The sequence below is a fragment of the Schistocerca piceifrons genome, chromosome 5 (assembly GCF_021461385.2).
Source record: "Schistocerca piceifrons isolate TAMUIC-IGC-003096 chromosome 5, iqSchPice1.1, whole genome shotgun sequence".
In the NCBI taxonomy this organism is placed as follows: domain Eukaryota; kingdom Metazoa; phylum Arthropoda; class Insecta; order Orthoptera; family Acrididae; genus Schistocerca; species Schistocerca piceifrons.
Genome location: NC_060142.1, coordinates 694,988,934 through 695,133,112, shown reverse-complemented (window position 1 = coordinate 695,133,112; position 144,179 = coordinate 694,988,934).

Below are 144,179 nucleotides of genomic sequence, written 5' to 3'. Positions count from 1 at the left end.
TCAGGGCCATTTGAACTATTTGTACGAGTAGACTTGCGCACTACTAAAACTACGCTTCGCTGATTTTGGTAAACTACATAAGTGACGTAGTAAATGGTCTAAGTGACGTAGTAAATGGACTGTAAAACCACGTTCAGACTCACCTAAATCTTGATAACCTGCCATTGTAGCTGCAGTAAACGATCTGACAACTGTGCCAGACACTTTGTTATCTTATATAGGCGTTGCCGACCGTAGCGCCATATTCCGCCTGTTTACATATCTCTGTATTGGAATACGCATCCCTATACCAGTCTCTTTGGCACTTCAGTGTATATAGCGGGGAGCAACACCAATGTTATATTCAGCAAGAGAAGGGCAACGGAAAACTATTATGGTGCAGAAAAGCTTAACTAATTTGATACTGATTTTGATTTTACTTATACTGAAAGTGCTTCAGAATGATTGAAGGAAGGTGTGTATGTATAGATCTAGAAGACTATTGAAATCAGTTTGAGAAAGATTACATCAAATCACAACACAGGTGTCGTATAGTAAAAAAGGTTTCAATGTGTCAGTAATTATTCTTGAGGGTTTTCTGAACACGACCGTGTAGTGCTGTAAAGAGCGAATGGTGGTGCAAGGGAACATGTACGAGCATTCGAATCGTAAGACATTAATGAAGGCGAATAGATTAGGCGAAAGAGGAGTTGAATTCCGTGTGGCGCCAAGCGGTGCGAATTACGACCTCGTAAACCTCAGCAGACTGGGCGGCGCCATGTCGGCGCCTTCGTGCCAAAGGGCTTTTCGTGTCACGAGGACTGGCTTACAGTTAAAAAGCACTGTGGGTAGTCTTTCTTCTGTCAAAAAAACACGGGAGACTTAGATACGTCCCTGAATACTACTAGTAAGCTCCTCTCCTTATATGCTCCCGCCGGATATAGATCTGATCGTCCTCTCAGTGTACACGCTGCATGGGGAATAAGCTCACAAATTTCAGTTTGACGCAGTGTTGTATTCTGCCACGCTCAGAATGGTACGTGACGGTCACAACTTAACAAAGAATTCGGAATAAAGACTCTATTGTATTACCGGTTCTGTCTAATTCCTCCCACAAACCATCCATCGTGACAGTTATGTATTTCTTTACAGGCCTTTTGCCATTACCATACTGACAGTCTTACACGTAATAGAAATCATACTAGTACATTGTACACAATAACGCATCAGTCCAGTGCGGCTTGTCTGTTACCAAGCGCGAACAACCTCTCAGGTACTCAAGTACAGGGCTATTACAAATGATTGAAGCGATTTCATAAATTCACTGTAGCTCCATTCATTGACATATGGTCACGACACACTACAGATACGTAGAAAAACTCATAAAGTTTTGTTCGGCTGAAGCCGCACTTCAGGTTTCTGCCGCCAGAGCGCTCGAGAGCGCAGTGAGACAAAATGGCGACAGGAGCCGAGAAAGCGTATGTCGTGCTTGAAGTGCACTCACATCAGTCAGTCATAACAGTGCAACGACACTTCAGGACGAAGTTCAACAATGATCCACCAACTGCTAACTCCATTCGGCGATGGTATGCGCAGTTTAACGCTTCTGAATGCCTCTGTAAGGGGAAATCAAAGGGTCGGCCTGCAGTGAGCGAAGAAACGGTTGAACGCGTGCGGGCAAGTTTCACGCGTAGCCCGCGGAAGTCGACGAATAAAGCATCAGGGAGCTAAACGTACCACAGCCGACGGTTTGGAAAATCTTACGGAAAAGGCTATAGCAGAAGCCTTACCGTTTACAATTGCTACAAGCCCTGACACCCGATGACAAAGTCAAGCGCTTTGAATTTTCGGCGCGGTTGCAACAGCTCATGGAAGAGGATGCGTTCAGTGCGAAACTTGTTTTCAGTGATGAAGCAACATTTTTTCTTAATGGTGAAGTGAACAGACACAATGTGCGAATCTGGGCGGTAGAGAATCCTCACGCATTCGTACAGCAAATTCGCAATTCACCAAAAGTTAACGTGTTTTGTGCAATCTCACGGTTTAAAGTTTACGGCCCCTTTTGCTTCTGCGAAAAAAACGTTACAGGACACGTGGATCTGGACATGCTGGAAAATTGGCTCATGCCACAACTAGGGACCGACAGCGCCGACTTCATCTTTCAACAGGATGGTGCTCCACCGCACTTCCATCATGATGTTCGGCATTTCTTAAACAGGAGATTGGAAAACCGATGGATCGGTCGTGGTGGAGATCATGATCAGCAATTCATGTCATGGCCTCCACGCTCTCCCGACTTAACCCCATGCGATTTCTTTCTGTGGGGTTATGTGAAAGATTCAGTGTTTAAACCTCCTCTACCAAGAAACGTGCCAGAACTGCGGGCTCGCATCAACGATGCTTTCGAACTCATTGATGGGGACATGCTGCGCCGAGTGTGGGAGGAACTTGATTATCAGCTTGATGTCTGCCGAATCACTAAAGGGGCACATATCGAACATTTGTGAATGCCTAAAAAAACTTTTTGAGTTTTTGTGTGTGTGTGTGTGCAAAGCATTGTGAAAATATCTCAAATATTAAAGTTATTGTAGGGCTGTGAAATCGCTTCAATCATTTGTAATAACCCTGTATACGTCCTTACAGGGACTCCCCATCAACCCTCTGCTTCGCTCCGTTCCATATTGTCGAACTGCAGTATTCGCACCTGTAGATAGGCAAGCTAATGAACAGGTCTGCAAAGCGGGATGCTGTCGCATTTTTCCAAACAATTCGTGCCAATGAACTGCACGCACGTATAGGCATTTGCCGTGTCACAAACGGTGTCCATATTTGCCGTCTGTAATGTGAGTTAAAAAGCATGGGTAGGTGCTGTATCGACTAATTTGTGTCTGTTTTCTGTACGTCTTCTAGTTTTTGCGCATTTGCCTTCCAAAACTCGAGAAGTACTACTCAGTAACCTTCTTTGGCTTTTGGATAAAGGTGAAACGTACTGAAATGACTTGTGCTACTTGACCGTCGGAACGGTGAAAATGACTTGGGAAGGGGAGAAATGGAAGCTACTAATCCTCGTGTGCATTGCAATATGAATGTACTCTACGACGGTGCAGCAGTATGATATCCAATGAAATTTTAACACAACTGTCTGGCCCATGTATAAGAACACTTGATTGACTTGAAGTGTGGAATTTTATTTAATGAATCAGATATTAGTCAAGTGGTACTAGAATTTGTATAACCGTTTTCTTTATGTCTCCGAGACGGAAGTAAGATAATGCCATTCATTAGGTACAGAAGAATTTTAGATGATTGTAATTTTGATGCAACATCTTCCAAACGATAATTACTAATTTTCACCAATACGGCGGCGCCCGTTACGTAGATCCCTTTGTATGAAGGAGGCCACCACGAACACAAGGATACCTCCGTATGAAGGTAGTTGTCAGTTACGAGCTAGCAGGTAACAACCTAACAGATATGTAGAGTTTTCTCAGAACTGGCTTGTGAAAGTGATTCATTGCTTTCATATTCCCTATTTAAGATGACAATGAAAAATAGTGTCAACACCAACAGTCCTTTTTTTAAGGTTGGCTCAGTTAGTAGAACTGAATCAAGATGACTCAGCCTCACGTTTATTAGGTTCCTGGAGCATCCAGCGAGAACCCTCTGCCTTTTTTCTTCTTTATTTTCGCACTGAGCAACTAAGATCATGTAACAACTACAATTTCTCTACTTTCTTTGCTGTTCCCTGTTTTACCAACACTCCTTCATCTTTCCCCCATGTTTTTTCCCCTTTCTTCTATCCATGATGTTCCCCGTTTCTCATTTCTTCTGTCCTGGAAGCCTTCTAAATTTAGTTCTTTATTCTTCAAAAGCTTTCTTCCTGCTATTTTCAGTTCTTTAATTTTTTTCTCGTTCTTTTCTCATTTCTATAATCCATGATAAAGCCGATTGTTTTTTTTGAGAAATACAGGAAGATTTGCATCGTTAACCTGTTCTCATTTATTCGGTAGATATATACAAAGAAGAGTAATATTCACTGTGCGATTACTTCTGATATTTTCACTATATTTTGATAGATCTCTTCACTACTTCTCATTTTTCAACCATCGGCAATTAATATTGCATCCAATATTTTCCTAATAATCCGTCTTTTACATAACTCTATTTTGTTCAGCTTATAGTTCATCGTTAAGCATTCAATTGCACATAATCTTTGCATCTTCCAGTTTTTTTAACTTTTCATTCCCCACTTTAAGTAGTAGAGCGCGTGGTTATAGGTCCAGCTCATTACGGAGTAGCGGTTCTCTTCAGCTAGAGACCAGACAAGATGGTTGTGGGATAATGGGGGCTCCTAACTGATAATAAACAGGAGGGGCTTACTAGTTCTGGTATTTACCTAGCAAACAAGGGAAATCTCACTATAACCTTGGTCTGAAGTTAGGGACTGGACCTATTTTGATTGATTTATGGGACAATGTCATTCATTGTTCCAGGTAAAAGTTAAAAATCTGTGTGCATATTTTGTGCACCTGTGTTTTTTCGTCCGTGTGTGTTACTGTAAGGAGCTAGATTTTAGTAAAAAGCTTTTATACACAAGTTTCTCGGTGGCGGACTGCACTTCGGACGAAGTGGTCGTGTCAGGACATGATTTTGAGATAGGAGTTAAACGGGAAAGCCATTAAAAAGACGGAATTGTTCAGCTGTATATACACTAAAGAATTTATTACTTAAACAAATGGTGCAATTCATTGTTGAATCACCATATTTTGAAAAAGAAATAAATGTTTCACTTCTCGAATGTCAACAGTAGTGTGAAGACTGGTAACGAGATATTTGAAGAACAGCTGGTGAAGCACCTTGAACTCTACGACTGAAGCAGCGAAGTGCTGACAATCTCTCGCTTCCTCAATAAAACCGGCTCTGCTCGACGTTGAGGGCCTATAAAGTAGGAACGCAGAAGGGCGTTGTGTTCACGCTTTCCGTGCGGGACTTCGTACACCGACAACAATGTACGGTACCTTAGTTACTTAGTGCTCTTGTCTACTGCGGTAGGTAATTTCGTTCGTTACTGTTTATCTGAGCTGAATAGCTGAAACACATGAAGCATCTGCAATCTGGACGCCATCGACATGTATTTTAGACTTTGGTACGCTCTTATGTAGGCTGTCACTTCGGGCTGTATTACAGACGGGGCAAACGCAAGCAGAACTGTCGAAGCGATGCGACGGCGAAACGTCCCAACTGAAGAAGGAGGTAATTTAAAGTCCAGTGTGGAAGTCGATTTCCTTAGAGGTGGAGCACTATATCGGCTGTTTCCAGCTGCGGGAAGGAACCGGACTTTTCAAACGAACCTTTCCCTCATTCACCTGAAGCAATTCTGGGAACCACCGGTAAACAGATCTGGATGCTTAGATGAGAATACGAAACCCGACCCTCCGGATTACAAGTCCATCGTCTTGTGCAGCGGCGTGGCGCTGCACGTTCGTTCCTCTGAAGACCCTACTTGCAAAGACTCCAGTGAGTGGTCAAAGAGCTGACGGACAGGGTGGGCAGCAGTTTACAGTTGTTTGCTGATGACACCGCAGTGTACGGGAATATGTCGTCGTAAAAATATAAAATAATGGAGATGAGTAGAAGGGAAAAGAAAACAGTCGTGTTACGTTTGAGTACAGCATTAGTACGGTGCAGCTTGACACAGCCACATCGGTTAAATACTCGTATCTCACGTTGCAAATCGATATGAAATGGAATGAACACCTCACGTTGTCAGTAGGGAAGGTAAATGCTCAACTTTGTTTTATTGGGAGAATTTTGGGAAAATGTAGCTCATCCATAAAGGTGGGAACGTGTGGAACGCTAGTGTGATCCATTCTTGAGTATTGTTCGAGTTGTGGGTTACCAATCAAGTCGGGTTAAAGGAAGACATCGACGCATTTTAAATGCATGCCGCTAGGTTTGTTACCGGTACTCAAAGATTTGTTTCCTATACGTCTAATCAGCACGCTTCGTGAACTCAAATGGGAATTCTCGGAGGGAAGACGACGCTCTTTTCGCAGGACGTTATTGCAAATACATAGAGAACCAGCTTTTGAGGCCGACTGGAGAACGATTCTACTGCCGCCAATGTATATTTCGCATAAGGACCATTAAGATAAGGTGCGCGGAATTAGGGCTCGTACGAAGGCTTTCAGACAGACGTTTTTCGCTCGCTGTATTTGCGAGTGGAACAGGGAAGGAAATGGCTTGGCTAGTAGAGAGACAAGGTACCTTCCACCATGCACCGTATGGTTGTTTGCAGGGTATATTTGAACATGTAGAAACCAGCCAACTGCTCTTATGAATTGGAGCTTAATACCTCTGGTTGACGTGTAATGACTTCTTTACATAGTGCAACAAAATTAAAGGAGGACTTTTTCGAAACACCGTAATTGTGCTCCATTCCGATGCATACGTTTGTAATTTGGCTCAACGGTGCCTACAACATTCCACTGTAATGGTGCAAAAGTGTGGCGCGCTGCAATTTCACCCTCGGCCTCAGCGACGCTTCAAACAGCTCGTAAGTTGATGCGAGCGCTGAGGTGGGTTAAGGACGAGACGCTGGCATCAGATTTCGCCACAATTCTGCCAAACACCACCGTGGACGTATCACACGATGGGAAACTCGTCACACCCCCACTTAGTCACGTTTAATTCTTCTTTTACCGCCTTTGCTATGGAGGACAGAACGCGACATTCAGCGCTGAAATCACGCTGTTTTTTTTTATGGCTGGCAGATGGAAACATTTCAGACACACCGTCGCTCAGAATCTACACAAACAGGCCTGAGGGGGTGGCATAAAGGGCGCCATTGAAACCACTTCATCCCTTTGGCGTTGATTCCCATCCATTTTTCAATCGAGAACGACTGTTTTCAGTGCGATGAGCAATAGGCTGACGTTCTTACCAACGTTGGACACTGCTACCAATCTCTGGGAGGTTCAGCCCACCTCTAAGGGCATCGTTGGGCTGCAACTCTATTGAACGTAACCTCGCCACTTTGGCATGCAATGTGTTCGCAGTTTTTGCTATGGTTTACAGGGTAGAACCACTAGGAGCCCTTCGATACCATTCGACGAAATTTGAATGTTATCGGAAGTAGCAAATGGGTTTTACGCTTTTCCAGCGTTCTGATTCCCGCCCTCCTGCGTCGTTATCATAGGGGGATGCTTCATTAACATAAACCAGAATCAAATGCAGAGTCCCACTAAGACCTGCAGTTCGGCATTACCCTCGGTGATAACCACGGTCCTTTGTTGGGCACCTTAAAAGTGTACTTGTGAGAGACCTGGACACCGATTCACCTCGTTGCAGTCTTAACGCCTGAGGATTAGGCAGCCCCTTCGACATCCCTCAGATACGGTTTGCCTACTTCCAGGTGGTAGAGCAGCCGCGACAATACGCTGGTGTCCGACAGGTACATTTCTAAAGTGCTCAGCAAAGATGGGTGGGTGGTACCGAACTGAGGGGTTTTAGAGGGGCCCTTCGCCATTTTATTCACGCACGTGATAATGAAGTATCCACCACGATCAAGGCGCAGGAGGGCGCGAAACAAGAGTGCTGAAAAAGTATAAATTCCTTTGCTGCTTCAGATCGCGTTCAAATTTTATCGAATGGTTTTGAACGGTCCTTAGTGGTTCAACCCAGCATAATAAACTGCCAATTGCGGTCGCACTACGCTCTAAAAGGGTGGGGGCCGTTCAATGGGGATGCAGCCCTATAATGTCCTTAGAGTAGGGTTTAAACACCGAGAGGCTGGTAGCAGAGTCGAAAGTTGTCAAGAACATCGTTCTGTTGCTTATCGAAATGCAAACTGTCTTTTTCGACAGCGAACTGTGTAGGAATAAACGCCAAAACGATGGGGTCCTTTTTTGTCGATTATAAGTGGCGGTGTGTCTGAAATGTTTCCCTCAGTCACGCAAAAGAAAACCACGTGATTTCAATGGTGGGTGTAGCGGTTCTTGACTTTCATAGCAGAGGCGGCAAAAGAAGGGGTGAAATGTGGGTAAGAGGGGCTGTGACGACTTTCCCATCGTGTAACACGTCCACGGTGGCGTTGGGCACAACTGTGGTGAAATCTGATGCCATGTAACATCATTAAACCACCTTGAACATCACACGAACTTCCGAGCTGTGACCTTTCTTTCGCACGTGTCGACACCTTGATGTTTGATGCCTCGCTGACCCCGGGGGTGATGTCGCAGTGCGCCACGGTGTTGCACCATCACACAGGAATGTTGTACGCACCTTTGAGCCTAATCAAAAACTTATGAGTCGGAACGGGAGACAGTTTCGAGATTTCGAAGACGTGATCCTTTAGTTTTGTTGCGCAATGTATTTTAGTCAGCTGTTCATGCTGACGTTAATCTCTTCTTAGCTTGTCCTCATCGTTTTGTCGCAGCATATCTGCTACATAGTCACACAATGACCTCGATGGGACTACAGCCTATATATTTTTTCTGTCGCTGCCCTTTTCCCGCTGTTTACATCGTTTAACACAAAGTTGACTGTCCCGGTTGCTTTCGTTTTCTTGTTCCCCGTTTAATCTATAGTCTACCTTTTAACACCATAAAATTGCGGTTAGTCTACAAAGAAGATTGCTAACAGAACACTCGTGCGACCCATGCTAGAATATTGCTCAAATGTGTGAGATCCGTAACAAAGAGGACTAATAGGCGACATCGAACGTACATAGAGAGGGGCAGCACAAATGGTCACAAGTTTGTTTGACCCATGGGAGAGTTTCACGGAGATGGTGAAGAAAAAAAGATCTAAACTGACAAACACCTGAAGACAGATGCAAACTACCTCTGAAAACCTACTTAGAAAGTTTCAGGAACCAATTCTAATGCCGAATGTAAGAATGCATTATAACCCCAAATGCGAATCGCGAAGACAAGATTAGACTAATTGTTGTTGTTGTGGTCTTCAGTCCAGAGACTGGTTTGATGCAGCTCTTCATGCTACTCTATCCTGTGCAAGCTTCTTCACTTCCGAGTAACTACTGCAACCTACATCCTTCTAAATCTGTTTAGTGTATTCATACCTTGGTCTCCTTCTACGATTTTTACCCTCCTCGCTTACTTCCCATATTAAATTGATGTTTCCTTCATGCCTCAGAACGTGTCCTACCAACCGATCCCTTCTTCTAGTCAAGTTGTGCCACAAATTCCCCTTCTCCCAAGTTATGTTCAGTACCTCCTCATTAGTTACGTGATCTACCCATCCAATCTTCAGCAATCTTCTGTAGCATCACATATCGAAAGCTTCTATTCTCTTCTTGTCTAAACTATTTATCGTCCATGTCTCACTTCCATACATGGCTACACTGCATAGAAATACTTTCCGAAAAACCTATGCTAGATGTTAACAAATTTGTCTTCTTCAGAAACACTTTCCTTCCCATTGCGAGTCTACATTTCATACCCTCCCTACTTCGACCGTCGTCAGCTATTTTGCTCCCCAAATAGCAAAGCTCATCTACTACTTATAGTGTCTCATTTCCTAATCTAATTCCCTCAGCATCACCCGATTTAATTCGACTACATTCCATTATCTTCGTTTTGCTTTTGTTGTTATTCATTTTATATCCTCCTTTCAAGACACTTTCCATTCCGTTCAACTGCTCTTCTAGGTCCTTTGCTGTCTCTGACAGAATTACAATGTCGTCGGAAAACCTAAAAGTTTTTATTTCTTCTCTACGGATTTTAATATATACTCCGAATTTTTCTTTTGTTTCCTTTACTGCTTGCTCAATATACAGATTGAATAATATCGGGGAGAGGCTACAACCCTGTCTCACTCTCTTCCCAGCCACTGCTTCCCTTTCATGCCCCTCGACTCTTATAACTCCCATCTGGTTTCTATACAAATTGTAAATAACCTTTCGCTCCCTGTATTTGATTCCTGCCACCTTCAGAATTTGGAAGAGTATTTCAGTCAACACTGTCAGATCATTCTCTAAGTCTACAAAAGCTAGAAACATAGGTTTGCCTTTCCTTAATCTATCTTGTAAGATAAGTCGTAGGATCAGTATTGCTTCACGTGTTCCAGAATTTCTACGGAATCCAAACTGATCTTCCCTGAGATCGGTTTCTACCAGTTTTTCCATTCGTCTGTATAGAATTTGTGTTAGTGTTTTGCACCCGTGACTTACTAAACTGATAGTTCGGTGATTTTCACACCTGTCAACACTTGCTTTCTTTGGGACTGGAATTATTATATTCTTCTTGAAGTCTGAGGGTATTTTGCCTGTCTTATACATCTTGCTCACCAGATGGTAGAGTTTTGTCAGGACTGGCTCTCCCGAGGCTTTCAGTAGTTCTAATGGAATGTTGTCTACGCCGGGGGCCTTGTTTCGACTCTGGTCTTTCAGTGCTCTGTCAAACCCTTCACGCAGTATCGTATCTCCCATTTCATCTTCATCTATGTCCTCTTCCATTTCCATAATATTGCCCTCAAGTACAGCGCCCTTGTATAGACCCTCTGTATACTCCTTCCACCTTCCTGCTTTCCCTTCTTTGCTTGGGAATGGTTTTCCGTCTGATTTCTTGATATTCATAGAAGTGATTCTCTTTCCTCCAAAGTTCTCTTTAATTTTCCTGTAAGCAGTACCTATCTTACCCCCGGTGATATATGCCTCTGCATCCTTACATCTGTCCTGTAGCCATCCATGCTTAGCCATTTTGCACATTTGTCGATCTCATTTTTGAGACGTTTGTATTCCTTTTTGGTTCAAAATGGTTCAAATGGCTCTGAGCACTATGGGACTTAACATCTATGGTCATCAGTCCCCTAGAACTTAGAACTACTTAAACCTAACTAACCTAAGGACATCACACACATCCATGCCCGAGGCAGGATTCAAACCTGCGACCGTAGCAGTCGCGCGGCTCCGGACTGAGCGCCTATAACCGCTAGACCACCGCGGCCGGCTATTCCTTTTTGCCTGCTTCATTTACTGCATTTTTATATTTTCTCTTTTCATCAATTAAATTCAATAAACTAATTACGGCACCAAAAACGGCGTTTAAGTAATCATTATTCTCGCTCTTCATACCTGAAATGAATGACAAAAAGCTCTATTAACAGGTGCAATGGGGAGTACTCTCCGCCATGGAGTTTGCAGCAGCTTGCAGAGTACACTTGTAGATGTATAAAGCGTGAACTGTCAAGGGATAGTGTGGTTCTATGACGAAACAGCGTGTTCCGAAAGAAAACCTGGAAAATCAAATCAAGTAGCGAAGCTTTAGAAGTGTGTCTCAGTTCCGCGCTCTCTCTGTTCCCTCAGAGGACTCTTCGCATTACTAAGTAATGCTTTTGCCCGCATTTTGTGTCATCCTTTTTAGAAGTAAGAAGAAAAGCCGCACGGAGCCCTGACAGTGTCATGCTTTTGCATCAAAAGCACTCTGAGACTCTCAAGTATCGCAGGAGCCTAGATGTAATCTTTTTAAGAATTCTTCTGCACCGTTAAATCCTTAAGTCGCCATAAGCCGATGTCGCAACCGGAATGTTTTCTCTATGTATGCCTTCAATTCGTTGCAAGCGCGTCTCGACGTACAAAGGAGACAGCTTACTTTCAGCTTAACAGAAGTGGGCCACTGAAGCAGGAATAAGCACCCAGAAATGTAATGAGATGTCATTTGCTTTGAAATTTGTCCAAGCCGCGTGTTCATAGAAGGGCTTGCGAGAGACATTTTTACTTCCACGTACAGCTTTTGTGATGTACTGGAATGAATAAATGAGAGCTCCTCCGTGGCATTAAACGCTTGCAATCACTGCATAGCGAAACTGTAGTATAATTCAGCCGCATACTGTTCGCTGTTAAATCATAGTTCATCGACGATTTCTTATTTTACCATGGGTTCAATGCCAGCTCGTCTAGACATTCCTCCTCGTCTAGAATATCTTCAAAACAATTTAGTCTGAATTTCTTTCTTGTAGCACTCATTCATACACTGACTTATACCAGAAGACTTAAATCCAGAAAATCGCCCTGGCCAACTCAAGATGTACCTCTTGTTTATGATGAATGCAACAATGGAAACATGTTTGGCAGAAGTTTCCTGCAGTACACTCTTGTCTTATTACTTATTCCACTAAACGTGACAGTGGATCTGGTCTTCGCAGGACACTAAGGGCAGCTCTGAATCGATTCCTTACAGGACATGGAAAGCTGTAACGTTCTTCATAAAAATAAACTCTACGATTACTTTGAATGAATGTCTCAACTGTAGCATGGATATAAAACTCGAATTATCGTGTAGCTTGTTGTTACAGCAATTGGTGTACTTTCTCTGTGTTATTGCTAGCAAAACTTAATACGAATCGATTGGGCAATGTAGCTCCCAATATCAATAAAGAAATACTGTCACTGCAAAATACATTCAGCCCCTTAGGCACTGAATCCTCTGACCCTGTTCAATGCAGATAACTTTGGTACCTGTGCACACAACAATAAATTAATTTGTCTTACCTCTAAAGAAGCAACGGTGAAAAGCGATATATTATGGTCTCTCATTATGAAAATAGTGCTCAGTAGTGTGTAATACTGGCCATAATACTTGAAATGCACATGAATTCCTTTTGAGGACAAACGAGAAGATTTAACAAAATCGAACTTCTTCGAAAAATTTATAACACGGATAGGGAGGCAGTACTGATTATGGTGAATAACTAACACTGAGTTTTTTTTTAGAAGAATTATATTGCAAGTTAAGTTTGCCTTTTCAAAATATTTGACAATTGAATTTGGTCAGAAAAATAGATCATATTTAATAATTGATTCACGAACAATGATACTTATACAGCAAGTGTTGTCTAACCTCACTAATCCAGCTTAAACGCAAATCATCAAATTACATATAGCTCTGTTAACAAATCTTAGAAGCATTCCAAAAGTGAAATATCTAACTAGCCTTTTCATCAATCAGTTTACGTACATTTTGCGGTTACTCAACAATTACAATTTATCAGCCAACTCATCTATACTAACGCGCTGGCAAAACAAAAATCATAATTATTTAAAGCTTTACCTTGCCTGCATGAAGACTTCTGCTTACATGTTCAACAATATTGACATACCTACATTAATCTAACACACTTGCTGGCTTCACAGAGCACACCACAAAAAATGCCTACTCCATCCCGTGCGCCCAGCGCTCTCTTACGCCAACACTACTAACTCAAACCAGAAACAATATCTTTGGTTCTGCGGTCGTGCACAGTCAGCTGTCCGCTTTATAAAGCCTATCAGAGACATACGTCGTTTATAGTATCACAGTTTCGTTTTAGTTTACATTAATATTTATCATCGTATTCGGGTGCCACATACAGGTGTTGCCCGTAGACTCCTTTCAAAGTGTGGTGCCTTTTTTTATGAATGGGGGTTCAAGAATGGACACGTGGCACTGCAGGGGAGCCGTAAAAACTTCTCAGGACTCAGTTGAAGTGTGTTTAACACGAAAATTCTTGGTTGCATTTAGTGACACTAAGATCTGTGGGTGGTAGCGAGATCTAAATATCCAGTTATTCAGTTATCAACCTTTTATGTTTATTGATATCATGAATTTTTGTGTATATTTAACCATTTATAAATGGAGTCCTTAAATAATAACGTAAAATGACCACGAAAGCCATACAAATAATAATAATAGCAATAGCAATAGTAATAGCAACAGTAATAGCAGCAATGGTAACAGTAAGAATAGTAGTAGGACTGAATTTTCTCATTTTGAGAGCACTGAAAGAGAGATCGGTTTTACTTGTCCTTAGGACAACAGGTTTCGACATTGTATTGTATTGTATGTTAACCGGCGACCTAGAAACGACGGAGAGGCTCCGTCCCCGCCGCAGCCGCAGTGGTTGTGGACCACAACCCCACAACGACTACCGCAGTCCACTTCACCCCTCCACCGCCCCACACCGAAGCCAGGGTTATTGTGCAGTTCAGCCCCCGGTGGACTCCCCCCAGGGAACATCTCACACAAGACGAGTGTAATCCCTATGTTTGTGTTGTAGAGTAATGGTGGTGTACGCGTATGTGGAGAACTTGTTTGCGCAGCAATCGCCGACATTGTGTAGCTGAGGTGGAATAAGGGGAACCAACCCGCATTCGCCGAAGCAGATGGAAAACCGCTTAAAAACCATCCACAGACTGGCTGGCTCACCGAACCTCGACGGAAGTCCGCCGGGTGGATTCGTGTCGGGGACCAGGCGCTCCTTCCCACTCCGGAAAGCCGTGCGTTAGACCGATCGGCTAACCGGGCGGGCGTCGGTTTCGACATACCTTGCTGTCATCTTCAAGTCTTAAAAATGTTTTGTTGTGAAACGTGTTCATTTTACGTTGAACCGCACGGCAAGTGTCAGGTGGATAAAAGGACATTTACTTGTTCATATCCCTGTATCCCAGAGTGGCCTTTGATCCATACCATCACGATGTAGCGATAGTTTTCGCTGCAATCTAAACACAACGTCGGCAACTGCTGCAGTAATTCGTTGTGAGTTTGAGAGGTGGCATGAGCCCCCTCTCATATTTCTATCTTACGATTCTCCTCTCTAATTGCATGCGGTGAAAAGTTGCTATTCCTTCACACGCGGACTTCCCACGCAGCATCTCTCGTCACCCGGGTGGTCCGGTGACAGGCGGGCTCTGCTGATTTTGAAAGGGGAAGCCGACGGGTGTGAGGGAGTCGAGTGAATGCTTTCCAGACGCCGACATTGTCAAGAGACACGCCCGCAGGGGCCTGAAGTAGTGGCTGGGCTAGAGGTTCCGTTACTTCGCAGAAACTTAGCGAAAACACTTTCTGGCGGGCTACCAGCGAGGCGTGGGAATGACTTGTGTACCCAGGCAGTTGTGGTGGGAAAATTCCCGCGCTTTCTGCAAAATAGTAACTGTGATTGGCTTGCTCAGGGCATAGCTCCGTGACGTAGCAAAATCAGCGAAGAAATTGGCGCCAAGAATCTCCATTGGTGGAATGGTAGTGTTCCGGCAATGGAGTGGAATTTTCCGCCGGTTTTCGAGTTACTGATTGGAACGGTTAACCACGGCCACTGTCGTGGGGGCGGGAATGTTCTGTGTTCGGTTTTGTACGGGTGCTCTTGTGGGGTAGTCGGCTCTCGCCTTTCGGTCGGAGTAGGTTACAAGACTGAGCTCTCGCTGCTCTGGTCAGCCTGCTTCCGTTGGCTGTCTAATATACGTTTATTTAATTGTAAGTGCTTGACGAAGTTGCTGAAGTTTCGACTTCAACGTAACTTTCCGAGTACAGTTGGCAATTGAGCGTTCTGCGTACAAGAGGCCTATGTTGTCTGTCTTGAGCAGTTTTGGCTAATGTTGACTGTATCGGAGTTACTGGGTGACTTCGCTTGTTAAAGTCAATCACTGTACCGTCAGTGATTGTGTGGCGAGCCTTCTTCGTCTCCCTCAGAGGCGCATTTGTATTGCTAGGAAGTCTTTAGTCTGGAACAACCAGACCAGGACAATTTGTTTCGGGCTATACTCGCGACATCATCATCACCACGACGGGACGTCGAAGCAACCAGCCATCGCTTCCAGTACGCCAGATCGTGTCCTTGCAGCTAAGACGACAGCTTGGTAATGTACGTCCGCAGCACCGGCAAAGCAGGCATTTTTGCTAGGCGATAATCAGAGCTCAGCAGAGCGCGCCTGTTCGTCTTTTCTAACTTTGTTCTGTCTTGGGTGTTCATTGTCTGAGTTCTCACTAATGTAGCAGCAATTAATGTTGGGTTAGCTGTGTGTCTCTCTTACGATTTGAGTTGCTAGGAATTGGCTCCACATACCACTTCGTCATAAACGTCACAATCTAGTTTAGGGACAACTCCACCTTCACAGCGTTTATTTGAGTATCCAATTTGAGCCAATTTGATGTATTGTAAATGTTTCATGTGTTTTTGTTTATTATTTTATGTTTAGTCTTAATAAATCATATTGTTATTTTGGACAGAACTTTCATTCTGTTAATCGGTAGAGCAACCCTATCGTCCGCAGCTCGTGGTCGTGCGGTAGCGTTCTCGCTTCCCACGCCCGGGTTCCCGGGTTCCCGGGTTCGATTCCCGGCGGGGTCAGGGATTTTCTCTGCCTCGTGATGACTGGGTGTTGTGTACTGTCCTTAGGTTATTTAGGTTTAAGTAGTTCTAAGTTCTAGGGGACTGATGACCATAGATGTTAAGTCCCATAGTGCTCAGAGCCAGCCGCCAGCAACCCTATCATTTCTCACTACGTTAATGAAACCTTCCTTTATTTAACTTATTTATCAAATTAAATTATTGCAGGTGCCAAACTCTTTTTCTACTCCACTTGCAGGGTTTGTTACAGTCAGTTCGCGTATCTTTTTAATCCATGTGCAGCAGCAAAAGTCGGAGTTAGAATAGGGGGGGGCTTAGAGCATCATTTACATTTGTAGATTCTAGAAGAATTTAGTGTTAAATACACTGCTAGCCCCGGCACCTCGCAAGTTTAAAGCAACGCGGGTCGTGAGTAGTGAACTAAGTGAGCGGGAGGATAGCACTGTCTCGTGAGGTTGGAGTAACGGTCGTCAGCTGAGAACGGGCAACCGCTACATTAGTGCCGCACTCCGAGCTACAGATGGCCCCGGAGCAGTGCTGAGTGCTAGCGGCTGTCGGTATGTGGAGACTCCAGCTTGACCCCGCCGTCGCCCTGGAGTGCTGCTGCTCTACAGATAAGGGACCACCCAGTTGCTGGGACTGAGCTCCCACACTGTCCGTGCCACCGTGTGAACACAATCGGAACTTCCTACGAACGTCTGCGACAGTCAAACAGAGACCAAGGTTGCCGGCCGGGGTGGCCGAGCGGTTCTAGGCGCTACCGCTACAGTCTGGAACCGCGCGACCGCTATGGTCACAGGTTCGAATCCTGCCTCAGGCATGGGTGTGTGTGATGTCCTTAGGTTAGTTAGGTTTAAGTAGTTCTAAGTTCTAGGGGACTGATGACCTCAGAAGTTAAGTCCCATACTGCTCAGAGCCATTTGTGAGAGACCAAGGTTTCAAAAACAAAGGCACAAGTGACGGCTGACACGGTTTGGGTTACGGTCGGTAATGTTTTGACGTTAACAGCCCACGAAAGAGGTAATGCATTGGAGAACGTGCACATTAACTAACTCCTGCTGTTGTCTCTTATTTCTCTGCCTCGTGATGACTGGGTGTTGTGTGATGTCCTTAGGTTAGTTAGGTTTAAGTAGTTCTAAGTTCTAGGGGACTGATGACCATAGATGTTTAGTCCCATAGTGCTCAGAGCCATTTGAACCATTTTTTTGTTGTCTCTTACAACAGTTACGACGATTTTGAAACAAGTGAGTTATTTATAAGCTGTCATTGAAACAGATGTATATTCTATATCTGCAAACGCTTTCTTACAGTGGTAAGCATCTCAGTAAAAAAAAAAAAAAAAAAAAAAAAGCAACAGGTAGTTTCAAAGGCGCAGGATATATCCTATATAGTGAAAGGTAAATGAAATGTCTGTTTATGATAGCTGTTGAGTAACTGCAAAATAAAAATTTTGAATAGGTTGCACTGGCTTAACATCAGAAGAGTAATTTATCTGCAGTTTCATCAACAAAAAATTTGTGCATCTCTCCTTTTGCTGTCGTTGTTGTAGTCTTGAGACCGTAGATAGGCTAAATGCGGTTCTCCACGCTACTCTATCCTAGTCAAGCCTCTACATCTCAGTGTGACTACTGCAACCTACGTCCATTTGAACTGCATACTGGATTCGGCTCTTGGTATCCCTCTGGAATTTTTACCCCCTACACAACCCTAGCACACTAAACTGATGATATCTTGCTGTCTGAAAATTCGTCCTATTAACCGATCCTCCTTATGCTAACATGTACAAAACTTTCCGATGCGTTTAATTATGTAAACCGTATAACGTTTCCTATTACTCAGCAATTGTAGCTGTGTAGCATTTTGTAGTTCACAATAGTCATCCACTATTGCACTAACAGCCTTCGAGATACGTTCTCGTATTTTGAACCACTTCTCATGACGATAATGCTTTGATAATTCGTTATTTTAAAAGCATCGGTGACAATCTTATATATCGAGCGAGGTGGCACAATGGTTAGGACACTGGACTCGCACTCCGGAGAACGACGGGTCAAACCAGCGTCCGGCCATCCTGATTTAGGTTTTCCGTGATTTCCCTAAGTCGCTTTAGCCAAATGCCATGGTGGTTCCTTTGAAAGGGCACCGACAACTTCCCCGTCCTTATCCGAGCTCATGCTCCGTCTCTAACGGTCTCGTTGTCGACGGTACGTTAAACACTAATCTCTTGTACAGTTTTACTTGTCGATGGAGTCTCACAACGTCATAATTCCAAACAGATTGTATGCCTGTCTGATAGTTTTAAAATGTCTCAGACTTAAGGACGTTGTGAAGTCAGAAAACTGTAACCGCGACGTAACTCACACACATCATTTGCATTCATCAACTGTTTTACAGAAGGATATGAGGTAGGTAGACCGACTGATCAGAATCCACTCTTTTCCTGCCTCCGGCTGTGCGCCATTATGCTAGTAGCAGAAACTCGGGAATGAAACACTACACACAACAAGACCAGTAAGTTACTTCCAAAATACCTTTTGTGCTTGTATGACACAGATGACAAATTCTACATCTACATGGATACTCTGCACATCACATTTAAGTATCTGGCAGAGGGTTCATCGAACCACCTTCACAATTCTCTATTATTCTAATCTCCTATAGCGCGCGGAAAGAATGAACACCTATATCTTTTCGTACGAGCTCTGATTTCCCTTATTTTATCGTGGTGATCGTTCCTCCCTATGTAGGTCGGTGTCAACAAAATATTTTCGCATTCGGAGGAGAAAGTTGGTGATTGGAATTTCATGAGAAAATTCCGTCGGAACTAAAAACGCCTTCCTTTAAATTATTTCCATCCCAATTCCTGTGACAAATTTTCCGATATACTCCGTCAGTCCTATCTGGTAAGGATCCCACACCGCGCAGCAGTATTCTAAAAGAGGACGGACAAGCGTACTGTAGGCAGTCTCCTTAGTAGATCTATTACATTTCCAAAGTGTCCTGCCAACAAAACGCAGTCTTTGGCTAGCCTTCCCCACATTTTCTATGTGTTCCTTCCAATTTAAGTTGTTCGTAATTGTAATACCTAGGTATTTAGCTGAATTCACAGCTTTTAGATTAGACTGATTTATCGTGTAACCGAAGTTTAAAGAGTTCCTTTTAGCACTCATGTGGATGACGTCACACTTTTCGTTTTTTAGGGTCAACTGCCACTTTTCGCACCATTCAGATATTTTTTCTAAATTGTTTTGCTGTTTGTTTAGATCTTCTAATGACTTTATTAGTCGATAAACAACAGCGTCATCTGCAAACAACCGAAGACTGCTGCTCAGATTGTCTCCTAAATCGTTTATATAGATAAGCAACAGCAAAGGGCCTATAACATTACCACGGGGAACGCCGGAAATCACTTCTGTTTTACTCGATGACTTTCCGTCAATTACTACGAACTGTGATCTCTCTGACAGGAAATCACAGATCCAGTCACATAAATGAGACGATATTCTACAAACATGCAATTTCGATACGAGTCGCTTGTGTGGTACAGTGTCAAAAGCCTTCCGGAAATCCAGAAATACGGAATCGATCTGAAATCCTTTGTCAATAGCACCCAGCGTAGTTCATAATTGGCAGCGCAGTTTCTTCTGATAACTGTAGAGTTTCAGCTTATCTTAGAAGCTGGTTCATTTTAGAACTCCCGCGAGACATACAATGCTGCATCAGAACGATAAAAGCAGTGAAACTGTCGAAGATTAACAGATTTAGGGACCCAAGCAGTAACTCAAGTGTATTTAATAAAATATAAAGCTTTTCAACAGCTAGCGCTCACAGCAGGATTGGGCGACCGACCATTCAGAATGAGTTGTGCAACAAATGCTAGTGCCTGTTGCTTATAACGCCCCATGCTACCCAGGAGACAATAAAGTAGAAATTCTCCATCGAACATAAAACCGTCACTTTTTACGCTGATTAGGTAAAGCCTGGGCCAGCATACTTCAGTCCATACCTCTTTCCCCATGCAGTTTTTCTGTACCGAGATAGAGCACTCTATATGCATATTTAATAGTTTCGAAAGCAATTAACTTTAAAGACTTGCTAGTTCCTCTGAGATTGCGCTCCATTCATAGCTATCTGTACTTCATCTACATCTACATACATACTCTGTAAGCCACTATACGATGAGTGGAGGAGGGTACCTTGTACCGTTACTGGTCATTTCCTTTCATGTTCCACTCGCAAATAGAGTGAAGAAAAGACGACTATCTATACGCCTCCGTATCTTATATTCGTGCTCTTTACGCGAAATGTATGTTGGCGGAAGTAAACTCGTTCTGCAGTTGGCCTCAAATGCCGGTTCTTTAAATTTCCCCCAGAGTTCGCCAGGCATCTCCGTAATACTTGTGTGCTGTTGGAACCTACTGGTAACAAATCTAGCAGCCCGAGTTTGAATTACTTCGACGTCTTCCTTTAATCCGACCTGGTGCGACTCCCAAAAACTGGATCAGTAATCAAGAATTTTAGGTCACACTACCGTCCTCTATGCAGTCTCCTTTATCAGATGAACCACAGTTCCAAAATTCTCTCAATAACCCGAAGTCGTCCATTCGCCTTTCCTACTACAGTCCTCACATGCTACCGAGCGAGGTGGCGCAGTGGTTAGCACTCTGGACTCGCATTCGGGAGGACGACGGTTCAATCCCGCGTCCGGCCATCCTGATTTAGGTTTACCGTGATTTCCCTAGATCACTCCAGGCAAATGCCGGGATGGTTCCTTTCAAAGGGCACGGCCGACTTCCTTCCCTAATCCGGGCTTGTGCTCCGTCTCTAATGACCTCGTTGTCGACGGGACGCTAAACACCAGTATCCTCCTCCATCCTCCTCCTCACATGCTGGTTTCATCTCATACCGCTTTGCAACGTTACGCCCAGATATTTACACGCCTCGACTTTTTCGAACAGGACACTACTACACCTGTATCCGAACATTACGGGTTTGTTTTTCGTACTCATCTGCGTTAACTTACATTTTTTTCAGATTTAGAGGTAGCTCTAGATAGCTCGAATATAATGAATACAATGAATTTCCTTGAGACAGAGAAGTTGCTGTCCATGCATCAGCACGGATTTAGAAAGCATCGCTCCTGCGAAACGCAACTCGCCCTTTTTTCACATGGTATCTTGCGAACCGTGGATGAAGGGTATCAGACGAATGCCATATTCCTTGACTTCCAGAAAGCGTTTGACTCGGTGCCCCACTGCAGACTCCTAACTAAGGTACGAGCATATGGGATTGGTTCCCAAGTATGTGAGTGGCTCGAAGACTTCTTAAGTAATAGAACCCAGTACGTTGTCCTCGATGGTGAGTGTTCATCGGAGGTGAGGGTATCATCTGGAGTGCCCCAGGGAAGTGTGGTAGGTCTGCTGTTGTTTTATATCTACATAAATGATCTTTTGGATAGGCTGGATAGCAATGTGCGGCTGTTTGCTGATGATGCTGTGGTGTACGGGAAGGTGTCGTCGTTGAGTGACTGTAGGAGGATACAAGATGACTTGGACAGGATTTGTGATTGGTGTAAAGAATGGCAGCTAACTCTAAATAGAGATAAATGTAAATTAATGCAGATGAATAGGAAAAAGAATCCCGTAATGTTTGAATACTCCATTAGTAGTGTAGCGCTTGACACAGTCACGTAGATTAAATATTTGGGCGTAACATTGCAGAGCGATATGAAGTGAGACAAACATGTAATGGCAGTTGTGGGGAAGGCGGATAGTCGTCTTCGGTTCATTGGTAGAATTTTGGGAAGATGTGGTTCATCTGTAAAGGAGACCGCTTATAAAACGCTAATACGACCTATTCTTGAGTACTGCTCGAGCTTTTGGGATCCCTGTCAGGTCGGATTGAGGGAGGACATAGAAGCAATTCAGAGGCGGGCTGCTAGATTTGTTACTGGTAGGTGTGATCATCACGCGAGTGTTACGAAAATGCTTCAGGAACTCGGGTGGGAGTTTCTAGAGGAAAGGAGGCGTTCTTTTCGTCAGCTGCTACTGAGGAAATTTAGAGAACCATCATTTGAAGCTGACTGCAGTACAATTTTATTGCCGCCAACTTATATTTCGTGGAAAGACCACAAAGATAAGATAAGAGAGATTAGGGCTCGTACAGAGGCATATAGGCAGTCATTTTTCCTTTGTTCTGTTTGGGAGTGGAACAGGGTAGGTGCTAGTTGTGGTACGAGGTACCCTCCGCCAAACACCGTATGGTGGATTGCGGAGTATGTATGTAGATGCAGATGTGGATGTAGCTGCCATTCATCGCACCAATGAGAAATTTTTTGTAAAACATCTTGCACCCTCCTACAGTTATTCGTCATCGACACCTTACCGTACACCATTGCATCATCAGCAAACAACAGCAGGTCTTGCCCACCCGCTCTGCCAGATCATTTATCTATATGGAAAACCATAGCGATCCTATCGCACTTCCCTAGGACACTTCTGACGACAACCTTGCCACGGATGAACACTCGCCTTCGAGGATAACATACTGGGTTCTATTATTTAAGAAGTCTTCGAGCTACTCATATATTTGGGAACCTACTCCGTACGCTCCTATCTTCCTTAACAGTCTGCAGTATGGCACCGTATGAAATGATTTTCGGAAATCTAGAAATGTCGAATCTACCTGTTGCGCTTCCTCCATAGCTCGCAGTATATCATGTGAGAAAAGGGCAAGCTGAGTTTCGCATGGGTGATATTTCCTAAAACCGTGATGATTCGCGAACATTAGCATTTCGGTACCAAGGAAATTTGTTATATTCGAAATTGTGCACCAAACCGATGTTTTGGATACTGGTCTGTAAGTTTGTGGGTTCGTTCTTTTACGCTTCTTATGCAGAGGAGTCACTCTTTACTCAAAAATGTTTTTCTGAACTATTTCGTATAATCCTTTTTTATTGATACGAAGTCACTGTCAGACATTAAAAATATGTAACAGAAACATGAAATTTTGCGGGTGTCAGTCATTAAGTAACTCATTAACTGGTAAGCCGAAAGCCACGTCGTAATATAAATAAAAAGTAGTAGAACATTCACAATTGAGGGTTTGAGTTAAGCTGCAATTATAGAAAATATCACGTTATGAGAATTGTATGCTCCGATACAGAGTCTTACTATTTTCTTGTGCCAATGTCAAATATTCAACAAGCAATGTACGCTGTTTATTTCAAAATCATAACTGGAATTATCTATACACCATACTTCATTCGTCGTACTATTCTAGTTAAAAACTACGGTTGACATGTTTAGATTCCTACCAGGTCAAAAAACTGACGCATATTTGTTGTTGGAAACCAGAATGTTGTCCTCGTGATTGGAGTTACAGCTTCGAAACCTGAATGGCATGGAAAAAACTTAACAAACATACAACTCGTAACCTGATATTCCACATACATCAGAATGAGGCTCTAGGGAAGTGACACTATGGATAGAGGCGAGTGTTTTCTGTACGATAAGTGGCTGTAAATGCCTTAGCTACAGAGATCTTAAAGCAACTTTATTTCAAATGATAATAGTTATTTTTTAACAACACTCGGGAGAGCTTCACAGTTTGAATATATGTGTTAGTCAAGTCTGTTTGCTCAGCTCAGTTTTCACCTGGTATGGCTCCGAATGGGTAATAAGGAGTCGAAAACTACAATATAGACTTTAGCAATTGTTATGCGACTACACTTCTGTTTGGAAGATATTAAGTACCTCGGTAGAAAAAAATGATACAGTAGCTGGTGACTACTTGCCCTTTTACTTATTATTACTTTTAGGAAAGACTGTATTTCATATCTTAGATCATAGAAAGTAACGGGGTATCATCGTCCCGTGAGGCGTTCATCAACAGGGCTGGAAACAGATTTTAGCTTATTATTAAATAACTTATATTGTATCATTAAGGTTCAGGGAACTATGCACCACGGCTGAAACGAAAAATGTAGTTATTAAAGTATCGTGTGATCGACAGGACTATTCCCTTCTTCAAGGAGTTAACTGATGAAAGTACTTCGGCGGAGAAGTAAGTCAGCATGCTTCGTGCGACTCAGTGTCCTGTTCATTTTGCTACCACTGCTTAGCGCTCCATTCCCCTGCGCATTTACGATGCGGCCTCTTCACGTGAATCGAAGACAACACGAAGAAGAGCGTCCAAACACATGCAGCACCTCTCAGCGCAGAACAATGGACAATGCGCGGCGTGTTTACAGCGCATGGATGCGGTTCCGCGGAGCTGTAGAATTACTCACTTGCCGCACCATACAACACTTGCACTGCCAGACACTTTACGCGCAGTCTGGACCCGCATATCACACTGGGTTTGTGTGCCATGGAACACATTCTAGTAATGCTCTAACAAATGGAAGGCTGTGCCATGGTCGTTCTGAGCAACAAGTGACCAGCACAACTATAAATCCGTGATAAACCGACAGAACATTTCTTTTAACCTGTGTTAGAATATAGAAGAAGAAACGGTAGAGTTAAGTACAAATGTTAATGAACCAATAAACTGTCCTAAGTCTGCTGGTCTTAGGATCCAGTGCTACTTTTGATGGAAACAATCTTGTGAGTGCTTACGTTTCACAACTAAACTTAACATTTTTCGAAGCCACTTTTAAAATTTCAATATCCATCGCTTCTCCTGCAATGTATATTATAAAAGATCTGTTATATTTGATTTAACATCCTTCTTTAATTCCAGACCATGCCTGCGGTGTTTACTGGTAAGAAATTTGAAGATCTGCCATTTCGTTGTTAAACTGGCATCTACGTAGATTTTCTTCTTGAGAAGAATGGAAATTCTCAAATAACTGTAATAAATTTGCCGTTTAAGCTCTCTTGAGCAACCTAATTACACAGACCTACCTAGTGGGGCAGAGCACCACTTTCATCCTAATAACAGTGGTAAACCGTCATGGCATGGGCTCCAGATGTCAGCAAAGTGTAGGAGATCTTGATAGTCTCCTCGGGTTCACTGCTGGATCCTAAAATGAACGTGATACGATATTTCGGCGATTCATATGTCCGCATCTTCAAGGGAACGCTGATGCTGCTGGGTCCTGCTGAAAACTGATGCTAAGGCTGCAGATCAACACAGTTGCTGTTACCTAAGATTGAACTGGTGGCACCACACCAAACACAATACAGGCGACAACGATATATCACAATCAAAGACTATTTTCAAACACTCGGAATGGTCGCACCGAGAAACGCTGTATTTTGATGCGGGATAATACAGGTCTCCACGTCGGGCTAAAAGGAAAACCTTTATCTTTATTAATTCAATTATTTGCAACCTAACTTCAGTTGCCTCTTAAAAAAAACACTTCTCCAAAAACCGAAAATACTGGAAACTAGCAGAATATCGTCAAATTTCATCCCGCGTCACTCGTTTAAGCAATGATCCGCTACCGTCGAGCCGGCCGCTGTGGCCGAGCGGTTCTAGGCGCTTCAGTCCGGAACCGTGCTGCTGGTACGTTCGCAGGTTCGAATCCTGCCTCGGGCATGGATGTGTGTCATGTCCTTAGGTTGGTTAGATTTAAGGAGTTCTAAGTCTAGGGGGCTGACGACAGATGTCCCATAGTGCTTAGAGCTATTTGAACCATTTGTACGCTACCGTCGAATTTTCAAGCTGTTGCAGCCTTGTGTGACGACGATGTTTCCACGGTGACACGGAATTTTGTAAATGCCAGGCTTCCTAAATCCCAATTCATCTTTAACAGAGCCGAGTAGTTTCCTAATCTTGGAAAGTGGAAGGAACACACTCCTTAATGTTAAAACTGCTTAAAATCGTTCGAAAATTAAATGATATGCCTCCAGCATAGGGTATAAACGCCACAGATCTATGTTCCTCTTGGACAGACAGCTTGCCAAAATATCAAATGGTTCAAATGGCACTGAGCACTATGGGGCTTGACATCTGAGGTCATCAGTCCCCTAGAACTTAGAACTACTTAAACCTAACTAACCTAAGGACATCACACACATCCATGCCCGAGGCAGGATTCGAACCTGCGACCGTAGCGGTCGCGCGGTTCCAGACTGAAGCGCCTAGAACCTCTCGGCCACAACGGCCGGCTCAATCTACCACGTGCGGTCATAATCACGTCGGAAATCTTTTCAGATTTATCACCGGAGTACAAATGATAGTTCCGCCAAAGTACTGTTGTTTTGTAGAGCGAGTAGACGATACTACCTCCATCTGTATACGTACAATCGCTACCCCGTGACTTCTCGGTGTACAGGGATCTCACAGAGCTTTGCACCTCAGCTGAGTGTAAAAATCGCCCGTGTGGCTCTGTATCAAGATTATTTATTCACGTTCAGTCTTGCTGGGAGCATACTCTTACGAAATCGTCGAGTATAATGTAATCTGTCGAGCTGGTGACGGCGCAGCGCAGGTGTCGGCAGCGACGGACGCCGGAGCAGACAGGGGGGTGGGTTATAATTAAGGGCGCAGGCGACTGCGCATGCGCCAGCGTCGGCCGAGGCCCTAATATCGGGCCGGCAATAAATCCTCGGGAGACGTGCGCCGCATCGCGCGAAGGAAGGCAGCGAGCAGGGAGGAGGCTGGCCGTGACTCAAGCGACGTCGGCGGCGCCTCTCTGGTCCGGCGGAGACCGCGCCCTCGGCGCCCGCCTGCGTCCGCACAGTGCGGGCACAGGACGCGTTGTTTCACAGTGGCTGGCTTCTAGTTACGACCGGAACTCACAGCTCCCTTTGTTGGAGCGTTTCTTGGGGACGAGAAATTAGGGTGTACGATGAGATAGTTCAGAGCATCTCTTGCCCAACGTAAAGTCCCGAGCGACTGGAAAAAAGCGCAGGTGACGCCTGTATACAGGGTGTTACAAAAAGGTACGGTCAAACTTCACGAAACATTCCTCACACACAAATAAAGAAAAGATGTGGTGTGGACATGTGTCCGGAAACGCTTAATTTCCATGTTAGAGCTCGTTTTAGTTTCGTCAGTACGCACTGTACTTCCTCGATTCACCGCCAGTTGGCCCAATTGAAGGAAGGTAATGTTGACTTCGGTGCTTGTGTTGACATGCGACTCATTGCTCTACAGTATCAGCACAGTATCAGCATCAAGCACATCAGTACGTAGCATCAACAGGTTAGTCTTCATCACGAACGTGGTTTTGCAGTCAGTGCAATGTTTACAAATGCAGAGTTGGCAGATGCCCATTTGATGTGTGGATTAGTACGGGGCAATAGCCGTGGCGCGGTACGTTTGTATCGAGACAGATTTCCAGAACCAAGGTGTCCCGACAGGAAGACGTTCGAAGCAATTCATCGGCGTCTTAGGGAGCACGGAACATTCCAGCCTATGACTCGCGACTGAGGAAGACCTAGAACGACGAGGACACCTGCAATGGACGAGGCAATTCTTCGTGCAGTTGACGATAACCCTAATGTCAGCTCAGAGAAGTTGCTGCTGTACAAGGTAACGCTGACCACGTCACTGTATGGAGAGTGCTACGGGAGAACCAGTTGTTTCCGTACCATGTACAGCGTGTGCAGGCACTATCAGCAGCTGATTGGCCTCCACGGGTACACTTCTGCGAATGGTTCATCCGACAATGTGTCAATCCTCATTCCAGCGCAAATGTTCTCTTTACTGATGAGGCTTCGTTCCAACGTGATCAAATGGTAAATTTTCACAATCAACATGTGTGGGCTGACGAGAATCCGCACGCAATTGTGCAATCACGCCATCGACACAGATTTTCTGTGAACATTTGGGCAGGCATTGTTGGTGATGTCTTGATTGGGCCCCATGTTCTTCCACCTACGATCAATGGAGCACGTTATCATGATTTCATACGGGATACTCTACCTGTGCTGCTAGAACATGTGCCTTTACAAGTACGACACAACATGTGGTTCATGCACGATGGAGCTCCTGCACATTTCAGTCGAAGTGTTCGTACGCGTTTCAACAACAGATTCGGTGACCGATGGATTGGTAGAGGCGTACCAATTCCATGGCCTCCACGCTCTCCTGACCTCAACCCTCTTGACTTTCATTTATGGGGGCATTTGAAAGCTCTTGTCTACGCAACCCCGGTACCAAATGTAGAGACTCTTCGTGCTCGTATTGTGGACGGCTGTGATACAATACGCCATTCTCCAGGGCTGCATCAGCGCATCAGGGATTCCATGCGACGGAGGGTGGATGCATGTGTCCTCGCTAACGGAGGACATTTTGAACATTTCCTGTAACAAAGTGTTTGAAGTCACGCTGGTACGTTCTGTTGCTGTGTGTTTCCATTCCACGATTAATGTGATTTGAAGAGAAGTAATAAAATGAGCTCTAACATGGAAAGTAAGCGTTTCCGGACACATGTCCATGTAACATATTTTCTTTCTTTGTGTGTCAGGAATGTTTCCTGAAAGTTTGGCCGTACCTTTTTGTAACACCCTACATAACAAGGGTAGAAGGACGGATCCTCAAAATTACAGATCAATATCCTTAACATCGGTTTGTTGCAGGATTCTCGAAAACATTCTCAGTTCGAATATAATGAATTTGCTTGAGACAGACAAGTTGCTGTCCATGCATCAGCACGGCTTTAGAAAGCATCGCTCCTGCGAAACGCAACTCGTCCTTTTCACACACGATATCTTGCGAACCATGGATGAAGGGTATCAGACGGATGCCATATTCCTTGACTTCCGGAAAGCGTTTGGCTCGGTGCCCCACTGCAGACTCCTAATTAAGGTACGAGCATATGGGATTGGTTCCCAAATATGTGAGTGGCTCGAAGACTTCTGAAGTAATAGAACCCAGTACGTTGTCCTCGATGGTGCGTGTTCGTCGGAGGTGAGGGTATCATCTGGAGTGGCCCAGGCAAGTGTGGTAGGTTCGCTGTTGTTTTCTATCTACATAAATGATCTTTTGGATAGGGTGGATAGCAATGTGCGGCTGTTTGCTGATGATGCTGTGGTGTACGGGAAGGTGTCGTCGTTGAGTGACCGTAGGAGGACAGGATTTGTGATTGGTGTAAAGAATGGCAGCTAATTTTAAATATAGATAAATGTGAATTAATGCAGATGAATAGGAAAAAGAATCCCGTGATGTTTGAATACTCCATCAGTAGTGTACCGCTTGACACATCACGTCGATTAAATATTTGGGCGTAACATTGCACAGCGATATGAAGTGAGAAAAGCATGTAATTGCAGTTGTGGGGAAGGTGGATAGTCGTCTTCGGTTCATTGGTAGAATTTTGGGAAGATGTAGTTCATCTGTAAGGGAGACCGCTTATAAAACACTAATACGACCTATTCTTGAGTACTGCTCGAGCGTTTGAGATCCCTATCAGGTCTGATTGAGGGAGGACATAGAAGCAATTCAGAGGCGGGCTGCTAGATTTGTCACTGGTAGGTTTGATCATCACGCGAGTGTTACGGAAATGCTTCAGGAACTCGGGTGGGAGTCTCTAGAGGAAAGGAGGCGTTCTTTTCGTGAATCGCTACTGAGGAAATTTACAGAACCAGCATTTGAGGCTGACTGCAGCACAATGGTACTGCCGCCAACTAATATTTCGCGGAAAGACCACAAAGATAAGATAAGATAGATTAGGGCTCGTACAGAGGCATATAGATAGTCATTTTTCCCTCGTTCTGTTTGGAAGTGGAACATGGAGAGAAGATGCTAGTTGCGGTACGAGGTACCCTCCACCACGCACCGTTTGGTGGGTTGCGGAGTATGTATGTAGATGTAGATGTAGACGGAAGATAACCTACGGTTCACAAGACTTTGCGGAAGCGTAACGTCATTTTGGCGGCGTCACTCACACTATTCGAAGACCGCAGGAACTGAGTAATCTTCCCCCTCCTTCCTTCTTCCATCTATTGTCCACATTAAACAATGCCCAGTCCAAGTAATTAATATGCAAAGACTTTTACGAAGATTTGAGAGGAGCGAATATTACAATAAACTTTCAAGTTTACTTAGTTTGTCATGTTGAGGTGGTCCAGTTCTTCTTGTCTAGCGGTCTGATTCTTGAAGCTGAAAATCTAACATCAGAACACCACGGTTGGCTTGAAAAAAATAAATTGGAATATTGTTGTTGAAATTTTTTCTACGTAAATATATTTTCCACTGATTTTCTCACAGCTCTGTGATCATACAGTAATTTGATTTTTCACATTAAGAAAGCCGAAATTACTTTGTTTGCACAAAAATACGCTCGATCACATCACAGGCAAGACTACCACTCCCTCACTCTACGGAAATAACATATTCCAAAACGTTTACAATTTTTCTTAACAAATGAATTCATACTTGTTTTCGTTACATTATTAACTTCGATTATTATTTCATAAATGAATACAGAAACAAAGATAGCGAACAGTACAGGATTGCATAATTAATAATAGAAATTTTAAGTGTGCAAGTAATTTCAAATTTTTTTAAGAAAAAATAATTTTATCTGTACATGCAGAACTAGTACTTATCGATTATACACATATTAAAAAAAGTTTTGTATCACCCCGGTTCCCAGAACTGCTGAAGATAGAAGTTGACTGTGGATATTGTATCACAGACACAGTCCCTTTGACTGTTCAGAGGTGTCACTAAACCCGCCCAAAGATGTAAACAACCATGCATGAGCAGCGCCTATTAGACGAAGGGGTCCGACAGCCGACCAGTTCCAGTCATTCCACCAGGATGGAGGTACAGGGCTCGTGTTGCCCGTAGTTCAACCACGCCTAGACGGTCAATACCGCAGTTCGATCGCGTCCGCTTTGTTACTTTGTGACAGGAGGGGCTCTCTACAAAGGAAGTGTCCAGGCGTCTCGGAGTGAACCAAAGCGATGCTGTTCGGACATGGAGGAGACACAGAGAGACAGGAACTGTCGATGACATGCCTCGCTCAGGCTGCCCAAGGGCTACTACCTGCAGTGGACGACCGCTACCTACGGATTATGGCTCTGAGGAACCCTGACAGCAACGCCACAGGACGTCGTGTTACGACTCAAACTGTGCGCAATATGCAGCATGATGCGCCACTTCACTCCCGACGTCCATTGCGAGGTCCAACTTTGCAACCACGACACCATGCAGCGCGGTACAGATGGGCCCAAAAACATGCCGAATGAACCGCTCAGGAATGGTATTTTGTTCTCTTCACCGATGAGGGTCGCACGTGCCTTCAACCACTTAATCGTCGGAGACGTGTTTGGAGGCACTCGGTCAGGCTGAACGCCTTAGACACAATGGCTGTACGATACGTGAATGCCGTCCTCCAACCGATAGTGCAACCATATCGGCAGCATATTGGTGAGGCATTCTCCTCCATGGACAACAATTCGCGCCTCCATCGTGCACGTCTTGTGGATGTCTTGGCTCTGAGCACTATGGGACTTAACATCTGTGGTCATTAGTCCCCTAGAACTTAGAACTACTAAAACCTAACTAACCTAAGGACATCACACACATCCATGCCCGAGGCAGGATTCGAACCTGCGACCGTAGCGGTCGCGCGGCTCCGGACTGAGCGCCTAGAACCGCTAGACCACCGCGGCCGGCCTTGTGGATGTCTTCCTTCAGGATAACGACATCGCTCGACTAGAGTGGTCAGTATGTTCTCCAGACATGAACGCTATGGAACATGCCTGGGATCGATTGAAAAGGGTTGTTTATGGACGACGTGACCCACCAACCACTCTGAGGGATCTACGCCGAATCACCGTTGAGGATGGGACAATCTGGACCAAAAGTGCTTGATGAACTTGTGGATAGTATGCCGCGACGAATACAGGCATGCATCAGTGCAAGAGGACGTGCTACTGGGTAGTAGCGGTACCGGTGTGTACAGCAGTCTGGACCACCACCTCTGAAGGTCTCGCGGTATGGTGGTACAACATGCAATGAGTGGTTCTCATGAGCAATAAAAAGGGCGGTTGTGATGTTTATGTTGATATCTATTCCAGTTTTATTACAGGTTCCGGAACTCGAGGAACCGAGGCAATGCAAAATTTTTTTTTGATGTGTGTAACATCGAAACTAAAATATTTTATAAAGTAATACCTTTTTATAAATGTTAGCGTGAAATATGACATATAAAATTAGATGAAGGTTTTCAGAAAAGTAAGTGAGATAATACTGACCTGTCAAAAGTTAGAAAAATAATGCTGTCATCGACAACTACTGTTGAGGGAAAGTAATGCTGGAGGGGGATGTCCCGTAACAAGTGCTATCGAACTTCGTCAACATTCGATGTCAACAATCGATGGTGGGTGCTTGGGAAACACCATACTGGATTCGATAATTTCGTATCGGCACCTGCATCTTCTGAAAGTATTCTGTTTCAAGGCTATGGCACACTGAAGAGTTATGAAAATACGGAATTCCTGGTACGATTTGTTATGATTAGAAACCACATAATGACATATTGGCATTTAAGGCCTACATGAGATCCGAGTTCCAGTACACAAGACAAGCTATTGCTGATTCCTCGTGGTGTAGTGGTTATAAGAGTCGAGTTACGGAGCGTAGTGAAGCTATATAGAACGTTCGTCTCCAGCCGTCTTTCAGAACTTTTTCTTTTCACCTTCATGTTTCTACAAGGTTGTGGGACTACCTTACGACGTTAACAGAAATATGTTCTGTAATATTCGATGCCATGTAAATATGAGTGCGCTCTGTCTCCCACTCCCAATCCCTCTCTCTCTCTCTCTCTCAGAAGTGAATGGTCATTGTCAATAATTTACTAATTAAGGGCGGCCGGAGTGGCCGTGCGGTTCTAGGCGCTACAGTCTGGAGGCGAGCGACCGCTACGGTCGCAGGTTCGAATCCTGCCTCGGGCATGGATGTGTGTGATGTCCTCAGGTTAGTTAGGTTTAATTAGTTCTAGTTCTAGGCGACTGATGACCTCAGAAGTTAAGTCGCATAGTGTTCAGAGCCATTTGAACCATTTTATACTAGCAAAGGATGGAACAAGGAAATGCGAATAAATGTTCAGAACACGTTGATTATCTGGTAAAACACAGTAGCAACCACAGAATAACAAAGCATAGAAAAGACTGACACATTTGCAAAAGAATTAAAAGGAAACTTAGTCTGAGCAACCTATAAACTGAAGAAGAAAATCTGGGAGCTAGTTCTATTAGGGTACTTCTTTGCCAAACAAAAATGTCTTCAAGTGAAGTACATCTACAACCGTCAATACGACAGGAAGGGCGCACAGGACGAGTTTTGCAGCAGCCGGCGGTCTGGCCGCCCCTTTTCTTGGGGAGCGAGATTAGGCCCACAGCGCCGGCCGGCCAGCCAGCGAGCCGGGGGGGGGGGGGGGGGGGAGGAGGAGGGGCGTGCCCGGCGCTACACGGCCCACCGCACCCCAATTCCCCGGCCTATTATTCACGTAATAACGGAAACCGCGCACAGCAGCAATCCTTTCCTGCGGAGAGGAAGAAGTTATACTCGGGCCGCTCCGCTCGGCGACAGTTCCTCCCTAAATATTGGATGACAGCGCGCACAAAAACCGCCCTGAAAGAACCTAACACAGCGGAATGGGGGGGATGGCGCGCGTCTCCCGCGATCCCGGCGGAAATGAATGTAAAGAGGATGGATGCTCTCTTGTGGGCGAGGCCCGGGAAACCGCAGGACTCTCACCCTTTCTTTCGTCGTGGCGGAGAAAGGGCGCTCCACCGGCGGACACAGCAACAATCAATAGGCGACGGCGGTTCAGCAGGACTACCCTTCCGTGAATTGAAAGGGCCTCCTCAGGCGCTGTCTTTTGTCTGCTTTGTTACGCCTCGTATTTCAAATAATAAGGTAATAACGCGAACAGAAATTAACGTCACGCTATCGATATTTCACAATTTATGAGATGTAAGTGCCTACTGACGAGGGAAACTACCCCTCTCACCGCCCTCAGTTTTAGTGATAAAAATGGCCAGTGGATAGACCGGCAAAAGCTGAACACAGATCGAGAGCATGAAAACAGGAAGAAGGAAAAATGAAGCAAAATCGAAACAATGAAGGGTCCAAGCTAAAGAAGTGCAACATCGTGCGAATGTGAGTAGCAGTGGGGTGGTGGTTATGTGGTCACCGGACTGGACTGCTGGACTCCGTCTTAGAATCTAAAAATGGCTCTCAGCACTATGGTATTTAACTTCTGAGGTCATCAGTCCCCTAGAACTTAGAACTACTTAAACCTAACTAACCTAAGGACATCACACACATCCATGCCCGAGGTAGGATTCGAACCTGGGACCGTAGCGTTCGCGCGGTTCCAGACTGTAGCGCCTAGAACCGCTCGACCACATTGGCCGGCCGTCTTCGAATCTCCCAAGTGCCTCATTCCTTCTTTTTTTTTCCACAGACTTACGAACTGTCCGTCCGGTTAGTGACGTGTACGTCCGCTGTATTCAAATTTGTGTCTGTGTCGTGGTGTGACGTCGGTTTGGAATTGACACGCAGTCAACAAAGGTTTAGAAAACATCGTTCCTGTGAAACACAACTAGCTCTTTATTCACAGGAAGTGTTGAGTGCTATTGACAAGAGATTTCAGATCGATTCCGTATTTCTGGATTTCCGGAAGGCTTTTGACACTGTACCACACAAGCGGCTCGTAGTGAAATTGCGTGCTTATGGAATATCGTCTCAGTTATGGGACTGGATTTTTGATTTCGTGTCAGAGAGGTCACAGTTCGTAGTAACTGACGGAAAGTCATCGGGCAAAACAGAAGTGATTTCTGGTGTTCCCCAAGGTAGTGTTATGGGCCCTTAGCTGTTCCTTATCTATATTAACGATTTTGGAGACAATCTGAGCAGCTGTCTTCGGTTGTTTGCAGATGACGCTGTCGTTTATCGACTAAAATGTAACAGATCTACTAAGGAGACTGCCTACACTATACTTGTCCGTCCGGTTCTAGAATACTGCTGCGCGGTGTGGGATCCTTAAAAGATAGGACTGACGGAGTACATCGAAAAAGTTCAAAGAAAGGCAGCACGTTTTGTATTATCGCGAAATATGTGAAAGAGTGTCACAGAAATGATACAGGATTTGGGATGGACATCATTAAAAGAAAGGCATTTTTCGTTGCGACGTAATCTTCTCACGAAATTACAACCACAAACTTTCTCCTCCGAAAGCGAAAATATTTTGTTGACACCGACCTACATAGGGAGGAAAGGTGACCACGCTTAAATAAGGGAGATTAGAGCTCGTACGGAAAGATATAGGTGTTCATTGTTTCCGCGCGCTATAGGAGATTGGAATAATAGACAATTGTGAAGGTGGTTCGATGAACCCTCTGCCAGTCACTTAAATGTGATTTGCAGAGTATCCATGTAGGTGTAGATGCAACAACGAAGTGTAAGGAAGGGACCTTCAGACGTACGTACCTCCTATTTGTTCTACACAAGTACTTCATGTTATGACTCTTGCATTCCGTTTTGGACGTTTTGACTCCTGAATTCCTTTGTTGTAGTATAATTCACACCCGTTTACTTGCCGTTTTAATTTCTTTAAGAGGTCTATGCTGCATATCGCCTGCTCTCACTATTCATCACTTTCACTTGCGAAGGTAAAATTTTATTTCCACGTGACTCATAATCTATAACTAATGTATAGTACGAGAATTGCCAAGACTACAGAAGGAGAACAGATACGTCAATGATCGGACGCAATGTTCACAATTTTCTGAAAGAGAAAAAGGGGCTCGACGGAGATTTGAACACGGATCTCCCGTTAGTTATGTACTGCACATTTGCTTTGCACTGTTTTATACCCAGCAGAACTACCAACTGAAACGCCACACAACAAAGGCTGTAGGGTACGACACTGCTCAACATTGGCGGGTCAAAACTGACAGGTGCCCTCATACAAATACACGCATATTTCTATTCCGATAATGTCAACTACGGTAGTGTGAAGTCCCAGGGTTCAAAATTTGTCATTGCTTCTTCTTAATCTTACATTTTAAATCGCGGTACCAATTCCGTATCTGCGTGTTGAGCAGCTAGTTCTGCACTACTCACAGTCAGGTTGTATTTTGTCTCAATGGATATAGACAGGATATCAGTGTTGGTTGGAAAAATTATTAATGACATAAATTAGATTGGTCAGATATGGATTTAGATCTCCCGAATACGAAATCAGTATTTTACAGTTACAGCTCCGCATATGATTTTCTAAACTCTAATCAATGATGAGAGTTCATTCTATACACTAAGCAATGACTATTCTGCGATAATTGTATGTGCCAAGTTGAAACTGCGTGGTGTGTCGGTATTCGAGAGTAGAGACTTGAGTTTCTGAGGAAGTACGTTACAATACGTAAGTACTACCGGGGTCGACTCAAACTCGTCCCTTTGGACGACAAGAGGAGACACTAGGTGCAGTTTGAAGCTTTGCATACATTTATCGTTAAATATTGCTCCAAAAGAGGCCACAAATCTGTAAGTGGAAAGTGATTTAGGTTCTACAATACCTGGACGGAGAGAAAGTCTACATTGTGCATAAATAACATATACTGATGAGGCAGCTTTCATTAAATATCCTTTATTTAATAGTCAATAGGCCATACCTATTGAAGGACAGGAATACAGTTACGTTTTAACCTTATTTGGTACTGAGAAAGAAATAAGACATAATGGACAAGGTGAAAAGATTCTATTTATTGCCTTATAAATATTGTTTGGTGTGGTTGCGTGTGTACAGTTTCGCTAGCAGATAAAGGCCGATGTTATGCTTCACTTCTCAGAAGTTTTCCATATGAATTTTGACCATTACTAAAATTTACTATTCCTGGTTCATTGATTGTGACACTGTCATCCGAGTTTTTGCATCAGGTATGGTATCTCAGTTCTCACTTTCGCTCAAATGTGGGAGGACCTTCTGCTGATAAGAGTCAGCGCTGCCTAGGGTAAACCCGATTCCAAAAGCAGTCTTCGATGAGGAACAACACTTTGACGAAACTTGCTTGCTCGGGAATAAATCCTACCGTCCTCAGAACAGCTGGTAGTTTCCTGTGTCTTCCCGCTTCAGAGGATGCCTGCCCAGGCCTAACTAGGTCTGTCCATCTCTTGGATCTCTTTCTGAGTGAAACATGATGTTTAACAACTAGTTGTATGAATGGTGTACCCTTGAATAAACTGTACAGAGCACCTGGGTTCTCTGTCCCATGTATTCGACAATCAGGAATAAAATACACGGGAAAAGTTCATACAGACCTTCGACGAAAAACATGTGACGCACCGTCCAGAGAGCAGATTTTCCGTAAGATTATAATCCAGAAGTAGTGTTATCAATGATGTGGGCATAGAAACTACCGAATGTTAGCCAGCAAAAGAAACTGAAACGATAGGTGCCCTACCGGAGCGGGAAACTTGGAGTACCGTCAGCAGAATAGGAACAGGTGTTGCACCAGTAAAGACAAACTCATCAAAGTGGGGATTCCAACAGGAGAGCGACGTTTTCTGTGATAACGGTGAGGTGTAGGATATGGCACACACATTATACTGTGATGTCAGTCATATGCCTGGGAAACAAAACAACCATTGATGTCGCTAAATATGGGAACGAAAATTTTAGGAGAGGCATGTTTACGAGAGCATGGCTGTACAGTGGTAAGGACACGAAAAAGTAAATGTAATCTCACTTCAGCGCTCGTTAGTGGTCTAAGCGAAGTGATATTGGGTTGGCTTTCCTTCTATTGTGAACAATTCCTGAGTACAAACTACGTGAAGTCTTTACTGTCCAGGGCAAGCCTATCAGCACCTTCCTGTATCAATGAAGTGTTCCTGTCATAAATTGTATTGCCGTAGAGGTGCTGAGTGTGTGAAAACTGTGCCCCGTGAAATCTGCGCCCATACAAAAATCTGTTAAATTTGCGGCCAGTATTCCTAGAAACTACTTGCCCTCACGCATCCCTAGAGCCCTCGTCCACTGTACATGCTCGTAATTCCCGCAATTAGGTGCCGAGTCGAGTCGACTGACCGGCAACGTAAATATCCTGCTGTCGAAGGATGATCGCCACCAGCAGCCGACATAACGTTCTACGATATGCTCTCTTAGGTACGCTTATTGCACTGGTTCCAGTAGTTACAACGTTTATGCACCGCTTATGCTTCTTTAATGGTACATACTTTCATTAGGAACACGAAGTAAAAATTAGAAAAGGTGTGAGACACAGTTGTGCTTTTTCTCCTCTTATATTCATTGCTTACATCCAGGAAGCTATGGAACGAGTTCGTGAAGCTGAAGTGGGGATCAAAATTAATGGGCAGACTATCCCTGTGATCATGGAGACGAAAGAAGACCTAGAGAAGGTGCTGAGGACAATGGAAAGAATTTTCTGCATGTAAATACCTAGAGCCGTCCTTAAGATGATATTTATTATGTGACTACTATTTTTGGGGCTTCAGTACATCTTCAGGCCTTAAATGACGCTAAGAGACTACACGATTCACCAGTGACCAACATCTATGAACTGGTTTTCGCAAACTACCCGTAACAACGATGTTCTTTCTCCAACCATGAACTACCAACTGACTCTTTTTTCTGTAGTCAGTATGGCATGAGAATAAACAAGCGAAAGAGTAAGCTAATGGTATGCAGTGCTGAAGAAGAATGCGAACCTTTAAGAATAAGAATAGGAAGAAAAAAATGTTCAAATGTGTGTGAAATCTTATGGGATTTAACTGCTAAGGTCATCAGTCCCTAAGCTTATAAACAACTTAAATCATCCTACGCACAAACACACACCCATGCCCGAGGGAGGACTCGAACCTCCGCCGGGACCAGCCGCAAAGTCCATGACTGCAGCAACTTTGACCGCTCGGCTAATCCCGCGCGGCAATAGGAAGAAAGGAGCTAAAAGCGATAGTGGAATTTATCTTTTAGGGAAACAGGATCACAAGGGATGGTAGAAGCCAGAAAGAAATTGTAAGCAGAATACAGCAGGCTAAAACTGCATATAATTTGAGAAAGAACTTAACACCAAGGACATCAGTCTGGAAATATGGAAACGGGTTATGTAAGCATTTGTTTGGAGCGTGGCCCAATACGGGAGTGAAACTTGACAGCAGGAAAACCAGAGAGAAGACGACTATAAGCCCTGGAGATTTGGTGCTACAGAAAGACGATGAACATCAGATGGAGAGACAGAGTTACAAATGAAGAGGTACTGAGAAGAGTATAGGAAACCCGATCTCTATGGACACACATCCACATAAGAAGAGAGACATTCCTAGGACACATTTGGAGATACGTAACATCATTAGGACTATAGCAGAAGGAGCTACTGAGGGAAAGAAGAGCGGGACGACCAAGGATATTATATGCGTAAATGGAAAGGAAGGCAGACAGAAGAGGGGAAAGGTGTACTATTGCAAACCAATCTCAGGGACTAACACTAAAGAGGGAAAGAGAGACGATGCATCTACTCTATGCTAATATAAAAAAATCATGTTACGCATTGTCACCTTAAAATTTTTTTGTTTGGTTTTACGTAAGTTATTTTCTGATGTATATTCGTCCTTCTAAAGAATATCGTACTTTTACTTAATACGCAATTTATCTTCTACTCATATCTTCCACTTGACAATAATGACAATGATATGCAAAATTATATCTGTAAAGATTTTATTCTTGTTTCAGAGTCATATGTAGAGGATGTCTGCCCCCGGTAGCCGAATGATCGGCGTGACGGATTGTCAATCCTCTGGGCCCGGGTTCGATTCCCGGCTGGGTCGGGGACTTTTCTCCGCCCAGGGACTGGGTGTTGTGCTGTCATCATCATCATCATCCTATCATCCTCATCGACTGTAGGTCGATGAGGATGAAAGACCGGCACCCGGCCAACTGTCTGCCCGACGGATGGCCCTAGCCATACAATTAAATAAATAAATGTAGAGGATCCGTGCATGTAGCGCTAGGAGTGAGAGCAGATGGGGTGTACAGCTTATGTCACCTTTCAGGTCTTTTAGTTTGGATGGAATTGCATCTTATGTACATTCCATGTACTGTTTAATGATCCATGGGTATGGACTATATATATTTTTCTTTCTTATTTTGCGAAGGGGGCCATCTGAGGACTGAGGACCACGCTCCAATTTCAGTTGTTTGTTCTTTTCTTTTTTTCCAGTATGCTTTCATCTGTTCACCACGCTTCTTCTTTCTATCTTCAGACCATTTTGAATCAGTCTTTTTAGCTATGCTGCTAGGAATCCTTCCATTATCAGTACTTTTTTTCTTGAAAGGCTTATCTACTGTTTATATCTGCAGTTTTATTTTGTTTCCTTCTAAATCCTTAATTACTTCGTTGATGCAACTTGTTGTGGACTTCTTACCCAGCAAATATATGAAAATGTTATTAGTTAATCTACTACCTTGCATTCGAAATTTTATTTTATATTTATTTTAAAGTATGCTTGTCGAGTAGAAAAGAGACCATTTTCAAATTCAGTGTTCGTAAAGTGGATTTTTATTTTATCCATTGTGGTTTCTGAAGATTCACTCACCCGCCAGGGTAGGCGTGAGCGCTGACGCGCTGCTTCCTGGACTCGGGTAGGCGCGCCGGCCCCGGATCGAATCCTCCCGGCGGATTAACGACGAGGGCCGGTGTGCCGGCCAGCCTAGATGTGGTTTTTAGGCGGTTTTCCACATCCCGCTAGGTGAATACTGGGCTGGTCCCCACGTTCCGCGTCAGTTACACGCGTCGCAGACATTTGAAATACGTTCGCACTGTTTCACGATTTACACTAGATGCAGAGAGCTGCGGTACACTGGTTCCATCCCTGGGGGTACGGGGTGGCGGCAGGAAGGGCATCCGGCCACCCCTAAAACTAACCTTGCCAAATCCGTTCTAACCACGCCGACCCTGCGATGGCTGCGGGGCTATGGCGTCAGCGAAAGAAAGAAAGTTTCTGAAGATTCACTCGTAAGTAAAAAATTGTGTTTGCGTGCGACAGAATATAAATTATTATCCTAAGAAATTTTGGTCTTATGTCAAAGTGGTAGGTGGATCAAAACAAAATGTCCAGACACTCTGTGACCAAAATGGTACTGAAACAGAGGATGACATAAAAGGTCGAAATACTAAATGTCTTTTTCCAAAGCTGTTTCACAGAGGAAAACGGCACTGTAGCTCCTTCTCTAGATTTTCGCACAGATGACAAAATGGTAGGTATCGAAATAGACGACAGAGGGATAGAGAAACAATTAAAATCGCTCAAAAGAGGAAAGGCCGCTCGACCTGATGGGATACCAGTTCGATTTTACACAGATTACGCGAAGGAAGTTGCCCCCCTTCTTGCAGCGGTGTACCGTAGGTCTCTAGAAGAGCGTAGCGTTCCAGAGGATTGGAAAAGGGCACAGGTCATCCCCGTTTTCAAGAAGGGACGTCGAACAGATGTGTAGAACTATAGACCTATATCTCTAACGTCGATCAGTTGCAGAATTTTGGAACACGTATTATGTTCGAGTATAACGACTTTTCTGGAAACTAGAAATCTACTCTGTAGGAATGAGCGTTGGCTTCGAAAAAGACGATCGTGTGAAACCCAGCTCCCGCTATTCGTCCACGAGACTCAGAGGGCCATAGATACGGGTTCACAGGTAGATGCCGTGTTTCTTGACTTCCACAAGGCGTTCGATACAGTTCCCCACAGTCGTTTAATGAACAAAGTAAGAGCATATGGACTATCAGACCAATTGTGTGATTGGATTGAAGAGTTCCTAGATAACAGAACGCAGCATGTCACCCGCAATGGAGACAGGTCTACCGAAGTAAGAGTGATTTCAGGTGTGCCGCAGGGGAGTGTCATAGGACCGCTGCTATTCAAAATATACATAAATGACCTTGTGGATGACATCGGAAGTTCACTGAGGCTTTTTGCGGATGCTGCTGTGGTATATCGAGAGGTTTTAACAATGGAAAATTGTACTGAAATGCCGGAGGATCTGCAGCGGATTCACGCATGGTGCAGGGAATGGCAATTGAATCTCAATGTAGACAAGTGTAATGTGCTGCGAATTCATAGAAAGAAAGATCCCATATCATTTAGCTACAATATAGTAGGTCAGCAACTGGAAGCAGTTAATTCCATAAATTATCTGGGAGTACGCATTAGGGGTGATTTAAAATGGAATGATCATATAAAGTTGATCGTCGTTAAAGCAGATGCCAGACTGAGATTCATTGGAAGATGTAGTGTCACCGCCAGACACCACACTTGCTAGGTGGTAGGCATTAAATCGGCCGCGGTCCATTAGTATACGTCGGACCCGCGTGTCGCCACTATCAGAGATTGCAGACCGAGCGCCGCCACACGGCGGGTCTAGAGAGGACTCGCCCCAGTTGTACAGCCGACTTTGCTAGCGATGGTTCACTGACAAAATACGCTCTCATTTGCCGAGACGATAGTTAGCATTGCCTTCAGCTACGTCATTTGCTACGACCTAGCAAGGCGCCATTATCAGTTGCTATTGATATTGTAAAGTATGTACAGACAAGAGCTACGTTCAACATTAATTGATTAAAGTTAAGTATTCCACCAGCTACATCCTTTTTTTTCTAGTCTAACTTCCTTGTCCTGTTCCAGACCTCACGCCAGCCGGCGTGAGCTAAAACGCGTGCCTTTCGGCTACCTCTTACATTAGTGGGTTGGCCCTCTTGCCAATCCACAACAGAAGAATCCTAAGGAAATGCAATCAAAAAACAAAGGAAGTAGGTTACAGTACACTTGTTCGCCCACTGCTTGAATACTGCTCAGCAGTGTGGGATCCGTACCAGATAGGGTTGATAGAAGAGATAGAGAAGATCCAACGGAGAGCAGCGCGCTTCGTTACAGGATCATTTAGTAATCACGAAAGCGTTACGGAGATGATTGATAGATAAACTCCAGTGGAAGACTCTGCAGGAGAGACGCTCAGTAGCTCGGTACGGGCTTTTGTTGAAGTTTCGAGAACATACCTTCACCGAGGAGTCAAGCAGTATATTGCTCCCTCCTACGTGTAACGCGCGAAGAGGCCATGATGATAAAATCAGAGAGATTAGAGCCCACACAGAGGCATACCGACAATCTTTCTTTCCACGAACAATACGAGACTGGAACAGAAGGTGTAACATACCCTCTCTCTGTTATTGTTTTTGTTTTTTTGTTATTGTAGTTGTAGAGGTATGAAATTATTGTAGCGGTTTGCTTAGTCAGCTGTACTTCGGAATTTTTTGACATTAAATGGAGCCTGAAACTTGCGTAATAAATACTCTGCGTGAAGTGCGATTTGCGGCATAAACAAAAATTAATTGCGGAGATGCAATCCACTGAATATTAACAGAAAAACTTTAGAACAATGCGCACGACTGACTAGATACATTCAGAGGGTACGTACATTCGCGTACGAGTGGTTGCGATCTGATGAGGAAGATCTATCTTAATTTTTTTTTGTGTAAAATAATTACGTCGTAACACACTCGGAGATTGCGAACGTACAATCAGGATACAGACACGTACTTTCTATCATTCCCCGCGGCCTGGGTGAAAGAATTGCAATTATTTAAATTTAAGAATATTTCTTTTTCAATCGGACTCCTATTTTTATACGAAAAGGAAGATTGCAGGTTCTGAATGTCTCGGCAAAAACACATGGAATTTAATCTTAGCGGCCACCAAAGGAAAGTAGTGAGCACAATCACGCACCTCTATTGTCGAGCAGCGCCGTCGTGAAAATCGTCGCCTCCATCTAAAATTCGCCTTCTCGAATTAACAGAATAATTTGTACTCCATTGGTATGGGATTTAGGCTTGATCTTGATAGAAATTATAAAACACATTTTTCATCATTTAACACACGCATAGACATGAAACTATACAGTACGTCTTTACGCCAGCACATCAGAACAAAAAAGGTAGTTAATACTAGAAGCAATAAAAGAATCTCGAAATTAGTCCTTTGTCTCTCAATGATAAAAAAGTTTTTTACAGTATTCCACTGGTATGACAGTCGACCAAATTTTCTTCTTGTATTTTTGAGTTTAAATTACAACATTTTTTAGTTCCTTTTCAAAGGGAGAACCGATAGAGGTACTCAAGGTACCCTCCGCCACACACCGCCAGGTGGCTTGCGGATTATGGATGTAGATGCAGATGTAGATGTTCCGATTGCAAAAATGTTGGCACTACAGTCCTTGTTCGTCCATCTCCAGTCCTCCTCGCCAGCATAAAGTAAGAAGCCAAGTAAGAGCTCTCGGCTCTTCCACCTGCGGGCAAGTTGCGCTGTTAGTGGATCTTTCCTTCTCCTTTCTGGGCGCAAATTTCAGTGAGTGCGGTTTACACGGCACCAGAGCGCCGCAGCGCCTCGCGAGCAAACTGCGGCCGCATCCGGCAGTGGCGAGGTCGCCGAGGTCGGCTGTGATGGTGCAGGTGGCCAGGCTGGCCAGGTAGCCAGACCGCCGCCTACCTGCGGCGCTGCGGAAAAGCAAAGAATGCGGGCGGCCGGCGCGGCCATTACGCCCCGGCATTCCGCGGCCTCCCAGTACACCTCACACACACGCCGGGACGAGCCACAGCTGTGATTTACTTGCTCCTGCGCCGTTCTTCCGTGATGTGCGCAGCTCGCGGGCAACTGTGCGGAGACAACGGTTTACTGCTCTGCACGTCTGTACGGACACAAGAAAGTGCTCACTGATTCTGTGCTGTTACCGTGAACTCGTCTAATGCAAGTGTGTTACTGTTCTGGTCTTTAATCTGAATTTTTTTTCAGCTCTCCGCTCTCGTCAACCTGCCTCCGTGGCCAAAGCCACTGAAGTCGCCAGCACACGGACTGTGCTTTTGAACGTTAACGTTGAGCGTGCAGTTTTTTAACGTGCCACTGAACGCTCATAAATGGTTCAAATGGCTCTGAGCACTATGGGACTGAGGTCCTCAGTCCCCTAGAACTTAGAACTACTTAAACCTAACTAACCTAAGGACAACACACACATCCATGCCCGAGGCAGGATTCGAACCTGCGACCGTAGCGGTCGCGCGGTTCCAGACTGTAGCGCCAGAACCGCTCGGCCACCAGCGGCCGGCTCTCAGTTTGTATATTTTGCTTACTTTTTCATAGTTCCACACAACTTCTTCCTGTTTTCTCGATTGATCTGTGTTCAGTTTTTCAAGGCCTATCCACTGTGCCAACTTATAATTAAATCTGAGGGGGGGGGGGGGGGTGCGATGGGGAGGTTCCCTTGTCAGAAATGATACGACATGTGCATGCGGTACGCGAGCCTCAACAGCGCATATGCAACCACAGCGGGATCCAGCGGCAGTTGACTGTATCTGGCTCGCAAATCACGCTGGTTATGAAATGGACAGGACCAAATCTCCAGTGCTAGCGCAATTAAGACGAACATTCCCGCCCTTTTCTATAAGCTAGTCCGTCTCTATTACACATAAATAAAAACTCCAATACCCATGAAGATGCCACAAGGTAAAAACGAAAGTACCATGTCCAGTAAATAACAACTTCAGCTTATGAAGTTTCTATTACAAACTGTCCGATACAAATTTGCTATAGCTTTCCACGTAAGTTAAATATTATTTTATCACTCTCACTTTTTAACACTACTGGCCATTAAAATTGCTACACCACGAACATGACGTGCTACGGACGCGAAATTTAACCGACAGGAAGAAGATGCTGTGATATGCAAATGATTAGCTTTTCATAGCATTCACACAAGGTTGGCGCCGGTGGCGACACCTACAACGTGCTGACATGAGGAAAGGTTCCAACCGATTTCACATACACAAACAGCAGTTGACCGGCGTCACCTGATGAAACGTTGTTGTGATGCCTCGTGTAAGGAGGAGAAATGCGTACCATCACGTTTCCGACTTCGATAAAGGTCGGATTGTAGCCTATCGCGATTGCGGTTTATCGTATCGCGACACTGCTGCTCGCGTTGGTCGAGATGGATTGACTGTTAGCAGAATATGAAATCGGTTGGTTCAGGAGGGTAATACGGAACGCCGTGCTGGATCCCAATGACCTCGTATCACTAGCAGTCGAGATGACAGGCATCTTATCCGTATGGCTGGAGCCGATCGTCCAGCCACGTCTCGACCCCTGAGTCAACAGATCGGGACGTTTGCAAGACAACAACCAACTGCACGTACAGTTCGACGACGTTTGCAGCAGCATGGACTGTCAGCTCTGAGACCATGGCTGCAGTTACCCTTGACGCTGCATCACAGACAGGAGCGCCTGCGATGGTGTACTCAATGACGAACCTGGGTGCACGAATGGCAAAACGTCATTTTTTCGGATGAATCCAGGTTCTGATTACAGCATCATGATGGTCCCATCCGTGTTTGGCGACATCGCGGTGAACGCACATTGGAAGCCTGTATTCGTGATCGCCATACTGGCATATGACCCGGCGTGATGGTATGGGGTGCCATTGGTTACACGTGTCGGTCACCTCTTGTTCGCATTGACGCCACTTTGAGCAGTGGACGCTACATTTCAGATGTGTTACGACCCGTGGCTCTACGCGTCATTCGATCCCTGCCAAACCCTACATTTCAGCAGGATAATGCACGACCGCATGTTACAGGTCCTGTACGGGCCTTTGTGGATACAGAAAATATTCGACTGCTGCCCTGGCCATCACATTCTCCAGATCCCTCACCAATTGAAAACGTGTGGTCAATGGTGGCCGAGCAGCTGGTTCGTCACAATACGCCAGTCACTACTCTTGGTGAACTGTGGTATCGTGTTGAAGCTGCATGGACAGCTGTACCTGTACAAGCCATCCAAGCTCTGTTTGACTCAATGCCCAGGCGTATGAAGGGCGTTATCACGGCCAGAGGTGGTTGTTCTGGGTACTGATTTCTCAGGATCTATGCGCCAAAATTGCGTGAAAATGTAATCTCATGTCAGTTGTAGTATAATACATTTGTCCAATGAATACCCGTTTATCATCTGCCTTTCTTCTTGGTGTAGCAATTTTAATGGCCAGTAGTGTAGTATAATTCTGAGATCATTCTTACTTGATCATTGTTGCTATTTAGTAGCAGAATCTTTGCTACATATGAAAAGCAAAACTTAAAAAAAGGAAGTGCAAAACATCTTACTGCAAGTAGTGCACGCTGTCTTTTAGATTAAGCCAATCTAACGAATTCACTCCTCAGAAAGAGCGCACTTACATTCACATGGCATAGAATATTAAGGAATTTAAGAACGTATCAGAACCTATTAGAAAACGCGATGATAAGTAAAAAAGTATGGGAAACCAGCAATTCGAGAACCAGCATCACATCACGTGAGCCTTTACAATTCTGGACGCTACTCATTGCGCAACACGGACCATGCTCTATTTACTTTCATGTTACTATGTCGAGAAACCTTTAACAGTTGATATGTTACTGACATTTAAATGTAACAAATTGTATCAAGAACGAGTTTTCGATGGATCCTCAAAGTGCTGTTGCCTTGAAGTGGTACATTCTTATAATACACAAATTACAATAATTCTTTAAACACAAATATGACGTTTTCCGTCTTTTTTGTAGAACGAATCATACAGTGAACGACGGGTTTTCGAGAGGTTCTCAATGTTATGATGCTGAGAAACGGCATGTATACGTGTGGGCTTCAACTGGAAGCCAATACGGCGCTTCGGGACTCTGCACTTAAGAGAGATGGTGTGCATCTGACGTAGGTGACGTTCTTCCATCTCATTGGTCTACGTTCAAACGCACATTCAGAACAACTGACATGCAAGATATTGCTCTGCATGTTCTGCAAGACTCCGCTATGTGCTGTTCCACGGTATGATGACAGAAAAGCTCAACGACCATCATTCGCATGCACGGTCCGTGTGCCGACGGCTTAGCGAGAGCCTCCCCGGTGGCGATTGAATCGGACGCACCCCGTTCGAAGCCTGGCGCTGGAAGAAATTTTCATTGCTAGTATTTCGTCGGCAAGGGGTCAAGAGCTGATGGGGTAAAGTTCCTGACCACCAGACTTTCCGCTAGTATCCAGCATTACATTCACACCTGACAGCAGTTTCTTATGCAGGGAGCGCTCGTGACGTAGTTGACGGGGATTCGTCCATCGTCTGGGGAGGTTAAACCTGGCGGTCCCCTTGGTGCTATTCCAGAGGAGGAGGCTATGTGCCGGCACAGAGTTTTACCCTCTGCCTTCTCTCATCATAGAACACAAACACGACACGGATTACACACACGCGTAACAGTCACCTACACACAACAGCTCTCACACTTCACGAATAAAATCCTTTTCAAATAGGCGGATCTCTCAGCTAACGATGCCGTACGGCAATCAATCAATTCCCACTCATTTATTCCATCCAAGCCTCTTCATTCTGCGTAACTAGTACAACCTTCGTCAATTTGAACCTGCTTACTGCATCCAGTACCTTGGACTCCCTCTCCACACTTCCTTTCATTACCAGGTCGGTGATTCCTTCGTGCCTCAGTATGTGTCGTATGAACCAACACCGATTTTTTGTCAATTTGTTCACAAATGTCTTTTCTCCACAGTTCAGTTCTGCATCTTTTCATTAGCTATCCAACCCACCCACCTATCTTCAGCTTTCTTCTGTAACATCACTAACGAAACCTTCCACTTTATATTTGTTCTGTTTACCGTCCACGTTTCACTTCCCTATAAGGCTACACTCCAGAAAATACTCTGTAACAAATACTTTTAAATTCGATGTCGAAAAAATTGCTCTTTACCAGATACGCTTTCCTTGCTATTGCCATTCTGCATTTTATATCCTCCCTATTTCGGCTCTCATCAGTTACTTCGCTGCCCACGTAGCATAACCCATCTACAACTGTTCGTGTTTCACTTCCTAATCGAAATTCATAAGCAGTTCCTGATTTATTTCTGCTATGCCCTTTTTTTCTTTTGTTGATATTCATCTTATAACCTCTATCCATTCCACTCATCTACTCATCCAAGTCATTTGCCATCTCAGAGAGGATTAAAAATTCATCGACTAACCTCGAGGTTTTTATTTCTTCTTCCTCAACCTTATTTCCTTTCCAGTTTTTCTCTTTGGTTTCTTTTACTACTCGATTATACTTGATTAATGTGTAGACTGGATAACATCGTAGTAAGAATCGACGTCACAGCAGGCATTAACTTTACACCGTTCCTCACAACCAGCTTCTAATCAAATTGCGTGCCTACGGAGTATCGTCTCAGTTCTGCGACTGGATTTGTGTTTTCCTGTTAGAAAGATCAAAGTTTGTAGTAACTGACGGGGAGTCACCCAGTGAAATGCAAGTGATATCTCTTGTTCCCCAGGAAAGTGCTTTAGGGTCTATGCTGTTCTTAACATACAAAATCAATTTGGGAGACAATATGAACAACCCTCTGAGTTTGTTTGCAGATGATGATGTCATCTACCGTGTAGTAAAGTCGTCAGAAGGTGAAACGGAATCGCAAAATTATTTGCACAAGATATCTCCAGGCTGCGCAAACTGGCAATTTATAGGGTCAATTCTAGTGTCCGATACCACCCGTCGGCTTTGACCAATGACGTAATGTGTGATGTTATTTTGTTTGTGCCGTAGATTGCTGTCGATGAACGTTAAATGATTTCTCTGGATTTCCTCGTTGCGCGCGTATATTAAAAACGCGATGTAGATTGTTTTGTTTTCATCTCGTAATTTGTTTTCGGCATCTTTTGTTAACGGAAGTAGTCGCGATTTATAAGTAGTCGTGATTTATAAGGTCTTGATTTCTCACGCTGTTCGTTATGACTGAGTTAGTTGTTTATACTGCGAAAATTCTGCTTCAGAAAATGAGTGACCGTAAGGATTCGTTTTGTTAGTTAGGTGTTGGCGAGTCTGGTACTTTTTTCTAGTTTTATGCTGCGTTTTTTTATGTTACTATACTGTGCGAGTGCTACTTTTTTGGCTTCTCTGGAGGGAAGTTTTTCTGTCGTTTTAATATTTTCTGGTTACAATGGTGGACCGAGGGGTATTGCTGTGCCTTTGCCGTAGGGTTTGTGTGATTGACTCGTGGTTTCATTTTTTTTATTATTTTAAAATTTTGTGTCTGATTGAGAGCGGGTGGTAAAGAAGAACTGACTTGAGTGGTACCTCATTCGTGCTTGGCAGTTTGTGTTTCTTATTATTTTTTCATTAGTTATTCTGGATTTGCTTCTTTCCTTACAGTTTGACCTTCTAACATTATCTCTTGTTATGTCCTTATTTCGTTCTTCTCAGCTTCGATCTTTGACTCCTTTGGAAGTTCATATGTGGTAAGTTTCTTTTTATGCAGCCACTTTTAAGTTTTCCTTTTCGATGTTTTTGCTACACTTGACTTGTTTTTACTGTCACTCCTGGTGTATCGATTTTACTGAGTGTTATTTGGAGCTACTGCAACTGGTGTGACTTACGTGTAGTCTAGTTATCGGTTGAGAGATTTGGTCTTTTTTGCCTTTTATTTCTTTGCGTGTGCAGTAATGTGCGTAAAGATTTTCATTTTTTGAAAGTCTAGTCGTATTCCGTAGTTCATGAACAAGATCATTGTTTAAGCACGTTTCTGACATGTTATAAGATTTTTGCGCAACCAACAGTAATATTGGAATCAGTAACTAGAAATGACTTCTTACCGATTCCAACTATTCGATGGTTCATTATTTAGATCGTTTTTGGAGTATGTGTGGAAAATATAACAGAACAGGCTCTGCTAACGGTATACTACGCCTTCCACATCGCTGGCAACGGGTTCTACACAACGCTGTTCTATTATATTGTATAATACATGCACTCGTAATTGCTCTCGTGTTCTTATTTATTTCAGTCATCTTCAACACGTTTAAATAAAATTCGCACGTAAATAACAGTCGCGTTAAATGCATTATTTTATGGCATCCTACATTCGTTTGTTTACGAGTATAATCCGTTCCATTCATACACTCCTGGAAATTGAAATAAGAACACCGTGAATTCATTGTCCCAGGAAGGGGAAACTTTATTGACACATTCCTGGGGTCAGATACATCACATGATCACACTGACAGAACCACAGGCACATAGACACAGGCAACAGAGCATGCACAATGTCGGCACTAGTACAGTGTATATCCACCTTTCGCAGCAATGCAGGCTGCTATTCTCCCATGGAGACGATCGTAGAGATGCTGGATGTAGTCCTGTGGAACGGCTTGCCATGCCATTTCCACCTGGCGCCTCAGTTGGACCAGCGTTCGTGCTGGACGTGCAGACCGCGTGAGACGACGCTTCATCCAGTCCCAAACATGCTCAATGGGGGACAGATCCGGAGATCTTGCTGGCCAGGGTAGTTGACTTACACCTTCTAGAGCACGTTGGGTGGCACGGGATACATGCGGACGTGCATTGTCCTGTTGGAACAGCAAGTTCCCTTGCCGGTCTAGGAATGGTAGAACGATGGGTTCGATGACGGTTTGGATGTACCGTGCACTATTCAGTGTCCCCTCGACGATCACCAGTGGTGTACGGCCAGTGTAGGAGATCGCTCCCCACACCATGATGCCGGGTGTTGGCCCTGTGTGCCTCGGTCGTATGCAGTCCTGATTGTGGCGCTCACCTGCACGGCGCCAAACACGCATACGACCATCATTGGCACCAAGGCAGAAGCGACTCTCATCGCTGAAGACGACACGTCTCCATTCGTCCCTCCATTCACGCCTGTCGCGACACCACTGGAGGCGGGCTGCACGATGTTGGGGCGTGAGCGGAAGACAGCCTAACGGTGTGCGGGACCGTAGCCCAGCTTCATGGAGACGGTTGCGAATGATCCTCGCCGATACCCCAGGAGCAACAGTGTCCCTAATTTGCTGGGAAGTGGCGGTGCGGTCCCCTACGGCACTGCGTAGGATCCTACGGTCTTGGCGTGCATCCGTGCGTCGCTGCGGTCCGGTCCCAGGTCGACGGGCACGTGCACCTTCCGCCGACCACTGGCGACAACATCGATGTACTGTGGAGACCTCACGCCCCACGTGTTGAGCAATTCGGCGGTACGTCCACCCGGCCTCCCGCATGCCCACTATACGCCCTCGCTCAAAGTCCGTCAACTGCACATACGGTTCACGTCCACGCTGTCGCGGCATGCTACCAGTGTTAAAGACTGCGATGGAGCTCCGTATGCCACGGCAAACTGGCTGACACTGACGGCGGCGGTGCACAAATGCTGCGCAGCTAGCGCCATTCGACGGCCAACACCGCGGTTCCTGGTGTGTCCGCTCCGCTGTGCCGTGCGTGTGATCATTGCTTGTACAGCCCTCTCGCAGTGTCCGGAGCAAGTATGGTGGGTCTGACACACCGGTGTCAATGTGTTCTTTTTTCCATTTCCAGGAGTGTAGATTTCCCATTGCAGCATGATTGCCTTACGTATGACGTCATTGGTCAAAGCCGACGGGTGGTATCGGACAATAGAATTTATCCGATGTCTCCATGCTGCGCAAACTAGAAATTTCTACTGAACAATGAAAAATTTGAGATCATCTACATCAGTAATTAAAAATCCTTTTAAATTTCGGTTACAGTATAAATATCATGAATAAAGATCGTCGATTCAACTTAATATCGAGGGACTGCAATTACAAACAACTTAAACTGAAATCACGACATAGAAAATGTTACGAGGGAAGCGAACCAAAGACCGCGTTTCATTCGCAGAACACTGAAAAGATGCCACAGGTCTACTGAAGAGACTACCTACGCTACGCGTGTCCCTTTTTTTCTGCAGTCCTGCGGCACAATATGAGATCTTTACCCGACAGGATTGACAGAGAACATTGAAGACGATCAGAAGAGGGCATCTCGTGTTGTATTGTAGTGAAACATGTGAGAGAGTATCACGTATATGATACGCGTGCTGGGTGGCAGTCATTAAAACAAAGGCGTTTTTTATTTGGGCGAAAACTATTTGCGAAATTTGAAACACCAGCTTTCTCCTCCGAATGCCAAAATACCTTGCTGACCCCACCTACGTGGGGAGAAATTACCATCGCGTAAAAGTAACATAGATCAGAGCTCATAAAGAAAGATTTAAGTGAAACTTCCTGGCAGATTAAAACTGTGTGCCGGACCGAGACTCGAACTCTGGACCTCTGCCTTTCGCGGCAAGTGCTCTACCAAGTTTGATATCAGCGCACACTCCGCTGCAGAGTGAAAATCTCATTCTGGAAAGATTTAAGTGTTCTTTTTTCCCACGTCTTATTTGAGACTGTAACGCTCGAGAAATAATCTGGAAGTGGTTCTATGAATCCTGTGCCAAACACTTATGTCTGAATTGCAAAGTAATCGGTAGACGTAGACGTCAATAGTCGAAGCCGATAACTGGTATCGCAAACTTCTCTTGACCCTAAAACTGATTCCAACTACCTCCAACCTATTCTAGCATATTCAGACCTTAGATAACGCTCAGAGTACATTATTTTCTGGTAGCCTGAGGAGAACGGAATAGTTGCTCAAGATATGATGAACTGAACGTGTAAGACAGCCGGCTGTGACGGGCCAGACGCCTCAGCTCAGATGAGACGGGCATCCGCTTTGTTTCCACAGAAGGTGGGCCAGTCCAGTCTCTGTGGCCGCGCTCATCACGTATGTAGATTAACCAGCGCGCTTAGCGGCAGACCACAAATCATAAATAACGCATGCACTTAATGACACGGCGGACATTCAAAAACGCTACCTCGGAACTGGTGGTACAGTCGCTGCCGGCAACTATAGTCTGTCTTCGGCAACGAGGTGCCAAGTAAATCGAATATAAGAGCAAGACAAATGTGTTTGGTGTTCAGCATGCATGGCTTAATGCGTAGTCAGTGGTGAGAGCTGTGAGGCTGAAGAATGATTTATTTAGCACGACAAATACTGCAGCTAGCGTATTAGCGAAAAATCCTTTCCACCACACCAGCACTTGTCAATGTAGCTCGACTGTCTCTTGATTGAAGAAAACACAGGCACTGGAGAGTTCTACTTCTCGTCCCGTAAAAAAGAGAAATAACTTACTTCGTGTCGACTGACGTGACAAGAAAACGGTGTAGTTTTCATGTCCGCTATCATTCGACTACTATCGCTACAGAGGTAGTAAAAATACGGGAAGGTTGGAGTTTAACATCTTGTAAACGTTAATGTGATTAGAGACCAGACACTTACTCAATTGGAGGCGGGTGTGTGAAGAAATCGGTCGTGACCTTTCGACGCAATATTAGTTTAAAAGTGGTTCGTAGGGAAATCTCGGAATACCCGTGGGAGTCCGAATACAAGCACAGCGGCACTTAAGCCACCACAGAACTAGCGCTGTTCTTCAAAGTTACAGTAACTTCCCGTACTCCTTTACACAGTACGACGAAAGACAGTCCTGGTGGCTGGAAACCTTGTAGCCAGCTCTCAACCGAGAAGCACAAAAGGCTGACAGCCGTAGTCGCTTACAACGGCAGCAGCACTGAGGCGTTGCCACGGAAACGTAAATAAAATCACATCGCGTATTTGGCCGTGACAGGCTTACGAAGCAGCGGGCCCAAGCCCCCTTTATCTGTTAGGGATCTTCTTGCGCCGTAAAGACAGTAAGCAGTTGTAAACATTACCCGAATGTAAGTATTCGGCATGAAACAAAATTGTCCTCAAGGAGGTGGCGTCATTGCTACAAGTAATTCCAGCACTCATGTGAAAAGTTCCAGACTACTATGCATATTTAAGTACATATATAAACAAGTGGAGCAATGGAATCATACATTTCTCCCAACAGTAAATGCATACATTGCAAGGTGGCTATAATTCCGCACCTTACAAGCACCCATTCACATACTTTGCCGTGATCTATAAACACAATTAGGTATCATGTGATAGGGTGTACATTGTATATATGAATATATAAAGGAGACTGACGTTGTCACGTACGCCTTGTAAATAATTGTTAACGCTCATTGCATGAAAGGTGACGGAGTGTCTTTATTAACAGAACGGCGTAATGAATGATTGCCTATACTAGTAGAGGTTGGAACGCCAGTGGAGGTGAATTTGCAGGCAAAACTCAAGCTCTGTATGGAAGGCCCGCACAGGTGTTGGCCCTGCTTAAAAACAGGAAGTAGCTAATTAATGTAGGTTAATTCTAGCTAGGCGGACATAGTGGCACCTGAGCTCTGGAGCACAATATGGTGACGGCCGGCCGCTATTGTAGTAGAGCCGGAAGGATAACCGGATAATACTTCCAAACGAGGAAAATCTTGGACGCAGGTGAGAGGAACGAAGAAGCGGCCTCTCGGAAACCAAGCAGGCTGGGTTATTTCCAAGGATTTTTACTCAGAAGCGTACAATTGTACGAGTATCAAAAATTTTGGTTGTGCTGTTTACTTTTACTGCAGCGGTTTTATGTCGGTCATTTAACTTTCAGTTTCCTATCATTCCAACTCAAAAAGCTCTCGGGGTGAACGCAGTGAGAGGGAAAGATTGGAAACCATCCGAACATAGCAAACAAAATACGTTCTCAGCCGGAATTTTCGGGAAAAGGAACACACAGAAAATTTTGTGGGGAAGTCTAACTAAAGACTGTGTTTTATTGGCAGGACACTTCGAAAATGTAACAGACCTACTAAGGAGACTGCCTATACTACGCTTGTCCGTCCTGTTTTAGAATACAGCCGCGCGATATGGGATCCTTACCAGATAGGACTGACGGAATACATCGAAAAAGTTCAAAGAAAGGCAGCACGTTTTGTATTATCGCGAAATATTGGAGAGAGTTTCGCAGAAATGATACAGGATTTGGGCTGGACATCATTAAAAGAAAGGCGTTTTTCGTTGCGACGGAATCTTCTCACGAAATTCCAATCGCCAACTTTCTCCTCCAAATGAGAAAATATTTTGTTGACACCGATCTACATAGAGAGGAACGATCATCACTATAAAATAAGGGAAATCAGAGCTCGTACGGAAAGATATAGGTGTTCATTCTTTCCGCACGCTATACGAGATTGAAATAATAGGGGATTGTGAAGGTGGTTCGATGAACCCTCTGCCAGGCACTTAAATGTGAACTGCATAGTATCCATGTAGATGTAGATGTATATGTAGGACATGCACGGAACATGTCTCGCCAGTCCATATTAAGAGAAGTGCTGGATTACGAAAGTAGCCTTTTCATATCCCACACTTCTCTTCTTGGTTATTCGAAAGGAATAACAAAAAGGAAGTTGCATTGACGAGGTGAAATGCTTTATATCACTGAATAAAATAGGCAGTAATGAACAGGAAAACATGTAAAAATGCTTTCCTGAAGCCCCTTTATTCAAGAACCCAGTGTAACATTTTCTATTTAAAACAACTATTGCACATGACAGAAATTAGGAACAAGAAGAAATCGTAAACAGAAGTCTGGTAATGTGATGCGTCATCTGGCATGGCGGCGCCGGCATGAAAGCAACATATAGTGCTTACAAGGGAACCTCCCCATCGCACCCTCCTCACATTTAGTTATAAGTTGGCACAGTGGATAGGCCTTGAAAAACTGAACACAGATCAATCGAGAAAACAGGAAGAAGTTGTGTGGAACTATGAAAAAATTAAGCAAAATATACAAACTGAGTAGTCCATGCATAAGATAGGCAACATCAAGGAAAGTTTAAGCACAGGAGCGCCGTGGTCCCGTGGTTAGCGTGAGCAGATGCAGTACGAGAGGTCCTTACTTTAAGTCTTCCCTCGAGTGAAAAGTTTAATTTTTTATTTTTAGAGAACTATCAAAGTTCAGGCACTCACATATAATCAACTTCGTTCTCCAAAATTCCAGGACATGTTCAGATTTGCTTGGACATATGCAGGATTTGACGGTCTACGCACGGAAAAATTTGAAAACGTTAAAAACATATGTTTTGACAGAGCGCAGGGAAAACTGTGCGACTGTGAAACTGTTGCATTCATTTGTTGCAGTTTATGTGACAAACTCTTATGTTTTCATGACTTTTTTGGAAGTGATTATCACATCCACAAGAAAACCTAAATCGGGCAAGGTAGAAGAATCTTTTTACCCGTTCGCCAAGTATAAAAGTTAGGTGGGTCGACAACATATTCCTGTCACGTGACGCACATGCCGTCATCAGTGTCGTACAGAATATATGAGACATGTTTTCCTGTGGAGGAATCGGTTGACCTACGACCTTGCGATCAAATGTTTTCGGTTCCCATTGGAGAGGCACGTCCTTTCGTCTACTAATCGCATGGTTTTGCGGTGAAGTCGCAAAACACAGACACTAAACTTAATACAGTGAACAGAGACGTCAATGAACGAACGGACAGATCATAACTTTGCGAAAATAAAGAAAGTAAACTTTTTCACTCGAGGGAAGACTTGAACCAAGGACCTTTCGTACCGCATCTGCTCACGCTAACCACGAGACCACTGCGCTCCTGAGCTCACACTTTCCTTGATGTTGCATATCGTGCGCATGGACTACTCAATTTGTATATTTTGCTTATTTTTTCATAGTTCCACACAACTTCTTCCTGTTTTCTCGATTGATCTGTGTTCAGTTTTTCAAGGCCTATCCACTGTGCCAACTTATAACTAAATCCGAGGGGGGTGCGATCTGGAGGTTCCCTTGTTAGTCTGTAGCGCTATCTCCCTTTATTATACCTCCATTGTTACATTCCATGCAGATAAAAACTTACATATTCTCATATTCTCCACAAATGGAGAGCGCAATAGTACCATATTTTTATTACACAATGACTACATGTCCTGAAAGTGCACAAAATTATCTTTCAACGTCCATCATAACTGTACGGAGATCTATAACATATACGTCATCCAGCTGCTAGTAAAGCTAACAGGTGCGTTCTACCAAAATCATTTCACGATGGAGCTGTGATTGTCAAGTGGTTGTAGTTCCATCGGAAGTGAAAATGAACATTGCATCGTTTTGTTCGTGCTTTGCTAAATCAGTTGCATGTCCCTTACAGTAGGCCATTACGTGCTGAGTAATAATTAGACTCTCTTCTTTAATAACAGCTAACACGCTGTTCAGAAACTAACTGCCGCCTGTTTCAGCTTCACGCGCCATCTACAGACCATTATCTATTCTACATGGCGCTTCAGACGCGCTCGTTGCCCCGCCTCCATGGCAGAGGTCGCTAAAATCCAGTCACAGTGCTGTTCTCAAACCGGGAATAGCTCGCTGAACTCCCTATAACGGAATGGCTAGTTTTCACCAATTTTTTCCTAGATTTACAACCCTGTGACTGCGTTTGGGTCAAAGTGCAAGCATTACCACAGCGTCCTCTATACAGAAGGAACGGGACACTGCTGGTGGCCATGTATTTTTCGAATTAGTGTCGAACGCTGGGTAGTTCAATTTTGCTCTTCGTCAGCTGGAAGCGTTGTGTCTTGCACCATCTTTCGACGACGTTTTCACGGGTGCAATATCAGCGTTCCTACATTGCCACCGCATTCGCTGAGCAACGTTCACCGTACCTTTTGTTGATATCGTTATTGTTACTGATGTTGGAAATTAAACTGTTTTGTTTCAAGAAAATTCTCATTTTGCAGGTTTTCGTTGCCACATCCTCCAATCATCAATCGACGAGTCACTTAATCTGTTCTCGAGCCAATGGCATTTGTGAGGAAATGGGAAATTGTGTTATACACTGACCTTTATTATGTTATGCCCTTCGCGTTACTGGAACCGCGCGACCGCTACGGTCGCATGTTCGAATCCTGCATCGGGCATGGATGTGTGTGATGTCCTTAGGTTAGTTAGGTTTAAGTAGTTCTAAGTTCTACGGGACTGATGACCTTAGAAGTTAAGTCCCATAGTGCTCAGAGCCATTTGAACCATTTTTTGAACCCTTCGCGTTAATGGGGGGGGGGGGGGGGGGGTTCTTCCCTTGCTTCTGATGACGCCAGTGTTCAAGGGAAAGTCACCATTACAATCGACGATTAATTCTTAATTACTTGTGCCTTTGCAACATGATCACTGAATTCATTACCATGTCGGGACACAAAATCGTTGCCGCCTAGCTGACACGACATACGCACTGCGTAGAATCTGATGTAAGATTAGGAAACGAGATACAGTGGATACTAGCAGGCGTTTGAATTCATTTTGATCACTGCATATTGGGTAAAAGACGCAAGAATTATGCTCATTTTTTAAACTGTTGACATGACTGTTCTGAAAGCGTATCGTGAGTCTATAAACGACATCACCGAGGCGAACTGTGGTGTAAATGGCTAAACGCCATTTATTTTTGACTTTTGAGGTATATGTCGAATATGACGTTATTCGATGGACATCAAACACGCCAAAGTCAACCGTCCAAATTAACGACGGAGCAATTACACCCCTTCAGTGAATGAAATGAAATGTCGTGTGGCTAGGGCCTCCCGTCGGGTAGACCGTTCGCCTGGTGCAGGTCTTTCGATTTGACGCCACTTCGGCGACCTGCGCGTCGATGGGGATGAGATGATGATGAAGACAACACAACACACAGTCCCTAAGTGGAGAAAATCTCCGACCCATCCGGAAATCGAGCCCGGGCCCCTGTGAATGGCATTTTGTCGCGCTGACCACATTTTTAATCTCATTTTGTTCGTTATTGGCCGTTGTATGTGTTCGGCGCGGATGTCCCATTACACTTGTTAAGTTCGTCATTGATCCATTAACTCCGTTGTTTTGCTAAAGAGGGCAGCTAACTATCTGACCAAACACGCTGAGCTACCGTGCAGGCGTCCACTCAGCTATCCAGGCCGACACCCCTTCTGTGAATCATGGCGTGTCTACGGCTCCGGAGCAAACTGATTATATCTGACATTTAATATTGACTTTGAATCGAAAGTGGCCTGCTGTTGGTTGGTGACAGCTAGCTTTCACAGATTAGTCTAGTTTCCCGTATCATAAAAAAATGGTTCAAATGGCTCTGAGCACTATGGTACTTAACATCTGAGGACATCAGTCCCCTATACTTAGAATTACTTAAACCCAACTAACCTAAGGACATCACACACATCCATGCCCTAGGCAGGATTCGTACCTGCGATCGTAGCGGTTGCGCGGTTCCAGACTGCAGCGCCTAGAAACGCTCGGCCACAGCGGCTGGCTTCCCGCATCATAAGACGGGTGGATGTCAGTGAGTGTAACGAGAACCGTATGAAAATAGATATTTTTCAACTATTGCTGGATGAATGTATTATTTAATGCTTTCGGAATGTTTTGATGACACATTCTTGCACCATTAATTATTATAGAAGATAATCTTCACCAGGACATAATGTAATTCGTGGGGAATAAAGGATTCATTAATAATATAAGCAAAGTTGTCACACAGCTACAAATATGTACGAATTGTTAGAGCAACACAACCAAACTTCTCGTTACATCCACGGGCACCAAATTCCCGGAAAATAAACAGACTGAACATCCTTAGAACCACTACAACTTGGAATTTTCCGTTGTGTATCTCTCAACATACTTGGGTGGCACTATTGACAAAATAAATTCATATACTCGTAGATCCGTAATAGTACATTTATGGTGCAGATAGCGGTTCCTCTGGATACTAGTACGTGGTCGTAGTAATATAACCAGAAATTATACACTACTGGCCATTAAAATTGCAACACCAAGAAGAAATGGAGATGATAAACGGGAATTCATTGGACAAATATGTTATACTAGAACTGACATGTGATTACTTTTTCACGCAATTTGTGTGCATAGATCCAGAGAAATCAGTACCCAGAACAACCACGTCTGGCGGTAATAACGACCTTGATACGCCTGAGCATTAAGGCAAACAGAGCTTGGATGGCGTGTACAGGTACAGCTGCCCATGCAGCTTCAACACGGTACCACAGTTCATCAAGAGTAGTGATTGGCTTATTGTGACGAGCCAGTTGCTCGGCCACAATTGACCAGACGTTTCAATTGGTGAGAGATCTGGAGAATGTGCTGGCCAGGGCAGCAGTCGAACACTTTCTGTATCCAGAAAGGCCCGTACAGGACCTGCAACATGCGGTCGTGCATTATCCTGCTGAAATGTAGGGTTTCACAGGGATCGAAAGAAGGGTAGAGCCACGGTCGCAACACATCTGAAATGTAACGTCCACTGTTCAAAGTGCCGTCAATGTAAAGAAGAGGTGACCGATACGTGTAACCAATGGCACCCCATACCATCAAGCCGAGTGATACGCCAGTACGGCGATGAAGAATACACGCTTCTAATGTGCGTTCACCATGATGTCGCCAAACACGTGTGCGACCATCATGATGCTGTAAACAGAACCTGGACTCATCCGAAAAAATGAGGTTTTGCCATTCGTGCACCCAGGTTCGTCGTCAAGGGTTACCGCAGCCATGATCTCCGAGTAGTCCATGCTGCTACAAATGCCGTCGAGCCGTTCATGCAGATGGTTGTTATATTGCAAACGTCCCCATCTGCAGACTATGGGATCGAGACGTGGCTGCACGATCCGTTACCGCCATGCGGGTAAGATGCCTGTCATCTCGACTGCTAGTGATACGAGGCCGTTGGGTTCCAGCACGGCGTTCCGTATTACCCTCCTGAACCCACCGATTCCATATTCTGCTAACAGTCACTGTATCTCGAACAACGCGAGCAGCAATGTAGCGATACGATAAACCGCAAACGCGATAGGCTACAATCCGACCTTTATCAAAGTCGGAAACGTGATGGTACGCATTTCTCCTCCTTACACGAGGCATCACAACGACGTTTCACCAGGCAACGCCGGTCAGATGCTGTTTGTGTATGAGGAATCGGTTGGACAGTTTCCTCATGTCAGCACATTGTAGGTGTCACCACCGGCTCCAACCTTGTGCGAATGCTCTGAAAAGCTAATCATTTGCATACCACAGCATCTTCTTCCTGTCGGTTAAATTTCGCGTCTGTAGCACGTCATCTTCGTGGTGAAGCAGTTTTAATGGCCGAAGCAGTTTTAATGGCCAGCAGTGTAGGTGTCCTGCCAGCAGCAATTGCCGCTACTGCTGTGGCTACTTGGAGAGCCCTGCAGTGAGCCGTTCTCGCTGGAGAGTGCTCAACGCATCGACGCAAGTCACTGCGTCCTCCAGAGCGTTCGACAATGGGACTTGTCCGATCGGATATTGGACAGATGTAGGATCGAACACAGGACACCTGTCTAGAGCGGAGATTACGGGCGCCAGTAAATTGTGTCGGCGCAAACACAAATCACCGCAATTACCGGCTGCGGATGCTGTAGCAGATAGCGTCCCGCGAGGCGGCGACTGCGGCTGCAGCACGGGAGCAGCCCGCCACGCCTGTTCCTGTCACGCGATATCTCGGCCAGCTGCTGGTGGCGGGCTCCGCAGTAAATTTACGCCGCGTTACCCTTAAGGCGGCCACACGTGACTTACCTCCCCGGCCGGCGCTACATTTCTTCGCGGCTGCCAATATGTTGCAGCTGCTCGCCTTGCTATCTCGAGAGCTGCTGCGCCCCCTCTGCGGAACGCTGTATATTTCATTGTCCGCGCACCTTGCACGTTCCTCACGACGTGTAAGAAGGGCTGTTTTTCCCCCTCGCAGGGCCCACGTGCTCTAGGCCTCGCTGTTCTCTCAGCAGATTTGTCTCAATAACAACGGTTCTGCAATGCGAGTGTGCTTCAAAGAGCACGCACAGAGTGTTATAAGAAGCACTCCATATTCTAAGATGTGGTAATATGGACTGAACCAAGAAAAAAATTGTCGAGCTACTAGTAGGAATCGCGCACTGAGCTTTCCGAACTAACTTAATTATGAATACAGACAGTTAACCCACTCGGGGAATCGATGAATCGGACGAGTTTTGCTCGCTACGGACATCGATACTGGCAAGACATCGGTCCTAGGAATTCCAACACTTTTCAGAATATTTTAGTTTAAAACTTGTCGGACAACAAACGACAAAAGAAAACATTTGTTTCATGTGATGTATAATTACAGATTAACAATTTTCAGATTTTTTTCCTGTACTTGTACTGCGAAACCGTTCTTATTGCCAAATTTCAGGAGTCTAAGTCAATGGGAAGTACCGTACAGGTTTTAATGAGTGCCTTTGCGAGTATCAAAATATGTGACATAAATGGCAGGATCTTTTGATTGCATTGACTTAGAAGCTAAGATTTATTACACTACTGGCCATTAATATTGCTACACCACGAGAATGACGTGCTGCAGACGCGAAATTTAACCGACAGGAAGAAAATGCTGTGATATGCAGGTGATTAGCTTTTCAGAGCATTCACACAAAGGTGGCGCCGGTGGCGACACCTACAACACGCTGACATGAGGAAGGTTACCAACCGATTTCTCATACACAAACAGCAGTTGACCGGCGCTGCCTGGTGAAACGTTGTTGTGATGCCTCGTACAAGGAGGAGAAATGCGTACCGTCACGTTTCCGACTTTGATAAAGGTCGGATTGTAGCCTATCGCGATTGCGGTTTATCGTACCGGGACATTGCTGCTCGTGTTGGTCGAGATCCAATGACAGTTAGCAGAATATGGAATCGGTGGGGTCAGGAGGGTAATACGGAACGCCGTGCTGGATCCTAACGGCCTCGTATCACCAGCAGTCGAGATGACAGCCCTCTTATCCGCATGGCTGTGACGGATCGTGCAGCCACGTCTCGATCCCTGAGTCAGCAGATGGCGACGTTTGCAAGACAACAACCATGTGCACGAACAGTTCGACGACGTTTGCAGCAGCATGGACTATCAGCTCGGAGACCATGGCTGCGGTTACCCTTGACGCTGCATCACAGACAGGAGCGCGTGCGATGGTTTACTCAACGACGAACCTGGGTGCACGAATGGCGACACGTTATTTTTTTCGGATGAATCCAGGTTCGGTTTACAGCATCATGATGTTCGCATCCGTGTTTGGCGACATCGCGATGAACGCACATTCGAAGCGTGTATTCGTCATCGCCATACTGGCGTATTACCCGGCGTGATGGTATGTAGTGCCATTGGTTGCGCGTCTCGGTCACCTCTTGTTCGCATTGACGGCACTTTGAACAGTGGACGTTACATTTCAGATGTGTTACGACCCGTGGCTCTATCCTTCATTCGATCCCTTCGAAACCCTACATGTCAGCAGGATAATGGACGACCGCATGTTGCTGGTCCTGTACGGGCCTTTCTGGATACAGAAAATGTTCGACTGCTGCCCTGGCCAGCACATTCTCCAGATCTCTCACCAATTGAAAACATCTGGTCAATGGTGGCCGAGCAACTGGCTCGTCGCAATACGCCAGTCACTACTCTTGATGAACTGTGTTATCGCGTTGAAGCTGCATGGGCAGCTGTACCTGTACACGCCATCCAAGCTCTGTTTGCCTCAATGCCCAGGCTTATCAAGGCCGTTATTACCGCCAGAGGTGGTTGTTCTGGGTACTGATTTCTCAGGATCTATGCACCCAAATTGCGTGAAAATGTAATCACATGTCAGTCCTAGTATAATATATTTGTCCAATGAATACCCGTTTATCATCTGCATTTCTGCTTGGTGTAGCAATTTTAATGGCCAGTAGTGTATGAGTACAGACAGTTCACCCATTCCGGGAATCGACGAATCCGACGAGTTTTGCTTGCTATGGACATCGATACTGGCAAGATATCGGTCCCAGGAATTCCAGCACTTTTCAGAATATTTTAGTTTAAAACTTGTCGGACAATAAACGACAAAAGAAAACATTTGTTTCATGTGATGTATAATTACAGATTAACAATTTTCAGATTTTTTTCCTGTACTTGTAGTGTGAAACCGTTCTTATTGCCAAATTTCAGGAGTCTAAGTCAATGGGAAGTACCGTACAGGTTTTAATGAGTGACTTTGCGAGTATCAAAATATGTGACGTAAATGGCAGGACCTTTTGATTGCATTGACTTACAAGCTAACATTTATTACACCACCATGAGACTATAGGGCAACGGCCTTGCAGCAGTGGATACACCGATTCCCGTCAGATCACCGAAGTTAAGCGCTGTCGGGCGTGGCCGGCTCTTGGATGGGTGACCATCCGGGCCGCCATGCGCTGTTGCCATGTTTCGGGATGCCGATTGAGGAGCTACCTGACCGAATCGTAGCGGCTCCGGTCAAAGAAAACCATCAAAACGACCGCGAGAGCGCTTTTCCCCGTATTTCGATCTCATGGGGCCGTGAAGATGCGATTAGTGTTAGATGTGAACATTAATTCTTCCAATCACCCACGTGTGAGCAGAATACACGCCACCATTGTTACATAAAGTACTACTAACAGCGGCTCACCTTAATTGGTATCTTACACCTTAATTGGGATCTTCAACACAGGCGATGCTTTCCTGTCACAGTACAAAGAAACAGTACGATAAAAGGAACACACACACACACACACACACAGGGCAAAAGAATGCGATACGAAATCGACTAATTGGATGGTAGCTGTGCGAGCAAGATACCACTCATGTCGACAAAAGACTCTTACCACACGTAATAAGTTATCACCCTTCCTGTATGAGTTTTGGACGTAGTCGTATTGTGAATTCCAACAATCTATCGATATACATAGCTAAATACTTTCTGCTGTAACTAATATTTGTCTTGAGACTCATGACAACAGACATTTTTTCTAAAAGAAAACTTGTTGCCACATTATTTTATTCAGTCCATGATGAAAGGCAGTTTACATAAAAAACAGACCTCCCAATAGAATTTCACTTCCAAATGTGCCAAATGTGGTTTTGTTATTTTTGATTAATTCAAGATCACGTACTATGTGTGTCGCTTCTTATAATCATGTCTGGTTCCCTTTCTTATTTATTGAGTAAGGATTGAAAGTGGAAGGTGCTCTCCGCTGTGGGTCCCGTATTGCAAAATCTATAGATTAACTGTCTAGGAAGAGTATAACGACATTCTAGTGCTCTTGGTAACATTATCTGAGGAAGTCCAGATAATAAAGCTGTTATTTTACGAACGAATACCAACTGTTTACACGGTCATTCATTCATATTGCAATCCACGACTTGTAGACTGATGGAGTGCTTCTGATTTTCTTTTTCATGACAGGATCATTCGCGACAGAGAGCCTTAATCACTCCTACACACATCAGTGAACGAGTACCGCGAATGTTATGTATTGCTAGTGTTACCTCTTCCTCATGCCGATCATAATTTTCACTGAAAATAAAAAGTGTTTAGATAGTCAGAGGGATTAGTATTTCTTGGTTCTTCAGCTGGGAATGAATGAACTGGAAATGCGAAACTCCTGCTAAGGCGTTCGGGACGCGGTTGTTTTGTCGTTGGTAGCTTACACACGCACAAACTAACGCAGCTTTCTCCGACCACGAGGTATCACTGTGCGACATTTCCGGTATCTTCGCTTCGCACTCCCCACTTCCTTTCGTCTGCGGAAACTCGATATAGCTTCACACAATTGCAAACGTTTCCTTCTGGAAGATGAAGGCCATTTATTCTGCCAGGCCTCATCTGATTTGAGAAGGAGCGTTTCTATCAATAAGAGGACCACCTCTGTAGTACCTCCCCCCCCCCGGCTCACCCCCCCCTCTCTCTCTCTCTCTCTATCTCTCTCTCTCTTTCTCTCTCTCTTTCTCTCTCTCTGCCGGCCAGTGTGGCCGAGCGGTTCTAGGCGCTTCAGTCTGGAACCGCACGACCGCTACGGTGGCAGGTTCTAATCCTGCCTCGGGTATGGATGTATGTGATGTCCTTAGGTTAGTTAGGTTTAAGTAGTTCTATGTTCTAGGGGACTGATGACTTCAGATGTTGAGTCCCATAGTGCTCAGAGCCATTTTTTTCTCTCTCTCTCTAACCACACATTCCCACCCAACCTCTCCAACACCCATACAATCATACAATGACACCCTCCTATGACACTCCTCAATTTGATCATAAAACTAAAAATAAGGAAACCTACTGCAAGTCATTTTCCAAGATAATGTCTGTAGTTTTTGCCACAATGGGTATCGTAAATTTAGATGTAAAGTAATTCACATGCAATGACGTAACTAGCATGACCTGAAAGACATTAACAGAGTATTGAGGTGCAGATGAGTAAAAGGAAATCACGAGGATATTCGAAATGTACTGCGTTGAGCAGCAGTTGCATATGATCTGCCTCTCCGTAGTACAGAGACGATTGTACGGGGTCACTTTCGCTATACCAAGTAAGCAAACATAAAGAGTGTATTGTGAGTCTGCTGTTTTGTTTTTCACGGGTTTGTATTGATCGACAGTTAATCTATAAAACAGGAATTTCGTTATTGTTGCGATGAGTGTGGCTTCGATATGTGTGTTGTTCCACATTTTGAACTGACCTTGTGCTTAACTATTCCTAGTACTTTAATGAACGACTCACTGCATTTTCCTAACAACTCGCAAGTCTAGACGGTTTGCTTGGTTTGGAGTTTGGAACTGGGGGTTTGCTGGCTTCTAGTAGGAACAGGTAACAAAGGATTCCTAATTTAACAAGGATCTTGCCTAAAATATTCAAAAGTTAATGGAAAGCACGTACATTTCTTTACTGACGCATTAAAATGTAGCAAAATAACAAGGGCGGATGGGTGGAGAGGGTCGGGTGAGGATTAAGCAACAAATGATGGGAAATCAGTGGTGGGGCGGGAACGCAAAATCGAAGTTTACAGAGGTTGCTATTGGCATTAGGTATGTCACTCTTCGTACGCAGTGCGAAACTTGATCTGGTGCCAATGTTAGGAAAACTCGAGCTTGCCTAGTGGGCAGTACAGTGTTACCGGGAGAGAATGTCAAGCAGCGGACTACTTACTGCAGCGGTAAACACAGCAGGTGAAAGCTGGCGAGGTCGCCGCGCCTCGTTCTCATGCAGGTCTCACATCCCACCTGCCCCCCTCGTCCAACTACCTATCGACGCAAAGTTTATTCCTAATCAGTGGTACAGGACGTTCAAAAAGCAAATAACATACAAAACTTTATGAGAGTGGCTTCCGTCTGCGATTCTCATTGCTAAGTACGACATTGTACGTTATTGTGACGTTTGTAATGTTGATGCATTAAGTTGTTCTGAAAGCGGTGCTGATATTCAAGATTATAAAGGCGGGTTAAAAGCTGTGAGCTATCTGGGGAAGTTATCTTTGCATACTGAGCAACTGTTTCACCAGGTATCCAGTCTAGCTTACCAAATTGCCAACCAGACTAACATTAATTATAATCTTTTAATAGTCATCTTACGACAACCGGTGATTATATATATGTATTTAAATAAAAGGAAATAAATCAGTTTATATTTAGACATTTATTTTAACATTGATCATTGTACCGTTAAAATTTCAGCATATTAAACTTGATTCATAACTAAACTGGTGCCTTATTTAGGATTGTAAAAATGTGAGTTTGTAATCTTACGGAACACATCAAATATGGAGCCAAGATTGGGAGACTGCATACAGCACTGCATTCATAAAATAACAGACGAAGAACGTTGAAACATATGCAAGAGGAAATTAACCACAACCAACCAATTCAATTTTCACCCAAAGAAGTTACAGTCATAGCGCAGTCCTGTCCGTCATGAAATTACCACATACTGGTATACTAAATTCATACTAATTGTCTGTGAAATCTTCTCGAAAAGAATAGCTGAGGGCTACTTTGATGATTACACCACACACTTCATGTGGTCAACTTGGTTTACACAAAGAGTGTAACTCCACAATAATTTTAATAATTAAAATAAATTACATCGAAACGCAATTTGCAAAAGAAAAACCTTGAACTGGTTAATATCGTCTTACTGTTAACCTGATGGGTCAAACAATTGTATAAACACGTGCTTCCACTTTACTCACAAAGTAGTGACAAAGCAACTACTGGAAGATATTCTGAACTTGACACTCGAATTACACTGCATTGCAATTTAAGATAACATATTTTACATCTAAACCTGAAATAAAGGTGATTAAATTTTCAGTTAGGCTGAACTTAAGAAATCCATTGTCCTATGGACTTAGCAGAGACGCGCTTAGCCGGAGATCTTACCACTTCAGACGCTCGCCACGGACCGACTGCCATGGGCCCCTACCGAGGGTGCTTCACAGATACAAACGGAAGTGACCAGAGAGGCAGCTTCCTATACCAACATGACAAGGGACGGACAGGACCATACTAAGGATAGAAACCTCTTTGCTTTTAGAAACCGTAGCTACCTGTTGTGACGTTGGTCCTACTGTTCTCTAGCAGACAGGCTTGTCTGCTACCATCAAGCATGCAACTAGAAACACATTTGCTCATTCATCCTTTCACACAGAAGGGAAGAGGGATGACAGTATCTTATCATATACGGTACATAAAAGAAAGCGGATGTAGGTTCCGTATGAGACTGTGTGACATGAATTACATATAAACTGTGTTTTAAAGTGTAGTAGTGCGACAGATCGTTCTTGTTTATGTGTAAACGTAACATGTTCCACTGCTCAGTCTCCTCCCAGATAGTCAGAAACACCACAGTAAATTTAGAAGTGGAATGTATGCCGTAAATGACAACAGTTTTAAGAAATTAACATGAAAGGAATCCAACAGAGACCTTTCACGTATATTGAGGAATTTCAATCATATATCTGTGAATTTCTTTCAGCAGTTCGGAAACAGTGTGAGGTTGGGATCTGTAAGTAGTATCCTTAAGTTATTCCCACGATAAATATTAGGTGGGAATAGAACAGGATATAGAGGGCCCACGACCGCTCGAAATCACTTTTCGATGGAAACACAGATCCAAGAAAGTCATCGTGTTGGCTGCATAAACAGTAACACTGTCCTTTTGAAACCACGTATAGTGTGAGTGGTCTTTAGATGCAGGATTTACAAATTATTGCACCAACAGTCTGCACCGCATCACCGACCGATAAAAGAACGTGTTAAAGATTTGCCTCTGTGACACTGAACGCCAAAAACCTACTTTTTTTGTGCTTGCAAAGAGAACCCGTGTAAGTTGATATGGATTTTAGATAGCCCAAATGCGTGGATTCTGTGGATACATATTTATGTCAAAGTCGAACCGTACCTCGACAGACCAAAAAGCACCATCGAGTCCTTCCCCATCTGGCGTCCCAGATTATGCAAACCAGAGACAGGACGCTACACTTATTCCATTGTCTTAAGTTAACAACACATAAACAGTTCGAATACTATGGAAATGCATCTTTTAATGTTTGTGAGTGACCATCTGGGAACTATCAACGGAGATGTCGGACTGGCTACACATGTGTTGAACTGACGGCGTCAGGCTCAAAGAATAAGCAGCTTCACCTTTTCTGTTGTCAGCACTTTTGGTCGATCATTTCTGGCTGCATCTGCTACATTCCTTGTCTTCTGATACTTTTTGTACTGCCGCTTGATTGTGGACATGTTTTGTGTATCCTTACCATGTTTTCCCATAAAGATATTTTCAGTTACGACGTGAGGAACGCGGTAATGCATCTAAGAGGTTATGTAAGAATGAATACAACCTGTTGAAATTTGTAACAAATTTTCTCCTGAGTTGAAGAAGGATATCATAAAAGCGTATACAAGATTTCACCCCTTTTTAAACACTCAGTATTCATTCGTTTACGTTTATGCAGCCTTTTCTATGCGAATGTATTGTCTATTAATTTTATACCATTACTTCCTCTCATCTTTTGGTTAAGTAATAACAAAACTTCAGTGAAGTTGTTCACGAAGCCCAAGCAGCGTGCGAGCCACTGTGTCTACTAGATACACTACGAGCGGTGCAGGAAACATGTGATTGGTGGGCCTAGATCAACCTCCCATGTTGCTACAGTTGGGAAACTGTTTGGAAAGGGTCACCGGCATTGTTTTGATCGACCTACCAAAATCTCACATCTGGATAACTCCATCATTCAGCCAGTTAGTACTACGTTTGCAACCGGATTGGATTTTTGCCACCTTAGTTGGTACGCGCTGTAAGTTCTGTTCAACTTTTTGTTAAATGCACTCCTTTGCTAGGTACTGTCACGTGAAAAGATCTCTCATGACTAATATTTACTTGACCGTGTAGTTTGGCTCCTGTACCATCATGTAACATGACTATCTTGAAACTAAATTTTAAAAATTACACAAGTTTACCTACACAAATCAAATTATGTTGTAATTTGCCAACTACTTTCAAGAATGATAGGTAAATAGCAGATCACTGACATTTCCATTATCTGGCAGTGGATACGTACGTCTGGCTCAGACACGACAATGCCGACGAAATTGAAGCATTATGACCTTACTGAAGGAATCATTCCGACGTTCTTCTCAAATATATGTCGAGCGTGCAAAGAACTGATTATATCTAAGCTGTTCGAACAATACCCCCACTTGCAAAGTAGGTTAGAAATCAGATTAATGCCGGCCGCGGTGGTCTCGCGGTTCTAGGCGCGCAGTCCGGAACCGTGCGACTGCTACGGTCGCAGGTTCGAATCCTGCCTCGGGTTTGGATGTGTGTGATGGCCTTAGGTTAGTTAGGTTTAAGTAGTTCTAAGTTCTAGGGGACTAATGACCACAGCAGTTGAGTCCCATAGTGCTCAGAGCCATTTGAACCAAATCAGATTAATAATGTTGCTCACACAGCATATGTTCGCTTTATCGGGCAACAACAAAGTTATTGACTGTGGATGGTATCGTCGGAATAGAAATAATAAAGTCACTGTAAAAAAGTCATTAATTTTGGCACTTATCTTGAATGGATTCCCACGTAAATTTCGTCGAAAATGTTATGGCTCATCTTGTTGATTGTAGGGTGATTCCACTTTGACTGCTAGAAGGTCCAGATCTGTATTTTAGCAATATTTGAAGACCTAACAAATGCGTTTTTCAGGAAATTCTTAATGATCAAACAATCCCAGATCAAAACAATGGTATAGTAGAAATAATTTTTGACTCGGTGTTCACGATCCACATTTTTATTAAACTTCTTGTAAATTCACATATACTTCTTCTTAATTGTCACATCATCAAGAAAACAGTTTTGTATCAGTCTTCATATATTTAATTTCCACTTTAACCAAACACAAGATTTGTCTGTTCGTTTACAAAGCGAAATAACAACTTAACTTCTGCAAAGTGAAACAAAGACTGCTCTGTGCGCATTCACGCCAAAACGGTTACAAGTAAGTCAAAGATTATGACAGTCTCACAGAAATTAATACACACAACAACCATATCACTGTAATATATCGATAATCGGAGTACCTATACATTAATAAAACCAAATGTGAATATTGTCACAAAAATATGTCTGTTACTTCGCAGAAAAGTAGTACGATATTACTGGTATCGAGAACTGGGGTTGGAGTGCCGTAATGGTCACGTAAATGAAGAACCTTTACACTGTGTGCATAGGGATGTGGTGATGGAGGATATAAATTAAAGAAATCAGAGTGAAGTTGGAGGTCTTGGGCGGTGAGGCTACGAGAACAGAGAGGAGTTGCAAAGCGTTGCGCTGCAGCACAGTGGCCGGCTGCGGAGCCCTCGCGTCGACGCCAGACGCCGTCTGCGGCGGGCAGACTGCAGCCCATAAACAAAGCCGCATCAGCAGCCGCGATCGCCATCGTAAATATGTCGCCGACAGAGGTACAGGATGTGTAACAAATACCTGAACTTAATGGCGCTTCTCCGGTGGTGACCGGCCCAGGTGCTCATAAACCTGTTGCACAGTACCGCAGTCACGTGTACTAAGACGGAAATAGCCGCGAGGGTGGCGCATGTACTCTAAGATCAGCAGAATGGGCTCTACAACATCTACTACTTCGTGGACAATTTATACGACAAAGTAAATAAATCTATATACAGGGCGTACCATTGATTGTGACCGGGCCAAACATCTCACGAAATAAGCCTCAATGAAAAAACTAAAAACAACGAAACTTGTCTGACTTGAAGGGGGAAACCAGATGGCGCTGTGGTTGGCCCACTAGATGGCCCTGCCATAGGTCAAACGGATATCAAATGCGTTTTTTAAAATAGGAACCCCCATTTTTTATTACATATTCGTGTAGTACGTAAAGAAATATGAATGTTTTAGTTGGACCACTTTTTCCGTTTTCTGATATACGGCGCTGTAATAATCATAAACATATGGCTCACAATTTTAGACGAACAGTTGTTAACAGGTACGTTTTTTAAATTAAAATACAGAACGTAGGTACGTTTCAACATTTTATTTCGGTTGTTCCAATGTGAACTTACCATTTCTGAGAACGCATGCTCTTACAGCGTGATTACCTCCAAATACCACATTAATGCAATGTTGTTGTTGTTGTTGTGGTCTTCAGTCCTGAGACTGGTTTGATGCAGCTCTCCATGCTGCTCTACCCTGTGCAAGCTTCTTCATCTCCCAGTACCTACTGAAACCTACATCCTTCTGAATCTGCTTAGTGTATTCATCTCTTGGTCTCCCTCTACGATTTTTACCCTCCATGCTGCCCTCCAATGCTAAATTTGTGATCCCTTGATGCCTAAAAACATGTCCTACCAACCGATCCCTTCTTCTAGTCAAGTTGTGCCACAAACTTCTCTTCTCCCCAATCCTATTCAATACCTCCTCATTAGTTACGTGATCTACCCACCTTATCTTCAGCATTCTTCTGTAGCACCACATTTCGAAAGCTTCTATTCTCTTCTTGTCCAAACTAGTTATCGTCCATGTTTCACTTCCATACATGGCTACACTCCATACAAATACTTTCAGAAACGACTTCCTGACATTTAAATCTATACTCTATGTTAACAAATTTCTCTTCTTCAGAAACACTTTCCTTGCCATTGCCAGTCTACATTTTATATCCTCTCTACTTCGACCATCATCAGTTATTTTGCTCCCCAAATAGCAAAACTCCTTTACTACTTTAAGTGTCTCATTTCCTAATCTAATTCCCTCAGCATCACCCGACTTAACTCGACTACATTCCATTATCCTCGTTTTGCTTTTGTTGATGTTCATCTTATATCCTCCTTTCAAGACACTGTCCATTCCGTTCAACTGCTCTTCCAAGTCCTTTGCTGTCTCTGACAGAATTACAATGTCATCGGCGAACCTCAAAGTTTTTACTTCTTCTCCATGAATTTTAATACCTACTCCGAATTTTTCTTTTGTTTCCTTTACTGCTTGCTCAATATACAGATTGAATAACATCGGGGAGAGGCTACAACCCTGTCTCACTCCTTTCCCAACCCCTGCTTCCCTTTCATGCCCCTCGACTCTTATAACTGCCATCTGATTTCTGTACAAATTGTAAATAGCCTTTCGCTCCCTGTATTTTATACCTGCCACTTTCAGAATTTGAAAGAGAGTATTCCAGTTAACATTGTCAAAAGCTTTCTCTAAGTCTACAAATGCTAGAAACGTAGGTTTGCCTTTTCTTAATCTTTCTTCTAAGATAGGTTGTAAGGTTAGTATTGCCTCACGCGTTTCAACATTTCTACGGAATCCAAACTGATCTTCCCCGAGGTCCGCTTCTACCAGTTTTTCCATTCGTCTGTAAAGAATTCGCGTTAGTATTTTGCAGCTGTGACTTATTAAACTGATAGTTCGGTAATTTTCACATCTGTCAACACCTGCTTTCTTTGGGATTGGAATTATTATATTCTTCTTGAAGTCTGAGGGTATTTCGCCTGTCTCATACATCTTGCTCATCAGATGGTAGAGTTTTGTCATGACTGGCTCTCCCAAGGCCATCAGTAGTTCTAATGGAATGATATCTACTCCCGGGGCCTTGTTTCGACTCAGGTCTTTCAGTGCTCTGTCAAACTCTTCACGCACTATCGTATCTCCCATATTAATGCAATACATGCTCAAAATTATGTCCGTTAACCTCAATGCATTTGGCAAAACGTATAACGACATTCCTCTCAACAGCGAGTAATGTTCGCACATGCATTGACAATGCGCAGGCGCATGTTATCAGGAGTTGTCGGTCGATCACGATAGCAAATGTCCTTCAACATTCCCCACAGAAAGAAATCCGCGGACGTCAGATCCGGTGAACGTGCGAGCCATGTTATGGCGCTTGGACGACCAATCCACCTGTCATGAAATATGCTATTCAATACCGCTTCAACCGCACGCGAGTTATGTGTCGGACATCCATCATGTTGGAAATACATCGCCATTCTGTCATGCAGTGAAACATCTTGTAGTAACATCGGTTGAACGTTACGTAGGAAATCAGCGTACATTGCACCATTTAGATTGCAATCGATAAAATGGGGGCAATTATCCGTCCTCCCATAATGCCGCACCATACATTAACCCGCCAAGGTCGCTGATGTTCCACTTGTCGCAGCCATCGTGGATTTTCCGTTGCCCATTAGTGCATATAATGCCGGTTTACGTTACCGCTATTGGTGAATGACGCTTCGTCGCTAAATAGAACGCGAGCAAAAAAATCTGTCATCGTCCCGTAATTTCTCTTGTGCCCAGTGGCAGAACTGTACACGACGTTCAAAGTCGTCGGCATGCAATTCCTGGTGCATAGGAATATGGTACGGGTCCAATCGACGTTGATGTAGCATTCTCAACACAGACGTTTTTGAGATTCCCGATTCTCGAGCAATTTGTCTGCTACTGATGTGCGGATTAGCGCGACAGCAGCTTAAGCACCTACTTGGGCATCATCATTTGTTGCAGGTCGTGGTTAACGTTTCAGATGTGGCTGAACACTTCCTGTTTCCTTAAATAACGTAACTATGGGGCGAACGGTCCGGACACTTGGATGTACGTCCAGGATACCGAGCAGCATACATAGCACACGCCCGTTGGGCATTTTGATCACAATAGCCATACATCAACACGATATCGACTTTTTCCGCAATTGGTTAGCGGTACATTTTAACACGGGTAATGTTTCACGAAGCAAATACCGTCCACAGTGGCGGAATGTTGCGTGATACCACGTACTTCTACGTTTGTGACAATTACAGCGCCATCTATCACAATTCATATTTCTTTGCGTACCTCACGAATATGTAATAAAAATGGGGTTTCCTATTTGAAAAAACGCAGTTGATATCCGTTTGACCTATGGCAACGAAATCTAGCGGGCCAACCATAGCGCCATCTGGTTTCCCCTTTCAAGCCTGACAAGATTCGTTCTTTGTAGTTTTTTCGTTTGACGCTTATTTCCTGAGATATTTGGCCAGGTTACTATCAATGGACCACCCTGTGTATTAAAAATGTATGTATGTTTGTATGTAGGTATTGTGTGTGTTTCACATCTCCTCTTAAACTACTGGATCGATTTGGGTGAAACTTGGTACACATATCACTTACTGACTGGAAAAAGTGATGTGGAACTAAGAAACACCTGCCTATCAAAATGGTGGGAGTGGGGAGAAAAAGAAGTGTAGCGCACTATGTGTAAATACCAAGACTACATTCATCGTGTCATTGAGAATAAGAGCACCAAGTACTTGCAACAAATTTTGTACATAATTTCAGACCTTTACGATTTTTTTTACTGCTGCTATATGTGGCATGACGTTTTGAATTATTACCTTTTTACTACTGCCTCTATTCGCGACACATTTTGTAGACAATATTTACATATACCACTGAAAGTGCCTGCAAAATTAGATCATTGTCCAACACGTAGTTCAGAAGATATGACGTCATAAACACTGCGATGAGTGGAAACCTGCGCATCACGCATGAAGTTTTATTTTCTTGCTTCTATACTACTAAATATATTGCCAACATATTTCGTAGACAATGTCCACACATACCGCAACACTGTGTCTTTCTTAATACAGTTCTCTGCATTTACTTACGCCATATACGCTGCATACTGGGGTTTGCAGTACCCATGTATTTGAGGAATGGATTATATCTGTTGCCTTGCAGTCTACTAGGCGTTTCATCGCGATTGATCAGTTTTAAATACGGAACAGTGGGAGAACTGACAGATATTTCCATTTCTGTCATTTTTTTGTCGGGCTACAACCCATCACAGCCTTTCGTGTGTCGAAGTAGTTTGAATCGGTAACTTTACCCATAATCTGTACATGGAGTAAATCGAGTGAGTTCACTTCGTCCCTGACACTTTTAAATTATGTCGTTTTCAACTAGAGAGTAGAATCTACACTCACGCTGCTGAACACACGGGGATTGGTGGTGGCAGTAACTTACCGGAACCCCTTTGGTACTTGCTGTTTCACAAAAGACACAATCGAATATGTTGCAATATTACTGTGTTTGAAAATTCGCATCTCTTTATGGTTCATATGTTTCTTATACACCATAGTATTTTCCAGTCGGGCAATGTGCATGCCACAAAGAGAGAATCGTGAAAAACCCGGCCCGAGTGGCAGAGCGGTTCTAGACGCTACGGTCGCAGGTTCGATTCCTGCCTCAGGCATGGATGTGTGTGATGTCCTTAGGTTAGTTAGGTTTAAGTAGTTCTAAGTTCTAGGGGATGGTTCAAATGGCTCTGAGCACTATGTGACTTAAAATGGTTCAAATGGCTCTGAGCACTATGGGACTCAACTGCTGTGGTCATAAGTCCCCTAGAACTTAGAACTACTTAAACCTAACTAACCTAAGGACAGCACACAACACCCAGCCATCACGAGGCAGAGAAAATCCCTGACCCCGCCGGGAATCGAACCCGGGAACCCGGGCGTGGGAAGCGAGAACGCTACCGCACGACCACGAGATGCGGGCCTATGTGACTTAACATCTATGGTCATCAGTCCCCTAGAACTTAGAACTATTTAAACCTAACTAACCTAAGGACATCACACAACAGCCAGTCATCACGAGGCAGAGAAAATCCCTGACCCCGCCGGGAATCGAACCCGGGAACCCAGTTCTAGGGGACTGATGACCACACCAGTTAAGTGCCATAGTGCTCAGAGCCATTTGAACCAATCGTGAAAAACTGGCACGATGAATTAAAATTACCGACAAGCTCAATACTCGACGGGTACCCCTTATCCAACACATATAAGATTTCTTACAAGGCCTACTGGAAATTAATTTTTGTAATCTACGACTGTCAGAATGGTGCGACTTATGTAAGGATGTTAATATGCCATCTAACAGGGGCGACGTACCACAAAATTTGTGGAATCTGTACCACAACGAAGCTCTTAATGTTGCCTGTCAAATGAGGACCAGTTCGTTATTAAATGTGCTATCAGAATGTTCTTATTGACAAGTATATACGCGACCCGTGACATGTGAATGGGAAGCCCCCCCCCCTCTCTCTTTCTCTCTCTCTCTCTCTCTCTCTCTCTCTCTCTCTCTCTCTCTCACACACACACACACACACACACACACACACACACACACACACACACACACGCTCAAATTTCACTCCCGACAATCTTATTAAAAGTGTCCAGCTCAGGCCATTGTTTCACACTCTGATCTCTACATCCTGATACAATTGTATGAACATGTTTACGTAAAAGCGATCGTAAAATTTCATATTCTTGTTTGGTTTTTCTGCTCTTGCGTCGGCCGTGTTTGCAGATTAAAAAATCCGGATATAAGTTCCGCCAGTCGTGCAGACCACTGTTTTTCGTTTAGGCCCAAACATGTTTCAACATCTTTGTAATATTTTCAGTCGGTTTTCTTTATTCAAGTCTGTTAATCGTGAACATATTTTACTTAACTTGATTCTTCTACAGAGTGTTACGGAATAAGTAATACAAAAGCTTAGTTATAATTATGTACGTAAAATCGGCAACAGATCTCTTTTTCTCTGGGTGGGGGGACTACAAGCACAGCAGAATTTACTGCTCTCTGGAAGTAACCCGTGACGGCATTCAGGACAGATACAAACAGCCACTGATTTAGGCAACAGTGGGCAATGCAGACACAACAAGCGACATCGACCACCCGTACCCTCCGACACAACGCCTATCCCTTTCGGCCTATCGCAGTTGCACCGGAAGCACGGCATTAATCGTTGTTGATTATACGGAGTTGCAATCGGATGGAGACGATAAGGATACAGTACCAACAGCACGGCAAAAGCCGTGCTCCAGGCTGATTAGGGAATTTAGTACGGATTACGGTCGTGCAGAGGGGGGCATCGACGATCGTGGGACACGAGTGATGTAGAACCTGCTCACGTGACCAAACACTCCTGGTAAGAGTATCAGACGATCGGCGCAGACATCCAATTACCAGCAAAGACAAGTAAAAAGGAGGCAAAAATGAGTGTTCCTATTACTCAGACTCCGTTGGTTCAACGCACATTTCTTCAACCAAAAACAAAGTTTAAATTTAAATATTGGATTTGTTATAACAAACGATACGTAAACAGGTTTTACTCACACTTTGTCGCAGGAAGGGAACAGAAATGTTCGTGCATAGCAAATTAAAAATAACGTAAAAACTCCAAGATTGACGATGTTTTATAGAAGCTATTAAGTTAGCATGAACTTCAATGAAAAATGCATTTAAGTTTCTGCAGTGATATTATGTCTCGAAATCTGTCAACAAAATACAGAGAAATTCTGTACTTGTGTAAAATATTTCAGCGGCAAGACACAATATCTTCAACGTGCGATAGCAATGGTAATTTTACCAATGACAGTGCCACTGAAGTGGAGTCATAAACACAGTTTTCCGAAATTCCGTCAACAAAGAAGAGGCAATAAATATTCCAAAAATCCAATTAAGAACAGTTGCCACCGTGAGAAATTTATAAGTAGATACCCTTGGCGTAGCAAAACAAGTCACACGATAAACGCAACTCTTCTGGTCCATTCTGTATACCAATTAGCCTCCTTTTGGAGTATGCCACTGTAATAGTTCATTTTTTGACAATCATCAACGAAAAGTCCGCACCTAAGAAGTGGAAAGCTGCACAGGCCACACCAAAACCCAAGAAAGGAGACAGAAGCAATCCCCTGATTTACAGACCCATATCATTGCCATCGATTTGCAGTACGGTTTTCGAACATGTACTTTCTCTGAAAAGTTTGCAATATCTCGATGAAAACGATTACTGATACATAGCAAGCACTGATTTAGAAAATACCGTTCATGTGAAACATAGTTGGTTCTTTATTCACACGAAGTAGTAAGTACTATGGAAAGGTGATGTCAATTAGATTCCATACTAGATTTCTGTTAGGCTTTCGACACCGTTCCTCTCAAGCGTCTGCTAATTAAATTGCGTGCCTATCTCAGCTGAGCGACTAGATCTGATATTCCCTATCAGAAAGTAATTGATGGGAAATATTTTGATGAGACAGAAATGATTACAGGGACTCCACAACGATGTGTTATAGTCCCTGTGCTGTTCTTAATTACGTAAATAATTTAAGAAGACGATGTGAGTAGCCCTCTTAGACAACATATCTGTATTTAGCGAACAGTGGCAATTGATTCCGAAGAATAAAAATTTTGAGGTCTTCCACGTGAGTAATAAAAAATTTGTTCAATTTCGGTTACACGAAAATTCATACAAGTTTAAAGTTTGTCGATTCAACTGAATACTGGGGCTATAATTACGGACTACGTAAATTGGAACCATCCCATAGAAAATGTTGTGGGGAAGAAAACCACTTACAAGATTCAACAAATCTACTAAAGAGACTGTCTACACTACGCTTGTCCGTTTTCTTGCGGAGTATTGCGGAGCTGTATAGGAACCTTACCAGATAGAATTGACGGAGGACATAAAAAATGTTGAAAGAAGGGGAATTCACATTTTGTTATCATAGTGTAGAGGAGTTATGATGAGCAAGGCGATGTGGCAGCCATTAAAACAAAGGCGTTTTTTCGTTGCGGCCAGATCTTTTCCATAATTTCAATCGTCAGTTTTCTGTAAAAATATTTTGTAAACGCCCACCTACATATGGGGAAATGATTACTGTGATATAATAAGAGAAATCAGAGGTCGCACAGAAAGATTTAGGTGTACATTTGTCCCACGAGCATTTCGAGAGCGGAACGGTCGAGAAGTATTCTGAAAGTGGCTTTAAGAACTCTATGATAACCATTTACGTGTGAACTTCGGATTAGTCATGTAGATATAGATGCAAGGTGCCCACTACCACTGACTGTATGTGGTGTGGGGTAAGAACACACGTACACTGTATATTGTTATTTTTATTGTATGATTTTACAGACAAGATTAGCATGTGTTCTTGGTCTTCAGATGGTGTATTGAAATGCCCACTGAAAATAAACTCGCCTTGTGTGTGTTTTGTCGTGTGGTAATTTGTTGGTTAAGAGCTGTGGTAGATTTCTTGTTGCGTGCTCTTGAGACCGTTGAAAGTCGCCGTGTTTATTTGCGCGTTCGTTCGCCAATCGCCCCAGCTTCTCTCCAGCTCCACGGTAACGTAGTGTAGCTGAAATTTCTATAGTAGTTAGAAACACCAGGAAAAGTAATATTGACGTTCGACTCTCACCTAATTATTTATCAGACATGAGCTCTCGTTTATTTCTTCCTTGAATACAACTTTCACTCTTACTATAGAATTGTAATACGTTAATATTCATAATTATTAGTTCTCATGATCTTTATCATAGCAAGAACAAAGTCGGAGTCATTAACATTACATTCAACAGCAGAGATAATAAAAATCAGAGATAATGCAATAATAATACTCGCTTTTCTTATGCAAGGAGTAACTTACGTGGTTCCAACACACAGCACAGTTATTTCCGTAATAAAATGTGATATTAAAATTGCACTTCCGCCTCACCACAATCAAGGTTTGGTCTAGAACTATGATAGAGAAGGTATCAGTGACTAGTGAAAATAAAAAAAGAAAGAGTTGGTCAGAACTTCCACACACTTATATTTTCTGTGCACTAACCGTGAAGAACGTTCGTTTTACAACTGTCTTTGGCCTGTACGACATTAGGAATGCACATGATGTCTGTTGTCTTTAGGTCTTGGCAGTAGATGGTTCAAATGGCTCTGAGCACTATGGGACTTAACTTCTGAGGTCGTCAGTCCCCTAGAACTTAGAACTAATTAAATCTAACTAACCTAAGGACATCACACACATCCATGACCGAGGCAGGATTCGAACCTACGACCGTAGCGGTTGCGCGGTTCCAGACTGCAGCGCCTAGAACCGCGCGGCCACACCGGCCGGCTCTTGGCAGTAGAGAAGTGTGTTTTGATTATAGAAGGAATACCAGGTTCAGGAAATTATTGTCCAGTTTAATGAAACTTTTTGCTAACGTCGTTTGTGGACCGAGAGCCGGACCAGCACACAGCTTTAGTCTACCCGAAGTTTCGAAACTGCAGGGTGAAATATCAGTTCTGGAATCCTGTGTGCCGCGCGGGAATAGCCGAGCGGTCAAAAGCGCTGCAATCATGGACTGTGCGGCTGGTCCCGGCGGAGGTTCGATTCCTCCCTCGGGCATGGGTGTGTGTGTTTGTCCTTAGGATAATTTAGGTTAAGTAGTGTGTAAGCTTAGGGACTGATGCCCCTAACAGTTAAGTCCGATAAGATTTCACACACATTTGAACATTTTTTTGAATCCTAAATGTGTGAGTCCCGACCTGCCGATGAGACTGCTGTGGGACAGATGACCCACCAGTGTTCTATTGCCACAGGTCGCCACCGTCGCCGGCTGTGTTACAACTACATGTGACAGCAACACGAGTCCCCTCTGGTATCGGGTGATTGGTAGTGCCGAGTTAATTCTTATTACCGTTTAAAAAACAATGAAGGGAGCAAATGAATCTGAGACAAGTAATTTAATGTAGGGCACATGGGACCACAAATGTCGGGAAATACCCCAAAAGCGGATGACAAGCACTGAACATGTGACCTCACCAGACGATGTACCTTGCAAAATGTGCAGCGGTGGGGCCCATCCATCTGCCGCAGTTGAACAACGGTATCCGAGTGAAGCATTCACGTCAGTGTGGCTCCGGGCCTATGTGCGCTACTTACGCACGTGAGTTGGCTGGTTGGTTGGTTTGGGGAAGGAGACCAGACAGCGAGGTCATCGGTCTCATCGGATTAGGGGAGGACGGGGAAGGAAGTCGGCCGTGCACTTTGAAAGGAACCATCCCGGCATTTGCCTGGAGCGATTTAGGGAAATCACGGAAAACCTAAATCAGGATGGCCGGACGCGGGATTGAACCGTCGTCCTCCCGAATGCGAGTCCTGTGTCTAACCACCGCGCCACCTCGCTCGGTTACGCACGTGACGTTCAGGGCTCGAGTCCTGCGTGTGGCAGACAGTATTTTTTGCTTTGCGCTAGACAGTTATGTGTTTACATTGAGGTAAGGCTTCTCATTTTATTACCGGTCTCTCGGTCTCCGGGGGTTTATTGCAAAGTAAAGTACAACAGATAACTATCATGTTGTGTCACAGATAAATAAGTACAAGCTTCTGAAGTCCCTACGCATTTTTTACTAAATAGGCCTAGCGTCCGTAAAAAAAGAAGAAGGGACAAAAGGAAAGAAACACAAAATTAGATCAGCTTCTAGTTACAGCGAGGACAATAATTCTGTAGTTTCTACGCTTCCAACAGATAACATTTACAGTGTTTGAAAACAGAGCAGCCCAGTGGAGCGATGTGTATCACTGCCTCTACCGACGGGGACAGGATCGGCAAGCCCAATCGCTCCACGGTTGGCGATGCACGTGTTTGCTGACGTCACATGTTGACATCTGTCACCCACTTTTCGGGTATATCCCGACATTTGCCGCCCAATGTGTCTTATTTTACGTTACTTGTCTCAGCATCATCTGCGTCTCTTCAGGATTTTTCAAACGTTAATAAGAGTCACCGTGTATACAGGGTGGTCCATTGATCGTGACCGGGCCAAATACCTCAAGATATAAGCGTCAAACGAAAAAACTACAAACAACGAAACTAGTCTAGCTTGAAGGGAGAAACCAGATGGGGCTATGGTTGGCCACCTAGATGGCGCTGCCATAGGTCAAATGGATATCAACTGAGTCGTTTTAAATAGGAACCCCCTTTTTTTATTACATATTCGTGTAGTACGTAAAGAAATATGAATGTTTTACTTGGACCACTTTTTTCGCTTTGTGATAGATGGCGCTGTAGTAGCCACACACATATGGCTCACAATTTTAGACGAACAGTTGGTAATAGGTAGGTTTTTTAAATTAAAATACAGAACGTAGGTACGTTTGAACGTTTTATTTCGGTTGTTCCAATGTGATACATGTACCTTTGTGAAGTTATCATTTCTGAGAACGCATGCTGTTACAGCGTGTAAATACCACATTAATGCAATAAATGCCTAAAATGACGTCCGTCAACCTCAATGCATTTGGCAATACGTGTAACGACATTCCTCTCAACAGTGAGTAGTTCGTCTTCCGTAATGCTCGCACATGTATTGACAATGCGCTGACGCATGTTGTCAGGCGTTGTCGGTGGATCACGATAGCAAATATCCTTCAAATTTCCCCACAGAAAGAAATCCGGGAACGTCAGATCCAGTGAACGTGCGGGCCATGGTATGGTGCTTCGACGACCAATCCACGTGTCATGAAATATGCTATTCAATACCGCTTCAACCACACGCAAGCTATGTGCTGGACATCCATCATGTTGGAAATAAATCGCCATTCTGTCATGCAGTGAAACACCTTGTTGTAACATCGGTAGAACATTACGTAGGAAATCAGCATACATTGCACCATTTACATTGCCATCGATAAAATGGGGGCCAATTATCCTTCCTCCCACAATGCCGCACCATACATTAACCCGCCAAGGTCGCTGATGATCCACTTGTCGCAGCCGTGGATTTTCCGTTGCCAAATAGTTCATATTATGCCAGTTTACGTTACCGCTGTTGGTGAATGACGCTTCGTCGCTAAATAGAACGCTAGCAAGAAATCTGTCATCGTCCCGTAGTTCCTCTTGTCCCCAGTGGCATAACTGTTCAAGATGTTCAAAGTCGTCGCCGTGCAATTCCTGGTGCATAGAAATATGGTACGGGTGCAATCGATGTTGATGTAGCATTCGCAACACCGACGTTTTTGAGATTCCCGATTCTCGCTTAACTTGTCTGTTACTGATGTGCGGATTAGCCGCGACAGCAGGTAAAACACCTACTTGGGCATCATCATTTGTTGCAGGTCGTGGTTGACGTTTCACATGCGGCTGAACACTTCCTGTTTTCTTAAATAACGTAACTATGGGGCGAACGGTCCAGCCACTTGGATGATGTCGTCCAGAATACCGAGCAGCATAGATACCACACGCCCGTTGGGCCTTTTGATCACAATAGCCATACATCTACACGAATCGACCTTTTCTGCAATTGGTAAACGGTCACGAAGCAAATATGGTCCGCACTGGCGGAATGTTACGTCATACCACGTACTTACACGTTTGTGAGTATTACAGTGCCATTTATCACAAAGCGGAAAAAGTGGTCCAACTAAAACATTCATATTTCTTTACGTACTACACGAGTATGTAATAAAAATGGGGGTTCCTATTTAAAACGACTCAGCTGATTTCCATTTGACCTATGGCATCGCCATCTAGCGGGCTAACCATAGCGCCATCTGGTTTTCCCCTTCAAGCTAGACGAGTTTCGTTCTTTGTAGTTTTTCCGTTTGACGCTTATTTCGTGAGATATTTGGCCCGGTCACTATCAATGGACCACCCTGTATATATCAATAACTCGGCACTACCAATCACCCAATACGAGAGGCGGCTCGTGCTGTTGTCACCTACAGTTGTAGCACAGCCGGCGACCTGTGTGCGATAAAACACGGGTGGCCATCTGTCCCACGGCGGTCGCATCGGAAACACGGCTCGGCGGCAGTTTGATTACACGGAGCAGCGACGGTAGCGGTGCGATAACAGAGCGCGGGGGTGGTCGGGGGCGATGGACGGCCGTTCGGGGGGCAGTGGCGCGGCTTTACACGGAATTTGGAGAGTGCGCGGCGCAATTAAAAGAGCAGCGGCGAGCCGGCCGCCGGTCCTGGACTATCCGGCACCGGTCAGGCGGGTTGCCTCCGGGCTCTTATCTCGACACTGGACCCTCCCCTCCCCTCCCGACCCACAGACCGGCGCCGATTGGCTGTCGGTGGCGGCCCGCGCGCGCTCACTCGTGTCCCCAGTCGGGACTTCCCCCGGCCGCCCCGAATGATGGACGTGGGGCTGCGGCCTGGTTTTAGTGCAGGCAGCCCGTGTGGGGTGACCGTCGTAAAAAGCGCTCGACGGCGAAAAATGGATCGTTAAAACGGACGCTTTGAAATTAGCGGAAACGGATGTACCATTAAAAGTTTCCACCTCATCTATTTCTGCCTGGGGCTTTTGATAAAAGGGACGGCCGATGCAGCGAACGGAGTCCGAATAAATGGCCGTAGCAGCGGCGCTGTCTGAACCCCCCTGTTTGTTTTAGCCACTATCGAAGAATATCTGAACCTGCGGAAGACCAGCTGTTTGATTTTCTTTGTCATAATCACATCGACGTATTCTTGTCTTCTCTAAAGTCACAGCTTCCCTTTAAAACGTCGTACTAGTCATTTCATTCTGGCGAAGTGCATTTCGTAAATAAGGAAGACTGCGCAACAATGCTATTGCAACCACCGTATATCTCGCTTAATGATCGCGCGCGCGAACACGATACGAGATACGAGGGTCACCCAAAAGAAATGCACACTATTTTTGTAAAAATACAGTTTTCATTCAGCATGCCTGAAAGTTTTACAGTGTGTAGATACATCATTCCCGCTTGTTTTCAAACTTAGTTCATCCTGTTCCCGTGAGTGGCGCCGTCACAGGATGTCTTCAAGATGGCTTCTACACTTGACGTTCGTCAGAAGCAACGTGCTGTCATAGAATTCCTGTGCTGTGAAAACGAGACAGTGGGAAACATCCATAAGAGGTTGAAAAAGGTGTATGGAGATGCTGCTGTCGATCGCAGTACAGTTAGTCGGTGGGCAAGCAGGTTACGTGATGAAAGCGGGCACGCCAATATCGAGGATTGTCATCGCAGCGGCAGGCCTCGTACTGCACACACTCCAGACAATGTGCCGAGAGGTAACGAATTGGTGACTGCTGACAGACGCATCACAGTGAACGAATTGTCACGCTACGTTGGGATAGGGTAAGGAAGTGTTTGCAGAATACTGAAAGTGTTGGTGTTAAAAAAGGTTTGTGCCAGGTGGGTTCCCAGGATGTTGACAGTTGCTCACAAAGAAACAAGAAAAACGGTATGCAGCGAACTTTTGGAACAGTACGAGAATGGTGGAGATGAATTTCTTGGAAGAATTGTGACAGGTGATGAAACATGGCTCCATTATTCTTCACCAGAGACGAAGAGGCAATCAATGGACTGGCATCATGAAAATTCACCCAAGAAAAAAAAAAAAAAAGAAAATTCAAAACCACACCCTCCGCTGGAAAAGTTATGGCTACGTGTTTTTCGATTCCGAAGGATTCTTGCTTGTGGACATCATGCAAGTGGAACCACCATAAATTCTGATGCATATGTGACGACATTGAAGAAACTTCAAGCTCGACTGAGTCGTGTTCGACCACATCGGCAAAAGCAGGATGTTTTGCTGTTGCACGACAATGCACGGCCACATGTCAGTCAAAAAACCACGGAAGCGATCACAAAACTCGGATGGACAACACTGAAACACCCGCCTTACAGTCCTGACCTGGCTCCATGTGACTATCATCTCTTTGGGAAACTGAAAGACTCTCTTCGTGGAACAAGGTTTGAAGATGATGACTCCCTTGTGCACGCTGCCAAACAGTGGCTCCAACAGGTTGGTCCAGAATTTTACCGTGCGGGTATACAAGCGCTGGTTCCAAGATGGCGTAAGGCAGTTGAGAGGGATGGAAATTATGTGAAGAAATGAATATATTGTTCCTAAAGAATGTATCTACACACTGTAAAACTTTCAAACATTTAGAATAAAAGATGGATTTTTTTAAAAAAAATAGTATTTCTTCTGGAGTGACCCTCGTATTGTAACATGGGCAGTTGCTTAATGACATACACTTTCCTCCTGCTTAATATGCTGATGGAGGAGGACAAAAAATCACGAATAATTCTACCAAATACTACACAGTGCACAGGTGATTGTGAGCATATATACTGACGTGACAAAAGACATGGAATAGCGATATGCACAAATACACATGGCGGTAGTATCGAGTAAACAAGGTATAAAACGATAGTGCACCGACGGAGCTGCCATTTGTACTCAAGAGATTTGTATGATACGGTTTCCGACGTGATTATGGGCGCACGACTGGAACTGAAAGGCTCTGAATGCGGAACGATAGTTGTAGCTGGACACATGGGGCATTTCATTTCGGGAATCATTAGGGAATTCAATATTCCGAGATCCCCAGTATCAACAGTGTGCTGAGAATATCAAGTTTCGTGCATTACCTCTCGCCACGAACAACGCAGTTGCCGGCGTCGTTCACTTAACGACCGACAGCAGCGGCGCTTGGGTAAAGTTGTCAGTGCTAACAGACAAACTGCACTGCGTGAAATAACTGTAGAAACGAATGTGGGACGTACGACGAGCGTACCCGTTATGACAGTGTGGCAAAATCTGGGCTATGGCAGCAGACGACCGATGCGAGTGTCTTTGCTAACAGCGCGACATCGCCTGCGGCACCCCTATTAGGTTCGTGACCACATCGGTTGGACCCTAGACGACTGGAGAACCATGGTGAGGCCAGATGAGTCCCGATGTCAGTTGGTGAGAGCTGACGGTGAGTTCGAGCGTCGCGCAGACCCCACGAAGTCATGGAAACAATTTTTGCCACAAGTTACTGTGCGAGATGGTGGTGAGTCCATAATCGTTTGGGCTGTGTTTACATGTAATGAACTGGGTGCTCTGGTTCAGCTGAACCGATATTGACTGAAATGGTTATGTTAGGCTACCTGGAGACCACTTTCAGGCATTCATGGACTTTATGTTTCGAAATGACGATGGAATTTTTATGGACGGCAATGAGCCATGTCACTGGGCTACGTTTGTCCGTGATTGGTTTGACGAAATTCTGGACAGTTCGAGACAATGATGTAGCCACCCACATCGCCCGACATGAATCCGATCGTACATTTATGGGATATCATCTAGAGGTCAGTTTGTGTACAAAATCCTGCGCAGGAAGCACTTTCGCAATTACGGATGGTTGCAGAATCATGGTGAATCGATATTTCTGCAGTAGACTTCCAGCGACTTTTTGAGTCGATGCCACATCGAGACGTTGCAATACGCCGGGCAAGAGGAGGTCCGAACAATATTAGGAGAAAAATGCATGACTTTTATTGTTGCGTCCTGTCCAGTCGTCTAATATGGTGTGCCTAGGAAACCTACTTTCTCGGATGGTTAGACAACAATTGAGGCAAATAGGGTTGTTCAAATGCGTGTGAAATCTTACGTGACTTAACTGCTAAGGTCATCAGTCCCTAAGCTTACACACTACTTAACCTAAATTATTCTACGGACAAACACATACACCCATGCCCGAGTGAGGACTCGAACTTCCGCCGGGACCAGCCGGCAAATAGGATTAATGAAGTTTATTACAGAAATGGCAACACTTAACTTTGAGCATTTACAATGATCGGTTGCAAGCAAATGGCGACAGACAAGTAAGAAGTCTCATCAATATACACAATACAAGTGACAGAATACACTTCGCGGTTCTTATGTCCTCTTCGCGTAGAGGCCGCTGCTGTTTCGTTGTGGTCCTAGAGAGGGTTCGGTCAGCGCACTAATGGCTGATGTCTCCCCCCAGCCCTCTCTGCTCCAACGTTCTTGATCGACCTGCCTTCGCTTGACGTCACGCCGGAACGTCACCTCATCGAATGTATACACCGGGTGTATCTCCTAAAAGTAATCAGCCGCATTTTCTCTGGTGTTTCTCCGTATACTTGCAGTTTTTTTTTTTTTTTTTTTTTTTTTGCAATGTATAGCTGGTGGCAGCCCAAAGAAATACTGCTGATATGTCTCTCGTGCGACGCCAATCGCCACGGGAAAGCGTCGAGATGGTAGAGCACTTGCCCGCGAAAAGCAAAGGTCCCGAGTTCGAGTCTCGGTCCGGCACACAGTTTTAATCTGCCAGGAAGTTTCATATCAGCGCAAACTCCGCTGAAGAGTGAAAATATCATTCTAGAAACAAAATAGTTTTTAAAATTGAAACATAAGTTGTCTGACAGAAAGGTCTCAAATTAGTCTAGTGCGGTATCTGTTTTGTCGATATGTGACGCTAAATACTCAAATATCTTTGTGCAGTGTGGGAGCAGATGACATACTGTCGGTCAAAACATCCGTGTAACCAAAAATATTAGCTATCTGAAGATGGAAATGGTAGCCCGAAACAGGTTAGAGCACTAAAGTGAAACACTTAAAAAGTGTTTGTGGCTGGTTGCGTCAACTAGAATAATTTAAGCCTGCCATATCATGTAGCGTAATTTCTTTAAAGTCCGGCAACGACTTACGTTACAGTACTGAAGCAGCCGTTTTTGAAGATCCGAAAGTTATTACAGCGGCCTCCTATCGTATTCGCAATAGTCAGTATCATAATCGATTAATTTGGACAGTTTTAAAAGAAGAATTCTAACCACGCAACGTGAGACACAATGTACATTCCAAACATTCGAACTGTTTTGTTAAAGTGAGGATAGTTACTTTGTATTTCTCATCAGTAAGATCAGAAATTTCAAATGGATAGCATGAAGATCTAAGTGGGAGTTTTTCGCTACTAACACTTTATTGAACAGTTCTCAAGTGATTATAATACGAGAATGCAATGAATGAAAACACAGATTTGAAGCTTAATTCTTAATAGTTTTTAGAGCGGTTTCTTGGGGGTGCCTGAAATTTTAGTTCTAAGTAACTTTGCCGGCCGCGGTGGTCTAGCGGTTCTAGGCGCGCAGTCCGGAACCGCGCGACTGCTACGGTCGCAGGTTCGAATCCTGCCTCGGGCATGGATGTGTGTGATGTCCTTAGGTTAGTTAGGTTTAAGTAGTTCTAAGTTCTAGGGGACTGATGACCACAGATGTTAAGTCCCATAGTGCTCAGAGCCATTTGAACCATTTTTGAACTAAGTAACTTTTGGCGACACCTTTGCGATATTTCGTACCTTATTAACTTCACTTACTAGTTTTTACGATCAATACGTCGCCTGAGTTGAACTGGAATTATTCGTGAGTTTGTGACCGATGCACTTTACTGAGACGGCGGAGATTTGCGTGTACATGTTTGTTAAGTCATATGCAACTTCCTCTTTCATAAGTCATCGTCTATTTCCTGATCAGCACAAACCAGAAATCCAGAATGAGATTTTCACTCTGCAGCGGAGTGTGCGCTGATATGAAACTTCCTGGCAGATTAAAACTGTGCGCCCGACCGAGACTCGAACTCGGGACCTTTGCCTTTCGCGGGCAAGTGCTCTACCATCTGAGCTACCGAAGCACGACTCACGCCCGGTCCTCACAGCTTTACTTCTGCCAGTATCTCGTCTCCTACCTTCCAAACTTAACAGAAGCTCTCCTGCGAACCTTGCAGAACTAGCACTCCTGAAGAAAGGATACTGCGAAGACATGGCTTAGCCACAGCCTGGGGGATGTTTCCAGAATGAGATTTTCACTCTGCAGTGGAGTGTGCGGTCGGGCACACAGTTTTAATCTGCCAAGAAGTTTCACAAACCAGAAATGTAGTAAAATATCACTGTCCGACACCTACTATATTTTGTATGCGTTGGTTTGGCGAAATGTGCAATTCATTTCTCTTTTGTTTGCCATATGGATATATGGTATACACGTGTGTGTGTGTGTGTGTGTGTGTGTGTGTGTGTGTGTGTGTGTGTGTGTGCGTGCGTGCGTTTGTGAGGAGGGAGCACGGAGAATGTGGCATTGCTTTATCAGAAAGGATCCGATTACAGGTGATGTATCCTAGCTTTCCTACAAGTTTTCAAATGACGCATCCATCCAGTTACAGGCTTTAACGAAAACAGGATTACAAGATTGCAGATCCGAAACCCTACTTGGATGACCCCTTCAGGTTTGCCTCCAGTTGTGCCGACTATTTATTTATTCCTCTTCTCATCAGTGCTTCTGGTATGATCGTGAATCGAACACAAAAGTGGCGACCTGTAGAAAAAGGAACGACAGAAACTAAATGTTCTTGACCGACGTCTACTCTCTGATAAACTAAGATCACACGAACAATGCTTAGAACTTAATTGACTCCTCTGAATCACATGATGTCAGATGGTAGTCAGATAGGCGGGTAACTCAAGGGTTAAAGATTATTCAACTTATTATCGAATGGAAATACGAATAATGGGAAGGATCTCCATGCTATACAGTCACTGTAAACAAACTTCTAAAGAAACCGAGCCTACCGCTTAATAAGTGTAAAACAAAGCATAGGGCTATATATAAAGAATGCTAAATGAAGCGCGCTTGGCTCTCAAGAGAGCAATGCGTGAAGACTTCAGTGACTACTGTAGCAGCATACTGTGAAATGATCTTTCACAAAACACAAAGAAATTGTGGTCGTATTTAATGCTGACAGAGGCACCAATGTTAGCATCCAGTTACTCGTGGATGAGACATGAACTGAAACCGAGCGCAGCAAAGCAAACAAAAAAATGCTTAACTCCATTTTAAAATATTCCTTTACGAAGGAAATGCAGGAGAACAGTCCCAAATTAACCGTCGAACCACTGAAAAGATGAGTGAAAGAAGTGTTAGCAGCGTTGAGAAACAGCTGCAGTCATTAAAACTGAACAAAGCTCCCAGTCCCGATCGAATCTCTGTCAGATTCTGTACTGAATCTGCGACTGAGTTAGTTCCTTTGTTAACTGCAATGTATCGTAGATTTCTCGAACAAAAAACTTTGCTCAGTCGTTGGAAGAAAGCACAGGCCACACTCATTTGCAAAAAGCGTAATAGAAGTGATCCACAAAAATGCCGTCCAATATACTTGACAACGAATTGTTGCAAAATCTTATTACGTATTCTCAGCCCAAACATTATGAGGTATCTAAGAGAGAATGACTTACTCCATGCCAACCAGCTGGATTCGAAAACATCGATCATGTGAAACCCAACTAGCATTTTTTCTCAAGACATACTGAATGCTTTGTATCAAGGTAGTTAAGCAGTTGCTTTATTTCTTGATTTCCGATAAGCATTTGACTCAATTCCACACCTACACTTTTTATCAAAGTTAGGATCGTATGGGGTTTCAAGCGAAATTGGAGACTAGCCTGAAGATTTTTTAGTAGGGAGAACACAGAACAGATGTAGAAGTTACTTCGGGTGTACCTCAGGGAGGCGTGTTGGAACCCTTTCTGTTCGTGTTGTATATTAATGACCTCGCTGACGATATTAAAAGTAACCTCAGACTTTTTGCATATGATGCAGTTATCTGTAATGAAGTACTATCTGAAAGGAGCTGCATAAATATTCAGTCAGATCTTGATAAGATTTCAAAGTGGTGCAAATGCTGGCAACTTGCTTTAAATGTTCAGAAATGTAAAATTGTGCACTTTACAAAACGAAAAATTTAGTTATCTTATGACTATAATATCAGTGAGTCACAATTGGAATCGGTTAACTCATACAAATACCTGGGTATATAATTTTGTAGCATATGAAATGGAATTATCGCACAGGTTCAGTCGTGAGTGAAGCAGGTTGTACACTTCGGTTTGTTGGTAGACTATTGAGGAAACGTAATTAACATACAAAGAAGATTGCTTACAAAACATTTCTGCAACCGGTTCTAGAAAATTATGAAGTGTGTGGAACCTGTAGCATATACACTGAAGAGCCAAAGAAACTGGTACACCTGCTTAAAGTCGTGTAGGGTTCCAGCTAGCACGCAGGAGTGCCGCAGCACAACGTGGCATGGACTCGAGTAATGTCTGAAGTAGTGCTGGAGGGAGTTGACACCATGAATCCTGCAGCGCTGTCCATAAATCCGGAAGAGTACGAGAGGGTGAAGATCTCTTCTGAACAGCACGTTAAGGCATCCCAGATATGCTCAATAATGTTCATGTCTGGGGAGTTTGGTGGCCAGCGTAAGTGTTTAGCCTCAGAAGAGTGTTCCTAGATCCACTCCGTAGCAATTCTGGACGTGTGTGGTGTCGCATTGTTCTGCTGGAAATGCCAAAGTCCTTCTGGATGCACAATGGACATGCAGGTGATCAGACAGGACGCTTACGTACATGTCACCTGTCGGAGTCGTATCTAGACGTATCAGGGGTACCATCTCACTCTAACTGTACGAGCCCGACATCATTACAGAGTCTCCATTAGCTTGAAAATTCCCCTTCTGAGATGAAAGGTCCATGGATTCATAAGGTTGTCTCCATAATCTTACACGAACAGGCAACATGTTTTCAGTCACCATTAGTTCAATGTCGGTGTTGAAGGGCACGGGCGAGTTGTAAATCTTTGTGTTGTGCAGTCACCAAGGCTACACGAGTGGGCCCTCGGCTCCGAAAGCCCATAACGATGATGTTTTGTTGAATAGTTCGTACTCTGACACTTGTTCATGGCCCAGCATTGAAATCTGCAGCAAATTGACGAAGAGTTGAACTTCTGTAACTCTGAACGGTTCTCTTCAGTCGTCGATGGTCCCATTCTTACAGGATCTTTTTCCGGCCGTAGCGATGTCAGTGATGTAATATTTTACCAGATTCCTGATATTCACGGTACACTCGTGAAATGATCGTACGGAAAAATCCGCACTTCATCGCTACCTCGAAGATGCTATGCCCAATAGGTCGTGCGCCGACTATAACACCATGTTCAAACTCACTTAAGCCTGCGAAACCTGCCATTGTAGCAGCAGTAACCGATCTAACAACTGCGCCACACTTGTTGTCTCATATAGGCGTTGCCGACCGCAGCGCCCTATTCTGCCTATATACATCGCTCTGTATTTGAATACGCATGCCTATACCAGTTTCTTTCTCGCTTCAGCGTAGGAACAACAGGGAATGCCGGCCGTGGTGGCCGTGCGGTTCTAGGCACTTCAGTCCGGAACCGCGTGACTGCTACGGTCGCAGGTTCGAATCCTGCCTCGGGCATGGATGTGTGTGATGTCCTTAGGTTAGTTACGTTTAAGTATTTGTACGTTCTAGGGGACTGATGACCTCAGATGTTGAGTCCCATAGTGCTCAGAGACATTTTTTAGTAACAGGGAATATTGAACGTACACAAAGCGGGTCAGCTCGAATGGTCACAAGTTTGTTTGATAAGCGCGAAAATGCCAAAAACATACTGAAGAAACTGTACTGGCAGAATCTTGAAGAAGGCCTACTTACAAAGTTTCAAGGACCGGCTTTAAATAACGACTCTATGAATGTACTACAACCCTTTACAAACGGTCCCGTAGGGATCATGAGGACAAGAGTAGAGTAATTGCACGGAAGTGTTCACACAATAATTCTTCCCACGATCCATACGTGAATGCAGCGGGGAAAAAACCCTAATAACTGCCACAATAGTACGTCTCCTTTGCTATAAACTTCACAGCGGTATGCAGAGTATAGATGTAGATGCGGGTATAGAATACCGCTTCGAAAGAATCATCCTGCTGTTCAACTGAAGTGTTTTTATAGTGATCAGGGAATATCCAAAGTAACCACAGCCAGTACAGAATTTTAGCTATTATAGCTCAGCGTAATTGAAATAGCTTGTTAGCTCTTAATTCATGAGTTTGTAGCATGGTCGCGTTGTTATGAGGGACCTTTGAATTACACCGCTCTGAACCGGCTCTACAATCAAGAAAACACTTGCGTAACCGTTTCTACTGCTGTGGTCCTGTTTTATCCTCGGCTCTGTTTACAGCTTTTTACAACATGTGAGACCTCAGATCGTTACAAATTTAAAACGTGGTTCAAATGAGGATGTATGATATATTAAAGGATCAACAGAAAGAATTGACTGACAGAGGTTACATGCATGAAAAGGACCTTTATTTTCGGCGTAAGCCATCTGTAATTAATGTCATTTCAGTTCCCTTTTTATATTGGTTTATACTAAATGGCGTACACACATTACTCGTCGTAATTCCGTTTTACAAATTCCGAAAATTGTGATGTATAATTATTGGGTAATCCTTCCAAAACCATATTAATTCCACACATTTATTCATCGCTATCCTGTTATTCCTCTCCCTCCCCCTCCTCTCATCCCGTCTCTGTTCTCCCCCCACCCCTCCCAATCTCTCTCTCTCACTCTGAAAACAAACTCCGCCCCCCCCCCCACACACACACACCAGTGCCCGCGACCCACTGTATCCCCCCCCTCTCACTTTTTTCTTCTATCTGTATATGCTGCAAAATATTGGCGTAGGGGCGGTAGAGTTGGTGTGATACAACAAAGACCCGCAGCCAAACAATGTAAATGATTCTAGTAGATGCGACGATTCTGACACCCGCTTAGAGTGATCTACATAAAAGACAGCAAATCTACCGGGGAATAACTGGAAATCGTCTGAACGTAGCCCCTTCCAATGTCTATCTCTTCTCAAAGCACTTCGCTTGCTCGTTTGACCAGTATAACATTCATATTAAATTACACTTACATACTCCGTCCGAACAGGCCTTGGAAGGCCCGACGGTACCGACCGGCCGCCGTGTCATCCTCAGCCCGCAGGCGTCACTGGATGCGGATATGGAGGGGCATGTGGTCAGCACACCGCTCTCCCGACCGTATGTCAGTTTATGAGACCAGAGCCGCTACTTCTCGATCAAGTAGCACCTCATCAGTTTGCCTCACAAAGGGCTGAGTACACCCCGCTTGCCAACAGGGCTCGGCAGACCGGATGGTCTCCCACCCCAGTGCTAGCCCAGCCCGAAAGCGCTTATCTTCGGTGATCTGACGGGAACCGGTGTTACCACTGCGGCAAGGACGTTGGCATATTAAATTTTACTGAGTACTACAGTGTCTGTCTACCGAGAAAGGAGATATTTATGTTGATTCACTTAGAAGAAAGTTGTAGTGGAAGACCCGTTCTGATCAGAGCAGATGTCTCTTAAAGTCATTCCGATAATTATGCTATCGTTTCTGCGGTACTTAGAATCACCCCTAGCCTTACGCTTGGACGATTTATGTTTCCGCTCTGTAATTTCATTTCCTTATTAAGGAACAAATAATTCCGATACCTCTATAAAATATATTATTGTGATGATTCTATTTGTTCGGTTATTCCTCTCTGACTTTGTTGGTGTTATGGTTCCTGAATAACTGAAATATCCTACGTTATGTAGAACAACCTCTGAACCTACTATTCGATATTATAGTGCATGCATGTTCTTAGGAACATTGCGTGGCACCTCTTAACATCACAAGAACTACAATATCGTACTACAATATCGTATTTATCCGACGATAAGGAGCAAGCGACTTTCAGTTAAAATGTCTGTAAGCGAATATACATAATGGATATACGAGTGCGGGTTGTAGACACATGGTTCGCGATATATGGAAATTTGGGTCTGGCAGTGAAGCGTGCTCCAGTAGTCTAATTGTAAGGCGACCGCTCGCACTAATCGACGTGATCAAATTGTAAATTTTCACAATCAACATGTGTGGGCTGACGAGAATCCGCACGCAATTGTGCAATCACGTCATCAACACAGATTTTCTGTGAACGTTTGGGCAGGCATTGTTGGTGATGTCTTGATTGGGCCCCGTGTTCTTCCACCTACGCTCAATGGAGCACGTTATCATGATTTCATACGGGATACTCTACCTGTGCTGCTAGAACATGTGCCTGTACAAGTACGACACAACATGTGGTTCATGCACGATGGAGCTCCTGCACATTTCAGTCGAAGTGTTCGTACGCGTCTCAACAACAGATTCGGTGACCGATGGATTGGTAGAGGCAGACCAATTCCATGGCCTCCACGCTCTCCTGACCTCAACCCTCTTGACTTTCATTTATGGGGGATTTGAAAGCTCTTGTCTACGCAATCCCGGGACCAAATGTAGAGACTCTTCGTGCTAGTATTGTGGACGGCTGTGATACAATACGCCATTGTCCAGGGCTGCATCAGCGCATCAGGGATTCCATGCGACGGAGGGTGGATGCATGTATCCTCACTAACGGAGGACATTTTGAACATTTCTTGTAACAAAGCGTTTGAAGTCACGCTGGTACGTTCTGTTGCTGTGTGTTTCCATTCCATGATTAATGTGATTTGAAGAGAAGAAATAAAATGAGCTCTAACATGGAAAGTAAGCGTTTCCGGACACATGTCCACATAACATATTTTCTTTCTTTGTGTGTGAGGAATGTTTCGTAAAAGTTTGGCCGTACCTTTTTGTAGCACCCTGTAGAGTGAATAGAAAGAGGATTTAACAATATCAAGCTTTCGCCAAGAAGTTTTTATGTAACGTGACATGTGGAAGGAAAGAGAATGTCAGGAAAGTCAATTTACGTTTTACGGCGCATATGAAGGCGCCACATAGTGTTCCGTGCCCTCCTTTGACGTCGCTGGCGCAGGAAGGTGGGAACAGGAATTTCATTAACGATCAGATTTAGGTCCATATTAGGCCGCCGCGTGTCGTGGTCGGCAGCTACGTGCCTTTGTAGGCTCTCTCATTAACGGAGAAAGCCACGCGCACCTGCACCACACGAAATTCATTACTGGGACTCCCACCACTGGAGCGTACACTCGCCGTTCGTTGCAAGGAAGAGACGACAGAAGCCGTGTCAGAGTTTGTACATGCCATTCACCGCCTGCCCCTGTGGCTCATATGAATAAAAAGGATAGCGAGGCGTAAGAGGTTCATGATGTTAAATCCGCTCGTCACCTTCGTGATCTGTCGCTCACCCGGATCTTAAGCACTGTTTGAAAGAGACAAACCTAACAAGTATACCGCCTTTGTCTCACACCCTATTTTCTGCAATTTTCAGTCAGTTGCAAGGCATGAAAAACATAAACTCTGACAGCGTCAAAAAAAAAAAAAAAATCAAATGGCTCTGAGCACTATGGGACTTAACTTCTGAGGTCATCAGTCCCCTAGAACTTAGAACTACTTAAACCTAGCTAACCTAAAGACATCACACACACCCATGCCCGAGGCAGGATTCGATTCTGCGACTAGCGGTCGCGAGGTTCCAGACTGAAGCGTCTAGAACCGCTCGGTCACACCGCCTGTCTCTGTTTTGGCATAGAAAGGAACATAAGTATGTAATGGTGAACGAAGAAATTGGTACGAAACGAATATTCTTATTCGTATGCAAGCAGTTGTTAGCATCGTGGGCGAAAGACTTTATCTTTTAAGCGTAATTGAGAAATAGTAACGGAACAAAATACGATAACGATCGTCATAACACGAGTTCAAAAATGTTCCAATGTGTGTGAAATGTTATGGGAGTTAACTGCGAAGGTCATCAGTCCCTAAGCCTACACACTACTTAACCTAAATTATCCTGAGGACAAACACACACATACCCACGCCCGAGGGAGGAGTCGAACCTCCGCCGGGACCAGCCCCACCGTAACACAAGTGTTATGCGACACATGAGACAAATGTAGCCAGACCTATATATTTTTCAGGTCATCCAGTAAATAGTTATTCAGCAACTACAGGCTCGACATTAGACGAAGACTTTTACAGAAATTCGTGTAATTTGTTACAAAAGTAGTAATTTGGGTGCAAACAGAAATAAGTTTCTGAAAAGTGTCATTACTTTTAATTATGCGTCATAGTAACGGAAAAGAAATATAAAAATCTTTTGACAAATCTAAATGTGTCATAAATTATGGTTAAAATGTCTAGATTCTGTGAAGATACCAACTGAAACACGCATTTGCCAAACAGTAGCCGTAAAGCACTATGTTAACTTCAGAGTTGCACGAGAATTAAATTTCGGGTTTTCCACGTCATGGATAAGGTAATTAGTAGCCACAGTGTTTTCAACGAGCTATTCTTGCCGAAACAATAATTTTAATGTAGATTTCAAAAAAAAATTTAAAATTCAGAGGGGTGGATAATTGGTACGCCGACTTTGTACCCTCATCTCTGTTTTACCGAAGTTATGTAAAGTACACGGAGAAGCGTAAGGATATTCAAATTTTATGAAGCGTGGATGTGCAGTTCTGTTCGTAGAGTTATGACAGAGGATTATTATAATAAAACATAAAAATATTCAAATAGATTGGAATGCGTAGAGAGAGCACCTCTTGTATTTATACAAGCAGTCTGGCACAGCAATTCAAGAGCTGAATAAGGTGTCATGAATACGAAAAAATCACTGATTTATTAAACTCATGTACCAATTGTTCGTAGGACCAAAGCATAGGTTATGACATTCAGAGAAAGACATGGACATATGTGGACAGAATTTACAGGAGTTCTATTACGTGGGTACGCTGTTACGTACAAAACGCTTAGTCAAAGGGCAAACGCTTTTTAACAGGTAGCTGGTGGAGATTCAGTAATATATGCAATCAGAGACCATGACAAAATCTATACAGCAATCGCAGCCTTTCAGCTATTACTAGTGCACACAAAGCAACTGGTAATTGTTTCACGGTTCCCTGCCATGCGTATATCTCGTTCAGTGCAATTCATAATTTATTTCATGAAGTACATCGCCAAAGAACGGCATGGACAATGCAGATTCCAACTGACTATCGCAATTAACATTCTCGAATAGCTCAGTATCTGTGTCCATTAGAGACATTGCAAGAGGCTCCCATAAGGCGGCTCTTGGCATAAGAGCACAGGAAAGAGGGAGTAAGGAGTGGCTACAGAGCCGTAGTGAAGGCACACGAATATGCACAAACGAACGAGTACGTAAATGAAGAAAAATATGTGGAACGAACGAAATATCAGTCTGTCGTGACGAAAAAGAGAAATGCGTACCCGGAGTCTTTCGCAGCGGCATATTTCAATAAAATACGCTCGGCCTTCAAGCCTCGTCAGTTCCAACACAATTCTATTCTACCTGACGCGGCTTGAAAACCGAGACTTTATTAAGAAGAGAAATATAACACAAGCACCACTGAACGAGGAGAACTGCAGGTAATAAATGAAAAGTACAAGTGGTAGATAAGTAGTCGAGTACAGTAAGTTGAGAAGAACGTGAAGCTGCTAACGGGAACTGCGTACAATTTGAGGTTTTATTTAGAGACAAGATAGGCTGTATACGTAGAACGAAAATAAGCTTATACATGTAAAGAAAACAATACGAAGTGGAAACTTCACATGGAAGTTGGCATGGAAAAATCTAATTGGAATGCGAAAGGAATATCGTTATTTTGTACAAATGAGAGGTATAACAGTCTGTCTCAATAAATATGGAGTAAGTGTAGTTAACATATAGGAAGTTAGGACCTGCTTTAGTACAGTCCACTTCATGGAAACGGATTACAAAGTGCCAGCGCTCACGATTATCTCTAAGTTTCGGGTGCAGCAACTAATGCGTGCTGTACGACTTAGCTTTCGCTATCTGCCACTTGTATACGAGTTTATCATTTCTCTTGGATGTCACGCCGTATTGCCGGCGACTACCTCAGCCGCCAGAGATAAAGAGCTATGCAGCGAGACCGACATAAATAAAGTGTGCCGCTTCACGAGAACGACGTGTTGTCGGCATAGAACGCTTTAACTGTTTGTCACATGTCGGCGAGTGAGAAGGACCGCTCACCAACATATTTCCTTTTCGCCAGCTATATGATAATAGAATCACTCTCAAGAAAAGATACACTCAAACACAAAGCGATGGATTAAAACATTTGGTCTCTTTATATGCGACATTCGCACTGGCTCATGCCCTTTACGCTTGGAGTAGATCCTTAGAGAGAACACCCAACATCAGTGTTCACGAAGTCAGTATTGCGCGTAGCTGTCGTGGGAAGTTCTCGCAGGGTGTCAAATAGACAAATCACACACTGAACTTAAATTCACGCCCTTTCCCAATGTGGGTCTCGAAATCATTATCCTACCTATTCGTATTAGCAGCAATTTTTAAGTGGTTGTCAAAAGATTGCATACAGCATGTTATTAATTCTGGTTCCGGTTTATCGGCTGACGATCTTACGACCGAGTGAGTTTCTTGTAAGATTTTTAAATCACTTTAGTTAATACTGTGAAGTAAATGCACATAAAGTTATGTTATCTTCCTTCCACCTGCCAAGACTGCAGCTGTCCTGGGATCTGACAAAATGATTTGTTTTTACAAAATGCAGGTGTGCATTGTAGTAAAACGTGCGCAGGATAAACAACACTCACTGTACAACAATGTTGCTTTGAACACCAGCGATACACCCGCCTTTGCAGCCTAATAAATCTGCAGTGAGTGAACATTGTATTTCCACTGGCCATTCCATGAATTACGGCACTGTTAAGATACTGTCAACAGCCTCATTCTACTGGGATTCATTAGTCAAGGGAGGTTTGCAAATACAATTAGCAGACAACCTGCTCAACCGAGACGAGGCTTTCCAGCTTCACAGCTCCTGTAAACCTCTTATTTCACGTCTGCGCTCTCGAAAAAAATATTGTTCTGTCTTCACTGCCTGGCATTCCAACGTATGCCATAATAATCAACCAATCACTTTGTAAACACTGTGCATGTGCTGACTCTGCGTTTGGTGCGTTTTAAACTCAAAAAGTTTTATGCATGACTGACGCTCTTGTTACCAACATTGTTATCTATGACACACTGCGCGTACACTTTACACTATAAAGCGATTTAAAAATCTCGCCAAGTACTCACTTTGACAATGACTGTATAATTGTCAGCCAAAATATCGGAACAACAGTTAATACTATGCCAGATGCATGCCCATTGGAACACACATAGAAGATACTAAAGTGTTTGCTCCAAATAAGAGGTAGATAAATTTTGTTCTTATCTGTTTAAGAGGAAATTATTGGGAAAAGTATTAAAACTTCATACACTGACTACAGTAAATCTCGTGCAGAAACGTCTCACACTTTCATGTCTAATTTAGGGAAATATCTCATTTTCAGGTAAATTTACTTTTATAACAGGAGTGGATCACTTTGCAGGCACTAGGTTTACGCTGTTACCAGCAGCACATTTTCTTGAAGATCTAGAAACTCTAGGGGCTTACCTTAGGGCATATGGTCCTTGATTATCGCTCAGTCAAAACCGACGCAGTGGATGAAGACAGATTAGCAACGTACTTTCACCTACGTGTATATTTAGGACAACAGAGGGTCAGCTGCAGCAGCGTTCCATATTTTCATCCATCATGGCTCTTTCCGTTACTCACCTGGAACAAAAGAATAATAAAACAGAGCCTCTTTTAAATCATGATCGTTTTGTGTTTACTGTTGTAGGACAGAGAAGATAAATAACAGTTGTGCATCCTCGTCATTAAAATATCACTACAGATATTGGCAGCTATAGACTTAATGGGTTTCATGACTTTCCTGATCGACGTGTCAAACACTATGTTTACGTATACGCTGCGCAAGCCGCAATTCAACATGTGCCAGAGAGGGACTTCCTGTTATTTGTTGATTGTATTATACCATCAAGGAATGCAGAGGGGTGAAAATTACTTTCTGTATTTCTCTTACGTCCGCCGTTCGTGGTCTCGCGGTAGCGTTCTCGCTTTCCGAGCATGGGATCCCGGGTTCGATTCCCAGCGGGGTTAGGGATTTTCACCTGCCCCGAGATGACCGGGGGGGTTGTTGTGTCATCATCATTCATCCCCGTTACGGTCGGAGGAAGGCAACGGCAAACCACCTCCATTAGGACCTTCCACAGTACGGCGGTGCAGGTCTCCCGCATCGTTCCCATACGCTCTCTGAAGAAGCATGGGACCTCATTTTCATTTCTCTTACAGTGCTCATGAAATGCCTGTACAAAGTGAAAGACATAGATAGCGGAATTGTTTCACCCTTAATTAAGAACTAATTTTCAGTGTGAAGTTTCAATAAGACGAGCAACGTCTTTATTCCCTGAGCATGTCTGGTATACAGTGAGTAACCGTTAAAAGCCTTGTGGGCATACGTCTGAATGAATATCGATTTCTGCCTCAAGTTCGATGCAGTGGTTGTCACAACAAGCACTGGTACTCTATTAGTTCTCAAAATACGGCACGTCGGAGTAGAGCACGTACTGAGTTTTACAGATAGCAAGCATTTTATCAACACTGGCAATAAATATTCCGGCCTTCCTTTTTCCTTCCCAAAAATTGATGACTGTGGGTGTTCATTTCATTGAAAGTTTAACGTAATTAATCCATGAGCAGTGCAGCGACTTTCCATTGATACAATCCAGTATAGAGGATTTTTTTAATACTTATTACTGTGTATAATGTGCAATGAAACTGAGTTGGAGTCGATTACACCATGTAGTTGCATCTTCATCTGGTTTTAGTATTTTCTTAGTCGTTTATTTCGTTCATTGCATTTTTCGTCTTTATCGAACTTTGGGAGTAACGGATTCCGTGTATAAATACATAGCCAATTTCACCAATACAGTTATTTTGCATGCCGCCACAGCAGCAAAAGAATGTGGACAGAACAGCATGGTATTTCGTAATGTAGTAGGTATATCAAAATGGTAGAATAAGCAGGTAACAAAGTACATTTCACCTACTGCTGTGTCGACAGATTTGTCACTGCTGACAAGTAGAGGCAGAGAGTGACAGCGTAGAAACAGATTTCCAGGTGCTTGAGGCTACCTCAAGCGTGACATAATAAAGTTTTTACTGAGAAGTACGTTTATTATGAATATATCATGTACATATATTTACTTTCCTTGCCTATGGATATCTTTCTATATACTCATTTTTATCTTGCAGTAAAATTAAAAACCCTCTTGTGATGAAGTGTCTCACTTCAAAGATCGATGCAGAAACTAGTACTTCATACTACGTGGTATGCAACACTATTGCTGTGCAATCTGTTTTCTTATATGTATATTCCAGCTGAGTGGTGGACCTGCTTCGTAAATTTTTTTTTTCCAGATCTGAAGAAGGCAACTTAATATGCTGAAACTAGTACAAATATCTGCGATTTTGGCCAATAGAGTGTTCCCACAACAAGACTACAGCATTTAACCTAAGTTGTTTAATGGGTTTACATATTCAGAATGTGAAAAGCAATTTTTAATATTTCGACAGTGTATGTACAGGTAACTACTTAGAACAATGAACTATACTGAAATGGTTGGGGTATCCTTCAGAAGCATTGTATACTTACACTCAAAATGACAGAACCTACTAGAAGAATCAATATTTAGTGGGTCGTGTCGTGCAGTTTTAAGTTATTGCAGATAAATGGTTCAAATGGCTCTGAGCACTATGCGACTTAACTTCTGAGGTCATCAGTCACCTAGAACTTAGAACTACTTAAACCTAACTAACCTAAGGACATCACACACATCCATGCCCGAGGCAGGATTCGAACCTGCGACCGTAGTGGTCGCGCGGTTCCAGACTGTAGCGCCTAGAACTGCTCGGCCACACTGGTCGGCTATTGCAGATAAAAGAACTGATTTTCCGTGGATGATCACAGCAAATAATTTATAGCCTCAATTTACGATTTGCATTCGTATTTCTGTGTACATTACGTTTAATAATGATTCAGTCTCAGAACAGATTGATAAATATCATAAAACATGAAGTGTTTAATGGGCATTCACTGAACGTATTAGCAGTACGAACACTTCCTGAAGGCAATGTTTTGGTTGCCTAACAACATACCACCGTTCATCTTTTTTCCATCCAGAATCATGGGGCCTCACCATCATCACCATTATTATTTATTTTATTCTTTTTTTACTCTGCCTGACACCCATATTATCACTGTCCTTGTGAATTTCTCTTTATACAGGGTGGTCCATTGATCGTGACCGGACCAAATATCTCACGAAATAAGCGTCAAACGAAAAAACTACAAAGAACGAGACTTGTTTAGGTTGAAGCGGGAAACCAGATGGCGCCTTGGTTGGTCCGCTAGCTGGTGCTCCCATAGGTCAAACGGATATCAACTGCGTTTTTTTACAATAGGAACCCCCATTTTTTATTACATATTCGTGTAGTACGTAAAGAAATATGAATGTTTTAGTTGGACCACTTTTTTCGCTTTGTGATAGATGGCGTTGTAATAGTCACAAACATATGGCTCACAATTTTAGACGAACAGTTGGTAACAGGTAGGTTTTTTAAATTAAAATACAGAACGTACAGAACGTAGGTACCTTTGAACATTTTATTTCGGTTGTTCCAATGTGATACACGTATCTTTGTGAACTTATCATTTCTGAGAACGCATGCTGTTACAGCGTGATTACCTGTAAATACCACATTAATGCAATAAATGCTCGAAATGATGTCCGTCAACCTCAATGCAGTTGGCAATACGTGTAACGACATTCCTCTCAACAGCGAGTAGTTCGCCTTCCGTAATGTTCGTACATGCATTGACAATGCGCTGACGCATGTTGTCAGGCGTTGTCGGTTGATCACGATGGCAAATATCCTTCAACTTTCCCCACAGAAAGAAATCCGCGGACGTCAGATCCGGTGAACGTGCGGGCCATGGTATGGTGCTTGGACGACCAATCCACCTGTCATGAAATATGCTATTCAATACCGCTTCAACAGCACGCGAGGTATGTGCCGGACATCCATCATGTTGGAAGTACATCGCCATTCTGTCATGCAGCGAAACATCTTGTAGTAACAGCGGTAGAACATTACGTAGGAAATCAGCATACATTGCACCATTTAGATTGCCATAGATAAAATGGGGGCCAATTATCCTTCCTCCCATAATGCCGCACCATACATTAACGCGCCAAGGTCGCTGATGTTCCACTTGTCGCAGCCATCGTGGATTCTCCGTTGCCCAATAGTGCATATTATGCCGGTTTACGTTACCGCTGTTGGTGAATGACGCTTCGTCGCTAAATAGAACGCGTGCAAAAAATCTGTCATCGTTCCGTAATTTCTCTTATGCCCCGTGCCGCAACTGTATACGACGCTCGATGTCTTCGCCATGCAATTCCTGGTGCATAGAAATATGGTACGGGTGCAGTCGATGTTGATGTAGCATTCTCAACACCGACGTTTTTGAGATTCCCGATTCTCGTGCAATTTGTCTGCTACTGATGTGTGGATTAACAGCGACAGCAACTAAAGCACCTACTTGGGCATCATCATTTGTAGCAGGTCGTGGTTGACGTTCCACATGTGACTGAACGCTTCCTGTTTCCTTAAATAACGTAACTATCCGTCGAACGGTCCGGACACTTGGATGGTGTCGTCCAGGATACCGAGAAGCATACATAGCACACGCCCGTTAGGCATTTTGATCACAATAACCATACATCAACACGATATCGACGTTTTCCGCAATTGGTAAACGGTCCATTTTAAGACGGGTAATGTATCACGAAGCAAATACCGTCCGCACTGGAGGAATTTTACGTGATACCACGTACTTATACGTTTGTGACTATTACAGCGCCGTCTATCACAAAGCGAAAAAAGTGGTCCATTTAAAACGTGCATATTTCTTTACGTACTACATGAATATCTAATAAAAACGGGGGTTCCTATTTTAAAAAAACGCAATTGATATCCGTTTGACCTATGGTATCGCCATCTGGCGGGCCAACTATAGCGCCATCTGGTTTCCTCCTTCAAGCTAGACGAGTTTCGTTCTTTGTAGTTTTTTTGTTTGATGCTTATTTTGTGAGATATTTGGCCCGGTCACTATCAACGGACCACCCTGTATATGACTGCAAATTGACAAGTTTCTTTATAGCACACGACCTTCTTTCCATAATCCATTAAACAGCACGGGTTTCACGACGAATTTGACCAGTATTCGACTCCTGTCACCTCTTTTCCTGTACAACGTATGGCTGAAACAGTGACTGTCATAATGAAATTAAATTAAATGTGAAGAATTATACGTACAGTAATCGACACTTGGTGCGCAATGTTGATCTCGCCAAAGAGGGACCCATCGTGCTTCGGATATGGGTGAGCGCGGGACGGTTTGGATGCTGGGCTACGGCCATCACGCCGGTGTCCGTTTTGCATACCGGTAAAATATGTGGACCCTGGGCGACCTTGGAAGGCGGTTTAACTACGGCTTCCGTCGGCTGCCCGTGATGGACACCGCCTAATGGGCCGCTCACCGTCTTTTTATTTCTTACTTACAGGTTCCGCGACGATAAAGCGATGCCCTCGCGAGTGAATCGTTCCGCTCGCATATGGGACAGTGTTGCTGATATACGGGCCAGGCAGCAGCTAATACTAAGGAATCCTTGAAGAGCCACTAACATCAGTTACTCCCATCTCGATTGGCCATCAAGTGGCTTCGACATTTACTCAGACAAAGGTTTCAGAGACGCACAAAAAGGCAGAAAATTAATCCTAGAGAACTAATACATCATGCATGTTCGAACCACATTTTTACCACTCTCCCAAAAGGGACATACATGATACGTAGCTCACAGTGAATGCCGTATGACGTGCGGTGGCAAAGTACATGTGCAAGGCTACAATACAACAGCCTGTACACATTTCGCTCACTGCTGCCTTCGATGAAAGAAACGATTTATCGAAGTTCCAAAACTCACGAACTTTCAGATAAAGAGTGAAGAAATGTAGGCCTGTTAATGAAATGGCGGAGTCTGAGAACGCATCGGGGCCTCTGTGTTGAAAAAGAACTGTGAATAAGGTTTCCTGCATCCGCTAACGATATTTCGACATTTTTACTTTATTTACTTGCTCTTGAAAACATCGCAGTGCATTGTACGAAGTATTCAAGCTTCTGTTTATATGGGCGGTATATCAATATTTACTTTAACACAACAAAGTCTACAATCAACTTCGCTTTTGGAGTAAAAATTTCCTTCTGTATCATATCTATTATCAACTTTGTTTTTGGAGTAAATATTTCCTTCTGTATCATAACTGTAATAAACTGATTATTCTTTGCTACTGTAGCGTTATCTTGAAGCTGTGAGAAAGGAGGACAGGCGTTCCAAGGCGCGGAAGCAGAGACGATGCTGAGGGTAGACGAAACTAGGAGAGATGATGTTACATGAAGTAAACCGTAAGGGGAGACCCTTGCGAAAATGTAGACGCCCCCAGACGCGATCCCAGGGCGCTAGTTACTCTTCAAGGAATTAACATGTAACTTCATATGTCGTTTAGACACTGTGGTAGGTTGTCACCGTAGAACTTTGTAACCAACAGGCACGTATGAGCGTATAAAGCCAGCTTGATACCAGCCCTGAGAACAGCAACGTCAGTAAGCTCACAAGGGTTAGAAAGAGAGCGAAAAAGCCAAAAAACTGTCGACCTATCAGTCCTTACTCTGGTGAGCCCGAGGGGCGGGGCTAAATGACGTATAACAGTAATATTGCAAGCCTTATTTGGCAGAGGAGTTATGATACCAAATACGGACTTAGTGCAACTGCATTAACATCTCCGCTTTAGGAGCAGTAGAGGGGACCTAACTAAACCGTGATTGGCAGGCGCCTGCAAGAGACCTGCGGGATTGGCTGGGTGGCTTTAAGTGGGGGTAAACAGTGCCCCCACGCGACTCTTTAAAACCCCTAGATTCCGCATTTTGGCGGAGTTCTCAGTCAGACGATCTGGGCGCCAAATCCGCGTCCGTCGACTCCAGCCTCGGTCCAGCTCCGCGTGAGTCTGCTCTCTCACTTGGAGTGCCTCAGTGAACAGTGTCACATTCAGTATGTTTTGTTTTGCAACTAAGTTGTTGCCTTAAGACGCTGCTAGTGTTTGCTACTGTGCTTAACATCCACTCCTGGGACCTCTGCACTGGCTTCTGTTTTAACAGTGTTATTCATGCTTTTTGTAACCCTAGAACAAGCCTCCAGTGTATTAGTTAGTCATGTCTGGAATAAACAACTGTTTCAAAACCCTGTTTGTCCAAGAGTCTCCACAACGAGTTTCCTACTAAGTGTCACCACCTGCGTTTCTAGTAAATGCTTGTACCAGTGATGGCTCAGATGGAAAGAAACAATCAAAGGCCTTCACTGTGAATTGTCCTCCTGCCTTTTGCTCTGTACCGCTCGGGAGCGCAGACTGACCAGTAACCCCTTTTCTCCCTCTCCCACCTATGTCTAGTTGTTTGGTTGGTTTGGGGTATAAAGGGACCAACGTACAGGGTCATCAGACACACCATCTCTGGATGTAAAATAAACTTGACACAGTATAATTTATACAGGCTTATTCAAAAAGATGGAACCAACTTAATTTTCAGTTTATGAAATATACATGGGTAAAGAATAATTTATATGCAGATGGAGACTGGATGGATGAATGTTTACAAACACAGTTTTTAAATTTTCAATGCGTCCCCGTCGTGCTAAACGGCCAAACATCTAAACGGCAATCGAACTCACGCCACGCTGTACAATCACCTCTTGTCTCACTAAGTCTGCCGCAGCTGAGGCACGGTTCCGCATGTCGGTCAGAGTTGATGCTGGAGGTGGAAAGTAAGCTCTCAGTTTTACAAAGAAAAAACCGTACACCGGGAGATTAGGTAATCACGACAGGCGGAATGTAAGAGCTCTTCCCATATGACGTATCGTGTAGACAGGGACTGACTAAACACTCCAGTGTTCGGTTATTCAACTATCAGCGCTCTACCGTCGGTAATCGAAAATTTAGATGCTATTGTTTCGAACAATGTGTACATTATTCATATCCAACTTACATTTCACGAAATAAAGATTGATTAAACCGGGCCCTTAATTTTCTAAGATAACGAATTTAGACATACCTTCGTAGTAATACCCTCTTCACCTCCCCCCCCCCTCCCCCTCTATAGAAAGCAATGACCCATCTTTAAATGGAAATCAGGAGATACTGACAGCACTGGGGACCTCTCTTGACCGATAACGGAACAACCTCCCTCCAGAAGAGACTGATCCGAGCATTCCAGACGTGCTCAGCAGGACTGAAGAGAGGTGGAATCATTTGAAAAACAAAGTCACTATCATGCCCATATGTCCATGCTGATGTCATACCAATACAATTTGGGAATTATGATATAGCGTATTATTTTACTAGCAGAAAGGACGGAAGGAAGGAGAGTTTACTGTCCCGTCGATGGCGACGTCAGTAGAGGCGGAGAGCGAGCTCGGATTTGGGAAGAATGAGGAAGGATTTTCAAAAGAACTAGACCCATATTTGCCTTAAGCGATGTAGTTAAACCTTGCAAAACCTTTTTCTGGTTCGCCTGACAGGAATTTGAACAGTTGTCTTTTCGTGATCGAGTAGAAGGTCCCTATTTCGTTTACCAGTGCGAGACGGTGGCAAATGTATCAAGGGCCCTACTGAATCCTACGTGAATCTTTCCTTCTCTACCACACACGAGACGAACTCCACCGTCTTCCTGAGAGATACGCTATTAGCAAACGATATGCAACGCATCGTATGGCTTTGAAGTAATTGAGCCCTTCCACTGGCAAGCACTAGCGTATGCTAGAGCTTACTAGTTCATGAGATCTATTCCCATGCTTATAATGTCCAATAGAATTGTTCTGGGTGAGCAGAGATAAAGATGTGGGCCGATGTTGTCTTTACCCCAAACCGATGCTGAGAAAGAGAGCTAAGTCACAGGTTGTAATAAGCGTCGTGAAGTCATCGAGTAAAACAGAAGTGTTATCTGACGTTCCCCAAGGAAGTGATGTAGGCCCTCTGCTGTTCCCAATTTATATAAACGACTTAGGAGACACTCTGAACAACCCTCTTAGATTCTTCGCAAGTCAGGCTATCGTTTAACGCCTAGTAAAATTATCAGAAGATCAAAACCATTTGGCAAATAATTTAGAAAACTTATCTGTATGGCGCGGGAAGTGGCATTTGGCCCTCCCTAAATAATGAAATGTGCGAGGTCATCCACATGAGTACTAAAAGGAATCCGTTAAATTTCAGTTGCACGATAAATTACACAAACATAAAGGCTGTAAATTCAAATAAGTGCCTAGGGATGACATTTATGAATAACTGAAATTGGAACGATCACGAAGAAAATGCTGTGGGAACGGCGAACCGAAGACTGTGCCTTACTGATAAAACACTTAGAAGGTGCCACAGGTCTGCTAAAGACGCTATTTACATTACCCTTATTCGTTCTCTTCTGGAGTGTATCTGTACGCTATGGTATCCTTGCCAGATAAGATTGACGGAGGACATCCAGAAATTTGAAATAAGGGCAGCTCCTTTTGTATTATCGCGAATTAGGGGAAAGAGAGTTTCTGACATGATACGCGAGTTGGAGTGGAAATCATTAAAACAGGCGTTTTTCGTTGCCGTGAGATATTTTCACAAGATTTAGGTCACTAACTTTCTCCTCCGATTGCGAAAATGTTTTTCTGACGCGCACCTACACAGGGAGAAATGTTGATCGTAATAAAATGAGAGAAAACAGAGCGCGCTTTCCGAGAGTGGTACTGTACAGTAATAATTTGAAGGTGGTTCGACGAACCCTCTGCCAAGCACTTAAGTGTGAACTGCAGAGTAGTCGTGTTCATATCAGGTAGATGTAGTTTTGATGCACGGTGGCCCATCTTTCCAAAAATACAGTTTTCAACCGTCGACAGCCACCGCTGTTAGCAACAGATTTCTGAGCACGAGAACTGATTCAAGTGGCATAAGTTTTCCCTAAAATGGTAAATGTGGCTGAATCGTGACGCTATGATATGCACTGAAAGTCGTTCTCGCATAACACGGTGATGGCTTAGAACGTGCGCTGGATACTCAATTTCAGCCTGCAATCCAATCTGCTAAAATCGTGTTCTTGCTTGTTTTACGTCGACTGCCGCACTGACGGCCAATACAAGGTCTGATGATGATGTTGCGGTCATGTGACATCTAAAACTAATCCAAAAAAATGGTTCAAATGGCTCTGAGCACTATGGGACTTAACTTCTGAGGTCATCAGTCCCCTAGAACTTAAAACTACTTAAACCTAACTAACCTAATGACATCACACACATCCATGCCCGAGGCAGGATTCGAACTTGCGACCGTAGCGAAAACTAATCCATTCTCTCTCTTTGACATAGCAGCTATTTCTAATTCAATGGCTCACCAACATATGTCATCTTCGTTTATCAGAATTAATTTTTTATTGAATGAATGCCTGCTGTTCTTGTTAAAGTCTCAGTTCGGAAACTGTTTTGAAGCAGCTCTCTCCGTTACTCTATCTTCTGCGAGTCTCTTCGTCTCTGCATAACTACCGCAACCTACAGTTATTTGAACCTGCTATTACTGCATTCATCCCTTGGTGTCCCTCTACAGTTTCTACCCACACCACACGTCCCTCAGTTTCCAAACTGACTATACCTTGATTCCTCAGAAAGTGTCCTACGAACCGATCCATTATTTTAAGAAATTAGTAGTAGTAGCAGTAGTAGCTTTATTCATCCGTAGATCTCTTTTTACAAGGATATAGGATATGTCAAAGTATTTACAAGTTTAGACCAATTTAAAATAAGCTAATTCGTATACACATACATTTACAGACTCCTAGGTAGAGACAATCTTTAGATTTACTCCTGGTATACAATGCTTTTTTTTACAAATAACTTATTAAATAATGTAATGCCAGACTGCTCACTCATATGTCACGATCAGTCACTGCACACACTATACACATGGTGTTTCGTAACACTTCACTCACTACGCACACAAACACACACACACACACACACACAACCACACACACAACCACACACATACCGGTGATCTCTGGGCCATTTTCTATCCTGAAAAACTGAGTCAGCATCCTTCAATAGTGAGTGAGATGTTGAACTCAGAAAGAGGACTATAAATTTATTTACTCTCACAGTAAGTTTCATACTTCATCTTAGTTATTCGATCTTCCAATCTCAACTTCATCTTTCTTCTGTAACAACACACTTCAAGAAGTTATATTCGCTTCTCGTCTGAACTGATCATCGCCAACCTTCAGCCTCCGTGCCAATCAAATACCTTCAGAAAGGACCTTGTAACAAATTTATATCCAATGTTAACAAAATTATTTTCCTTCGGAAACGCTTTCCTTGATATTGGTAGTCGGAAACGCTTTCCTTGCTATTCGTAGTCTTTATTTTATATCGTCTCTGCATCGGTGATTGTCAGTTATTTTGCTGCCCACATAACAAAACTCATCGACTAATTTAAGTCTCTCATTTGTTTATCTAAGTAGTTACCTCAGAATCTCCTGATTTATTTCGACGACATTGCATTAAGTTTATTTTACTTATGTTGATGTTCATCTTATAATATCTTTTCAAGACAATACCCATTCCATTCAGCCACTTTTTCAAGTCCTTCGTAAAACCTTAAAATCTTTATATTTTCAGCCGGCTGCGGTGGTCTCGCGGTTCTAGGCGCGCAGTCCGGAACCGCGCGACTGCTACGGTCTCAGGTTCGAATCCTGACTCGGGCATGGATGTGTGTGATGTCCTTAGGTTAGTTAGGTTTAAGTAGTTCTAAGTTCTAGGGGACTGATGACCACAGCTGTTAAGTCCCATAGTGCTCAGAGCCATTTGAACCATTTTTATATTTTCCTCCAGGAGCTTTAATTCCATTCCAAATTGCCTATGAAGTCAAACAAGGGGACTGCGAGCAAATAGTGACAAATTTTTTGCACAGGACCAACAAAAGTACAAGGTGATTATACAGTCTTTCCCAGATAAAAAATAATTTTTAAGGAACTGCTGTAGATGCAGCTTGCGGGGTGCTACAAATGGTTCTTTAACTCGTAAAGTCTTTTATGGCTACACTTCCACATGTCTATGTACTTTTTTGCAAACGGTATATTCACTGACATAATTTTTATGGATAGACTTCTACATGTGCACGTATCACCTCAGTTACCGGAATTTCAACCGTGTGTCGCGTGTGAACAAGATGGTGCACCACCGCAATGGAGGCTATTCGTTTACCATTTCCTGAATAAACGTCTTCGGAGAAGATGGATCGCTACAGACAGTCCATAACCACAACAACCACGTTCACCAGACATAATCCCTCTTGGCTTTTTATGGGAGTTGAAGTTAATGATAAAGTGTTCCGTTCACCCATTGCTGATGTGCAAACTCAGACAGCGTAAATACGAGATGCTATAGAGGTGGTGATGGAAGGAATGTAGGCAAACACATGTAGAGAAATTGAGGATCACGTAGACGTTTTACAGGTAACACACGGAGCACAACTGCTAGTACATCCGCAAAGAAATTTCGTGAGTGAAGGTAGCATCTGCAACAAACCGTATAGCTGTAGCTGGCCTAGTTCCCTGGAAATAAATTTCTGTAATCATTGAGAGACTCCATGTCCATTCTGTACTTTCGTGATACGTATGACGTTCATTCAAGCTTTTATGGATTATTCAATTACTGTTGTAAGCGTACTGTCATATCGCTGGCTTAGTTGTAGAGTATCTTTGCGGGCAGTCGCGTGTATCAAGTCGAGCGCGGGACACGGAACTGTTATGTTGTGTAGTGTGTAGCTCTGCATGTGAGAGGCACTGTTAGTATGGAAGTTGAAGTGTTGCTACAAGTGCTATTATAGTAAAGTGATGACATATGGAAATGGTTCAGAGGAAAGTGGGTCAAGAAGTAATTTAAAAATGAGCAGTGCTGCTGATGACGTATTTGTGTGTCCACTCGTTGCTTGTCTTACCGTACAGTATCAATCAGACGCGCCGTTTTCGGTCTCTCAGATTGAACTAATGTGAATCAGCAATAATTAGTTAGCACAAAGGTGTACAAACAAGTGCCAGTGTCTTGTAGCGAGTGTGAGGACGTGCGTTCGATCATCGCGTTTCCGCATTATCAACAAACAGCCGCGCCGCGACGGTTACGCGCACGCTCGTACAACTGAGAACTGTGAACTGTAAATTTAACTTGTGAACAGTGTTAAAATATCATTACTAGTGTCAAGGAGGAATGGAACCAAATATCTGTGTATGCGTGACGAGCGTAGGAACTCTCGTGCGATCATTCGGCTTCCGCATCATCAACAATCACCCGCGTCGTGTCGGTTACGCGTACGCTCGTCCGAATGATATTTTGGACTGTTAATCATCAAGATTGTTAGTTGGGATAAACATTTACGATTTAGAGTGTAAACAGTGCAACCTGTGGATTCCTTATCGTCTCAGAATACAGATGTTCATACCACACGTAGGACAGTGTTGTGCTTGACGTTGAGTGGCTCCCCTAAACCCGCTTGCATATTTTGGTAGATAATTTCAGGCAAGCCAGCAGCAGTGTGGAGCAGAACAGTACGACCACCGCGGAATTATCAGGTACGTGGTGTGGAGAGGGCGCACGGTCAAGAAAAGCAGAAGCGACAACCAGTTAAAAACAGTACCCCACCCATTTGTACTCTCGGGCGTGTTACACTGTTCATCGATAAAGCGTAGCTACTTTGGCGTGAACTTAATTGTTTTGGATGTTAGTGCAGGGTAAATTGGTACCTTATCAGTATTACCCCTACAAAAAATAATACACGCAGCAAACGAGAGATGTTTTTGCGTCCACACTTTTTTCTAGGGACACACTGCGCTGTCGGCGTGGCGGCTGCCTCTTCATCGAACATCCCACAGCAGAGAGGTGGTGGACGGGTGGGCAGCCCGGCAGAGCTGCGCTGGTGGCGACGCAGCAAACACTGATTTGCGAGCGCAGGGGGAGGCGGCCGGACCCACGCCGGGGGCGGGTTTTGTTCCAGATAATTAACGGTGTGTGCTCAAAACACTGACAACGTACGTGCCGCGCTTGTCAAGCCCAGCGACAGCTTTTAATGAAATAAATCAACACTTCTCGTGCTCGCACAGGCGGAGGGCGGCATGAAAGCAGGTGCTTTCCCGGATGCCCCACACTGGCGTGCTGTGCCACTACTCACAACCGATCGCAGTGTCCGTGGAAAGCCGCTCGCGTAGACACCGTGCGGGAAGCAACGGGCAAAACTGAACTCCTGCACTTTGTAAGTAGGGTGTTTAGGTTTATATGTTGGTAACGCCACGTAGCGCTCCGTATGAAAATCACTGGCTGTGCTGCGTGCAGTCTGTGGCTGGGTGGCATTGTTAGAATTTGCTATTGCAGTGTTGCGCAGTTGGCTGTTAACAACGCGTAGCGTTGCGCAGTTGGAGGTGAGCCGCCAGCAGTGGTGGATGTGGGGGGAGAGATGGTGGAGTTTTGAGAACGGATGATCTGGACGTGTGTCCGTCAAAAAAAGGAAATTTGTAAGACTGGATGTCATCAACTGATTATATATATATTGTTAGACCAGATCCAGAATACGTTACTTTAAACCAGACACAAATATTACACAAAATTAAAATGGAGAAAACGACAGACTGGACACAACTTTCACGAAGAATCCGAGAGGCCATGAAACTAGCGCAAGCACCACGAACACGGAAACACCGTTGGTGGAACCACACATGTGACCAAGCTATTGACCAACGAATCAGTGCATGGAAAAAATTTAGTTGCCATAAATCCCAAGAGAATTGGATGAACTTCTTGAAAACACAGAAGCAATCAAGCAAAATCATTCGCAGTGAAAAACGACAGTATGACAAACGGCGACTGACAGAGATCGAATCGGACTTCATGAAGAACAATACAAGAAACTTCTACAGAACGTTCAGAGAAAATATGACTGGATATCAACCACCCAACTTGTGCTTCAGAAGACCGGATGGAACCCTAGAAACCAATACCAAAAACAATTGTGACATTCTGGCAAAGTACTTTGAAAAACTACTCAACACGGACCCCCCCATGGAAGAAATGATGACAGAAACGAACACATACAATCCAGATAGTGAACCTCCAACTCTAGAAGAAGTTAAAGAAATAATAAAGTCACTCAAGAATCGTAGAGCACCAGGAGAAGATGGCATCATCGCGGAAATCTGGAAGTTACAAGACCCAGAACTCACCAAAGACATCCACAGCATCCACAGGATCTTGGAAGACATCTGGAAGACCATGAAAATTCCTGACGACTGGAAAACTGCCCTGATACACCCACTACCCAAAAATGTGACAAGACTAACCCAAACAACTACAGAGGAATATCCCTACTACCGGTCACATACAAGATCCTCTCTAAAGCTTTACTGAACAGACTAGAATGCCAAACCGACCACTTGATTGGGGAATACCAAGCAGGCTTCCGTAAAGGGCGGTCTTGTGCGGAACAAATTTGGAACCTGAAAATGATTTTACAACACAAACAGAACCTGATCATTACCTTTGTTGACTTCAAAAAGGCGTGCGACTCTATCGACCGGAAAACTCTCTTCAAAATTTTAGCAGAATACAAAGTAGACAACAAAACACGGGCTATCATAGAGCAAACTTTAACCAACACGACCTCCAAAGCAAAGTTCTGTGGGGAACTATCAGAGCCCTTTGAAATTCGCACAGGTGTCCGACAAGGCGATGGCCTCTCACCTCTCCTTTTCAATCTGGTGTTAGATAAGGTCATAAAAGAATGGGAAACATCACAACAGGGGATAACCTTAGGAAACCTACAGATTAAATGCCTGGCTTTTGCAGACGATTTGGCGATTGTCACGAAAGGTATAAAGGAAACAAAAGACGCTATTGAAAAACTGCGCGAAATCGCTTCCAAAACTGGACTACAGATCTCTTACGAAAAGACACAGTTTATGAGCACAAGGAAACTCTCATCTCTGAACACAAAGTATGGCACGATTTACAAAACAGCAAACTTCAAATACCTCGGTGAAACACTACAAATGAGTGGACATAACAGAGACTCAAACGAAGAAAGAAAGACTAAACTGGACAAGGCATACAAAGTAGTGTGGAAGCATTACAACAAGAAGTCTATCTCACAAAAAGCCAAATTACGCCATTACGATACGGTGGTGCTCCCCGAGGCACTATATGCAGCAGAGACCACACTAATCCTAGGGCATACACGTATCAGACAATTGGCGCAACTAACAACAATGGAATATGGATCAAGAAACCTACAGAGGAACTGTACAAACATACGGAGACAATCACAGAAAAGATTAGAAAACGCAGACTACAATTCTATGGACACCTATACAGAATGCCATCACACAGGCTGACCAAACAGATCTTTGACTCGGTAACCACTAGAAACAACAAATGGGTGGCAGAGGTAGAAAACGACCTGAACCAGCTCAACATAACAGCAGACACAATAAACGACAGAATAGAGTTCAGAAACATCATTAAGAAAAGTAAACTACATGAGATACAATGAGACAAACGAACAGGTATAAAATGGACCGAAGAACGCAAGCAAGATCACAGCCAGAAGATGAAAGAAATATGGGCAACCAAAAAGGCAATCAAGATGAAGCCGAAGACACAAAGCCGACAAGAAGCATGGACAGAGGACCGGAAACAGAAACACAGCGAGCGAATGAGGGAAGTTTGGGCAGCAAGGAAGGCAGCAAAAGGAACTGGCCATGTAGTTTAGTCCAAATGCGCTCTTTAAGGGCAAAACACCAATAATAATAATAATAATAATATATATATATTATGACTTTTGAACACTATTAAGGTAAATACATTGTTTGTTCTCTATCAAAATCTTTCATTTGCTAACTATGCCTACCAGTAGTTAGTGCTTTCAGTATTTAGAATCTTTTATTTAGCTGGCAGTATTGGCGCTCGCTGTATTGCAGTAGTTCGAGTAACGAAGATTTTTGTGAGGTAAGTGATTCATGAAAGGTATAGGTTATTGTCAGTCATGGCCATTCTTTTGTAGGGATTATTGAAAGTCAGATTGCGTTGCGCTAAAAATATTGTGCGTCAGTTTAGTGATGATCAGAATAAGTAAAGAGAGAAATGGTTCAAAAATGGCTCTGAGCACTATGGGACTCAACTGCTGAGGTCATTAGTCCCCTAGAACTTAGAACTAGTTAAACCTAACTAACCTAAGGACATCACAAACATCCATGCCCGAGGCAGGATTCGAACCTGCGACCGTAGCGGTCCTGCGGTTCCAGACTGCAGCGCCTTTAACCGCACGGCCACTTCGGCCGGCTAAAGAGAGAAATGTCTGAGTACGTTAAGTTCTGCTCAGCTGCTTGAAAATCAAATAACGTAAAAGGTTTATCAGCACAGTAATTCATAAATTTTTCTAAGGGGACGTTTCAACTTTTCTCCTGCACACCACTACAACCTGTAGCTTCGGTGCAGATACATCCGGGTACTTCTGTTTCCGAATGAGGAGGTACATTCCCGTCACAAAATTACAGCGTTCTGAGGACGAAATGAAAACGGTAGACGAAAAACATCGTACAAAAGAGCACGGACAACTTAACACTTTGTTACCAACTCAAATTTCCCAAAGTCAGAGATTAACCGTTAAACGAAAAAAAAAAAATTTCTGTCTACCACCATCAGAAAATATACAACTGAGTCACGAATGCGGTTGAAGACATTAAAAATATAAAAATCCCACGAGCAATACAATTACTTTAGGTCGAATGCTCAGAACGTGCATCGATAAAATTTCCCAAAAGTAACAACAGAGACCATTCAAGCAAAAAAACAAATGAAAATTGAAAGGTCTCTGTTAGATTCCTTTCATGTTGTTTTCCTCTATTTATTGTTGTTTACGTCATACATTTGCACCTCTAAATTTACTGTCGTATTTCTAAATTTATCTGGGAGGAGGCTGAGCAGAGGAATATGTTATATTCACATATAAACAAGAACAACTTGTCATAAAACCCTTTCAAACACATTTTTATATGTAATTCTTGTCATACAGTTTCCTATGAAACCCACACCCGCCACCTTTGCGAAGTGTATATGATGTCTTAAGATATTGTCATCTCCTTCACTTCTAGTGTGAAAGGATGAATGAGTGTGAGTATCTGTAGTTGCATGCTCTGTGGTAGCAGAGAAGTTCTGTCTGCTAAAGAACAGTAGGACTAACGTCTGCCGGCTGGGATGGCCGAGTGGTTCTAGTCACTTCAGTCTGGAACCGCGCGGCCGCTACGGTCGCAGGTTCGAATCCTGCCTCAGGCATGGATGTGTGTGATGTCCTTAGGTTAGTTAGGTTTAAGTAGTTCTAAGTTCTAGGGGACTGATGGCCTCAGAAGTTAAGTCCCACAGTGCTCAGAACCATTTGAACCAACGTCTGAGTAGGTAGATACGATTTCTAATGCAAAGAGGTTTGTGTCCTTGGTGTGGTTCTGTCCGTCCCTTGTCAAGTTGGTACAGGAAGCTACCTCTCTGCTCACTTCCTATTGTATCTGTGGGACACCCTCGGATGGTGCCCACGCTATTCAGTCTGCGGGCAATTTCTCAAGTGGTAACATCTCCGGGTAAGCGCGTGTTTGGTGAGCCCGAAGGACAATGAAATTCTCAAGTTTTCAGCCTGACTGAAATATTAATTACTTTTCTTACAGATCTACATCGAAAATGTTTCTAATGTTACTTTAAATCGCGATGCAATACGATTTCAGTGTTGGTTTCCGAGTGTATTGGCGGTACTTGCTTTGTTTCCACTCCAATAAAGGAAAGTGAAAGCACGTTGTCATGAGGCGTAATTGTGATTAAAATCATCGCTCTTTAGTGTGAATGTGCGTATAAGCGTTTTCTTTGGTTGAAATTCTTGAAATTAGTAATTTCTCTTTGTGTTCCCACGTGGTGTGTGCTTTGAAGTAGAAGTACCACATACTCGTAAAATTGTTTGAGCCATCAGGTTAATACTGTGCCGTTATTAACGCAGTTTGGAACTTTCTTTTGTAACTAATGTGTTTGGATTTGATTTAGTCATTAAAATGGTTGTGGAATCACACATTTTCTGTAAATGTACTTGTGCACGTGTAACATGTGCTGTAGTAACAAAAATAGCCCTCAGTTACTCTTTTGTATAACATTTCACGTATTCAAACTTAATTAATCGCTATCGCTAGCAGTTTTCCTATCTCACAATTTCTAGAACGGTTTTTATAGATCATTTTGGTAAGTTTGTGGATATATCTAAACACGTGATCTTTGTATAAACTCCCAATACCAGTCTGTGGTTATCCAATGGGAACACGACTACGCCAGGAGCGGAATTTCTTTGCTTAAATAGAATGGATTGGTGATTGTTAAGTTTCTTTTTCTTGTGTACCCTTGAACTATCTATATGTGCTTGTTTGAATGCGATATCCCATCGTGTTTCCTATTCTTTGTCTCCTATTATTTGAAAATCAAGTATTATGCTAATTGAAATTCTGAGTAACACTTTTCTTAATTGATTCGCAACAGTAAATAAGGCAACATCTTTGAGGCAGACTTAGCATGTGTTATATGTTACATTAAACATTGATGAGTTTTAAAATCAATATCAAAGTTTAAACTTACTTTATTTCTCTTTACTTTAATTTTCCCCATCATCTGCCCGCATCTCGTGGTCGTGCGGTAGCGTTCTCGCTTCCCACGCCCGGGTTCCCGGGTTCGATTCCCGGCGGGGTCAGGGATTTTCTCTGCCTCGTGATGGCTGGGTGTTGTGTGCTGTCCTTAGGTTAGTTAGGTTTAAGTAGTTCTAAGTTCTAGGGGACTGATGACCATAGATGTTAAGTCCCATAGTGCTCAGAGCCATTTGAACCATTGAACCCATCATCTAATTACTTAAAATAATAAAATTATAAAAAATGAGCTGATAGTGTGGGTGACTATTCCATAGATTTAAAAATTCATAACAGTAGTAAAAATTTGTCAGTCACCCACTCATACTTTCCACCCTAGGTTCGGAAAGTTTTAAAACACTAGGCTCATTATAAAAAATAATCTCTTTTAAAAGAAAAGATTAAAGAGCTGATTTATTAAACAGTATCTGAATGTTAGTACGTCCACTTTGATAATAATGCCTACCTATAGAGTAGTTTAGGTAACATTTCAGAAGATAGTAAAAATGAACGGTGTTGGTTAAAGAAGAAATCATCGCTATAGAGAGACACCACTGTAAGCACACGTTCAACAACTACATGAAGGACAGAATAACAGAATTGAACAGGTAAATACATTTATCTTGTGCACAAAAACTGTAATTAGTCTTTAAATAAAAGTTTACTTATCGAGTAGAAGAAATAGTTCAGGAGAATAGATTTAATTTTAGATTTAAACCTTTCTCCGATAACTGTTAGACATTTTATCTTGTTGGGCAAATGATCAAAGTTTTTGTGGCTGCTATAATATTCGTCCTCATTGCTTCTTGTGTTGCTTCTGAGCTGGTTGCCGCTACTATACCTCAATCAGAGACAGAATTACGTGACTGGTTGTTTAAATGATCTAGGCAACGCAGATATGAGATAAACTCAGATTTTATTTTTCACTCATGTGTTACAAATGCGAACAAGCTTCTAGATTTGTGACCGCTGAGAAAGATTGCTACGGGAAGAGAGAGTGATTTTTCTGCTTTCGATTATTTCATCCTTCATTGGTGACAAATCAAAATAACCCAGTACCAGAGACATATTTTGCTCAAGTGTGTTCCTAATCGAACGAAAAAATAATAATATCGCGCGACCTTAATCTACGAATCCGATACTTCACAGCTGGAGGACTGTAATATGACACTACATACTTAACATATTTCTGGGGATTGTGTCATCCAAGAGGATATTAGTCAGTAACGAACAATAAACCACCGACAAGGTAAGAAATATGAAGGTGAAATGAGGACAATGGTGACGAAGGTGAACGGGTTATCGTGTACTGGGTGTAACTTAAACCAAATATTTGTCACAAAGGATCATCACTGCATGGATGGCTTACGCCTACCACCCACTGTTATAACGCCTTGCCAAGGCGAGGAACCAAGCTCAGGAGAATTAAGAACAAGGTGCATCTACTAGAGATTCTATACATGCAGGCTCATCTTCCGTCGATCTGTATTGTAAGACATGACGTAAAGCCAGTATTGCCTTGTGTGTTCCTACATTTCTCCAGAGCCCATAATGTACTTCCCCACGATTAGTTTCTACGAGTTTTTTTGTTATTCTGCAAAAATATTCTATATTTTGAAACTATGACTTATTAAACGGATGGTTCAGTAGTTTTCGTACCTGTCAGCACCTGAATTTTTTTGAACTGGAGTTATCACATTCTTCCTGACTTCTGAGGGTATTTGTCCCGCCTCACATGTCTTGCACACCATGTGGAAAAGCTTTGTCCCGGCTGGGTCTCCCAAGAACATCAATCATTGTGGAGAACGTCGTCTACCCCAGGCGCCTTGTTTCCACTTTCAATGTTCTGTCAGATTCTTCTCGTAGTATATATCTCCCATATCACAGATTCTCTATGCATTCCTTCCACATCTGAACCTACCCTTCTTTGCTTAGTACTAACTTCCCATCTGAAGTCTTGATGTTCACGTAGCTGCTTCTGTAAGCTATCCACTTCTCTTCTGTTGTATTCCTTTCCTCTGTTTCAGTCCAAAGTGATAGCACAAACAGCTGCTCAAAACGTTATTAAATATATCCGCATGCCATTCATTGGTAAGAGGTCGTACCAGACTGCAAACGTATTCTGAGCTAAAAATATAAAAATCAGTTTTTCCATAAGCAATAAATTAAAGAAAAAATTGTTCATAACTTAAATTTAAAGAATCGAGTACACTACAATTCTGACATTTACAAAAAATTTTGTTCTGTTTGCCCCAAATTTTATATTCGCTAAACTGGGAGCAGTTTCAAAGCATGATACCAAGAACAAATGAATGCTTTCAAGCTCAACAACCTAAGTAAATCACCTTCTGCTGTTCACTTGGCCCAACACAGTAAACCTGACACCATCCTGAATGATCAAATGGAATTAAGAAACCAAATGTACCTTCAAAATTTCATACAACGGTTATAATTTGAAATTATGGAAATAATAATTAATTTACAGAGATAATATTTTTCATTGGCCATTACCAGCAGTTTTAAATCCAAACAATTAAATGTATAGCTTTAAAATGATGTGTACTACGAAGAAGTATCTTTGCAGTAATTCCATAAGTGTGCAATATCCGTAAATATATCATGTTCTTTGACACATCAGATCAGCAGCCGATGGAAGCAGTTATATTCACTCTCTCGTATTTAGTGTAGATCATGGTTCAGCGTGAACGGAAAAAGAGAATCAAACCTCTTTCTCAAGATGTATGAAGGAGAGCTTTTCATGAAGTAAGTGCAATGTATAAAGCTTATATACAAAGTAAAATAATTTGTTAACTACGTAATCACAACCCTTTGTTGTATTTTATGACACAAATGTAAAACATTTTGTAAACTGTGTAATTACGAGAACTTTGTTATATTTTAGGACACAAATGTAGAACTTGCCAAGAAATCGCAGCTACCATCTGACCATAGGCTCAGGCCCAAAACTAGTAACGGTACAATAAAATCATTTCTAAAAGTCTTGTGGCTGCCTATGCATCCCATCCTTAATTTTGTGTTGATAATCCTGCGCTGACCTGGCCAGAGATCCTGTTCTTCCTGCTACCGCACTTCAGTGATTGTTACTACATCTAACTTTCAACATAACCATATACCTTTTCCAATTCTTTAACCTATTAACCCGATTAAGTAATCTAACATTTCACGCTCCGACTGCAGAATGCCACTTTTGTTTCTCCTAATGACATCCTCCTGAGTAGTCCCCTTGTTTTCAGCCTGTCACGGGTACCAGCACAGCGAGGCCGTGTTGGCTGCTGCAAGGCCAGGTCACTCACTCATCCAGAACGTTGCCCCGCCTCTGCTGAAAATGCTGCTGCCACTCTTCAGAGACCACGTGGCCAATGTCCATGGTTGGATAGAATATTAGTTTCGCGCGGCTAACGTAGAAGTAAATTTATTGAACCTGATGGTTGGTGCGAAGAGCCAAAAAAGAAAATGTTTAAGAATGGTCGGCTGTTTAGAAACTGGTAGGTAGTTTAGTTTTGGAAACGCTTTACTAGAGCAACTCTTAACTGTCTAACGAAGTCAAGAGCCAGTTAATCATTAGTACTAAGAAGGTCAGTACCATAGCTGGAAGGTCTGAAACCGAATAAGAATGGTTTTAGAATACACTGTGATGTACTGATTGATTGGTTGATTTGGTGGAGGGACCCAAACAGCCAGATCATCGGTCACGGTGATGTGGCTGACGATTTATCTGCAAATCTCTACATTTCTGTACAATAGATGCTCGAAGGCTGAGGTAAGCAAATATCATATAAGCGCAAGTCACTGACGCAGTAATACCGTGAAATGGGGTTCGCGAAATGTGAACTACCCCCTGGTCGCAGGCCAATGGGGACAACACATGATGTTTACAAACTGGTTACACAAAAGGAACTTTTAGTTGTCGAAAGGGCAAATAACTTAGGGAAATGTTTGATATAGTGCTTTATTACCACCTAACACTGTTAGTTTCTGACGTTGCACGTACGTTGCATGCGCGAATGAGTTATTCAACAACCATCATGGAGTCGTAAAACGGTGCAGAGCACGCGCAGAGTTGTTTATGGTTTCATGAACTATGTCCGGTGATGATACCTCCTTTCGTACCTGCGGAAAATTGAATCGACATCGCATACGGGATGAGCAGAAACCACGTCACGTAATCGAACATGTACGGGACTCCTCTACAATAAATGATTTTTGCGCTATAAGCTGTAACAAGATTTGTGGTCCTTTCTTTTCTGCCGTGTCAACCGTAACTGGAATATGTCAGTAGAATGTGTCGTCTTGGGTTGGACGCTTAGAAGCACAATTCTGGACACAATGACCCATTTGTTTAACCCCAAAGGACTTCTGTCTATTGGGTTACGTCAAAGACAGAGTGTTTGCTCCCCACTTCCAGAAAACATCGACTAGTTGCGACTACGGATAACACAAGCAGTTGCCACCATACATAAAGACTTGCTTGATATAGCAGGAAATTGGTTGTAGATGGGACATTTGCCGTGCTACAAATGGTAGGTACACTGAACATTTGTAAATAAAACTTCAAGATATACTGCATTCAATGCGGCGTCAAGAGTTACAATGCGGGGTACGTTCACCCGGGCTTACATAGTATCTGCGGTAATAATCGGAGGAACCGTGACAATGTGGACTACGTGAACGTTATTGCGGACCATCTGCATACCTTCACGCTTGATACCTTCCTCGACGGCTACCGCATCTTCCAGCAGGATAACTGACCATATCAACTGCTACAGTGATTTGAGGGGTGTGATAGTGGACTTGGCCACCAAATTCGCCTGATCAGAACCCAGTAGTACACTTCTGGCGTCAGTTTTATGCCTACAGACCACCGGCCTGTATTTACAGAAACTACTTCAACACACCGGGTGATCAAAAAGTCAGTATAAATTTGAAATCTGAATAAATCACGGAATAATGTAGGTAGAGAGGTACAAATTGACACACATGCTTGGAATGACATGGGGTTTTATTAGAACGAAAAAAATACAAAAGTTCAAAAAATGTCCGACAGATGGCGCTTCATCTGATCAGAGTAGCAATAATTAGCATAACAAAGTAAGACAAAGCAAAGATGATGTTCTTTACAGGAAATGCTCAATATGTCCACCATCATTCCTCAACAATAGCTGTAGTCGAGGAATGATGATATGAACAGCACTGTAAAGCATGTCCGGAGTTATGGTGAGGCATTGGCGTCGGATGTTGTCTTTCAGCATCCCTAGAGATGTCGGTCGATCACGATACACTTGCGACTTCAGGTAACCCCAAAGCCAATAATCGCACGGACTGAGGTCTGGGGACCTGGGAGGCCAGGCATGACGAAAGTGGCGGCTGAGCACACGATCGTCACCAAACGACGCGAGCACGAGATCTTTCACGCGTCTAGCAATGTGGGGTGGAGCGCCATCCTGCATAACCAATGTACGTTCCAGCAGGTGTTTATCAGCCAGGCTGGGGATGATGCGATTCTGTAACATATCGGCTTACCTCTCACCCGTCACGGTAGCAGTTACTGACGTTTTGCTGTCCAGCGCCATCTGTCGGACATTTTACGAACTTTGTTTTTTTTTTTTGTTCTAATAAAACTCCATGTCATTCCAAGCATGTGTGTCAATTTTTACCTCTCTATCTACATTATTCCGTAGTTTATTAGGTTTTCAAATTTATACTGACTTTTTGATCACCCGGTATTTGAGTATTTAGCTTCACATATCGACAAAACAGATACCGCACTGGACTAATTTGAGATCTTTCTGTCAGACAACTAAAGTTCCAATTTTAAAAACTATTTGGTTTCTAGAATGAGATGTTCTGTCTGCAGCGGAGTATGTGCTGATATGAAACTTCCTGGCAGATTAAAAGCGTGTGCCGCACCGAGACTCGAACTCGCGAGCCTTGTTTTTTGGGGGGAAGTGCTCTACCATCTCCGACGCTTTCCCGTGGCGATTAGCGTCGCACGAGAGACATGCTCAGCAGCATTTATTTGGGCTGCCACCAGCTATACATTGCAAAAGTGAAACTGCAAGTATCTGGAGAAACACTAGAGAAAATGCGCCCGATTACTCTTAGGAGATACACCCGGTGTATGCATCCAGTGAGGTGACGTTCCGGCGTAAGTCAAACGCCGGCAGGTCGATCAAGAATGTTGGAGCAGAGAGGGCTGTGAGGAGACGTCTGCCGTTAGTGCGCTGACCGACCCCTCTCTAGGACCACAACGAAACAGCAGCGGCCTCTACGCGAAGAGAGATAAGGGCCGCGCCGCCTGGCGGCGGCCCAGTGGAATTCTAGCCGATCTACGAGCTCTACAGCAGTGACTTATGAACTGTATTCTGTCACTTTTATTGTCTATATTGATGGGACTTTTTATTTGTCTGTCGCCATTTGCTTGCGACCCATCATTGTAAATGCTCAAAGTATTGCCATTTCTGTAATTAACTTCATTAATCATATTTGCCGGCTGGTCCCGGCGGAAGTTCGAGTCCTCACTCGGGCATGGGTGTATGTGTTTGTCCTTAGGATGATTTAGGTGTAGTAGTGTGTAAGCTTAGGGCCTGATGACCTCAGCAGTTAAGTTCCATAAGATTCTACACACATTTGAACAATCCTATTTGCCTCAGTTGTTGTCTAGCCACCCGAGAAAGTAGATTTCCTGGGCACCCCATATTAGACGACTGGACAGGACTCAACAACAAAAGTCATGCATTTTTCTCCTAATATTGTTCGGACCTCCTCTTGCCGGGCGTGGTGCAACGTCTCGATGTAGCATCGACTCAACAAGTCGCCGGATGTCTACTGCAGAAATATCGATCCACGATGCTTCTGCAACCATCCGTGATTGCGAAAGTATTGCCTGCGCAGGATTTTGTGCACAAACTGACCTCTCGATTATGTCCCATAAATCTACGATCGGATTCATGTCAAGCGATCTGTCGCAGACGTGTGGATACCTACCAAGGACTTGCCGAATCCGTGTTACGCACAATTGTTGTTGTACTACGTTCCGAAGGTGGACCAATGCGCTGTCAAGCAGATGGCCATTATGTTTTGCCCGACTAATGTATGCAGTTACTTTTCTTTTCACGTCTGTGTCCTGTGTCGTGTACCGAAATATAACTCCAGGAAGGTACCGCAACAGGTTAGTGTTCGCTTGAGTTGACGAGTGGACAAAGTGGTGGCTATGTTAGACTCCCACTCACAGAAAACAGGCACTTCTCGCCGCCGAGAAACTGGTAAAGGCGATGTCCTAGCGCGCCGGTCTACACACGCCGATGTGCGTTACAGCGTCTGTGACTCAGCACGGGACGGCGGAGCCCAGGGAGAGAGTTATTGATGTGTTTGCCGAGAGATGAGCGAGCGCCACGGCCGACAGCCCACGGCCCGCGGGCCGCTGCTATTGACTGAGGCTGGCAGCGTGGGCGCAGGCAAACACCGTGCGTGCCACGCCGCCTCGCTTTTTACCTCCCTCCCTCCCCCTCCCTAGGGTCTCGTTGCTCTCCGTGAGCGACGCATACGCGGCAACAGTTAACAGACGGATGAGGCTACAGGTCGCGCCCAGGCGGAAACCCGAGTAGCCGGCGGGAGGCAAATGAAACAGAGAAGAACAAAAAGAGGGAAAGAAAGTCTTTCCCTCACGAGCTCTCACGCATCGTCGAATACTCATTTTGAAAGCTTGCACAAAAATTGCTCTGCCCTCCCCCGGCCTCTCCCTCCCCCGCCACGCCAACGAAATCGGAAGGATACAAAAATCACAGCGCCGTCACTGACACAAAGATTTGGTTCAAATGGCTCTGAGCACTATGGGACTTAACTTCTGAGGTCATCAGTCCCCTAGAACTTAGAACTACTTAAATCTAACTAACCTAAGGACATCGTGTGGTGTCACCGCCAGACATCACACTTGCTAGGTGGTAGCCTTTAAATTGGCCGCCGTCCGTTGTATACGTCGGACCCGCGTGTCGCCACTATCAGTGATTGCAGACCGAGCGCCGCCACACGGCAGGTCTAGTCCAGAGAGACTCCCTAGCACTCGCCCCAGTTGTACAGCCGACTTTGCTGTCTACATACGCTCTCATTTGCAGAGACGACAGTTTAGTATAGCCTTCAGCTACGTCATTTGATACGACCTAGCAAGGCGCCATATTCCGTTACTGTAAGAAATATCTTCAAGAATGTATTCTGAACACATAATATTGTGAATCATGTACCGTCAAGAGCGACTTTCATCATTAATGGATTAAAGTTAAGTATCAAACTAATTACGCCCGCTTTCTGAATTCTCATTCCTTGTCATGTTCCAGACCTCACGTCAGTATAGTTCTTCCCTCCTCACGCCAGCCTGCTTGAGCTAAAACGCGTGCATTTCGGCCTCCACTCGTAACACGGTTTTGGCTCTTCTGCTAACAAAACACATCAAATGTTCAAATGTGTGTGAAATCTTATGGGACTTGACTGCAAAGGTCATCAGTCCCTAAGCTTACATACTACTTAACCTAAATTATCCTAAGAACAAACACACACACACACACACACACACACACACACACACACACACACGTACACCCATGCCCGAGGGAGAACTCGAACCTCCGCCGGGACCAGACGAACTGTCCAGGATTGCAGCCCCCCTAGACCACTCGGCTAATCCCGTGCGGCCCTAAGGACATCACGCACACCCATGCCCGAGGCAGGATTCGAACCTGCGACCGTAACGGTCGCGCGGATCCAGAGTGTAGCTCCTAGAACCGCTCGGCCACTCCGACCGGCGACAAAAAGATTTCATTTAATCTAAAACAAAATGTACATGATTGTCTTTGGTCCTGGGCCACAGTTCCTGACAATTTTCCAAACAACTGCATGATATCTATAATTGTTAATTTTTAATTTACTTTTGTACCATTCTAAGATTTTGGCTCATCAACGTCATTATCATCACTTTTCTGCTATATCAAAAGGTCCTTTGCGTCTCCGTGCCCTGCGATCAGCTGCCTCCTTGTTAACGTTGCTTCATCCATCATATCATCCAGGATCTGTAATGTCTTCCTCCCACGCCTCCTCTTTCCTTTCGCAAGCCTCTCTAAGACTGTTTTTGTAAGACCCATCCTTCTGTCTTAATATATACCGAGGGCATAAAAGTCATCTGATAGTGATGTGCATACATACAGACAGCGGTTGTATTGCGTACAAAAGATATAAAAGAACAGTGCATTGCCGGAGCTCTCATTTGTAGCCAGGTGCTTCTTGTGAAAAAGTTTCCGACGTGATTGTGACTGCACGACGTGAATTAACATATTCTGAACGTGGAATGATAAGTGTAAGTAGACGGTGGGACATTCCATTAAGGAAATCTTTAGTGAATTCAATATTCCGATATCCACAACGTCAAGAGTGTGTCCAGAAGCCGGCCGGAGTGGCCGAGCGGTTCTAGACAATACAGTGTGGAACCGCGCGACCGCTACGGTCGCAGGTTCGAATCCTGCCTCGGGCATGGGTGTGTGTGATGTCCTTAGGTTAGTTAGGTTTAAGTAGTTCTAACTTCTAGGGGACTTATGACCTCAGCAGTTGAGTCCCATAGTGCTCAGAGCCATTTGAACCATTTTTTTGTGTCCAGAATACCACTTTTTAGCCATTACCTCTCACCACGGACAACGCAGTGGCCGACAGCTTTCACTTAGTGACCGAGAGCAGTGACGTTTGCGTAGAGTTGTCAGTGCTAACAGACAAGCAACACTGTGTGGAATAACCGCAGAAATCAATGTAGAACTACGACGAACGTACCCGTTTGGACAGTGCGGCAAAATCTAGTGTTAATGCACTATGGCAACAGACGACCGATGCGAGTGCCCCTTTGCTTAAGAGCACGACATTACCTGCACCGCCTCTCCTCGGATCCTCGTGAGCATATCGGTTGGACCCAAGACGACTGGAAAACAGTTTCCTGGTCAGATTAGTCCAAATTTTATGATAATTGGTAAGAGCTGATGGTAAGACTCGAGTGGGGCGCAGACCCCACGAAGCCATGGAGTCAAGGCTTCAACAAGGCACTGTGCAAGGTGCTGGTGGCTCCATAATGATGTGGGCTGCGTTGACATGGAATGATCTGGGTCGTATGGTCCAACTGAACCGATCACTGACTTGATATGGTTACGTTCGGCTCCTTGGAAACGATTTCCAGCCATATCGACCTCATGTTCCCAAACTACGATGGAGGTTTTGTGGATGACAATGCACCATGGTCTTTCTGGACAGCTCTAGCTAATGGTTTGGCCGCCCATCGAACATTTATGGAACATAATCTAGAGGTCACTGACTGCACAATATCCTGCACCGGCAAAACTTCCGCAATTACGGACGGCCATAGAGGCAGCATGGTTCAATATCTTTGCAAGGAACTTCCGGCGACTTGTTGAGCCCATGCCACGTCACATTGCTGCACTACGCCGCGTGAAAGAAGGTCCGATACGATATTAAGAGGACTGCCATGACTTCTGTCAACTCACTGTATCTCCATTCCAGTTTCTTTTCCTTCTTGTTATTATATCCAGTAATTGTCTTTGCTCTCCCTTTCTGCTGACCCTACCCATCCAACTTATTCTCTGCATCCTCCGCCATGTCTGTATCTCAAAAGCCTCAAGCCTTGCTCTTTCTTCCTTAGTATCCACGTTTCAAGCATCCTACACGAGGAAACTCTATACAAAATATTTTATTAGTATTTTCCTGAAACCTTTAAGGTGGCTCCTCAGTCATTCCTATTCTGGTTTTAATTTCTGTCCTGCTCTTTTAGTCGGATTGTACCCTGCTTTCGAGGTATTTTAGGCTATGCACATGTTCTAGTAATTCTCGAGTCAGAATTTCAGCTAAACGGCCAATATTTGTCAACGCAGATATTTTATCACCAACAGCTAACAAATGAATCATCGTGCTTGAAAATGGCCTAACGCCGAAATTGTACAATAATACGAAGATAAAACAGAAATTAAGAGTTGCAGATATCACAGAGTCACTCAAAATGTTTCACACGAAATGCCGCAAGCTGAAACTATTCAGATACTTAGACAAAATTGCCCCATACCACCTACCCTCTTTAAATTATATGTTGACTTTGTAAGTAAGTTGTAAAAAGTATTATCAAAGCACTGTAAAATAAATAACGCTACTCTAAGACACAATGCTCTTTGCAAACGAACAAAGATTTTAACTGCAATACCAGACGATCTAAAACCTATGATTTACCTGCTTGTGAGAGCAGAAAATGAATATACACACATCAAAAAAAGGTTTCCCTTCACCCCAGTTCCCAGAACTCCTGAAGACAGACGTTGGCTATGGATACTGTATCACAGACACAGTCCCTTTGACTGTTCAGAGATGTCACTAAACCCGCCCAAAGATGTAAACAACCATTCATGAGAAGCGCCTATTAGACGGAGGGGGTCCGACAGCCGATCAATTCCAGTCATTCCACCAGAAAGGAGTTTCGCATGTGCCTTCAACCAGAGACGTGTTTGGAGGCAACCCGGTCAGGCTGAACGCTTTAGACACACTGTCCAGCGAGTGCAGCAAGATGGAGGTTCCGTTATGTTTTGGGGTGGCATTATGTGGGGCCGATGTACGCCGCTGGTGGTCATGGAAGGCGCAGGAACGGCTGTACGATACGTGAATGCCATCCTCCAACCGATAGTGCAACCATATCGGCAGCATACTTGCTAGGCATCCGTCTTCATGGACGATAATTCGGGCCCCCATCGTACACATCTTTTGAATGACTTCCATCAGGATAACGAAATCGCTCGACTAGAGTGGCCAGCAGGTTCTCCAGACATGAACCCTACCGCACATGCCTGGGATAGATTGAAAAGGGTTGTTTATGGACGACGTGACCCAACAATAACTATGAGGGATCTTCGTCAAATCGCCGTTGAGGAGTGGGAGAATGTGCAACAACAGTGCCTTGATGAACTTGTGGATAGTATGCCACGTCGAATACAGGCATGCATCAATGCAAGAGGACGTGCTGCTGAATATTGGAGGTACCGGTGTGTACAGCAATCTGGAATGTCTCGCTGTATGATGGTACAACATTCAATGTGTGGTTTTCATGAGCAATAAAAAGGGCGGAAATGATGTTTATGTTGGTCCCTATTCCAATTTTCTGTACAGGTTCCGGGACTCTCGGAACCGAGGTGATGCAAAACTTTTTTTGATGTGTGTAATTTAAATGTCTTTACATAAAAAAGCGGTGGAATTTATAAGATGTGAACCAGCAAGGGATAAAACGAGCCTTCATAACAAAGCAATACGGTAAGTTAACAAATACTTTTGCCTTTTGATATTGCTTACAAATCAAATAATGATGTCGGAAGAAAACTATACAGATTTCAGTGTCTAGGTAGCAGAATGGAACGGCATTTTAAAACAGGAGAAGAGATCTTTTTTTTAAAAAATTACATAAAGTAACGGTGGTGGTATGGACGTGAAGGTTGGATACATACTAAACGATAAATGAAAAGGATAGAAAGTGCGCAGATGAGTATTTTGAGATCGCTGACTGGGTACGCATATCGCGAGAGGGAGAAAAATGAAAGTGTCGAAAAACAGTTGAATGCACTCAATACGACAGTATACCTGCTCTTATTGTATTAAGAAATTGTACGTATTTTATGAAGATCATCGAAGAAAGACGGTTACGGAATCAAACTTCGCGGTGGACAGTCTAATATCGCAAGGGGCTAGTTAAACAAAAAGTATTTTGTAATCTCATATTGTAACATAGTAAAAAGCAAATATTGTAGGTCATGCATTGTCGAAGTCTGAACATTGGTCGATACTTATCAAAACAACGTACTGAGAGGCCAAACTTCGCAGTTCTGAGAATGCACTCCGGAGGCGGCCAACGTGAACAAAACGACATCTAAATTTCGACCTCGCGCAGCTGCGACGGATTTAATTAGCCGGTTTTCAGGAGGGCGATGGGGATTCCTGCACGGCTGGCGATTCGTCGCGTCACTCACAGGTCTCGTGGACTGCTTAAGAGTTCGCCCGTTCCATTTGGCCTGTTACGCCTTGACTGTTTGGTGGTATGCCACTGCACGAGTGACTTGCAGTGCCACGAATTTACAAGTATTGTTTGAAACTCTCTCTCTCTCTCTCCCGACCCCCTCTCCCTCGCTCTCTCGCATTCACACACACACACACACACACACACACACACACACACACAAGTGCAGTTTTTTAATCAGAATGATTGTCATGCCGTACATGATCAGCAAATTCAAAACCGAAGTGACAGTGTGTAGGGTGCAGGGTTTTCGTGGACTGGCCGCAAAGTCTGCCACCATCGCCACCGCGGCATGGTCGAGCTCAGTGACAAAGAGAGAGTGCACTAAGTAAATTAAATCAATAGCTTTGATCAGATTTGGGCTAATCAGATAATTACCCTTCGTTTGTTATGCATCTTGATTAAATACTTATTTCAAGAGTGATCACAAGTAATCTTTAATTATTCGCTATGAGACTAACTTTCCCCGACGATTTCAGACCACCGTCGGCTTGCCTTACGAGCAGACTATAGACTGTGTCCTAATTTGATTAATCTACAATATCGCAAGGTGGTGAATACTGACAGAAGCTAGACAGCCGATAGTTTCCAATTCAGGGCACGGCTACTTACTGTGGAAAGCCACGAAAGGACACTCTCATTCGAAGTGATGGACGGATGACAATCAGACACCTCGGTGCACAACCGGACATCTCTGATGGTATTGCTGACACACTCGTCCACCTGCTGGGATACTCAAATGTGTGTACCTCGACGCGTAACAGAAGGCCACAAAGAGCAGCAATGGACCATCTGTGCGGAATTTCTTACGAGGCTAAATTTTTTGTCAAACATTGTCACAGGTGATGAAACATGGGACTAATTATTTCCACTCACTCTTCTGTAATTGTCTAACAGTGCTTTAAATCTGCAGCATGTCTAACAATTCATTACCAAAGAAAAATCTGTATCCAGGCACACTTCTGAATGAATAATTTGTTTTACCATTACTAGTTCGGACCTAGGACAACTGCCAGACGACAGCGAAGATTTCTCAAACAAATTTCACAGTTTTGAACTCAGGGAAGTTTGACTTTAAACGTTAGAGTATAGATGTCTTCTTCATTGGTATATGATACGCGGAACTATACGCTAGACTAAGTCCAGACCAAAATTCGTCATAAATTATTTATGGAAACCATAAAAATCTGAAATTTGTACGCGAAATCCTCGCTGTCATCTGACGATGGGCCTGGGGCCAAAATTAGTGACGGTTGAAATAAATAATTTACGTATTGTATTTGCAGCTGGTTGTAATTTTCCTCTTCATTGACCTTTTCATCACGACGAACAACTTAAATATGGACAAGATTTTCTTTCTTTACTGAACATTCTACAATATTCTGATTCTGTACCTTGCTATCCGCATTCATCTTTGTTTTCTTTCTACATGCCTCCCTAACGATGCTAACTGTAGAGGTACCTCTAACATAGTGCAAGGTATGTACCTTTTTGGGAATGTAGTCCTAATTGTGGAAATAAACTTGTTAAGCAAGATAAGGTAGCAAAGAACAAGAACACAAACTCCTTCGAAACAAACACGTTACAGCAGTGCTACCAAACAAGCTTCTCGAACGTATTGTCTCCACGGTCCAGTTCTGCTGCTGGCCGACCATTCCGAACTTCTACGCTCAAGTTAATTAGTCGATGACACAGCAAGCAAATTCCGTGTTTCCCACGAGTTTATATAAGGAGCTACTGTCCTGGGAAAGTTAACCAACCAAAGACAGGCCGCCACCATTACAGTTGCTGTTCGGGAGCGGCCCCGTTGCGTTTGGTTGGCTCCAGAGAAGAGCGCGGCGTCACACTTAGAATGCTGCAGTGTGGTGCGAGGGGCCTGGCCGTAGGAAAGGAAGAACTCAGGAGATACGCTCCACTGGCATCCAGGGGCATCAATGCAACCCGCGTAACTCTCTAAGCGGCGTCGCGAGAGCTACTACCCCCCCACCGTCAGCGAACTAACAAGCTGTTTGCAGAGTGAGGAGGTGACAAACTATTCCCAAGTCTTCTAACTAGCAGGACCAGTCATCAACGGCAAAAATAACCTGTTAACGGGCCCACATATTATCTACAGCTAAATCTGTATGTTATTAAATACGATGAAAACTAATATTTATAATAATTTATTTAATAGTCCCGGCTGACACAGAACATTTCGAGCACTGGTGGCAATCATATTTTGTCACTGATACGTAAGTCATCGTAATCATATCAGCAATTATATCCAGTCATCTGCTTAAGACACTCACGTTGTAATATTTCTGGCTTAGTCAGCCATCACATTAGGCTCCAAGAAGCTGTTCCCAGACCAGTGGAGATGCAAGAAGTATATAGATGACGAAATGTGGTGTGATGTACCTGTGACAGATGTTAGATTCGGTACCATTCCCGTGAGAAAGACCGCCTGCATAATGCTACTGCTCTGTGATTGGCTGCTGTGTTCGGAGCAAAGGCGCCAAAACGTTAAAGTATAGTTATTATTATTAGTTAAATTACTCATTGGATTTACTTCACTTTTTAATATAAATATCTCTCAACAGCTGACTATCAATCAGTCATTTTAGAATTATTAAAAACAATTTAAATAAAAACAAAAGACTGACGAAATTGCAGACGAAGCACTTCGGAAGCGTTCGGATCACACCTTTTCTGGTATGGCGCGCGAAGTATTTCCGGCTGTTCTTCACTCTGGATTAGGCAGTCGAGAAGAACAGACATGTTGTCTGTCGTAGGATGTGTTTCCAATTTTTATGTAAGTTTCGGTTCGTCACTCTGGATTAGACAGTCGAGATGTACAGTCATGTTGTCTGTGGCAGGATGTGTTTGCCAGTATTCAGTATTAAAAGATTCACTCCGGCAGTCATGAGGCACAGAGACGTGCCACAAATAGTGTAAAGATACATTTTCGTAAACATTGTGTTTGATCATGTACTTTGCTGTATCAGAAGGTGTTTTATTAAGACCATGTAGTCTTCTCGTGTGGCTATATTAAAATATGCGAGTGGCATCCCAAAGAAGTGATACATTATTTCAGAACAGAACCTCACTAAAAGTCGGTTTCAGCCTCTAGATACAGAACCTACGACCTGGGTGCTGTTTTCTGCGCTGGGGGCATGAACTTGAAGACAGCAGGTTAGTGAACTATAACAGAACCTTCGTATTCCACACAGTGCAGTGGAAACAACTAGGCGCCTCACGTGTACTGCATGCACAGAACAAATGTGCTCAGTGACACGTCATCTGCAGTAATGCTGAGGAGGTAAAGGACGATTACCGTTATTAACACGAACAATCAATTCATTCTTCCATTCTTGCCGTAATGTTCAGAACATCTTGAACGACTCGAGATAGGACGTTAATATTTACAGGACATGTACATTAGTATATTCAGCAGAAAGGATTAGCATTTCAGTCACCTCGGTTCAGCACGTGTCCTGTTGCCTAGTAGGCACAGGATCCGCCATGGTTCCTGATAACATGTTCCATGTACGATGGCATCGACGCGTACAAGACGTGAATGGAGTCCTGTGGCATAGCTATCCATGCTGCATTCACCTGGCTCCAAAGTTCATTTGTGGTGGTTAGCATTGGGTGACAATGCTGCACCCCTAGTTCCACCACATCCCATACATTTTCGATTGGCGACAAGTGACAAGTCTGGTTATCTGGCGGGCCAGGGCACAAAGCTGACATCCTGTGACACCGAGAAGGTCGTGCATTGTCTTGCTGAAAAATGGCGTTTGGGGTACTGTGCAGAAAGGTTATGGCTACGGATCCCTGGACGTCATTCACGAAAGTCACACGGGTCACAGTGCCCTGAACACCCACCAACTGTGATTTGTGATTGTACCCAACAGCAGCCCAAACCTCAATGCCTTGAAGTCTTGTGCGGATATCGCCACTGTGATGCTCCTTCCCCTGTCTGTGGCGAACTGAACTTCAAATGGCTCTGAGCACTACGGGACTTAACATCGTAGGTCATCAGTCCCCTAGAACTTAGAACTAATTAAATCTAACTAACCTAAGGACATCACACACATCCATGCCCGAGGCAGGATTCGAACCTGCGACCGTAGCAGTCCCGCGGTTCCGGACTGAGCGCCTAGAAGCGCGAGACCACCGCGGCCGGCCGAACCAAACTGCGGCCGTCATTTTCAAACATACAGAACTTGAATTCGTCCGAAAACACTATCTGATGCCATGCCTGTCCCCACTGACGTCGTTCCATACACCATTGCCGTCTAACATGTTTCTGCACATTGGTCAAAGGTAGGCTGAGAAATGGACGACGCACACGTAACCCATACAGTAATAAACGGTAACGGACTGTCACACCTGATAGTGTAATATGTGTTACACTGTTCCACGGTTGCGCCGGAGCGACAAGAACGCATATATGCCCTGCAATACCATTTGGATGAGGTGTCGATCCTCTCGGGCGGTGGTGTTGGTGGTCGGACCTGAGCCATCTCTTGGTGCTCTACGGCATTCCGTGAACCGCTCTGCACACACCCGTTGCACTGCTGAAACACTTCGTCCCACACAAGCAACAATTTCCCGGATGTATGCAGCAGATTTTCTCATGCCAATAGTGCGTCCTCTTTCAAACTCACTGATTGGACGGTACGGGTCATGCAAACGTCTGTGAGGCAACCTGCGCGTCTGATAAAGTCACACTGATCCATCACGTTCGGTTTGTAGCAAACAACGAGAGCTGTAGGCACATTTTACTGGAAGGTGGTGTTCCGCCACGACGTCGATTTGACCTTGAACCCGCGGTCCGATATGGTTACAACGCTAATCATTTCTGCAGAACATACTAATGTTATCTCTAGTCGTTCGAGGAGTTCTGTTTTTTCTTTTTTTTATGAACAGGGGTGTACTTGCGCCCAGCAGAACGAACTGCAGACATAGTAACAAAAAGCCACATAATTAGTATAATGTGCAGTACTATACGCTCATAACTATAAAATTAAATAAATGTACAAATAAAATTCAGTTGACTATGAAAGAATAAAGTATTAAGTAAGTGACCAGGTTATCACAAACTGTAGTGTGATTAACGATGTCTGATGGCGACTGTAAAAGTTCAGATCTAGGCGTACGATTGAGTACTGCATGCGTCTGGAGTTGCTAAATAAATTATTATTGTAACTGCCTGCAGTGAAAGTTAACATTAAAATTTACTTTTTCAGGTGCAACCAATTCACCTCATCTCATATGCCTAGCTGACAGTTGTATTTTACTTACTCGTCGATAAAGTGCCTGTGTTGTTCAGAAGTACACTACTGGCCATTAAAATTGCTGCACCACGAAGATGACGTCCTACAGGCGCCAAATTTAACCGACAGGAAGAAGATGCTGTGATATGCAAATGATTAGCTTTTTCAGAGCATTCACACAAGGTTGGCGCCGGTGGCGACACCTACAACGTGATGACATGAGGAAAGTTTCCAACCGATTTCTCATACACAAACAGCAGTTGACCGGCGTTGCCTGGTGAAACGTTGTTGTGATGCCTCGTGTAAGGAGGAGAAATGCGTACCATCACGTTTCCGACTTTGATAAAGGTCGGATTGTAGCCCATCGCGATTGCGGTTTATCGTATCGCGACATTGCTGCTCGCGTTGGTCGAGATCCAATGTCTCTTAGCAGAATATGGAATCGGTGGGTTCAGGAGGGTAATACGGAACGTCGTGCTGGATCCCAACGGCCTCGTATCACTAGCAGTCGACATGACAGGCATCTTATCCGCATGGCTGTAACGGATCGTGCAGCCACGCCTCGATCCCTGGGTCGACAGATGGGGACGTTTGCAAGACAACAACCATCTGCACGAACAGTTCGAGGACGTTTGCAGCAGCACGAACTATTGCGGCTGCGGTTACCCTTGACGCTGCATCACAGACACGAGCGCCTGTGATGGTATACTGAACGACGAACCTGGGTGCACGAATGGCAAAACGCCATTTTTTCGGATGAATCCAGGTTCTGTTTACAGCATCATGATGGTCGCATCCGTATTTGGCGACATCGCGGTTGACGCACATCGGAAGCGTGTATTCATCATCGCCATACTGGCGTATCACCCAGCGTGATGATATGGGGTGCCATTGGTTACACGTCTCGGTCACCTCTTGTTTGCATTGGCGGCATTTTCAACAGTGGACGTTACATTTCAGATGTGTTTCGACCCGTGGCTCTACCCTTCATTCGATCCCTGTGAAACCCTACGTTTCAGCAGGATAATGCACGACCGCATGTTGCAGGTCCTGTACGGGCCTTTCTAGATACAGAAAATGTTCGACTGCTGCCCTGGCCAGCACATTCTCGAGATCTCTCACCAATTGAAAACGTCTGGTCAGTGGTGGTCGACCAACTGGCTCGTCACAATACGCCAATGACTATTGTGGATGAACTGTGGTATCGTGTTGAAGCTGCATGGGCAGCTGTACCTGTAGACGCCATCCCAGCTCTGTTTGACTCAATGCCCAGGCGTATCAAGGCCGCTATTACGGCCAGAGGTGGTTGTTCTGGGTACTGATTTCTCACGATCTATGCACCCAAATTGCGTGAAAAGGTAATCACATGTCAGTTCTAGTATAATATATTTGTCCAATGAATACCCGTTTATCATCTGCATTTCTTCTTGGTGTAGCATTTTTAATGGCCAGTAGTGTACAATCAAAGATCCTTCGGGCACTGCTGCGACTACAGCCGGTATGAAATACATGTAATGTATTTCCAGTTGCGGAAATGGACAACAGTCAGCTGTATACTGGAATAAAGACAGTTAAAATATTTGCCGCACCGGGATACGAAGCCGGATTTCAGCTTACTGCGAGCGGTTCCCACACTTGCCCTGCACATAGACAAATATGACGCATAATGACATTGAAGTACTCAAAACAATTTGTGGACACAGTCGTCGATTAGTCTCTGCGGTCATTTACAACAGTCAAAGATTTACATATTCGTCAAGAACGACCACACAAATATATTTCTGGGAAGGGAGATACTAGGCTGGGATTCATAGGAAGAGGGAAGAAATGATAATTATTGTTTTACGTCCCTTCTACGACGAGACGGTTATGTTCATGACAGAAGATCAAATTGAACGAGGACACGAAGTAACCGACCGTGGCGTTTAGAAGTGTTTTAAGGAAAGTAAGGAAAACCTAAATCTGAATGCCCAAAGATAGTTTGAACCGCTGTCGTTACGAATGCGTATCCAATGTTATCCCCAGTGCCACACAGCTCGGTACGTTAGACAAATATTATGAAGTGTAGTTGGTCTACGATGGGGTTGGATTACAAAACTTCGTTGGGCAATTACTGATTATTATTCGACTGCAGTGGACCATTATCACCTTGAATTAAGAGCAGAGAAGATTCATAGTAGAGCTGTGCGACTGTTCAAGTAGTCCCAGAGAATCAGAGACACGCCTAATATAATCCAGTCCACGGAAATGATTATTGTAAAATCTATAGAGCGGAAGTTACAGTACTCGCCAGGAACATATCCCCCCCCCCCCCTCCTGCCACCCTATATAAATCTCCTGTGACGTCCATGACGATAAAATTAGAAGTCGTTAAGCTTTTATGGAGACATACCGACAGTAAATCTTCCAACGGACCTTACACGAATGGAGACGTAATAAAAAACGGAAACTTTTAATGGCGCAACACATTTTCTTCATCACACATAAACTATGTGATCAAAAGTATCCGGACACCTGGTTGAAAATGACTTACAAGTTCGTGGCGTCATCCATTAGTAATGTTGGAATTCAGTATGGTGTTGGCCCACCCTTAACCATGATGATAGCTTCCACTCGTACAGGCATACGTTCAACCACGTGCTGGAAGGTTTCTTTGGTAATGGCAGCCCATTCTTCACGCAGTGCTGCACTGAGAAGAGATATCGATGTCGGTCGGTGAGACCTGGCACGATGTCGGCTTTTCAAAACATCTCAAAGGTGTTCTATAGGATTCCGGTCAGGACTCTGCAGTCCAGTCCATTACAGGGATGTTATTGTCGTGTAACCACTCCGCCACTGGCCGTGCATTATGAACAGGTGCTCGATCGTGTTGGAGAGAGTCAGAATGAATTTTCACATGGAGCGGATTGTCTGCTGATTTGAAACTTCCTGTCAGATTAAAACTGTTTGTCGGGACGGTACTCCAGGCCTTTGGCTTTCCTGTGTAGTTGATCTCCAGACTGAGTTATCCTCGCATGACTCACGATCCGTCCAAACAGCTTTGCTTTCGCCTGTACTTAATCTCCTACCTTGCAAACTTCAAAGAAGTTCTCTCGCATATCTCGCGGGACTATCTCTTCTGGAAGAAAGGATATTGCGGAGAAGTGGCTTGGACACAGTCTAGGGAACTGTTTACGAAATGAATATTCCCTCCACAGTGGAGTCTGCTCTGGTCTCAAACATTCTTGCAGATTAAAACTGTGTGTCGGGCCGGAATTCGAACTTGTGACCTTTGCCTTTCACGAGAAAGTGCTTTTACGACTG